Raw genomic sequence first — 133,854 nt, 5'->3', positions numbered from 1 at the left:
TTCTTAGTGAGGATGGCAAACATTATAATTCGATCGTCCAAAATAATTTGATGAACTTCAGATTATCAAACTTCGGATAATTTGAACTTTTCACAATCGAACTTTTAATTATCGAAACTTCTGATAATGGAGTTATGACCACATAAGTTTTTTTTATGTACTTTTTAGTAGACGGAACTCATTTATTAAAAATGTATGTCCGAATCTGAACCTTCCCATCTGGTCTGGTCTAAAAGTAGGATGATCTGGTCAACCCTGCCTAAAGTTATGATCTCTTAAGTAACATGTAGTTATCTGCGACATTAGTTTCCAAAGAATTAATATTCAAAATAAAATGTTTATTCGCCTTAAACTTTGTAGATACCTTCCTTATGACCATTTTGCGTCATTCGTTCGTTACTACATGTTTCTATACAAATTTGACAGCTGAACATACAAAAATGGTACCGTAATCTGGGCGAATCGGGACTACAGTCTGAATAGGGACAGCAGTTTTTAAAGCACTTAAAGCTTTTAAATGTGGAAATAGATGTACACATTTCGTTGGTCTGAGTCTGTTCTAATCGAAACCAACCAGAAAAATCAAAATATTGTGCTCCAACATGGTTAAAACTGCTGTCCCAATTCGCCCCATGTGTCCCGATTGACCCCAGTTTACGGTATCTAAATACCATTTGACAATTTTTCAAATCATAATATTTGGAAATCTTTGCATCATTTTGCATCAGATGCAAAATTGGATTTGAAATCAAAAAGTACTTAACAGAAATTTGCACTTTATCCAAGGGTTTCCAGAAGCGTTTATTACTTGCCAGTCTGCCAATTAATTACTCAAATTACTGGTCCAAAATGATTAATTACATAAATTACTTAATTACTTTTCACTACGATAAAAAAATTAATTTAAATTTAAGTATTCATTTCTACGGTTCTAAACTAAATTATTTATAAATAGCACATTCGATAGCTTTTTCAAAAATTATACTATTTTTTTACCAATCTGGATATTGGAATTTCACGTATAATTTTTATTGAAATTAGCTACAGGCGATCAAACGTCAAAAGCTCCCAACGAATACAACCAAATCTCGGAGCGTATGGTGGTGTGTCCCCACGCTTCTTCCTCCCTTGTCGATTCAAAATTGTGTTGTTGTTTGAAGACTCTGTGCTAAAACTCAACCCAATTACGAGTCATCTCTGCGATACGGCTTTACGCAGTAGGCCTGGCCGCTTTAACGCTTGTGATGTTTCAATGCATTCTAATGCAATGGCGCACTACAAATGTTAATAAATGACAAGAAGAGTGCTAGGCGTCATCTAACCTAAGGCACTCTCCAGGATCCCTTCGGAAGATTGGCTGCGCTAGGGTCTGATTAGATTAGATTAGATTGAAATTTGGAATTGTTTTATTTTATTATAAAATTGACATTAGTATTGACCTACAATTTTCAGGGAAAAAAATAAGAAACTTAATTGATATGAACAATAATATTTGTTTTATGGCCAATTTAACCTGTTCATTATCTGATTCGAAATTCCATTATGTTTCACGTTTCAATCAACCGAAGATTTATCAATCAATAGCAAAAGAAGATTGTCTAAGTTGACTTAGGTTTTTGAGGTCGTGTTTGTCATAAAAGCAAAAAAAAAAAAAAAAATATTGTTTTACTTCAATAAAAAATAATTTTAATATAATTAATTATTAATTTGAAATTGTTTTCAGTTTATTGCAAGTCAAATGCCATTAAAACATAGAAGTTGTTTGAAAAAACGATCCCTGATTTTTCGAGCCAAACGTAAACTTTGACAAATATTTGCAGCGGCTCTTCATGAAAATTGTGAAATTCATCAAAACAACGTTTAGTTTTAAAATATTTTTCAAGCATTGGTTTGACATTACTCTGCATGTTTTTTTTTCTCAAGCAAATTAAAAAAATCCGTTACTGAAAATACGAATCATGTGAAACGTGACATTTACATTGGATTTAATTTCTGTACCTGAATATTAGTCGATTTTAATTTCATTGAGTTTGATTTTTAACATTGAAACAATTTCTGCAGATCATGAAAAAATGTAAAAAAATATATTTTTATTTTTATTGATTATTAAATGGCTATCACTTGAAAATTCTGTTTTTGTCAATGATAATTAAGTACATTTTGGTTTTTAATATTTCATCCACATAAACTTCAAACAATGTTGACTGCCTATTAGAAGGAAATGCATAAAAAAATAATCAATTCTAATGTAGTTCTTGCCAAAAGAAAAACATATTTATATAATAAAATTATAAAAATGAATAGATTTCGGATTCACAAAACATTTTTCACTGGGTAATATACCATGGCATTGCCTTTTGTTGTTAATCAGCTTCGATAAACAACATGATAAAAATAAATTTTAGGAGAGAACTTTGGTGAATCAGGCTTTCTTCATACAGAACCAGCCTTTTTAATCTTTATGTTTCACTCTTATTTGAAATTAATTAAATACTGTTATAAAAGATTATATATAAAAAGTAAATAGTTTCGTTGATGAAGTACAATTTAAAAAAAATCAATTTCTTTAATTACTCAAAACTTACTTTAATTACCAATTAATTACTTTAAATTACTCTAACTACCATAAGTTACTAAGTAATTAAAGAATTACCTAATTACCAGCTGAAAATCAAAGTAATTATTAATTACTTGCCAGTCTAAGGCCTTGCTAGAAACCCTTGACTTTATCACCGTTTTCATCTAAATCTCGCAAGAGAACGCCAAGTTAATGCTGTAGAGCGAATATTTGATTTATTTTATTAAATGTTTTAAAAAATCCAAAAATTCCACAAGTTATTTTTGTGCAGTGAGTAAAAAATAGATATTTTAAGAGTTCATAAAGTGGCACACGGAGCACGTTTTGAAATTTCTTCACCTACTGCGTTTCGTGATAAAAGAACGCTCTCTAACCTGAAGCACCAACATTTCTAAAAATACTCCAAAAGGGCACATTTTTATACAAGCTCATCGCACGGGTTGTAAACCATTCATAAGCTTATTTTAGGTTCTACGGAAACATAGATTCTGATATTCTAATCTATCATTCTAGGGGACACCTTTTTTGGGACGGCGGAATGGAGAGATGTCAACTTTGTGTTGAAACTTGCTTCTTTGGCCGTAGGGAAGGCCTTACAATGTTAAGGGCAAATAAAAAAATACAGATAAAAAGGATGTCGAAATTTTTAAGGATTGCTCAGAAATTATAAAAAATCAGCAAAGAACCATAAACAAAGTATTTTTCAAAAAAAAATCTTTACTCTCGCTCACCGCGCTTATTTTCTCCTCTGTTTTCCGCTTTGTTTTGTTTGCATTACAAACACAGTTTTCGGCGGAGGGAAAAACGAATCTCACGAAGTGCCAAGCTCAAACGAACGTGGAAACCCAGTGTGAAGCGGGACAAACAACACTCCCGAGCGTGTGTGCGAGTGTGTTTTTGATGGAAGCTTTTGGCCTCGCTCTTCTCGATCACCTTTACCACCTTGTTTCGTGGATGCGGCGGGCGCAGCAAACGGCAATGATCTTGAACTTGATCGTCGTTTTCTTTGTCTTTGCTGGTAGAGAGAGCACACGGACGGAAGAGATTCGAAGAGAGCGAAACGAAGAATCACGGAGAGAAAGAAAGGGGAGAAAGAGAGTGACTTAGCGGAACAATTTTCGCAAGCTGAAAGAGAGTGCGAGAAGAAATGGCAAAAAACGACGAACGGGAGGAAAAATCGCGAAACAGAAGCAAAGGGGGGAAAATGAGAAAACAAGGAAAAAGAGCGAAATGTGGCCGGAAGGCATGAATTTGAGCTTTTTTTGGCAGCGGAACGAACCTCGAGAGGCGTTCAACTTGGTTGAATTTGTTTAATTAATTAGATTTACAGTTTGTGTTTTAATTTCGAGCCTGGCGATGCGAGCGATACGAGCGGCTGGCCAAATCGTAGATTAGAAGAGTGGCTAATTTTCGTGAAAAGAGCGGCTGCTCGTGCTGAGACACGCTGATTGAGATTCTGCACGAAAACAGGGAAAAGCTTTTTGTCGTTTTGCGGTGATTTAAAATCAGTGGGTATCCGCAGGGTTCGTTACTTTATGGACGACGAACTTTAAGTTTTGTGAAATTTTCAACTAAAATGATAAAAAAATTTGGTGATAATATTATGGCGAAACTTTAACAAAAATAGGTAAGAATTAAGAAGTAAGAAGTAAGAAGTAAGAAGTAAGAAGTAAGAAGTAAGAAGTAAGAAGTAAGAAGTAAGAAGTAAGAAGTAAGAAGTAAGAAGTAAGAAGTAAGAAGTAAGAAGTAAGAAGTAAGAAGTAAGAAGTAAGAAGTAAGAAGTAAGAAGTAAGAAGTAAGAAGTAAGTAAGAAGTAAGTAAGTAAGTAAGAAGTAAGAAGTAAGAAGTAAGAAGTAAGAAGTAAGAAGTAAGAAGTAAAAGAAGTAAGAAGTAAGAAGTAAGTAAGTAAGAAGTAAGAAGTAAGAAGTAAGAAGTAAGAAGTAAGAAGTAAGAAGTAAGAAGTAAGAAGTAAGAAGTAAGAAGTAAGAAGTAAGAAGTAAGAAGTAAGAAGTAAGAAGTAAGAAGTAAGAAGTAAGAAGTAAGAAGTAGGAGCTAAAAAGTCATATGGATGATAAATTATTGCAAAGCCTAACCTGATAATACATTCAACTTTCCCCTCTAACTCACTTCAGTGCATAACGGTACATGATAATGAATCAAAAGGAGTACAAATAAAAAGCTCTAAAGACCATGTTTTATTAATTGGATCACACGTATACTGCCTCCACGCTGCGCCTCAAGGCACTCAACCGCGGAAAGCGAAACGTTCCCTACGCACCCACAGTTTTATAATTTAAATTCTTGCCCAGAATCGCAAACATTGAGCAGTTTAGCAAGCCAAAGAAAGGCAAAAATTAGTACCGCCCAATGTCAACAAGATTAAAGGTTGTTCTCGCCACCGCCTGGTTATAATCTTCCGAATTTGAGTTTCATTACCGAGGACGATAATTTATTTTTTGGCCAAACCTTTGCTTCTGGAATGTAATTCAAGAATCAGAACGAAAGAAGTTCGCACGCCATCATGGCGTTGATTCACCCCTCTACCAGTGATGAGGTGATCAACCTAGACTCGTGATGGAAAAGAAGCAACAAAGTTTATTTAGCTCTGTGAATTAATGCTAATTGATACGAAAAAGGTTGCCAACCTCGGGGTTTCGGACATTTGGAACCTCGTGATGACCAGACATGATGTTCGTTTAACGATGAAAAAGGTAAAGAATGCCTGTCTAGGCTAGAAGATTTGATTTTGCCAGTAAGTTTCACGTTTTGAAAATTGTAATGTCGAGTTTGTTAACTTTGCTAGTACATTTCGAAGTGATTGTACTATCTTGTCGCGAGTCGCTTCTGACGTTAAGAAAATAACGCGATTTGATATCTTTTTTTACACTTCCACGTTCAAAGGAATCATCGACCGAAATTCTAAAATCGTCCAAAATCGATTCCTAATGTGCTCACTACGTTGTATCAATATTTTCCATGGCCTCCAAGGCACTCAACAAGTAATTTCACCCACTTTGGAATGCCAAACAGGGCCTCTGCCTTTTCAAATTCATCTCTGCCCCCCACCCCATCTTTTCCACCAAAATTTATGGTAATCGATTCTAAAAGACTCAAATGGCACCACCCCAAAACCCTTCCAGTGAAAATCGGGTCATCCGTTTCGGGTTTTTTGTGGAACAATCCGTAAATATCCGTTCAATCCCCTTCGCTCCGAAGGATGCTGCTCGAAGCATCGTAATGCAATTAGGTTGTCCATCCACAAAAATTTAGACCCTGAAAAGGCCGGGCGCTGGAATGTTTGGTAGATGCAAGAAAATCTTTTTCGGGTAATTCCATGAAAACTTACAAAGCAGTTATTGCAGTTTTCCTTGAATTTTATGTTAGTCAGTTTGTTTTATTTTAATAATATTACAATTTCAAGCGAATTTTTCATGAAATCTTCCGAGTTCACATTGGACTAACCAAGGCCAGCGAGTTGAGCTGGATCGTAAAAGAAAAACCTTTCCAAGCGATTGAGGTGTGCTGGAACAGCGTTCCGGGATGCTGCACAGAATTTTTATGACGAGTCATTCGCTTGGCGTTGCTCCCACCAGAGTACACTCGGGACACACGGGAACAGCCACGTGCAAAAAAAAAGAAAGAAACAAGTACCCAGAACCAGAGCACGGGAGGACCTGAAGAACTTGAATAATGTTGCAGTTTACTCTCAATAACAACCGGCCACTAATGGTTGTTTCGCTCTCTTCTCGAAAGAGCAATAAAAAAAGGCACAACGTTTGGACGAACAAGCCATCATCATAAATTGCGTCGTGTTGCACACAGCGCATAGGAAGGGTTCGGGACCTGGCCGCGACCACGAGCCACATAACGACACCAAACGACGGCACGGCGATGGCTCTGGCGGAGGTCCTTCTACGGAGCCACGATCACACGGTCATCGGCGAGGGAATTTTGGAGCTAGGGTGGGGTGGGCATTTGTTGGCTGAGGAGAGAGCTTTAGAGCAATTCCAGCTCAAATCAGGATTTTTTCTGGTACTTTTGTACCCGACCCTCTTCGATTTCAATGAAACTTTGTAGACATGTTATCCTAGGCCTATATAAGCCATTTTTGTGTATATGGAGCCAACAGTACTCGAAAATAACATTTGAGAAGGGCGTAAGTGTTTTAAATATTTTTGTATTTTGTAATTTAAAAATTACTGTATCTCGAAGCCGTTGCGTCGTATCAAAAAGTGGTCAAAGACAAACTTGTAGGAAATTGGACGGGCTTTCTAAAAAAATACACTGAAAACAAAAAACACGCCGCATCTATGAGATTTTTTGATTTTTAAGTATAAAACTTAAATTAAAAGGTTATGTCACGATTTTTTTTCGTTCAAATTTTTTGTGAAAATAGCCTAAAATGTTACCAAAAGACTCACGAAAAATGTAGGATGGTATGTCTCCTCTAAAAAAGTACAAAAATCATTTACTAAAACTTTTTTTTTGAAAAGTGGTCTAAACGTCAAAATTTTTGAAAACCGGTGGTGGAAATCGATTCTCCAGACAATTTTACATAAAAGTCTCCATATTGACCATTGTCCTATGTCCAATCCTTGGGAAGATACAGCGGTTTTAAAAATAAAAATGTTGAAAAAACGAGTTTTTTGTGGTTTTTGGCAATTTCTATATGACAGACTTGGTTTTTCAGTCTCGTAAATATTTTCACCGGAAAACTCGTCCAATTTCCCATAAGTTTGCCTTTGACAGCATTTCAATTGGATGTAAGGACTAACAGATGTAAGCTTAATTACATTGCTTATAACTGAAAATAGAATATTTTTTTCAGTGTGGTAGAAACCTGGATAGTAAATAAGTTTAAGTAAATATTTAAACGAGTCAAATTAAAAAGCTGTCAAAGACAAACTTATGGGAAATTGGACGAGCTTTCCGGTAAAAATATTTACGAGACTGAAAAACCAAGTCTGGCATATAGAAATTGCCAAAAACCACAAAAAATCCCGTTTTTTCAACATTTTTATTTTTAAAACCGCTGTATCTTCCCAAGGATTGGACATAGGACAATGGTCAATGTGGAGACTTTTTTGTAAAATTGTCTGGAAAATCGATTCCCACTACCGGTTTTCAAAAATTTTGACGTTTAGACCACTTTTCAAAAGAACAGTTTTAGTAAATGATTTTTGTATTTTTTGAGGGGAGACATACCATCCTGCATTTTTCGTAAGTCTTTTGGTAACATTTTAGGCTATTTTCACAAAAATTTTGAACGAAAAAAAATCGTGACATCACCTTTAAATTTAAGTTTTAGACATAAAAATCATAAAATCTCATAGATGTGGCGTGTATTTTTGTTTCAGTGCACGTCCAATTTCCTACAAGTTTGTCTTTGACCACTTTTTGATACGACGCAATGGCTTCGAGATACAGTAATTTTTAAATTACAAAATACAAAAATATTTAAAACACTTACGCCCTTCTCAAATGTTATTTTCGAGTAAAGTTGGCTCCATATACACAAAAATGGCTTATATAGGCCTAGGATAACATGTCTACAAAGTTTCATTGAAATCGGAGAGGGTCGGGTACAAAAGTACCAGAAAAAAATCATGATTTGAACTGGAATTGCTCTTTAGAGAAATATTTTGTTTAGAAACATAAACTTTTTTAAGAATTAAGAGCTCTATGAATCCTTTACAACAGTCACTAATAAGTTTAAACTAATACAAAGCACTATGCAAATACTCAATCGATAATACTAGAAAATGATTTCAAATCAGTTTATTGTTTAAGTTTGATGGCTAACAATTGTTTCAAAAGAACAAAACAGAGCTTCCCCGCCCCTGTTCGATTTGTGTGAATCTTTGTCCTATGGGGTAATTTTTGTCTGTGATCAATTTTTCTTTATCTCGTTACGGTGAGGCGGTACGACCCCTTCCATTTTTGAACATTTGGATAATGAGTAATGATTTGGAAATTTTGGGTCAAAGGGGCTTTAATGTAAAATTGGACGCCTGATTTGATGACGTACTAAGAATTCAGAAAAAAACGAATTCTTAATCGAAAAACCTTGAATGGCCAAGTTCAATGACGACAAATTTTATTTAAAAAAAACTTAATCCACCTATGTGGTTGGTGCCTTCCTCACTCTTTTTCAACAATAGGTGATATGTGATATGATGGCAGGGGTTTGGACACAAATTTGGTCCAAAAAAACACACACATATCACTCAAGGGCTCGTAAGTGGCATCATAAGTGGTCAGAACTCGAAACAGGGTTGCCAGATCTTCAATGTTGTAGACTCGTTGGAAAGGTCTTTCAATGACCTTACCAACGATGGGTCGGATGCTGGATCCGGACATTGTTTACATATATTTAAGTGAGATCCGGCTACAAAAAAAGTACATAAATATCACTTAAGTGGTCAGAACTCGAGACAGGGTTGCCAGATCTTCAATGTTTTAGACTCGTTGGAAAGGTCTTTTGATTACCTAACCAACGATGGGTCGGATGATGGATCCGGACACTGTTTACATACATTTAAGTGAGATCCGGGTACAAAAAAGTACATAAATATCACTTAAGTGGTCGTAACTCGAGACAGGGTTGCCAGATCTTCAATGTTGTGGACTCGTTGGAAAGGTCTCTCAATTACCTAATCAACGATGGGTCGGATGATGGATCCGGACATTGTTTACATACATTTAAATGAGATCCGGCTACAAAAAGGTACATAAATATCACTTAAATGGTCGTAACTCGAGACAGGGTTGCCAGATCTTCAATGTTTTGGACTCGTTGGAAAGGTCTTTCGATTACCTTACCAACGATGTGTCGGATGTTAGATCCGGACATCGTTTACATACATTTAAGTGAGATCCGGCTACAAAAAAAGTACATAAATATCACTTAAGTGGTCAGAACTCGAGACAGGGTTGCCATATCTTCAATGTTTTGGACTCGTTGGAAAGGTCTTTTGATTACCTAACCAACGATGGGTCGGATGATGGATCCGGACACTGTTTACATACATTTAAATGAGATCCGGGTACAAAAAAGTACATAAATATCACTTAAGTGGTCGTAACTCGAGACAGGGTTGCCAGATCTTCAATGTTTTAGACTCGTTGGAAAGGTCTTTTGATTACCTAACCAACGATGGGTCGGATGATGGATCCGGACACTGTTTACATACATTTAAGTGAGATCCTGGTACAAAAAAGTACATAAATATCACTTAAGTGGTCAGAACTCGAGACAGGGTTGCCATATCTTCAATGTTTTGGACTCGTTGGAAAGGTCTTTTGATTACCTAACCAACGATGGGTCGGATGATGGATCCGGACAATGTTTACATACATTTAAGTGAGATCCGGGTACAAAAAAGTACATAAATATCACTTAAGTGGTCAGAACTCGAGACAGGGTTGCCAGATCTTCAATGTTTTAGACTCGTTGGAAAGGTTTTTTGATTACCTAACCAACGATGGGTCGGATGATGGATCCGGACACTGTTTACATACATTTAAGTGAGATCCGGGTACAAAAAAGTACATAAATATCACTTAAGTGGTCGTAACTCGAGACAGGGTTGCCAGATCTTCAAAGTTGTGGACTCGTTGGAAAGGTCTCTCAATTACCTAATCAACGATGGGTCGGATGATGGATCCGGACATTGTTTACATACATTTGAGTGAGATCCGACTACAAAAAAAAGTACATAAATATCACTTAAGTGGTCAGAACTCGAGACAGGGTTGCCAGATCTTCAATGTTGTGGACTCGTTGGAAAGGTCTTTTGATTACCTAACCAACGATGGGTCGGATGATGGATCCGGACACTGTTTACATACATTTAAGTGAGAACCGGGTACAAAAAAGTACATAAATATCACTTAAGTGGTCAGAACTCGAGACAGGGTTGCCATATCTTCAATGTTTTGGACTCGTTGGAAAGGTCTTTTGATTACCTAACCAACGATGGGTCGGATGATGGTTCCGGACAATGTTTACATACATTTAAGTGAGATCCGGGTACAAAAAAGTACATAAATATCACTTAAGTGGTCAGAACTCGAGACAGGGTTGCCAGATCTTCAATGTTTTGGACTCGTTGGAAAGGTTTTTTGATAACCTAACCAACGATGGGTTGGATGATGGATCCGGACACTGTTTACATACATTTAAGTGAGATCCGGGTACAAAAAAGTACATAAATATCACTTAAGTGGTCGTAACTCGAGACAGGGTTGCCAGATCTTCAAAGTTGTGGACTCGTTGGAAAGGTCTCTCAATTACCTAATCAACGATGGGTCGGATGATGGATCCGGACATTGTTTACATACATTTAAATGAGATCCGGCTACAAAAAAGTACATAAATATCACTTAAGTGGTCAGAACTCGAGACAGGAATGCCAGATCTTCAATGTTGTGGACTCGTTGGAAAGGTCTTTCGATTACCTTACCAACGATGGGTCGGACATCGTTTACATACATTTAAGTGAGATCCGGCTTCAAAAAAGTACATAAATATCACTTAAGTGGTCAGAACTCGAGACAGGGTTGCCAGATCTTCAATGTTTTAGACTCGTTGGAAAGGTCTCTCAATTACCTAATCAACGATGGGTCGGATGATGGATCCGGACATTGTTTACATACATTTAAATGAGATCCGGCTACAAAAAAGTACATAAATATCACTTAAGTGGTTATAACTCGAGACAGGGTTGCCAGATCTTCAATGTTGTGGACTCGTTGGAAAGGTCTTTCGATTACCTAACTAACGATGTATAACATGATGATGTTTGGTTCAGGTTACTGCCATTTATTCATCTTCCGAAAATATGCGAAAACACATTTTTATACATAACTTTTGAACTACTTATCGAAACTTCAAACAATTCAATAGCACCGTATGGGACCCTAAACCAAGTCGAATGCGACTGGTTTGGTCAAAATCGGTTCAGCCAGTGCTGAGAAAACTGAGTGACATTATTGGTCACATACACACACACATACCCACACACATACCCACACACATACCCACACACATACACACAGACATTTGTTCAGTTTTCGATTCTGAGTCGATATGTATACATCAAGATGGGTTTTCGAGCTTTAAATAAAAAGTTTAATTTTAGAGCAGGATTATAGCCTTACCTCAGTGAGGAAGGCAAAAAGCCTGAAATCCCGATAACTTGTGATGGTTACAAACACACATGTATTTGCATCATTTTTTGTAATTTTCTTCTCTACAACTTTGTAGAATATTACATCACTCTAAAAAATAACTCTGCAATCTTACAAAATACACAAAATTTCAAATAAAAAAAAATAGTTGTAAATAAAAAAAAATCCTTCAGAGTGTAAGCAGATTCGAAAAGTACGTTAAATTTCCCATAATATCACATAATAAAAAAAAACAGTTGGGTAACGGAAACTGACAGAATTTTTTAAACTTTTTTTGTATTTTGTTAGTTGAATTTTTTTTTTGAATTCTAAATACGCTACCAAATCGGGCGTCCAATTTCACAAAAATGGAAGGGGTCGTACTGCCCCTCCATCACGATATATCAAAAAGTGCAGCTCGGATCCGTGATCAAGGACAAAAATTACCCTGGGAAACTTTTTCCGATTACAAGAAAACAACCTATTTTTTATTGCTGAGAATAATTTCTTTAAAAATATTTGTCTAACTTCTAATAATAATTTGTAGCAACGCAATTTTTATTGAAGTATTCATTTCAAAACTAAACACAATGTTTTGTTCATACATTTGTGTATCACATGAAATAACAAGCTATGCATTAGTTTTTAAAAAATGCTAAGTTTTGAAGAATTTTTATTTAGCTGGAAAAAACGTTTTCACAAAAACTTTTAATATTTTTGAACTATCTCAAACATGCTAAAAATGATTATAAATGCAGGGGAATACAAAAAGCAAAGCAATCCACTTTAACGACCCCCGGGTCTTTTGTGGGCTCTGTTGCAAGTTTCTGCTCATTTCTAGGCGTCCGAAGGTTATGTGTGGTGAGTCACTCAAAACCTCTTTTACGCTAATGGACCGACGTTTTACTTCCCCATCCGATAGAAGGCGTGGTCAGGCAAATCTCGTCTCGAAAAATGCCACCGGGTCCGTCTGGGATTGAACCCAGGCCATACTGGGGTTAGGAGGCTACCACGCTAACCACTAAACCACCGGACCCGGGCAGGGGAATACACAAACTGATATTTTGAAAGAAATCAGAATGCCAGGTCACATTTTTTTCAGAATATCGTTTTTCTATTTATTTTCAGAGTCAAAATAGTAGTAGAAAAAAAAGTTTATAATAATATGTCAATTTTTTACCTCATTAATTGACATAGAGCAATTCCAGCCCAAAACAGGAATTTTTTGGGTTCCTTTTTCTCGACCCTCTACGATTTCAATGAAACTTTGTAAACATGTTATCAAACGCTTATATAAGTTATTTTTGTGTATATGGAGCCAGTTTCACTCGATAATGACATTGGAGAAGAGCGTAAGTGTTTTAAATATTTTTGTATTTCGTAATTTAAATATTGCTGTATCTCGAAGCCGTTGCATCGTCCAATTTCCCAGGAATCATATTGGTGTTGCCAGATAAATTTAAAATAAAAAAGTTCGCTAAAAAATCGCCAAAAATCAATTTTTAATTTTTAACAATTCTGTAATATATTGGAATGAAAAACTCTTAAAACTAAACACTGAAATAAAAAAAAGTACCGACTTCCTAAATTCTAGGAATTTTGCCTCCTTTTCCTATTAGGTAATCTAAAAAACCCAATTACTAAATATGGAAAGGAGCCAAAATTCCTAGAATTTAGGAAGTCGGTACTTTTTATTTATTTCAGTGAAGAAAATTCTATGGTTGGAAGTGTGGCTTGTTTTATGTGACTTTACCAATGTTTTAAAAAATCTATTTTTTTCTGAGGTCAACTTTGGCTGAGTTTCTTACTAACATTCCCTCTATATTATGTGAAAATAAGTTTGCGGTAATTTTTGTAGTGTACCAGACTATGCCTCTAAACATTTTTTCATATTAAATGATAATGATATCGTTCTACAGTAGAAATTGGGAAAATCAAGCAAAAAAAATAAAAAGTGACTGTAAAAACATGAAAATACTTGATAGGGGACCATCCATAAACCACGTGGACACTTTTTTGGAAATCTCGAACCCCCCCCCCCCTCGAAGACAATTGTCCATACAAAAAAAACTTTTTTGTATGGAGCGTGGACAATCGCCATAACCCCCCCCTCCCCCCTAAAGTGTCCACGTGTTTTATGGATGGTCCCTAGGCAAAAGGTAACTATAGGCGATGGTAGAGTAAGCCAAATATTATCAGAAACAAACATAAACTAAACAAGATGTAATGTAATTTAAAATACTAAAAATGAAACAAGAAAATAAAAAAAACAGAAGAAATTTTTCTTGGAACAAAAATTGTAAAAATTGTCCTCCTGAAAACGTGGAAAATAAAACATCAACTGGGGCGAATCGGGACTACAGTGTGTGTGTGCTTCTGTATCTGTTCTATCCAAAACCAGTCAAAAATATCCATATATTGTGCACTAACAAGGCTAAAACAGCTGTCTGAATTCGCTCCAGATTACAGTAAATATTTTCCATGATATTAAATACCTTTTTAGGGAACTCAAAACTGATGAACTGATTTGATGAAATGGCTACAAAATACATCTTAATTTCGATGAGATATTTGAAGCCTTTTGCGAGATTTCAAAATGAGATCCGATAAAAAATTTAGAAAAAGAGTTTCCCTGAGTCCCCCCAAAAAGCTCCAAGGCGATTCAGCAAGGTTCATAATTGTGAGTATTATGTTTAATTCTATGTTTTTTAGTGTTTTGCTTTTAATTTATAATTTCAATTCCTGCCAAAGTTCACAATACCTTAGCCCACCCTACTACATTGCAGTGCAGCATTCGCGTGCTTCTCCCTCACCAGCATCCCAGAGTGACGTCGTCGTTGTCTGTACCTTGTGCAAGCAGCTTCCACCAACAACGTCAACATCATTATCAACCACGGTCATCAGGAAAGAAACAACACACCAAACAGCGTGGCCGGCAGTGGCATATCGAGTTCAGCTGACCAAACCATCATTAGGTCAGCTCTACTAGACCTGCAGAAAAAAAAGAGAATCTAAAAATTGACCCTTTGGCAGCTGCTACCACCAGCGTGATCCAATCAACCGTACTTAATGAGAATAGCTCAATGAGAGCAGAAACAGGGCGAAGGACTTGATTAATTCCGGAGGAACAACTTCCGAACACTCAAATCAAAGTTCTGATGTGCTACCACTTGTTCGGCAGCTCTTCACGGATTTCCAGCGAGTTCCGACACGTTACCAAACACGGTGGCGGCCAATTGTTTACCAAACCAAACTATTTCTCTCGGATCTGATGCAGCGGAGGGTGGGAGTGGGTGGATTCTACCTCAACTAGGGAACCTGTATCAAGGAGGTGATATTATTGCATTTTCTTTTAATATTAATGAATTGGTAATGAAATTTCTTTATCAGTTTGCTTTCATTTCCATCATGCTAGATCCTTAAAATCAAACAGATCCCGATCAAAGTGCTTCGCCAGCAGTTTCCCGGCACTTCATCTGCAGGCACCACATAACTGAACTGCAGCACAGTGATCAGACCACACACCGGCCATGGACCATCATGATGAGGGTGATGATGCTGGATGAGCAAACATGAACAGCGCTCTCACACAAACTACTGAGCTGTCCCATGTCGGTGGTTTTTGAGTGAGAGTGCGGGAGCTTTTGTGAGTGGTTTTGGATGCAACGGATGAGTAATTTTTTCTCCAGAATAATTTTGGAACTGTCATCAATCAGTCGGAAACAGAACGTCCAGAAACGAATCGACGGATTTATAAAGATTTTTTTAGTATTTCTAGCATTTTTATTTATTTTCCAAATATTTTTATTTTTTTTCAATTCGGTTTTATTAGTGAATAATCATGTTACAATCAGTTCATTCGCAGTACATTACAGAGTTTTGGAGTTCCTTTCAGCTGTGTGTTAAATCTCAATCCATTTTGGAACGATTATTGCTTATGACTAAGAGATTACCAAAAGTAAGAAAAAATTTAGAAAAAACTTACTGAAATTGCAAAGGAAAGGGGATAGAAATAGAAAAAGCTTAAACTAGATCACAGTTTTTTTTTATCTATTGTAGATGTGCTTAATCATTAGCTCCCCGAGGGCCAGAAATTGCTCCGCCTTGTTACGGCAGGTCCGGAACCGCGTCATCATCTCACCCGCTAGAGCAAAAAACTCCGGCAAGGTGAAAAGATCTTCTCCGGTTACTTCTTGCTGGGCCGCATTGCCGCTACCGGCAGCGACCACGCTGGCGAACGATCGCCCCCATCCAGGAGGGAACGCTGAGTTGTCCGCTGGAACCGTACGCTGTCCAGCTGCAGGAACGGTTGCGCTCGTATTCCGCTGAGAAGGGTGGGATGCTGCTGCTTTCTTCTTCCTCTTTTCCTGCTCCTCGAGGTACGCCTTGCGCGCGACGCATCCGCGGTAATTACCGGTATGGTTGCCGTCACAGTTGGCGCACTTAATGCGCGCCTTGGTTTGCTCTGCCTTGTCCCCCAAGTCCGCCTTGCACGGCAGTGCACACTTCTCCGAGAGGTGTGTTTCACCGCACTTCACGCAGCGGGGCGGGAGATTGCAGTTCCGCGAGCCGTGGCCGAACTTCTGGCAACGGTGGCATTGCGCTACGTCCATTGGGTTTTTGGAGTAAAACCGCCAGTTTACCCAAAAACCGTCCAACGCCTTAGTCCGTCGCAGGTCTTGGATTTTGACGGTGCCGCGGTCGAAGTACAACAGGTACAGAGTGTGCGTACCTGTGACTGTTGTCTTGCGCGAGAGCACTTTTATCTCCCGTGGCGTTATTCCGGCACCCGAGAGGTGTTCCTTCAGGTCGGCGATTGGGCGGTCTTGGTAGCCCTGCAGGACTACCTTAACCGCGGTCTTCTCAACTGGATCGAATGTGTAGAACTTGAAGTTGCTACACTTCAGTTCTTTCACCACCAGGTCGAAATTCTTTTTATTGAAAGTAATCACTTGTACTTTCGATTTTCCAATTTTCAGACTATATTGGAGGCCTTCCAGCAACTCGTCAACATCGTCCGCCAACGTATCCAAAACAAAAATTGGAGGTGGTCGCCGTTCCTTCGGAGAATTATCTTTTTTTGTCGTACTACCTTTTTTGCGTGTTGGTTTCCTCGTCACTCAGTCTCGCGAACTTGTTACTGGTGGGAATGTTGGCGGATGTTGATGCGCCACCGGTCGACAGATTGCCGGAAGTACCTGAGCGGAGTCTGCTTCTTATAGGGCTGCGATCCTGGACACGGTAATTAGCGTGCAATAACTCCGGATTGAAACCTTCAGCGCACACGCTCCCCTGCGCGATGGCGGACGACGCGGCGGCGTTGTTTTGTTTACCTTTTTGCACTCGGCCGGTAGACGAACTTCGCGGGGTTTTCGAGGCCGCACTCGAACTGCCACGGCCACGGCCGGCCTTCGGCATGCTGGTGGAGCAAACTCGCGGGTAATCACGGTCGATTGCGGCGGAAATTTCGAAAAAACTTCTAGAGCTCTGAGCACTAAACTGCTGCTTGCTCTGGCGGATACACGCAGAATCCGTTTTTTTTTCCAAATATTTTTCATCGAAGTTTATTGGAATTGAAAAGAGAAACCCCAGCTCCTGTTACGTCCGATCAAGCTCATATTTAAGACATGGGCTAAGTTTACCTACAAGAAGCCCCTTATTTCATTCCAATTTGCTCTCAATCCAATCGACAAACTTTGCCACATTAGTGAACACATCCGGAGTACCATTGGTTCCACATCTATCCGGTCCAAAGCTGCTGATTCCGTACAGGAAATGAGTTCTACCACCAACTGCCTGCATCAGAGGACTGCCCTCAATCGCATGACAATCACTATCATCATACTCCCTGCTAGCACACAGCTGGGAATCGCTCAATGTGACCCCCCTTGTCTTGTAACCTTCATTACAACTTTGATGATCTTGGATTCTGAAGAATGACTTCTTTCTTATATTACTACCGCTGTCTGTAATGTATGAAGATGATTATCAATTATCCCCGTCGGTTTACCTAAAACACCTACATGCATTAGTTTCCGACCATCCAACTTCCACAGCTCTTTGACTGGTGATGTTCCGTTGGCGATCCTCGTCCTCGACAGGCAAACAAATTGGGTTGATGTACTCTGAAAATATCACATCTCGCTCCAATCGAATTAATGCAATATCATTCAAATAGTTCTTCTTAGTTCTGTTGTAATCTTCATGTACGATGATCTTCTCAATTGGCAAGTCTTGATGACCATCATCACAATACCTATCCGGTCCATCTTGTTCGCAATCCTGATCAGTACTTAGATCGTGTTCTCCAAGTCGAACTCCAACGCTGAAACAAACATAAACGTTTAGTAGAAAAATCCCATAATCTAATCAGCATTCACCAACATCGTCCAAGCGCGAGGAATTCCCCGGACGCAATGGGCCGCGGTCAGTACGTAACGCTCGTTAATCAGCGACCCCGCACAGTCGAACGACTGGTCTCCGTTGGGTTTGCGATACTGGATCAGCGCGGTCCACGACATTTCCCCTATGCTAACCCCCGGGCCAAGAAGAATCTTGGGACTGTTTGCGTGCCCACATTGGTACCGGCTTGGAAGGGTGGACTTGGTTGGTTGACCGTTGCAAAGCTGGGCAAATCAAAATTAAGAAATAGTAGATAAAAACTCGATGTCAATATCAATATAACCATTTAAAACTTCTTACCAAAGCCATTAATACAAGAAGCTCAAAAAATAATAGAATTTTAGTGGTTTGAATCATCCTGAGGAGTTGTACCAATTCAATCCTATAATTAAAACTTTACTTAAATCAAAGCGAAGCAGGAATGAACTTATTCCTAACTCGTGCAAACAGTTCTGAACGAAACATTCGACTGTTTTGCCACTTTTATATTCCACATTCATCTCTCTTGCTTGTTTTTTTCCCAGGCATGCAATCAAGTACCTAGGTAGCTATCTGTTTGTTGACAAAAACAACGCAAGCTAGGAAATCCCAAGTAAATTAGATGTTAGAGGATTAACTTCTCTGATTCAACAACGGTATGTTTTTTAAATAAATGTCTAAAAGATTATATGAACTGAACAGGGCCGTGTACAAGGGGGGGGGTTTTAGGGGTTTAACCCCCCCCCTGGCAAATTAAGTTGGTTACACCCCATGCGCCCCTCGGCCGATTTTTTTTCAGCTATGTTGCCAAAATGCCAAAGAGATTTTTTTTTTTCAAATCTATATGAAAAATTTGACTGGAGGCGCCCTAATGACTAAAACATTTTTATGAAAATTATGAAAATTTAACTGGACGCGCCCCTAAGACTTATTTTTTTTCAATACGAATATGCAATATAAAAATTTGACTGGAGGCGCCCCTACGACTTAAAAAATTTATTCAAATTCTCGATATGAAAAATTGAATGGAGGCGCCCCTACGACTTTTAAAAAATCATACAAATTTTGTTATGAAAATTTGACTGGAAGCGTTCTTATGCTTAAAAAAATCATGCAAATTCTCGATATGAAAAATTTGACTGGAGGCGCCCTAATGACAAAAACATTTCTATCAAAATTCTGAAAATTTAACTGGACGCTCCCCTAAAACTATTTTTTTTTTTCAATACGAATATGCAATACAAAAATTTGACTGGAGGCGCCCCTACGACTCAAAAAAATGATGCAAATTCTCGATATGAAAAATTGAATGGAGGCGCCCCTACGACTTTTAAAAAATCATACAAATTTTGTTACGAAAATTTCATTGGAGGCGCTCTTATGCTTAAAAAAAATCATGCAAATTCTCGATATGAAAAATTTTACTGGAGGCGCCCTAATGACTGAAACAATTTTATGAAAATTAAAATTAAAAATTTAACTGGAGGCGCCCCTAAGACCTAATTTTTTTTTCAATACAAATATGCAATATAAAAATTTGACTGGAGGCGCCCCTACGACTTAAAAAAATTATGCAAATTCTCGATATGGAAAATTGAATGGAGGCGCCCCTACGACTTTTAAAAAATCATACAAATTTTGTTATGAAAATTTGACTGGAGGCGCCCTTATGACTTTAAAAATCTTGCAAAATCTCGATATGAAACATTTGACTGGAGGCGCCCTAATGACTAAAACATTTTTATGAAATATATGAAAATTTAACTGGAGGCGCCTTTAAGACTTAATTTTTTTTCAATACGAATATGCGATATAAAAATTTGACTGGAGGCGCTCCTACGACTTAAAAAAATCATGCAAATTTTCGATATCAAAAATTGAATGGAGGCGCCCCTACGACTTTAAAAAAATCATAAAAATTTTGTTATGAAAATTTGACTGGAGGCGCCCTTATGACTTAAAAAATTATGCAAATTCTCGATATGAAAAATTTGACTGGAGGCGCCCTAATGACTAAAACATTTTTATGAAAATTATGAAAATTTAACTGGAGGCGTCCCTAAGACTTAATTTTTTTTTTCAATACGAATATGCAATATAAAAATTTGACTGGAGGCGCCCCTACGACTAAAAAAAAATCATGCAAATTCTCGATATCATAAATTGAATGAAGGCGCCCCTACGACTTTAGAAAAATCATACAAATTTGGTTATGAAGATTTGACTGGAGGCGCCCTTATGACTTAAAAAAATCATGCAAATTCTCGATATACAAATTTGACTTGAGACGCCCCTACGACTTAAAAAAAACACACAAATTTTATAATGAAAATTTGACTGGAGGCGCTCTTATGATCTAAAAAAAATCATACAAATTCTTATTATGAAAATTTGACCTATGACTACGAATGAACAATTTTTATGAAAATTCTCAATATGAAAATTTAACTGGAGGCACCCCTTCGACCTAATTTTTTTTTAAACATATTCTCAACATTAATAATTTGACTGGAGGCGCCCCTACGAATTACAAAAATCATGCAAATTCTCGATATGAAAAATTTACTGGAAGCGCCCCTATAAATTATTTTTTTTAAATACAAATTCCCAATGTAAAAATATGAATGAAGACGCCCCTACGACTGTGAAGGCATATGCTCGATATGGCATTTTGGATTGAAGCGCCCTTTTGACTTAAAAAAATCATACAAATTTTTATTATGAAAATTTAACTGGTGCCGCCCCTACGACTTAATTTTTTAAAATAAATTCTCAATATTAAAAATTTGACAGGAGGCGCCCCTACGACTTAAAAAATCATGAAAATTTTCGCTATGAAGAATTTAATGGATGCGTCCCTACGACTTTAAAAAAATCATACAATTTATTATTATGAAAATTGACTGGAGGCGCCCCTACGACTTAAAAAAATCATGCAAATTATCGATATGAAAAACTGATTGGAGGCAGCACTACGACTTTAAAAAGAATCATACAAATTCTTATTATGAAAATTTGACCTATGACTATGAATGACACATTTTTATGAAAATTCTCAATATGAAAATTTAACTGGAGGCGCCCCTACGACCTAATTTTTTTTAAACATATCCTCAACATTAAAAATTTGACTGGAGGCGCCCCTACGACTTAAAAAAATCATGCAAATTCTGGATATGAAAAATTGACTGGAAGCGCTCCTATGAATTATTTTTTTAAATACACTTTAAAGGCATATGCTCGATATAGCAACTTGGATTGAGGCGCTCTTATGACTTAAAAAAGCCATACAAATTCTTATTATGAAAATTTAACCAGTGGCGCCCCTACGACCTAATTTTTTTTAAACAAATTCAAAATTTGACAGGAGGCGCCCCTACGACTTAGAAAATCATGAAAATTTTCGCTGTGAAAAATTTAATGGATGCGTCCTTACGACTTTAAAAAAATCATACAATATCTTATTACGAAAATTGACTGGAGGCGCCCCTATGACTTAAACATTTTTATGAAAATTCTGAATATGAAAATTTAATTGGAGGCGCCACTACGACTTTAAAAAAATCATACAAATTTTGTTATGAAAATTTGACTGGAGGCGCCCTTATGACTAAAAAAAATCATGCAAATTCTCGATATGAAAAAAAAAATCACTTGAAAAAATCATGCAAATTCTCGATATGGAAAATGGAATGGGGGCACCCCTATGACGTAAACATTTTTATGTAAATTCTCAATATGTAAGTTTTACTGGAAGCGCCCTTATGAGTGGGGAAAAAAATTGGTAAAATTATTGAAAAAAAAGTTGAATAATCGGTGCCCAAAGCAGCTTAAAAATGATAAAAATATTTTAAAAATAAGATTTCACTGGAAACGCTTTTATGACAAAATTAAAACATTCAACAAAAAAAGGTTTGACTATCGACGCCCCTCTAGCAACATAAAGACTGTTTAATTAGAGCCAAACAAAGTTTGGCGTACGGTAACATAAAAAAATAAAAATTCTGTTTAGCGTTCTAGCTACAATTTTTTGCGCCGGTTGGCAAACTTTGTTTGACTTATTTTGAACAGTCTTTATAGGTTGAGGAGCGCCGATAGTCAAATAATTTTATTCTGTTTTTGTTAAATATTTTCTCATTTTTGAAAATTTTGTTTATGAGAGAGGTGCTTCGGAACATTTTCTGGGGTAAATCGAAATATATCTTTGTTTCCTGTAGCAACTTTGTTTCTTTTTGGTGCACATTGGTGCATGGCAAAGTTTCGTCCAAATAAAAAAAATGAAAAGTTAAAAATCGTGAAAAAAAATGTGAAATCGTAGAGAACTACTCTTAATATTAAAAAAAGAAAACTTATGAAAACTTGTTTTGAGCAATTACTGCTGCACTTCTTCACTAAAACCCCGTTTTACGCTCCACAAGTGAACGGCCCATCCCTCTTCCGATTTACGCCAAAACTCTCATTTGCGCAAAAATCTCAAATTTGCTCAAACTCTGAATTAACGCCCCCCTCCATGGCGCTATTCAACACGATTTGTCGCGCCAATTCAAAAAGTGTAGTCTCTTGTTGCACCAATGTAAAATATAAAAAAAAACGAAGTTGACTTTATATCTGTCGGCCGGTACTAGACCAACCACTGTCTTCCTTTTAACTACAAGGACTTCGCCGCCCTGTTTGAGTAAGGCACAGAGCGACGGCGCCGGATACCCATATTTACACTTAGAATTTTAGAGCGTCCGCCGCGGGATTCGAACCAGCAAAATATATGTAAAACAGGGGTGCTCAAAGTTTTTGGAGGCCGGGCCAAATTTGAAGCTCAAATGAGCTTACGGGCCAAATTTACAAAAAGGTTGTTAAATAAATAAATAACGTTTTTTTAATGTAAAAGATTACATTTCTGTTAGTTAAAAAAATGTCTATTCAAAATAATAGAAACCACAAAATAACGGGTTTCTATCGGTATTGTTGATTTTGTTGTTTCTGGTATTTGAAAAAAAAAAGTTTTTATCTGAATGTACTTGTGTTTTCAAGAAAAAATTAAAGTTTTGTTTTTATATTTCGAAAATGGTGGTGACATTACATGTTGAACAATTCATCCATAAGTTGCGGCTAATGAAAAATCGTTGAGAGCCAGAATTTCAACATTTCAATGAAAAAAAAAACTTTTAGAAAATGTTTTAAGCTTCCGTATAGTTTACCTGCAATCGGTTGGTGAGTTTGTCGGGTGAGTGCGCGCGTGTGTGTGTGAAGGTGCGGCTGGCTCTGGTTGAAAAAATAACAGTTGAGCCAGTCCGTTTTGCGATGCCTGTCCGTCGGGTCGCATGTTTTTTCGCGTCGTTCGTCGTCAGTGAGTTTGTCGGGTGAGTGCGTGCGTGTGTGTGTGTGTGAATGTGCGGCTTGCTCTGGTTGTCACGATGACAGTTGAGGCAGTCCTTTTTGTGGTTACCTGTATGTTTGTCTATTCCTTTCTATTGACGTGGCTTTTTTTCTTCTTAGTTAGATTGTAAAGTTCAAATATCGCGATCGTCTTTTTCGTTAGTCAGTCGGGTTTCTTTGTTCTATGATTCGCGATTGTTCCATGGGAAGATTCGTTCTTAATTGCGTTAGCATAATATAAATTATATTTGACCTTTCGTTTCCCGCGAAATCACCTTTTAGCATTATAGCTCGTAAAGCACGGTGACAAATATTGTTTCAACGCGATTGTTCAAGTCCTTCAGATAACTCATAACTCATCAGTAATTAATTGGTCGCTCATCTTATAAAAACTTAAAAGTATAAATAGTCTCAGGTCAACTCTACGTAAATGTGTTACGCTGAGTATAATATTTCACCTTTTAATTACACACAATTATGATTCTATCTTTCCACAGCCGGCTGTCTAAGATTAAATCATTTGTGCTAAACTCAACACCAAATAACCGGGAATGGTCTCATCCGCATCATCCGATTGTTTGCCTTGAGAATACATAATACATCACCCTATCACTCAACGAAATTCATTGATTATTGGGCCACATCACCATCCTCTATGATGAATCCTGGCCATTACCCTTTCCCACTAACAAAATCCCAAGTAGAAGTAGTTTTCCGGCACACGCGGGGGTGTGGATATCGTATAGAACCCACCCTTGGTAGCAGCCTGTGCTAACTAACATTCCCGTCCCGTTCCCTCGAGATCTACAAACTGACATGGCGGGCGCCGTTGGTGGCCAATGACTGTTTCCTATTAGCGGCTCTAGTTTTGATGATCGTGATGTTTTATCTTTTCAGCGCATTCATGCATGCTGTTGATAAGAGAAACATTATTTGATCGTTGAAGCGTATGACCGGTTGTGTTGATAGGATATTACGGTTCTGTTCAGCAACGGAGAAGGACAACCATGGGTGGTCTCTCATGCTCATGCTCATGCTCATGCTCGTATAGTTTACCTGCAATCATTATTTTCAAAAAAAAAAAGCGAAAAAACATTTATTTATTTCATCGAAATTCACTAAAATTCAAATTATTTTTAATAAATCCAAATAATTTCAGCTGAATGCATCTAAATTTAATTTTTTTAAGTTTTTTCCTGGTTATTCGAGCCAATTTTTTTATAATGGTGGAGGGGTGAGTTGATCGACGAAAGCTTTGTAAAATATTTGCTGCAAACTTGATCCTCCGATTTCCACATTTTGTCTGCCTGAATCAGTTGATAGTCAATCAGATTCGTTATCTAACTGTAATGAGTTCGAATCCCTAAGCAAGTGCAAAGTAAGTTTGAGGGTCAGTTCATAAAAGGGTCAATATGACTTGCAAATTAATAAAGAAAACTTTTATTTTTGCAACTATTAAAGAATTCTACCTAAGTCAAACTTGAACTTTTGTTTTATATTTCTAAAAATGTTTGATAAAAGTTTTGACGATATTTACTAGTTTCACTCACATTGGAACGTGTAAAATTGTTTTAATTATAAAATATTTTGAACAAATTGTTTGTATCCTAAAGTGGGGATCAAAATATTGACAAATCATAAGTTTCAAAGTTAACAAAAAAATAAAAAAAGATTAGCATATAAAACTTAAAATAAACCATAGTTTTTAAAAAGTATAAAATCACTTTACAAGTGGTCAACGGGCCATTTTACATGATCATTCAAAATGGGTCCGCGGGCCACAAAATATCATCTCGCGGGCCACGTTTGGCCCGCGTCCCATACTTTGGGCACCCCTGATGTAAAATATACAAAAGTATTATTTATTGAGTTTAAAGATTGACTGTTAGCGCCCTTTCGCAATCTAAACAAGCACCCCATGCGCCCCTTTCGAGAAAACCCTCCCCTTTCGAAAATCCTGTGCACGGCCCTGGAACTGAATGCTTCACAGTAGAAAGCCGAGAGAATAGCTCTACCAAAATTAAATGGAAGAATAAACCTCTCGTGGGTGAACTACCACAAAATTGTGTACATTTGTTCATTGAAACAGTTCATCCCATTGAGTGGCTTATATTGCCAATAACCACCTCATAGTTATCGAACTTTGGTGGCCGATGTCAAAGGTCTTGGGTTCGAGTCTCGATATCGGCACTTTTTTTTTGTTGATGAACTGTTTTGAAAATGAACCCATGAGAATAACGCTCTCTTCAATCTCGGGATTTATCCTCTGTGTCCGATCACAGTACCTACCTTTATACTACCAGATTGTGTTCTTTATTCTCTCGGATGGTGCTGCCCAACTGTGGGTGTATTTATAAAAAATGTCGACGGTTTTGTTTGAACGCGAATCAGTTCAATGAAAGTTTGAATTTTTAGCATGAATAAGCCTTTTTTTACTGTGGCAAAAAGTATCTATTAAGGCTAAATACATTTTAACAGCTACAAACAGTTACAAAATATCAATAAAAGCTGCAAACAAAAATCCGGAGTGCTACCGGTATTTCCAATCTGTGGTTCCAAAACAAATTCCAAAACTCAAAATTTGGAAAAAGTTCAAAAGCACCAAATTTTGTTTAAAACGCTAAAATACACAAAATACAATGTTTAAAATCGATTGTACAAATTTGTTCAATACAAGTTCAAATTTAAAGCATAAATATTTAATTTATTTATTTGATTTTTGATTATTCTGTTCAACAATATAAATTTATTTATCTTGACACACCCTGAAAATTGTTGTAAGTGCAGTGTGTGGATTCAATTCCCATTCAAACGATGAACGCTGCCTACTATGATATTTTTAAGGATGAAAATATTTTGCTGAAACATAAAAATTATATATAATTCTGCTAAAATTTATCAAAATTATTTTATTAGAATCATAAAAAACTCAGTAAATTTAGGTTGGAAACTTTTGGTTTGAGGTCAAATATGTAATTTAGAGTCGCTTGAGGCACATTCATAAGAAATTTGATGGATATGAACATGGACCCATCGATTTCCATCGACCTTTCTGAAGAAAAATCCTATAAATCTTCCTATAAAGTCTAGACCCCACGACGAAATATTTCGCCGGACCCGCAAAATGTCGAAAGAGCCCTTTTTTCATGGTGCCAAATATCAGACTTGCCGATTTTTTTTATCTTAATGTTCTCGGAAAAATACACCTCTTTTTCAGGGGGTTTCCACTTTTTCAATCTAAATTACACCTTCAAAATTAAAAAAAAAAATACTGTGTGTTTACTACACACTGAGATGCAGAAACAAACCCAGACGTTTATCGACGTTGTCGCGGTTGCGGGAGTTGTTTGCCCGTGGTTAGCTGATTGAGAGCGAAAAACCAACGACAACAGCAAACATCCATCTGAAGACACACTGCAGCAGCAGACCAACAACCATCATCGGAAGCATCAGCCGACAGTTGACAGTCAGTCAGAAGAACCAGCCAGAAAGCGAAAATAAATAACAAAAGCAAAGCGCGACTTCGCGCGAGGCAAAGAAATTATGAGGTCCCGTTGGATGCACGGCGGTTTACGGCGCGGTATTGGTGAGGTATGTGTGTGGACGTGAGTGCATGCAACAATAGGGTCATTCAGTGGAGATTTTTTCAAGATCTTATCTTTTAAGAATTTAGGGGATCAATTTAACCATTTTTATTAAATGTAGCAAGAAATCTATATTTTGTACGAATTCGCAAAAATGAAGAGAGTATTATTTCTCCTTTTTAAAATACATAGCAATCTTTAATATAATGTCAGAATAACTTATTATTATAAACCTTTTATGATTTGATTATCTTTATTTTTTTTATTTTTAACGTCTTAAAAAAAGCCACTAAAAAAATCATAACAATTGTAGCATCCAACTCTATTAAAGCCACCGATCCGCAAAAGCTCGCGCATTACGAAGCTTGCCAAAAGCTGTTCACGCTTCGTAAACTTGCACGATCCGCGGCTCCGTCGTCGGGAAAAAAAACCTCTGCTGACGGTCACCGCGAGCAAAAGGAATATTTTATAGTGCACACACACCGAGAAATTTAACACCGAGTTCTTCGACCACGACGGAAAAAAACCGTCATCACCACCGTCAGATTTTGTCGCGGAGAAGTGACCAATGTTCGTAACATCACACCCGGCTGAGTTATGCACGAGTTATATGGTCAGGTACTGGGTGACCACTTTTCAGGTTCAGGTGACGGCATCAAAAAACGGTGGACAGCAGCCGGCAGCGCAATGAAAAAGTGGTTTCGCGGTAATGAACTTTTAGTTCGCTGTGACACAATTTGCAGCCGGCGATTAAGGTAGCTTGAAGTTCAGAGTCATTCATCCAAAAACTGACGGACATTCGGAGATTTTACATTGTCACCCTTATTAGTGCTTGAATACTGGGTTTCAGCAATCATTTGATATAAATGTAGGAAAATCTTTTAGCACTTATAAAAAGGAGTTTACTTCTATTTTATGTGGAATTATAAATTAACCTTTGGGTAATTCTGTATCAACTCACATGAAATCGATAAAAATTGGCCCATCCCCTCTTCGATTTGCCTGAAACCCCGGTTGTCCTAAGGGGTAACTTTTGTCCCTAATCACGAACCCAAGGTCCGTTTTTCGATATCTCGAGACGGAGGGGCGGTACGATCCTTTCCATTTTGGAGCAGACACACATCATATTTATTATTTAGCAGCTTATTTCATCTTCTCCTTGTGGAAAATTGCCCAAAGAAACAAAAAATGCCTTCCGTTTTCCGATTCAAAATCATGTTCATTGAGAAAATCTTGCCACTTAGGGGATATTAAAATAATCCTAGTTTTAATTGTTTTTTTTTTTTTATTATAGTAAACTAACTTTCAAAACTTTACGAAAACTTCTTCAAGAAGTAGAGCAATTCTCTCAGATTTCGGTCATTCGATTTTTTTGTATTTTTAATCTGGCCGAAACTTTTTTGGTGCCTTTGGTATGCCCAAAGAAACCATTTTGCATCATTAGTTCGAAACAAATTCGAAATATGAGTCGCAAAAATTTTTCACATTCATTTTTCGATGTAAAATCAAATTTGCCTTCAAAAAGTACTCTAGTGAAATTTGGATAAAGTGCACCGTTTTCAAGTTAAATCCATTTTTTGGTGACTTTTTGAAAATAGTCGCAGTTTTTCATTTTTTTAAAATAGTGCACATGTTTGCCTACTTATGAAAAAAATATTTTTGAAAAGCTTAGAAAATTCTCTATAATTTTCTTCTTAAACTTTGTTGATACGACCCTTAGTTGCTGAGATATTGCCATGCAAAGGTTTAAAAACAAGAAAATTGATGTTTTCTAAGTCTCACCCAAACAACCCACCATTTTCTAATGTCGATATCTCAGCAACTAATGGTCCGATATACAATGTTAAAATATGAAACATTTGTGAAATTTTCCGATCTTTTGGAAAACATTATTTAAAAAAAATGAATGAAGACTAACATTTCAAAAGGTTTAATATTTAATATTTCGTTAAGGGTTTAACATTGAACAAGTGCACTAATTTAAAAAAAATGAAAAACTGCTACTATTTTCAAAAAAGTTACTTCAAAATGGCTTTAACTTGAAAACGGTGCATGGCGTGTTTTCTAGAACAAACTTTTCAGGAAAAAATAGTCATCGCTACTTTTAAATGTGTCTTATAGGAAATTTTCTTAGCTTTCCAATGCTTCTAAGAGCGAAATGTTTCATCGGGAAATTTCTGAGATATCTATATTTAAGTTTTTGTTTTAAATTCCTTTATTATTTATTGAAAACTTTATACTAACAGTTCAGAAAACTTATCAAATTATGTGTTTCTTCTACAAAGTTGTTTTTGGTCGAATTTTGCCCATTTTGATGAGTAAATGACACGTGAAACAAATCATTTGACAAGTTTCCTGGACTTTTCTTTAAAAGTTTCCAAGAAATGATTACGGATTTAAAACCAAAAAGCTTAAAATAGAGATATCTCAGAAATTTCCCGATGAAACATTTCGCTCTTAGAAGCATTGGAAAGCTGAAAAAATTTCCTATAAGATACATTTGAGAGTAGCGACAACTATTTTTTTTCCTTAAGGTTGCCCAGAAAACACGCCGTTAATTAAAATTTCACTATAGTACTTTTTGATAGCAAATTTGATTTTACGTCGAAAATTGAAGTTGAAAATTCTATGCGACCTATATTTCGATTTTTTTTTTTAAATCAGTATTGATTCAAAAACTCACTACCCGGTCAAAGATTTTTTGGATAACCTGGAAATTTCTGAAAATTTTGCATTTTATGTCTCCTAAAACATATCAAAAAAAAAAAATAAACGCAGTTTTTTTTTTGCAAATCAAGTTTTAGTGACAAAAAGTTAAATTAAAAACCACCAATTTTTTTTAACGTGTATAATTTTTTTCAGTGTAGTTCTTATTAACTTTGCTGAAGACACCAAATCGAGACACCAAAAATTCATTCAAAAGTTACAGATTTTTAAATTTTCATACATCATTTTTGTATGGACAGCTGCCAAATTTGTATGGAAAATTATATGGACAAATTAATGATGCAAAATGGCTTCTTTGGGCATACCAAAGGGACCAAAAAAGTTTCAGCCGGATAAAAAAAATACAAAAATTAAAATTGAGAAAAGACCGATTTCGTAGAGAATTGCTCAAAAGTTTGAACACTTCTCTACCACGGTCAGTATGATTCCATACCATTCCGTACGTATTTAATTTTTACTCTTCAATTTGCGGAAAAATCTCATTCCTATCAAAGTCACCCCGTTTTACAGTACATTTTTATTTGTTCGACTTTGCTGATTGAGCTGCGGGTTGATGAGATACAGTTAAGAGGCTTAACTTAAAGTTTATATTTTGTGAAAAAATATTTTTTAATTCGTGATATCTCAAAAAAAAATTTCTTCACCTTAAATTTTATAGGATCAAATATACGACTGATTCTAACATTTTCAAGTCCTGGACTAGATTTTTTGAATTTATTATTAATAAAAAAAAATTAATTCAAGAGTTTAAATATTCAATATTGGAAATCGAAACAATAATTTCTAACCGATTTAGCTCAAAATTTGTCCTGATGCTCTATATAACAAAAAAACAGTTTTTCGCTTGTTGAACATAAGGCAATTATTCTAGGCACCCTAATGACTACTTCCGTCAAAATCTTGGTGCTTCAGAAGGCACATCATTAAAAGCAAACACAATCGTGAGCCCTAAATCTAGATCGGCAGCTCGCCCGTTAGAAAGACCCAGTGGAGTTCGATCACCATGGGCAGAGTTTTTCAACCTCGAATGCCCTTCTCGTGCCCAAGTCTTCTCAACAATGGAATGTTGGAAGATTTATGCGGAAAAATTACTCCCTAGCAAAACGATTGTCGGAGCGCGACCCATTGGGGACTCACAATTTGGTGCCGACTTGTGACAGAAGGGAAAAACTGGAGCAAAGTGGACTTTTACGAGACTTTGATGCTCTCCGGACGCTGATTAGCATCTTCGCGTCATCCGGCCTGGCCTGGCGACCCATTCATCAGCGAGTTGCCCTCGAAGAAAGTTGACCGTTTTTCTTCTCGCAAACGTTGCCGTTGTGATTCCTTGTCACATGTGGCATTTCAACATCTTGTTGAAAACGTTATTTTGTTGAATCAATAACTTGCAATTATTTGAGACTTAATTAAAACCTAAAATTCCAATAAATTAACTGAACAAAACAAGTGACAAGCTACCACACTGGCAAACAATTGTCGGTCACGCCGGATTCGGAACAACCCCGGTGACATGCGTCTCCCAGAGGGGAATTGGCCCCCTTTTCTTGATAGGGGCAATTATGTCAGACAACTCGGTTCGGTGGAGAGTTGGGACCGTTGGATGTTGTTGTTGTGTTATGAAACCGATTCGAATTAACATATTACAACGCAGATTGGGGACTCTGGAGCTCGCCCGCGGGAATGTCATTATTATGCAAGAGAGTGTGGAAAAAGAATTACTCCCCCGGAGGCATTAAATGCAAAACATTTGTGGATTTAATGAGACGCATTCTTCTGGCACATTCTACAGGTTGCGAGAAGGGTTGTGTCAATTGGACCGAGGGCACGGGGTGTGAAGCGTTTAATTGAAAGATCTTGTTGGTTTTGCTGGGAGAGACAATTGTACAGATATGAACTAGATTCTAACTGATCTGCATAGATGGTAAAGCTTATAAGGAAGATAGATTGCCATGAAGCGTGTAGTTATTTATTGCGCTTATATTATTCAAGCTTTATGAATTTAGTTCAAAGTAACGGTTATATTAAGTTTTCTATAGGCGATAGTAATATATCATTCTTTTAATAAACCCATTAGTGGAATATTCTTCCAAGAATGAGCTTATTTTCAAATTTAATGTTTGTATTGTTTCTTTCGACGAAACTTTGTGTGTACCATTTCTATGACCATTAAAGACATTTTGCATCATTAGTTCATCCACACAAGTCTCCATACAAAACAGAACGGATTTTCTAATCGATGTGGTGTCTTCGGCGAGGTCATAGATATTGCTTAGGACTTCTCAGAAAAAAATAGTTACCCTTCAAGAAAAATACCAGTTTTTTAATCGTTTTTGCAACTAAAAGATACATAATATGGATAATTCTCTACCAACTCACACGAAACCGGGAAAAGATGCCCCGACCCCCCTTCGATTTGCGTGAAACTCTGTCCTAATGGGTAACTTTTTTTTTTGATATCTCGTAACGGAGGGGTGGTACGACCCCTTCAATATTTGAACATGTGAAAAAAGAGGTGTTTTTCAATAATCTGCAGCATGAAACGGTGATTAGATAGAAATTTGGTCTCAAAGGGACGTTTATGATTTTTTTTTTTCAGAATTCCGAAAAAACGTAATTTTCATCGAAAAAAGCACTAAAAATGTTTAACTCTGCCATTTTCCATTACTCGACTGTAAAAAAAATGAAACATGTCATTTTAAGGAAAATTTAATGAACTTTTCAAATCTACATTGACAAAGGTCATTTTGTTTCAATTAGAACAAAAATTTTCATTATAAAATTTCGTGTTTTTTTCTAACTTTGCAGCGTTATTTTTTAGAGTGTAACAATGTTCTACAAAGTTGTAGAGCAGACAATTACAAAAAAAAAATATACAAACATAAGGGGTTTGCTCATAAATATACAAAAAAAAAGTAAATTTTTCATAACTTTTTTTTCGCAAAATCGCGATAACTCGTGATGTTTACAAGCAAACCCCTTATGTTTCTATATCATTTTTTTGTAATTGTCTCCTCTACAACTTTTTAGAACATTGTTACACTCTAAACCCTGCAAAGTTAGAAAAAACACGAAATTCTAAAATGAAAATTTTTCTTCTTAATGAAAAAAATATCCTTCTGGGTTAATGTAGGTTCGGAAAAGTACATTGAATTGCAAAAAGAGGATTTTTTCAGCACGTGTCGTACATTTATCCAACGAGGTTCACCGAGTTGGATAAATACGAAGAGTGCTGAAAAAATCAAGTTTTGCAACGAGTTCCATACAACATTTTTTGCAATTCCGAAAAACACCCATTGAGTGAAATTTTAAGTCAAATTTTCATGTATTTTGTCAATAAATCGTTTAAATCAAAAATTTTTTGAAAAGTGTTACTTTTCGAAACAAGTGCTGAAAAGTTCAACTTTTCAGCACCCATTTCAGTGCTGAAACTTTTCAGCATTTATTTTGAAAAGTGTTGCTATTCGATTCTGTTATTTTTGGTACAGAAAAGTAGGCTATTTCGTCGCTCAAGAATGACAGGAAAAGTAAGTAGTTTCACGACGGAATTGCAAAAATATGTTTTCGAAAAGATCAGAGAATCTTAGTTTCATAGATTTATCTGGCAACCTGGTAACCCTGCACTCAAATGCCTGTTCTGCCCACCATTGAAAAAACGGCTAATATCCACTTTTGACAAAAATGTGATATTAGCACCAGGTGGTAGAGGATGTTCCAACGCATCTTCATGAACATGAATTTTACTGAAATTGTGTTTAGACTTGGCTGCCGATGCGAAAAACCAAACGGCTAATATGCCACTCTTACGGGAAATTGCCTTGACGGAGATTTTGTGACAAACACTAAAACGCGTTTTTCTCGGAATACTTGATTTGGCATAATAGCCGAATTTTCAATTATGGGCAGTGTTGAAAAGAAAAGGCTTTTTCTTCATACGATAATTAAAGAATTTATTTTCTTTTTCTTGCAGATTGAACTTCTCAAAGTGTCATAATGCAATAGTCATCTTGTGGCAATGCCATCCCGCGGTGCTCGCAACCGTTACTCCCCGTCTAACGACTGCGTCTATGACATGCAGACTTGAAAACACACGGGCGGAAGCGTGTCTCCCCAAAGCGATGTACAGCCACGAGACCCAGGGGAGCTTGCTCCATAACAATAACAATCTAATGCCCATATCTTTTTCGACCGTAGTGGGTCTCGAGCCGGCGCTTTTATGCTTTGGTGCCTTTTTTGTCACTTCTTTGGTGGGGTTCTCTTTTTACTGCGATTTTTTCTGGAGCAACTGGACAAGCACTTTTTAAAGCTTGAAAGATGTAAAAGTGTAAATCATGCCACTTACTTCGCAGGGAATTTAAACCAATCGGACTGGAGAATTTATCACTTTTAAATATAATTCGAAATTAGAAGTGCAAAATGTTTTCAAGTTGTTTAAATCATAAAAAATGTTTATGTTATCACCTAAACTCCAAAGCTCGAGAAAAAGGCGGAATTTGTATGGAAACTCCTCTTTTTTCTCAAGCTTGGTAGTTTAGGTGTTAATGGTGTCTCATGTTTAAGTTGAAAACTGATTTTAAAAAGTTTAAGCTTCTGTGTCAAAGATTAATGAACTTAGTAAAGATTAACCACCTACTGGCGATTTTTTCTGTTATTCGTAAATATATGTAATTTAATTTTTTTTTTTTGATTTCCCCCCACCAGTTTCTCTGTTGAGTTTTTAATGGGTTAAAGTTGACCGATAAAAAAACAATTTTTCGTTTTGAAAGCAAGGCTTTGAAACATTTATTTTATATTCTGATCACCCTAATGAGGATATTATTTCTGTCATAAGTTGAAAGATCCGGCTACAAAAAATAACATACACTTATGAGTTGATAGTAAAAGATACTATAAGATAGTACTGTATTAGATAAATTATTGATGTTCAAAGTGTAACACTTGCGCCTAAAATGGGATTTCAGTGAAATAGTAACATTGAATCTTGAATCATCCTTTAAAGCACTCATAACTGATTCAAACTTTCAACGGTAAACCAATTACCGCTCCTGCTTGACCTGACCTGGAGTCAACCGTTGCAAAATTGCAACTATAAAAAAACACTATGACCTGACCACAGCCAAAGCACTTGACAGCAGAAACACTTGGCCAAAGCACCCACACTAACGGCAATACTCCCCCGCCTTCAACATCGTCGCACGCAAGCACGCACAATATCTGGGTTAGTGTGGTCAGTTTTTATTGTTCAACGGGTCATTTTTTTTTTCTTCTTGTTTGTACTTTTGTTTTCTTCTCTCAAGTACCTCTGACCCTTTTTTAACCGAAGTGACCAAGCAACAGATGGCGATCTTGTGAGTGGGCGGAAAGTGATTAAAAGTTTTTGCAATTTGATTCAATAAAAAACATAATTCAGAATATTTTTTTGTCATGTTTTTTCAAAAATATTATTACAAATTGGAAAATGATTTATCGGATCCTTTGAACAATTTTACACTAAGAACAGTTAAATTGATTTCTATATTTCAAATGGTATAAATTATTGAAACAGAATTCAAAAATATCTTTAAATATAAAGACATTTTAAGTACGGTAAATTTTTTAGGTAATTAACAATGCAAAATGTTTTTTTGATTCTTTTAAAGATTCAATCTCATATTCATTGAAGCAACATTTATCAGAGTTGCAAAAAAGTTCTAGCTCAAATCATAGAACCGAACCAATTTTGATGCGAACTAGATTTCGATCCGTCCATGAATGAAATTAATTTGATTTTTAATTGGGTTTCACTATCGAGTGCACTCGTATGAGCTTGAACAAACCGCAGCCAGCATCGTCTGCGTTCATATATTTTTTATCGTGAAAGTCATGTTTTTTTTTTCGCGGAAAAAAGTTATTTAAAAACACGTGGCCTAGGCTAGGTTTTGGGGGCCTGATGCGTACACCGATAAACGGCGATGACGATGCGTTGTAATAAACAAAGGCTGCTCAAACGCTTTGTGGAGAATTTTTAATTACTGGTATGGCGATGCTCCAGGGTTAACCGAGATTGAACGGTTTTCCATTCTGTGGACATCCTAAGGGGTTTGGTTCGGAGTTTATCGAACATGCCAATAATGTAGAGGTGAGGAACACACCAATAAAAACCCTTTTCAATGATATTGACTTATCAGTTATCATGCCATCATAAATTTAAAATAAAAAATGGAACATAAACACGTAAATGGATTCTACGTCCAATTTCCTTCAAAATTGAGTCAAAGACCGAACTTCTAAGATTTGTGGTTCCTGAGTAATCGTCGTTTGAAGATAGGGGTTTCGCTCAAAAATCGCCTAAAAGTCAATTTATCGGGCGGGTACAAAATGGAGGGTGTGGTCCGATTTGGATGAAATTCTGGATTTTTGTATGTTTTGATAGTCTCAACAGCTCTGCCAAATTTGAGCAGAATCGGAGATGGTAATTTTCAAATGCTGTTCCGTTTCAGATGGAATATTGAGAAATATTGTTAACTTAACAACAACTTTTAATGTAAAAGTATTTTTAATAAAAACAAACAATTTCCGCCCACAATCAACGCAAATAAACTTATTTATTCAAATGGTTCACATCGAGAGCGTTTCCTCCCAAGCTCAAATCGATTGTTTCCTATCAACTGGTGCAAACCCAAAAACCATCCTGAAATTACTTTAGGGTTCGACTCTAAATTAAAATTGCGGTAACCTCCTGTTCGAACACGTGTTTCTGCCTTGATGAACGAAATCGGGCCCGAAGTTTGGCGCCCAAAATTCATCGAAATTGCGAGAGTGTGGAACCGGCAGAATCGCTTAACCTATTTTGTTGCGGTAACGTGCACTTGACTGTGGCTCAAAACAGGCCTACACTTACTCACCTACTGGGGAAAGGGGTGGAGGATTCCACCCCAGTAAGGGTACGGGGGGACTGTGGGATTCAGTATGAAATTTGCACGTGCTACACATGATCAGGGGTTCTAATCGGAGCGATCACAAAGTTATGTTAAATAAAAAAAATCATTTGAACTCAGATTATCTGAAAGTCAACCCTTTTTACACTGACTTTACTGTAATACATGAGCAGTTCTCTCAGATTTCGGTCATTCGATTTTTCTTGTATTTTTTAATCCGACTGAAACTTTTTTGGTGCCTCCGGTATGCCCAAAGAAACCGTTTTGCATCATTAGTTTGCCCATATAATTTTTCATACAAGTTTGGCAGCTGTCCATACAAAAATGATGTATGAAAATTCAAAAATCGTATCTTTTGAAGGATTTTTTTTATCGATTTGGTGTCTTTGGCAAAGTTGTAGGTATGGATATGGACTACACCGAAAAAAAATGATACACGGTAAAAAAAATTGGTGATTTTTTATTTAACTTTTCGTCACTAAAACTTGATTTGCAAAAAAACAGTATTTTTGGTTTTTTTTTATTTTTTGATATGTTTTAGAGGACATCAAATGCCAACTTTTCAGAAATTTCCAGGTTGTGCAAAAAATCTTTGACTGAGTTATGAATTTTTTAATCAATACTAATTTTTTAAGCCGGGTCCGGTGGCGCAGTGGTTAGCGTGGTAGCCTCTCACCCCAGTATGGCCTGGGTTCAATCCCAGACGGACCCGGTGGCATTTTTCGAGACGAGATTTGCCTGATCACGCCTTCTATCGGATGGGGAAGTAAAACGTCGGTCCATTAGCGTAAAAGAGGTTTTGAGTGACTCACCACACATAACCTTCGGACGCCTAGAAATGAGCAGAAACTTGCAACAGAGCCCACAAAAGACCCGGGGGTCGTTAAAGTAGATTGCTTTGATTTTTTATTTTTTTCAAAAAATCGAAATTTTGGTCGCAAAAATTTTTCAACTTCATTTTTCGATGTAAATAGAATTTGCAATCAAAAAGTATTTTAGTAAAATTTTGATAAAGTGCACCGTTTTCAAGTTAAATCCATTTTTAGGTGACTTTTTTGAAAATAGTCGCAGTTTTTCATTTTTTTAAATTAGTGCACATGTTTGCCCAATTTTGAAAAAAATATTTTTGAGAAGCTGAGAAATTTTTCTATATTTTGCTTTTTAGAACTTTGTTGATACGACCCATAGTTGCTGAGATATTGCCATGCAAGTAATTAAAAACAGGAAAATTGATGTTTTCTAAGTCTCACCCAAACAACCCACCATTTTCTAATGTCGATATCTCAACTACTAATCGTCCGATTTACAATAATAAAATAGGAAACATTCGTGAAATTTTCCGATCTTTTCGAAAAAAATATTTTCAAATTTTTTAATCCAAGACTAACATTTCAAAAGGGCCAAACATTCAATATTACGCCCTTTTAAAATGATTGTTGATATGGCCGTTCATGGTCACCCGCGACAGACACAGACGACGAAACAAAGACAAACGCAAAAAACGCACATACATTTGCACAGAATTTGATTCTGAGTCGATATGTATACGTGATGGTGGGTCTACAAGATCAAATAACGAAGTTCATTTTTCGAGTGGTTTTATAGCCTTTCCTCATTGAGGTGAGGAAGGCAAAAACAAAAATAAAAAAATACGGATTTTGGAAAATTTCATTTTTGTGAAAAAATTATAAATAAAATATCAATTTAGTTTTCCAAGTACCTAAAAAAAAGCAGCAAAGTAATCCACTTTAACGACCCCCGGGTCTTTTGTGGTCTCTGTTGCAAGTTTCTGCTCATTTCTTGGCGTCCGAAGGTTATGTGTGGTGAGTCACCCAAAACCTCTTTTACGCAAATGGACCGACGTTTTACTTCCTCATCCGATAGAAGGCCAGGAGGATAAGCCGGGAATCGAACCCGTTCCCCATAGCAACTTAGGGATCGGCAGCCGAAGCCGCTAACCACCGCGCCACGAGGCCCTCCAAGTACCTATTTTTTCTGAATAGTTCTCATCAATACCTACAACTTTGCCGAAGACACCAAATCAATCAAAAAACTCTTTGAAAAGTTACAGATTTTCGAATATTTACGTACCATTTTTGTATTAACAGCTGCCAAAATTGTATGGAGATTTGTATGGATGAACCAATGACACAATATGGCTTCCTTGGTGATAGGGAAGGCCCCCACAAAGTTTGAGCCAAATCAAAAATATAATTAAAATTTATTTCCGGGTTTGGTGGAGAATTGCTCAAATGATATTTTTCGTACGATGGTTGTGGATTTGTACCACCAAACCTAAATTTGCTAATTTGAAGGACTCGGGACAAAAGAGTTCATATCTGAAAATATTTTTCGATGATTCCTTGTAATATTTTACTTATCATATCCAAAAATTGTGGAACATAAAAACTCGGCTTTTTTGGGAAAATTACGAAAACGGGTGAAAATCAACTTTTTCACTATAACTGCGATAATTTAAAAATTTAATGATGTCAAGATCGTCAGTCACAGTTTTGGCTGTGGTTGTCATGTTGTATGTACTTTTTAGACTTTCTGCATTTATCTTCAGAACCCCTGCTTCCCTAAAGCCTACAATAATCAAGTGACGTTACCATTAATCACAATCTTATTACTCTAAAGTCTTCCCCTCCAACCGAACCCCCCTTTCCTCATCTATCAGCTTGGCCGCACTCCAGCTCGAGTTCTACCATGCGAGTAATGAATGAAAATGAATTGAATTTTCACCTTTCCCGTCGACTTGCGCCTCAATCATGCCGCGATGGGCGAGAGGTAGAGCGGGCGCAAATCTTCCCGTTTTTCACGTCTGGAACCAGCCGGCTGAAGCAGACCGGTTTCCATCGAGATCCCTCGATAAGAGCTCATGCCGTGGAAAACAGATTCCGGAAAAGGTAACCACGCGCGCGGCGCTCCCGCCCGGAGAAATGTCAGAAAACTGTTTGCCGATTTTTCCAATTATGGTTAAATTGTAATTAAAATTGTTCAACTTCGACAGTTTTCGGGGTCGGAGTTCCAGATGGGGGAGAGAGGTGAGGACTGAAAATTGCTTCAGTTACCATGTTAATTTCGTGCTTGGTTTCGTGATTGAATCAATTTGGCAGGTTGCGGGAAATCTTGTGCAGCGTGTGGCCTGTTGATTTGGCACAGTGGTTTCAGTGCCGAGTTCGCAGGTGCAACTGGACGCAAATTGAATTCTGGTCGAGCACTGGGTGGGGCAATTAAATTTCCATATTGAATTTTTAAATTGAACAAGGTGTGAACGAGGTTGTACCGTGAAGATTTTGTATTTTTATTCCAGCCAAAGGAATCATTCGTTTTTTTTACGAGGAATTCATTTTTAAGAAAAAAGTTAAATAAAATAAACTTTTCAATTTAATTTGAAAAATAAATCTAGATTTGTGATGTCCATTTTCGATATCTCGTAACGGTTGGGCGAAACGACCTTCCAATACAAAATTTAACCTTTCTTCACATTTATTCAAAAAATCCCACACAAACTTCAATCATAACCGTTTTGGCTCAAAATTGAGACAGATCCTTAATCGAGCAAGGGAGTAGTTTCACAATTTCGATGATTTCACAAAAAAGTTGTCATGCATTTCATAGTTGCATTCAAAAGCATGAGTTTGAAATCATTATTTTGTAAATTTGTACTCCTGGAGAGTACCAAAGTTTGTTTAAATCTGTAAGAAAAATGTGTTTCAGATTTGTGGAATTCATGGGTCAATGATTAAATAAAAATATGGTATAAAACTTAAAAATTAATTTTAGCTTCTCGTGGTTAAAGCAAACACAACAACTTCTTAAATTTTGTGTTACAAACGCGGAACACCAACGAGTTAGGGGAAAGTGGGGCAAGTGTAACAAGCTAAGGAAATGCTCGTTATAATCCATGAAAAACGTTAAAAAATCTGTCGGATTTTTTTCATAATTATTTTATTCCAGGTCTTAACTAAGACTTTGATTGAACAAGTTTTTAAAAAATCCTGTTTTTTAATGTAAAAAACCGATTTTATTTTTTTTGCTTTTCCGTACGTTCTACTCAACTAGTGGGGCAAGACGAACAACCCGTTGGGGCAAGAGGAACAATGCATGAAACAACATGTTAATTTGCTAACAATTGTACTGTTATCACTTAGATACATCAGATTAGAATGTATTTGAAACGTTTCTTTAATTTTTAGATTAAATAATAATATTTTACTAAATATTTGATCGTTTTTACGAAAAAAATTATTACTTATATGATAAAAAATATTTTTTTAAAATATAGCTATATTTTGTATGGACACTTTTTAACAATTGTTTGTCAGTTTTTAAGTACTTTTATGTATTTATTTCCCAATAAAATATGTTTTTGCAGCAATTCCAATTTTTTCCATACTAAAAATCCATATGGTACACTTGCCCCACCTGAACAAGATTTTTGAAAAGCTCTCAACAAAAATAACGAAAAGTTAAATCATACTTTATAATAGGTGCAAGTCATTGGTAGGGACACTACTAATCTAGGAAAAATAGCATTTTGATAAAATGAGCCTTAAAACGAACCCTAAGCCTTATTTTGTACTTTCCAAATATTATAAGAAAACAAAGGTTTTGAAAAAACTTCATTCAATCTTATGCCCCGTGGCGTTTACGTCGTTTTGGCGGTTATGTGTTAGTAGAATCAGCTAATTGCATTGCTAGCAACAATTCCTCATACTGGAAATAATCATAATTGTAATAATTACGGCCGTACGAGCGATTGTTCCTCTTGCCCCATATGGTCGTCTTGCCCCACCTTCCCCTACTCACCGAAACTTTTTCACGAAATCACTTAACTCACACAAAAACCAGCCCGATTCGACCTGTCTAGCCTAAGTGGTTTTGCACGGAAAGACAACTCGGATGAACGAACATGAATTGGAATTGTGACCATAAAGAATCATCAAAATGAATGATTTTTTTGGAAAACAATAACCTGTTTTGTCAGGGTAGGATTGTGCAAAACTAATTTGCAGTTAGCACCGCCAACACCTCACTATAGCTGGTGCTGACCTGCAAGATCCTCTTCGCTTAAAAATACACAAAAATACACTGTACCTCCATCATCATAATTGAGCAATTCTCTACGAAATTGGTCTTATTTAATTTGAATTTTTGTATTTTCTAATCTGGCTGAAACTTTTTTGATGCCTTCGGTATGCCCAAAGAAGCCATTTTGCATCATTAGTTTGTCCATATAAATTTACATACAAATTTGGCAGCTGACCATAAAAAAATATATGAAAATTAAAAAATCTGTATCTTTTGAAGCAATTTTTGATCGATTTGGTGTCTTTGGCAAAGTTGTAGGTATGGATAAGGACTACACTTAATAAAAAAAATACACGGTAAAAAAAAAATTGGTGATTTTTAATTTCACTTTTTGTCACTAAAACTTGATTAGCAAAAAACCACTATTGTTTTATTAATTTTTTTCATTTTCTGATATGTTTTAGGGGACATCAAATGCCAACTTTTCATAAATTTCCAGAGCTGGCAAAAAATCTTCAACCGAGTTATGAATGTTTGAATCAATACTGATTTTTTCAAAAATCGAAACATTGGTCGCACAAATTGTGCAACTTCATTTTTCGATGTAAAATCAAATTTGCAATCAAAAAGTACACTAGTAAAATTTTGATAAAGTGCACCGTTTTCAAGTAATAGCCATTTTAAGGTAACTTTTTTGAACATAGTCGCAGTTTTTCAAATTAGTGTGCATGTTTGCCACTTTTGAAAAAAATATTTTTGAAAGGCAGAGAAAATTCTCTATATTTTGCTTTTTTGAACTTTGTTGATACGACCCTAAGTTGCTGTGATATTGCCATGCAAATGTTTAAAAACAGGAAATTTGATGTTTTCTGGCCTAAAAATGGCTTTAAATTGAAAATGGTGCAATTTTTGCGACCCATATTTTGATTTTTGGAAAAAAAAATCAGTGTTGATTCAAAAGCTCAAACTCGGTCGAAGATTTTTTGCCCGTTCTGGAAATTTATTAAAAGTTGGCATTTAATGTCCCCTAAAACATATCAAAAATTTAAAAAAATAGTGTTTTTTGCAAATCAAGTTTTAATGCCAAAAAATGAAAATAAAAATCACAAAAAAAAATTTACTTTGTTTCATTTTTTTCAGTGTAGTCTTTATCCATACCTACAACTTTGCCGAAGACACCAAAGCGATAAAAAAATTCATTCAAAAGATACAGATTTTTGAATTTTCATGTATCATTTTTGTATGGGCAGCTGCCAAATTTGTATGGAAAATTATATGGACAAACTAATGATGAAAAATGGCTTCTTTGGGCATACCGAAGGCATCAAAAAACTTTCAACCGGATTAAAAAATGCAAAACAAATCGAATGCCCGAAATCTCAGAGAATTGCTCTCATTCAAGTGTTTGGGCACTTGAACAAAAAGTGTGGCGTATTCTCAGTGTATTTTGGACTTTTTTCTTTCAATTAAATAAGACACACCATTCCAATAGTTTCTTGATACTTATTGTCTTAAGCTTACAAATTTACGTTCTTTTGAGAACTAAATTATTTTAATATACGGCAACCAGCAACACGTGGTGCTTCTTCCTCTTCGACAGAACACATTTTAAACTGGTCCAAATGTAATATGCAGATATAACTTCCTAAATTTCTAATAAGTCGTCCTCCATATGCCGACTCTGGCCATTCCAACGAAACATTCAAAACCCGCCTGGCCTCACACAAAACTCCCGTCCCCGTTTTGCCGCCAGCAGTGTCGAATGTTTCCTAAGAATCCGGCCAATATTGGTCCCATCGCCGCAATCCGTACTCTACTTGGGTGCCCTCTCGATGGCTTCCATCACGAACGCAAAGGACTGGGCCGCCATGTTGAACCACGGTTTGTCCAGCATTCGGTCCTGCCAGGACAGGCTGCCGTGGTCACCGCGGGCAGATGCCGCTGGAGCTGGTCCCACCATCGTAGATCTTCCACCGGCAAAGGACCGGCCACCGTTCAGGTAGTCGATGTAGTCGTAGTCCGACGTCAGCGGGCTCACCTTCGAGTAATAGATGGCGGCGAAGGTGGAATAGATGATGAGCACAGCTGTCGCCACCTGGCGGAGGGGAGAGAGGAAACGGAAATGAAACACAAGTTGATTAAAAGGTTAGGCTGTGTTAGATTTAGATGCTGCGTTGCGCTTAGGAGGAAGTCGTAGAAATGTGAACCTTTCTTGCAAAATTTTGCAATAAAATTGAAGATTCTTCCGTGAAAAAATCTACAAGATGTTAGTTCAAAATTATCGACTTCCTCCTGTGCGCAAGTTAAAAGAGACCTCTCTCCATCCCAGATTGGACGGAGCGCTGCGTAAATTACCTGGAAAGCGGCCCAAAATTTGTACGATCCCTCGGAGATTACAAAGTCGTAGTATCCGTTCAGCGGGTCACCCTTGATGTAACGGCCCTCCTCCTTGGCGGCAGCTGGCACCAGCAACGCGGTCGAATTGGCTGGCGAAATAAAAAGATTAACGACTTTGATTAGAAAATGAATCTTTCTTCGTCCGTTTTTTTTCTGCGTGGGTGGGAGTGGGAGCGGGTGAGTTGTGGAAAAAGAAATCCCTTCAAAACCCAAAGCGTTGGAAAACACGTGTCTAAGCCGTCTCTGGTGGCTTTGACTTATCTGGATCAGAATCTGGAGAGTAGCAGTTGAAGTGGGAGGGCACGAAAAAAACACGCTAGCAAATCGCATCGCCCTGGAACGGGGAAAACTTTTCCATTTTCCACAATGCTAGTGTGCGAGGAAAACTTTTTTTTTCTCTGCTCCACCGCAGGTCGGCTTATTATAACAATCGTCAGACAAAGTTGGAGAGAGAGGAAATTACGAAAACGAAATGCAAATTCCATTTTCTGCAAAGCTTTTCCCGCGGAGCTTTTCTCGGGAGTTTTTGCAGGTTCCCCCAAGGGCAATAACGAAATTGTGGAATGACTGTCTGGATGGGGTTGGTCATGTTGAAGAGAGAGAGAGTGAATTCGCTTCCAAATTATGGTTATTATCATTATGTGCAACATAACTATTGTGCGGCGGTAGTAGTCGAAAGGTGGCAACGTGGCTCCGAAATAGATAATGCAGGACTCGTGGTTCCAAATAAAACAAATATTTTGACGATTGTTATCCAAATGGTAATACTGACAAAATGTGATGATTAAACCGTTAGTCAATTATAAATGATAAAAATGCGTATCATTTTAAAATGGATTAACACCTAAACTCCCAAGCTCAAGAAAAAGGGGGAATTCGTATGGAGATTCTCCCTTTTTTTCGAACTTGGGAGTTTAGGTGTTAAAGAAAATTGAATACTTCATTCTTTATACAATCAAGTAACAATAAGACTGATTGCATCGGTTTAAGCAACGCTGGAAACAGATTAGCTTTGCAATAATTCATTAGCTACAAGTCACGTGAAAATTCAAAACATCAACTGGAATAAATCAATTGAAGCAATTGAAAAAAAAGCAAAAATGGCCAATAAGCTCAAAGTGAATTTTATAAAAATTACTTCTTACGAGTTGAATCCTGTTAAAAATTCATAGAAAACCCCCAAACACAAAAATTAAGATTTATTTTCATTATTTTCAATATTTTCGCTGGAGTGAACTAAATTATAATAGAATTGCTGGAATATTTGCTGGATTTTTTTATTTTAAGATTGCTTTCTAAAACAAAATGGATGTCATAAAAAGGTTTCAGAGCTGATTTCTATTGCATTAATTGTCGATTTTCTCTTAAAACTTTTTTTTGTAAATTGTTTTAAAAATAAAAAAAAATAATTTCTAAGAATGCACGTTATAACTAAATGGAAAAATTTCCTTTTTTTTTTTTTGGTTTTTTGTTCATATGAAAAAAAAATAACAATCTCCATGAAAAAAAAAAATGGTAATTTGACAATTGCAAAAACAGATATTACTTTTAAAAAAGTGCTTTTTGGACCACGTAATAATAACTAACTGTGGCACCATTATATTGAAAATGTATTGAAAACTGTTATGAAACAAAAGAAGCTATGTGGATTCAATCACTTTAAGTTTACTGATTTTCTAAGTTCTTCTGAAACATTTATCGCAAGGTTTATTTGAGATATTTTCAATAACTTAAGCATTCAAAATAGGGAACAGCTCTTGCTTATTGGTTGGAAACAGAAACTACTATGATATGGACTGTTATGAATTATTACATTTCTGTGAGCTTTTTGATGAAAAATGTATCAAATTTTGTATCAAATTTTGTAGTGATCAGTAGTGCGGTGCCTGTGTGGACGCGCAGTCCTGTTTTTTCGTGTTATTTTCCGTCTCTTTTGTGTCGCTGTTCGAGTGCATGGGGTGATTGGCCATTATAATTAAATAAGGGCATCAGTAGTGCGGTGCCTGTGTGGACGCGCAGTCCTCTATTTTCGTGTTATTTTCCGTCTCTTTTGTGTCGCTGTTCGAGTGCATGGGGTGATTGGCCATTATAATTAAATAATGGCATCAGTAGTGCGGTGCCTGTGTGGACGCGCAGTCCTGTTTTTTCGTGTTATTTTCCGTCTCTTTTGTGTCGCTGTTCGAGTGCATGGGGTGATTGGCCATTATAATTAAATAATGGCATCATTAGTGCAGTGCCTATCAGGACGCGCAGTCCTCTTTTTTTTTTCGTGTTATTTTCCGTCTCTTTTGTGTCGCTGTTCGAGTGCATGGGGTGATTGGCCATTATAATTAAATAATGGCATTAGTAGTGCGGTGCCTGTGTGGACGCGCAGTCCTGTTTTTTCGTGTTATTTTCCGTCTCTTTTGTGTCGCTGTTCGAGTGCATGGGGTGATTGGCCATTATAATTAAATAAGGGCATCAGTAGTGCGGTGCCTGTGTGGACGCGCAGTCCTCTATTTTCGTGTTATTTTCCGTCTCTTTTGTGTCGCTGTTCGAGTGCATGGGGTGATTGGCCATTATAATTAAATAATGGCATCATTAGTGCAGTGCCTATCAGGACGCGCAGTCCTCTTTTTTTTTTCGTGTTATTTTCCGTCTCTTTTGTGTCGCTGTTCGAGTGCATGGGGTGATTGGCCATTATAATTAAATAATGGCATTAGTAGTGCGGTGCCTGTGTGGACGCGCAGTCCTGTTTTTTCGTGTTATTTTCCGTCTCTTTTGTGTCGCTGTTCGAGTGCATGGGGTGATTGGCCATTATAATTAAATAATGGCATCATTAGTGCAGTGCCTATCAGGACGCGCAGTCCTCTTTTTTTTTTCGTGTTATTTTCCGTCTCTTTTGTGTCGCTGTTCGAGTGCATGGGGTGATTGGCCATTATAATTAAATAATGGCATTAGTAGTGCGGTGCCTGTGTGGACGCGCAGTCCTGTTTTTTCTTTTTTTTTTTGTCCGTCTCTTTTGTGTCGCTGTTCGAGTGCATGGGGTGATTGGCCATTATAATTAAATAAGGGCATCAGTAGTGCGGTGCCTGTGTGGACGCGCAGTCCTCTATTTTCGTGTTATTTTCCGTCTCTTTTGTGTCGCTGTTCGAGTGCATGGGGTGATTGGCCATTATAATTAAATAATGGCATCAGTAGTGCGGTGCCTGTGTGGACGCGCAGTCCTGTTTTTTCGTGTTATTTTCCGTCTCTTTTGTGTCGCTGTTCGAGTGCATGGGGTGATTGGCCATTATAATTAAATAATGGCATCATTAGTGCAGTGCCTATCAGGACGCGCAGTCCTCTTTTTTTTTTTCGTGTTATTTTCCGTCTCTTTTGTGTCGCTGTTCGAGTGCATGGGGTGATTGGCCATTATAATTAAATAATGGCATCAGTAGTGCGGTGCCTGTGTGGACGCGCAGTCCTCTATTTTCGTGTTATTTTCCGTCTCTTTTGTGTCGCTGTTCGAGTGCATGGGGTGATTGGCCATTATAATTAAATAATGGCATCAGTAGTGCGGTGCCTGTGTGGACGCGCAGTCCTGTTTTTTCGTGTTATTTTCCGTCTCTTTTGTGTCGCTGTTCGAGTGCATGGGGTGATTGGCCATTATAATTAAATAATGGCATCATTAGTGCAGTGCCTATCAGGACGCGCAGTCCTCTTTTTTTTTTCGTGTTATTTTCCGTCTCTTTTGTGTCGCTGTTCGAGTGCATGGGGTGATTGGCCATTATAATTAAATAATGGCATTAGTAGTGCGGTGCCTGTGTGGACGCGCAGTCCTGTTTTTTCGTGTTATTTTCCGTCTCTTTTGTGTCGCTGTTCGAGTGCATGGGGTGATTGGCCATTATAATTAAATAAGGGCATCAGTAGTGCGGTGCCTGTGTGGACGCGCAGTCCTCTATTTTCGTGTTATTTTCCGTCTCTTTTGTGTGGCTGTTCGAGTGCATGGGGTGATTGGCCATTATAATTAAATAATGGCATCATTAGTGCAGTGCCTATCAGGACGCGCAGTCCTCTTTTTTTTTTTCGTGTTATTTTCCGTCTCTTTTGTGTCGCTGTTCGAGTGCATGGGGTGATTGGCCATTATAATTAAATAATGGCATTAGTAGTGCGGTGCCTGTGTGGACGCGCAGTCCTGTTTTTTCGTGTTATTTTCCGACTCTTTTGTGTCGCTGTTCGAGTGCATGGGGTGATTGGCCATTATAATTAAATAATGGCATCAGTAGTGCGGTGCCTGTGTGGACGCGCAGTCCTCTATTTTCGTGTTATTTTCCGTCTCTTTTGTGTCGCTGTTCGAGTGCATGGGGTGATTGGCCATTATAATTAAATAATGGCATCAGTAGTGCGGTGCCTGTGTGGACGCGCAGTCCTGTTTTTTCGTGTTATTTTCCGTCTCTTTTGTGTCGCTGTTCGAGTGCATGGGGTGATTGGCCATTATAATTAAATAATGGCATCATTAGTGCAGTGCCTATCAGGACGCGCAGTCCTCTTTTTTTTTTCGTGTTATTTTCCGTCTCTTTTGTGTCGCTGTTCGAGTGCATGGGGTGATTGGCCATTATAATTAAATAATGGCATTAGTAGTGCGGTGCCTGTGTGGACGCGCAGTCCTGTTTTTTCGTGTTATTTTCCGTCTCTTTTGTGTCGCTGTTCGAGTGCATGGGGTGATTGGCCATTATAATTAAATAAGGGCATCAGTAGTGCGGTGCCTGTGTGGACGCGCAGTCCTCTATTTTCGTGTTATTTTCCGTCTCTTTTGTGTCGCTGTTCGAGTGCATGGGGTGATTGGCCATTATAATTAAATAATGGCATCAGTAGTGCGGTGCCTGTGTGGACGCGCAGTCCTGTTTTTTCGTGTTATTTTCCGTCTCTTTTGTGTCGCTGTTCGAGTGCATGGGGTGATTGGCCATTATAATTAAATAATGGCATCATTAGTGCAGTGCCTATCAGGACGCGCAGTCCTCTTTTTTTTTTCGTGTTATTTTCCGTCTCTTTTGTGTCGCTGTTCGAGTGCATGGGGTGATTGGCCATTATAATTAAATAATGGCATTAGTAGTGCGGTGCCTGTGTGGACGCGCAGTCCTGTTTTTTCGTGTTATTTTCCGTCTCTTTTGTGTGGCTGTTCGAGTGCATGGGGTGATTGGCCATTATAATTAAATAATGGCATCATTAGTGCAGTGCCTATCAGGACGCGCAGTCCTCTTTTTTTTTTCGTGTTATTTTCCGTCTCTTTTGTGTCGCTGTTCGAGTGCATGGGGTGATTGGCCATTATAATTAAATAATGGCATTAGTAGTGCGGTGCCTGTGTGGACGCGCAGTCCTGTTTTTTCGTGTTATTTTCCGTCTCTTTTGTGTGGCTGTTCGAGTGCATGGGGTGATTGGCCATTATAATTAAATAATGGCATCATTAGTGCAGTGCCTATCAGGACGCGCAGTCCTCTTTTTTTTTTCGTGTTATTTTCCGTCTCTTTTGTGTCGCTGTTCGAGTGCATGGGGTGATTGGCCATTATAATTAAATAATGGCATTAGTAGTGCGGTGCCTGTGTGGACGCGCAGTCCTGTTTTTTCGTGTTATTTTCCGACTCTTTTGTGTCGCTGTTCGAGTGCATGGGGTGATTGGCTATTATAATTAAATAATGGCATCAGTAGTGCGGTGCTTGTGTGGACGCGCAGTCCTGTTTTTTCGTGTTATTTTCCGTCTCTTTTATGTCGCTGTTCGAGTGCATGGGGTGATTGGCTATTATAATTAAATAATGGCATCAGTAGTGTGGTGCTTTTCGGGACGCGCAGTTCTGTTTTTTTTACCTTCTTTTTTTTCATTGTTTTTTTTTCACTCGCGTTCGTTGGCCGATGAGTTTTTTTTGTGTTGTTCTCTATTTATAGTTTACTATAAAAACGTACCTATTTTTTTTTTAGACTAGCAAGTCGTATTGCTGGATTAAGCCCTTTCAATAATCATTTCAATAAATGAAGCCCTTCCTACATCACCGTTGATCGGAAGGCACGCCGACGGAGAATTTCTGGAGAATCGCGGTCGAATTAATACTATATTTAAATCCCTAGATAGCTATCTTTCCGCAGCCGGCTGCCTAAGATTTTTTAAAAATTTCAACCGATAAACAAATTGCTTATGGTCGCATCACCTACCACAGTGAATCCTGACCTCATACCTATCTTACTAACCCCTCAAAACTCATGTGATACTTTGTCGGAGACGCAGTCGATTTGGCGGTCCCATCACTCAAGTATCGGACTAACATTCCCATCCACTTCCCCGTGTCTTACCACTGGTCGTGGCCGGCGTCGGTATTGATCAGCATGATAGGGATCTTTGAAAATTGCGAAGGGGTGATGATTGGTTCCTACTTTTCATCTGTGGTCCACGGAGCAATTTTTGGGGGTCCTGGTCAATAACGAAGTAGCAGCTACGGGTAGACACCAATGCTATGCTATGCTATGCTAAAAATGTATCAAATTTTGTAGTATCATTTGGTGGATTTTTTTCGGTGCCGAAAATTTGACGTTTTTCTGCGGTTTGATGCTTTTTGTTGAAGATTTCCTGGTTTTGATAAGATTGAAGTGTCCGATACGACTAATTAAACACAAGTTTAGTTTAAGGTTAAAACTTTATAAATTCTAAGTAGAAGTTCACAAAGGACGTCTTGACTTGACGACGGACGACGAGAGAAGAGAGCTACTCTTCTTTCGAGGTATACAACTGAGCTCGTTGCTATAATCTTGCACTAGATTGACAGAGATCATTCCATTTTTATGCCAGATAATTTTTCTTCCAAATATAATATTCTATTGATTATATGAAACATCCTTCCAACCTTCAATTTTCCCAACCCTTATTTCTTCATTTCCACGAGCCCCCCAAAAATATAATGATTTGCCAAACTACACTTACACATCCAACCATAACGGATTCGGAGCGTTTGGTACGGTATGTCCACGCATCCTTCCTTCCTGTAGGTTCTGTGAAATGTGATCCGTTCTCAGAATTCTCTCTGCAGTAAACACATCTCAGGACGGCTGGCCGCTTTAATTTTTGTAATACATTTTTGGGTGTTCTCGGATATTCTGCATTTATTAATGGGTAATTCTCAGCCAACTCACACAGCAGTTGCCCCGACCCCTCTTCGATTTGCGTGAAACTTTGTCCTAAGGGGTAACTTTTGTCCCTGATCACGAATCCGAGGTCCGTTTTTAGATATCTCGTGACGGAGGGGCGGTACGACCCCTTCCATTTTTGAACATGCGAAAAAATAGGTGTTTTTTCAATAATTTGCAGCCTGAAACGGTGATGAGATAGAAGTTTGGTGTCAAAGGGACTTTTATTTAAAATTAGACGCCCGATTTGATGGCGTACTCAAATTCGAAAAACGTATTTTTCATCGAAAAAAACACTAAAAAAGTTTTAAAAATTCTCCCATTTTCCGTTACTCGACTGTAAAAATTTTTGGAACATGTCATTTTATGGGAAATTTAATGTACTTTTCGAATCTACATTGACCAAGAAGGGTCATTTTTTCATTTAGAACAAAGTTTTTCATTTTAAAATTTCGTGTTTTTTCTAACTTTGCAGGGTTATTTTTTAGAGAGTAACAATGTTCTACAAAGTTGTAGAGCAGACAATTACAAAAAATTTGATATATAGACATAAGGGGTTTGCTTATAAACATCACGAGTTATCGTGATTTTACGAAAAAAAGTTTGGAAAAAGTTGTTCGTCATCGATCATGGCCGTTCATGGTCACCCGCGACAGACACGGACGACGAAACAAAGAGAAACGCAAAAAGTAACTTTTTCAAAACTTTTTTTTCGTAAAATCGCGATAACTCGTGATGTTTATAAGCAAACCCCTTATGTCTATGTATCAAAAATTTTGTAATTGTCTGCTCTACAACTTTGTAGAACATTGTTACACTCTAAAAAATAACCCTGCAAAGTTAGAAAAAACACGAAATTTCAAAATGAAAAACTTTGTTCTAAATGAAAAAATGACCCTTCTGGGTCAATGTAGATTCGAAAAGTACATTAAATTTCCCATAAAAAGACATGTTCTAAAAATTTTTACAGTCGAGTAACGGAAAATGCGAGAATTTTTAAAACGTTTTTAATGTTTTTTTCGATGAAAAATACGTTTTTTCGGAATTCTGAGTACGCCATCAAATCGGGCGTCTAATTTTAAATAAAAGTCCCTTTGACACCAAACTTCTATCTCATCACCGTTTCAGGCTGCAAATTATTGAAAAAACACCTATTTTTTCGCATGTTCAAAAATGGAAGGGGTCGTACCGCCCCTCCGTCACGAGATATCAAAAAACGGACCTCGGATTCGTGATCAGGGACAAAAGTTACCCCTTAGGACAAAGTTTCACGCAAATCGAAGAGGGGTCGGGGCAACTTTTCCCGATTTCGTGTGAGTTGGTAGAGAATTACCCTAATAATAACGAACCCAGCTCTCCTAGATCAAAATTGAGATTTTTACATTACGTTAATATGTATCCTAATCAGCATACTGAAAAAATAATTATGAATTCGTGGGATGAGATATGGCCATGGGGAACTTTTTAAGATTTGATTCATCCAAAGTGAGTAAAAGAGTTCGTTTAATTCGTCCAAAAGTTTTCGGTAAAATTTAATTTGAATTAGACATATTTGAAAAACTAGATCCAGTTTTTCAAAAACACTGGAAGTAAAATTTATACGACAAATTCAACGCTTGTTCAAGAGCTGAAATTAGTAAGACTTGCAACAAGTTGAAACAGAAGACTTTTTTCAGCACGAGACGTACTTTTTTTCCAATGAGGTTCACAAAAACCTGGTTTGGTTTTTATTATTTTTCTATTTATGTTTTTTTTTTTTCATTTCATCCTAATGTGTCAATGTAAAACATAATCGTATTCCCTTAAACTGGTTACAGAGCCTTGTTAAATAGTTACTGTCCTATACTTATGACACAAAAACAGTTTTTCTCAAAAAAAAAAAAAATACCTAAGATCATCTTCTGAACTAGGACTACTTGACTCGAAGCACTGCACATAAAATTAAGAAAACAAGTTTCTTCAAGATGTGAGTTTTTTTTACAAGCATCAAGTTATTAATTGATCCTCATACTTGTTTAGATCATTTAAATTGATGTCCTATACAATTTTCTAGGAATAAAAAATCAAAAAAATAATCAAAACTAGGACCAAAACAATTTCCAATAAATTTCCCGGGAATCTGATGTAAATTTTACAATTCTCGGGATTATTGTAACCCCGGGATATTGCACGCTCTAGGTTTTCCCCTGGGTACAGAATAGTTGTCCGCAAAGCGGCCTCAATTTAGAACTGTCAAAGCGGAACCAATTTACTGTTCGCATAATTATACCAAGAAGGGGCAAGTATTGTGATCGATCTAAAATTTATTTAGTCAGAAATAAAAAAAAAATCGATGACCATTGAGGTATTCGAAGTCAAAACATCTTAATAAGAGATTTGAAATCGAGTTTGGCATAATTCGTCGCTAAAATTTTATAATCGCTATGTCTACAAAATCTATGTTTATGACGCTTTTTTAAATGTTAGCTACGAATTATCAATAACTATCAATAGTACTTTCCAAATAATATTGGATACTCCGATATTATTACTACACATCAAAGGTACATAATCTCGGAACTTCCTTTCGGTTGCTCTTCTGATTCACGAAATTCCACCCACTTTTGACACAATTTTTCATCACGTGGAAAACAAAAAAGGCTTCTTTTGGCCGCCCATCGTTTAGTCTACGAAGAAAAAAGTGCGAAGCACTTAATTTTTCATCTAAAACATAAACATCAACAGATCCAAAATGTTTCATAATAATTCACTTCAGCAGCAAAAAATATGTCACGCTTGAGCTTGAACATAGCCTTCTACTTTGTTTATGTTTACAGCTGTAGTGCAGTTGTATTAGTGGGGAGCAGTGGGGAGCTTTCGAAAATCACGTTACGCATTCTGTCTTTTCAGCACCCAGGTTTTCCCTTATTCCATCATTTGAACTATGGAACAAGATGGTCAAAATTCATTCGGCAGTGCTGCGGATATAAAAAAGCCATTTTTAAGTGATGCTTTGTAATTATTAAAAAATGCTGTTTTACTGTGTTTTTGTACTGTTGGTTTTGCTTGAATAGTTTTACATGTAAGATCAAAAAAAATATTATGTAACTTGCTTTTTTGCTCTACAACTTCAGAAAATCTTGATACACTGTAAAAATCCTGCAAAGTTACAAATAACAGAAAATGTTAAAATGAAATGTTTAATTTTGATTGAGAAATGACCCTTCTGGGTTATTGCAGATTCGAAAAGAACATTTAATTTCCCTTAAAATGAATCGTCCCATTTTTTTACATTTTAGTAACGAAAAATTGTGATGGTTTTAAAACAATTTTTGTAATTCAGATTTTTTCTGAATTCTGAGTACGCCATCAAATCGATCGTCCAATTTTACATAAAAGTCCCTTTGACACCAAATTTCTGAATCGTCACCATTTCAGGCTGCAAATTATTGAAAAACACCTTTTTTAATGTTCAAAATAGGAATTCTCCTACCTTTTGCAGAACTCACTGTTCCGGAGACTCCTCGTCATATTTGGTCACTATTTCCTGCAGCTTGCAGCAAATTATTCCTGCTAACGAGCCAACAATGTTCTTCCCACCCTGGGCGAAACTACTAGTCAGCGTAGCACCTTCCCATAGTCTAGTTTCCTGCAGAACCTCTCCGACAAGAGACTGTGCGCTGCTCTTCCTGGGAGGAAATTGTACACTATACAGTGCTGAAACACGGGTACACGGGAGCTAGATCCTGACGTGCTTGTCATACCACATTAGGATGTAACAAAATTGACTTTTTGGCGGGCATTCAGGGGTTTGTTCCGGTGGGCATACTGAGCCCAAATCCCAAATATGAGCTTGATTGGACGTAACAGGAGCTGGTGCTCCGACCTTCAATTTTAAATGGGATTTAACCCGTTAAAAAAGATTTTTTCATAAATGTCACTTTTTGAGGCATTTTGGCGAGGCACCAATGCGTTTATCAAAAACATCACTGGCGTGTAGGCCAGATCCTTGCGCATCTTTTAGTATATATAACATTGAAGTTTGGAGCACCCTGGAGCTCGGTACAGACCTTCAAAGTTTGGCATTTTTTTCGAAAAATCGGCCCCAGCAAAATCAAATGGCGTCTAGGGCGTCGCGAGGTGCGACGCATATCTTTTTTACCGGGGACGATTTTTCGAAAAAATGCTAAACTTTGAAGGTCTGTACCGAGCTCCAGGGTGCTCCAAACTTCAATGTTATATATACCAAAAGATGCGCAAGGATCTGGCCTACACGCCAGTGATGTTTTTGGTAAACGCTTCAGTGGCCAAAATGCCTCAAAAATAGACATTTTGAAAAAAATCTTTTTTTACGGGTTAAATCCCATTTAAAATTGAAGGGCGGAGCGCCAGCTCCTGTTGCGTCCAATCAAGCTCATATTTGGGATTTGGGCTCAGTATGCCCACCGGAACAAACCCCTGAATGCCCGCCAAAAAGTCAATTTTGTTACACTCTAATACCACATACTATTGCGCTGTGTTGCCTGCGCTCTCGTTGCGGGGATGCGTTTAAAATTTTATGCAAATCTCGTAAAAACAATTTAATGAATATACCGCCGACCGTGCCATCCATCTATCCGCGCGAGGTACAGGTGTACTATGTGTACTGTGGAGTCAGTTGCATAAATATTGCAAAACAAATAAATTCAAGATGTGCAATTTGTGAACTCTTTCATTTGATTAAGTTTAATTTTATTTAAGTCGCACAAAACGAAGTTCTATTTTGTTTAAACTATCAATAAAAAGCAATAAAGAAAAATGCATTAAAAAGCCATTTCAATGAAACTGAGTTTACTCTAGACTAGAGAAGGAGATATGCCAAACGAGGAAATCTGTTTCCTGCACGGAAAAATCCCGTTCTATCTATATAATTTCCCCTAATTCCACACGCGCGCGTACTCCTCCCCAACAGTTGAACATTCCACCCGGGAGTTCGTCCTAGAAATAGCGAACTTCTCCACTGAGAGCTCGAGAAGGACCAGTACCGACGGGTTGGCGGATTGGCGCTTCCCCCCTAATGTATGCATACTTTAGTATTCATTTTCTAAATGCATAATTGAATTCGGTAGAGAGAAGTAAATCCAATTTGAATTTGTATGATGATACATTTACCTTTTCTCCTCTAATATGAATAAACATTCTTTTCCGAAAAGGAAAAGTGCGCTCTAACGCAGTCGGGTAAAAGTCGATCCGTCTCGAAGAAGTGAATGCCGGGTTTGATTTAGACGGTGGACGATGTTCTGCAAGCTTTCAGCCAATAAACAGTCCGAGGATTCATCAAAGAGCTGAGACTAGCTGGACTATGTGGCAAAAAGTTTTCTTTGGATATTGATGGTGGACTTCCTGCTTTTTATTATCAAGGATTTTGTAAAATTGAATCTGAACATTTTATTTAATTTTCTTTTATTTGATAAGGGAGAAATATTCACAAATTTCGACAAAACATACTTTAACAGCAAAAAAAAATAACAACAGCATTTTATCCAAAAAATTTAAAAAAATTGTATAGTTTATTATTTGTCTTAAGAGCGAGTCCACGAGCAAAGCATACCCATCTCGCATCGACCTCACCAATCTGCCTGAAATTTTCAGGGGTTGTTTGTAAATATAAAACTAGCATCTGGCCAAAATATGAGCACCCTAGGTCAACGGGAAGTGGGGCAAATCGGGACACAAAGTTTGAAGGTTCAAAGACGTCAAAAATCTTAAAAAGGCTATAACTTAGGCAAAATTCAATTTAATTTCAAAATTCAAAATGCATCTGAAAGTGCTTGAAAAATGCAACAAAATGCAGGGTAGAACATCCCAATTGGTTAAATCTAAAGGGAGTTATTGGCATTTTAGTGAAAAAATAGCATAATTTTCAAACTCAAATAAAAAAGTGTTCCATCCAGATATCAACTCGGTTCGACCTGCAGCTTGTATTGGACATCTGGGACTACCATCTGAGACTGAGAACGCTTTGGGTAAGGCAGTTTTTCACCTAAAATAGACACTTTTACTTTTAGTGAATTTTTTGGTTGTAATTTTTTGCTCGGGGGACCCATTAGATCCCATTTTCTGGTGATAATTTTATCATATTCGTGTTCCTGAGACGATTTCACAATAGAAACATGCATTAAAATGTTTATTTTCATCCATTGTAACCCTTTAAAAAATGAAAGTTAAAAAAAATTAAAAAGCTGTTTTTTTCTGATGTAATCTAGTATTTATGGAAACGAACTTGATTTTCAATAAATGTGAATCTCTCTCTCTCTCTCTACTGTTATGCTCGATTTAAACTTCTAAAAAGAGTTTTCAGCTAAAATTATGAAATGAATAGCTTATCAGGAACAAAGCAAAGGTGATTTAACATCTGAAAATGGTGACAAATTGAATGTCAACAAAAAATCGAATACACCATTTGAGCAATTCTCTACGAAATCGGTCTTTTTTCATAAATTTTAATTTTTGTATTTTTTAATCCGGCTGAAACTTTTTTGGTGCCTTCGGTATGCCCAAAGAAGCCATTTTGCATCATTAGTTTGTCCATATAATTTTCCATACAAATTTGGCAGCTGTCCATACAAAAATGATGCATGATAATTCAAATCTGTATCTTTCGAAGAAATTTTTTGATCGATTTGGTGTCTTCGGCAAAGTTGTAGGCATGGATATGGACTACACTGGAAAAAAATGATGCACGGTAAAAATTTTTTTTTGGTGATTTTTAATTTAACTTTATGTTACTAAAACTTGATTTGCAAAAAAATACTATTTTTATTTTTTTTTCGTTTTTTAATATGTTTCAGAAGACATCAAATGCCAATTTTGCAGAAATTTCCAGGCTGTGCAAAAAATTTTTGACCGAATTATGAATTTTTTAATCAATACTGATTTAATAAAAATCGAGATAAAGGTCGCAAAAATTTTTGAACTTCACTTTTTGATGTAAAATCAAATCTGCAATCAAAAAGTACATAAGTGAATTTTTGATAAAGTGCACCGTTTTCAAGTTAAATCCATTTTAAGGTGAGTTTTTTGAAAACAGTCGCAGTTTTTATTTTTTTTAATTAATGCACATTTTTGTCCACTTTTGAAAAAAATATTTTTTAAAAGAGGAGAAAATTCTCTATATTTTGCTTTTTAGAACTTTGTTGATAGGACCCTTAGTTCCTGAGATATTACCATGTAAAGGTTTAAAAACAGAAAAAAATATGTTTTCTAAGTCTCTCCCAAACAACCCACCATTTTCTAATGTCGATGTTTCAGCAACTAATGGTCCGATTTACAATGTTAAAATATGAAACATTTGTGAAATTTTCCGATCATTTCGAATACATTTTTTTTAATTTTAAATCAATATTAATATTTCAAAATGGCCGAAATTCAATATTACGCCCTTTAAAAATGTTAGTCTTGGTTTGAAAAATTTTAAAATATTTTTTTCGGACTTCAACTCTAAAACATGTCACAAAATGAAAAAAAAATAAAAATAGTGTTTTTTTGCAAATCAAGTTTTAGTGACAAAAAGTTCAATTAAAAATCACCAATTTTTTTTACCGTGCATCATTTTTTCCAGTGTCGTCCGTATCCATGCCTACAACTTTGCCGAAGACACCAAATCGATCAAAAAATTCCATCATAAGATACAGATTTTTGAATTATCATACATCATTTGTTAGGAAAATTATATGGAAAAACTAATGATGCAAAATGGCTTCTTTGGGCATACCGAAGGCACCAAAAAAGTTTCAGTCTGATTAAAAAATACAAAAAAGAAATCGAATGACCGAAATCTGAGAGAACTGCTCATTTACATAACAAAATGGGGGTGTTTCAATCGAGTATCGTTAAAAAAAAGAATATCCATGACTTAAATTCAGAATAGGACTAAAATTAAGAATCTTTGGCATTTCATAATTTGTCGGGGAATATTCAAAATGTATCAATTGTATTTTGTTTAGTTATGTTATTAAAACATTTTATCATAGTTTTGAAACATCTGGGCTGTTCTAATCCATCCGAAACTTCCTGAAATTTTGTGCAGAAGGCTAAGCAAAGAAACACGTCGAAATTTCAAAAATTTATGAAATCAAAGAGATTCTCAATTTTAGTCATGATCATTCTCATTTTAAGTCATGATGCGTAAATCGAGGATCGTTTAAAAAATGTGACTTAAAAAAAGAATATGGTGTATCACATCAAGAACTGATGTAATAAAAAAGCGAAAGAAGTCAAAATCAGCATCCAATAATGTATGAAAACTTGTCTAAACATTCAATCAATTATAAATATTATCAAATCTGATTGATTAAATTTTTAAGAAAAACTATAAAATTGCTCAGTCTTTAAATTATTGTTTTTTTTATTTTTGTTTAAAAAAATAATAATTTTGTAACTAAAATTTGCACAGAAGTTATGCAAATAAATCTAAAAAAAGGAAGAAAATAAATATACAACTTAAAGATTAATTGTAGTAAAATCGAGATCACTTTACTCCCAATTGAACAATAATGAATGAAAACAGTCTTGTCTAGTTGAATCTCAAGCAATAAAATAAGATTGAGATATGTACATTTAACACATTCATCTAAAAAAAAAGAAGCTTGATTTGAAAAAAGGCCAAGCATAACAAAACTTTTACATACAGGTGTAACAAGTTGTTCCCCTCTAGTTATCCATGCAGAAGTTTTAAAAGTATTTGATTTTCGGTCCAGTCCAGTACCTGCACACTACTTCCAGCAGCTAAAGTTCCTCGTCCGAGCAATTTCTCCGAAACCTAACTTGCAAAATGGAATTTTCCCTGCACTCTCTGCACCAACTTTGCTGCAGGTTCAATTCCAATCCATATGCTCGTCCACTGCAGCATGCTTGGCCCCCAAAAGTTCGAAAGGTTGTGCTCATCCCGAGCAGGGGATGTTTATTCAACGTAAATAATCAAACTAATGAATCCTGAGTGGATTAGGGGGCACACGCTGATTGCAGATTTACGGCGAAATCTTAATGCGGATTACACAATCCATCGCGGCGCAATGATCTACGGTTCGTTTGCGGTGAAATTTTCACGAGCGGAAAATTGTGTCCGAATTAACGAACTGCCGCAGATTAATTGAAAAATTGTTGCAACTGTTGCAAACGAAAATATTGTCCAACCGTGGAAAATCCTTCGCTGATGCTCGCAGTAATTACCCCAGTTTAAGTTGAGTTGAGTTTTTTTTTTCAGGAGAGATTGCAAAAAAAAGCTCGTTACGTAAAATCTGAAAGGTTGGTGGAGGAAGAAGCAGTGGGCACGCCGGACATTTATAAACTTCAGCATAATTCAATTAATTATCCCAACAGGCGACCTCATTGCAGCAAAGGGGGGGGACTGTTGTTCCATAGGCGTTGCAAAACATATTTTTTCGAGAAATTCTAGTGCTGTGTTCTGTGCTGCAAATTTATGTAAGAGCTCATAAAAAAAATCAATGTTTACAACTTTCGAATTAATAGGTAAAACGTAACCCAACATTTAGCAAATTTGAACATTCGTTTCCCAGAAACGCCCATGGAGTTTTCCGTTGTCAACTGGAAGATAACTTCCCAACTTCCTTCCCCCTGTGCAGCACCAACAGCTTCCTCCAGAAACAGATTCCACCGAAACGCGTACAACTTCTCTGACGACAGCGCGCGGCCCTCCCAAAGTGTACGCCAAAACAAAAGCCAGCAATTTTTTCCTACAAATATTCACGTTTCCAGATAAAAGAGTTAATTTTGCTCCGTTCATTTTCCCATTTTCCTCGCCACCAAAATCTCACCATTTTGTTTTCGCTGCACACACACACACACACACACACACACACACACACACACACACACACACACACACACACACACACACACACACACACACCCATATAGAGTTATAATAGTTGTGCAGCAGCAAAAATGCCCCAAAGCTTGAACATTGCAAACAACTTTTGCCGAACAGATGCTCCATTATGGCACACGGGGTGTACGGATAATCAACATGGCCAGATGCTACATCCAATTAAGGACACACACTAGCACACACACACACTCACCCACACTTACACGCGTTCAACAGAAAGGGGCAAGATAATAAACTTGCTCCATGCAGGATTTTGGGGCGGAAAAGCTCTCAGCACGCTGCTCGGATATTAAAACATCCTGCATGCATGGGCAGATCTCTGGAAAGGTCAATCGGTAACAAAAAAAAACACTTATTTTATAGTTTTCTGATCTGTTTTGTGACACAAAATTGAATGTTTTCTCGTTTTGGTATATTTTATTGTTCATCACTTTCTTATTCAAATACTTTTTATAAATATCAAATTTTGAGCTCATTTCGAGGAATTTTAGGTGCTTATTTCGTAAAAGATAGATTATGATGTCATTAGCTATATTTTCTTGGACAAAAAAAAATATAAAAATACCTCCCTCTTCAATTTTTTGAAAAAAAACATGTTTTTAAACAAATTTTCTTAAATCATTCGTAATCGTTACACACACTGATTCAAATTGGTTTATATTGTTATCATGGTTGTTAATTGATAAAATTATGGTCGATAATATGTATTAGCATTTAACGATAACGAAAATGGCTATCGTTAACATTGGGACCAAAGATGGAATAATCGAGAAAAAAAAATTCGCTTGCAAACATTCTTCACCCGCGAAAGAGATAGTAGGCGAATCACGCAAAAGGATTTCGCTCCCGAACTTCTCAAGAAAATCAATCTGTTGACATTTTTTGAGAATTTGCTTGTCAGCACCACTTAAAATGATATAATTCGCTTCATTTACACACATTGCCCATCTACAAAGAGTGACAGGTAATTTTGCGTTGTGTGACGTTACACTTGCAAGTGTAGTAGTGAGAAAGATGTTCCGCCGAATAATCAAGATGATAATTTTTAAGAATCTTTAGTGCAAGAGAGAGGAGAGCCATACTATCTTCGAATTTTGTCTCTTGATGAACGTTATCGTTATTTCGATAATTCTATTTGCTTTAATCTTATCGCCGAAAACGGACGATAATTCATTTTTGAAATCTTTCTGAAATCGATTAATTCAACCTAATCCTGTAAAATTTTGCAATGCTTTCACTGAGAGTTAGATTCAAAGTTTACTCAAAATTATTCACAAAATTTACAATATAGTTATCAAACGAAGCGAAATTGTATATGCTTTTACACTTTATCAGAAGTTTTATTTTAAAGACTTAAATTTTCATAAAATACTGTATTTTTTCGAAAATACCCAAATTTTAAAAATCTGCAATATCTGTATCAAACGAGGTGAAATTTTATATAATTTTCATTTTATTTGAGTCTTTTTTTTTTGGAAAATGCTACAATTTTCACAAAATACCGTATATTTTTTAAAACACGACAGTTTTCAAAATTTCAGATGTCAAACTCAAACGAAGCGGATTTGTGTATGCTTTTTCACTTTTATCAAAGTATTCTCTGTGAATTATTATTTTTTTCACAAAGTACCGTTTTTATGAAAGTACTCAAATTTTAAAAATATACAATATGGTTAATAATTATAACAAAATTTTTGTGTACAAATCCCAAGTAACAAGCAAAATGCCTTTACTTCTTAACAGGTTTTATAAAAGGTTTGAAATTTGCTTTTCTGTTTTATGAAAACATTGATCAAAACTTGCTGGGTTTATGATACGAAAGTTTTAAAAATATCTTTAAGAATACTTTAAGAGCATGGAACATAGTTTTATATCACACTTCATTGTTTCTCTTAAAGCTATCCCAGAGAGGTTATTTATAAGACTTTTAAGCATTGTCAAAACTGCTTTGAAACTAAATTAAAACTACTCTGTTCTATGAAAGCATATTTCCAGATTATTTGAACTTGATCTGTCACATCACATTTTTTGTACAGTCCCGCGGTCGGTTTAGTGTCAAAGAAACTTTTACCAAAATTTGTGATCCCGGTAAACAAGTGATACTTTTCGCCCGTTTCCGGCTCCAGCGCGGATGTAACGGAGTACACCTATCCGAGGGTGATCGAGTACATGCCGATTTGGTCCATTGACATGCATGGGCAGTAGATGTTTTTTTCCGGCACGTGTTGATCGAGTAACACGAGAATCATCATGGGCGCCGATTCCGTAGCTACCGTGAAGCCGACGCGCAGAATCGACAAGCTACAAATCATCAGTTAGGCCATCCGTTTGTCCGTCAGAGCCTTTCGAGGATAAGCTGGATAAGGCGTTCCGAGAAGCGGATAAATTCGTCGCGGAGTGCTAGTGTTTTAACGTTGGTCTAGTGTTGTTTATTAAAATCAGTATTGTTGTGTCGACGGTAAATTCCTTTATGCGAGGAAAACTTATGATGAAAAAATTTTGATGGCAAGAATTTTTCAGTTAGAACGGCTGCGTAAAGTCACAGTAATTTATTATTTTGATATTATTTTATAGTTATCAATATAATTTAATCTTTTTTCATTGGCCATTTGTGATTTATTTCATAAAGAATTATTGAATTTAACGAGATTATAATTAGAACTGATTTTCCTTCGACAAATCAATTTTATCTTCAACGAGAGAAAACATCTTTAATGAAAGTTTATTTCAGTCTTGAAAACCTCTTCCGTGCGGTTATAAATTTAAGAAGCTTGAGCATAAGTTTTATTTAAGCAATTAAATACACCTGCAGAGTGTTTTAAAAATCAATGTCTATGCTGATGAGTTTTAGATGACTCCTAATAAATGGTCATGATAACCTCCTAAAATAGTCCACTTTGCTCTTAGCTCAGGTTTAATGCTGATTTATTGTTGTCCTGGAGATAAAATGGCTTTATGGTCATTTTTAGCTAAGATAACTTCAATCTCTCCTCAAGATAGGTACAAAACTGAAAATGTTACTTGGGAAATATCAGTTGTCTGCTCTTATTTAGCTTGAATTTAGCTGATATAATCGAAATTTTTGCAGGTTTGAGATTATTAAGGGTAATTAGATTTTTATGAATAAATATCATATTTCCTTATCCAAACATTAACCAGTTGCATGGATACCAAAACATGTTATTTACATGAAATTGAACTACAAATTACGGTGTAGAGTTGATTCATGAGTATGAAAGGTTTTTTTTAGTTTTTTTTTTGTATGAAATGAACAAGTAATCAGCAATGTTATAGAAGTCTTATCTGTTTAAAAAACGTTCTACAAGTATCTTGAGTTTTGTTCAAATAGCTTGTAATGGAGGCTTCTGTTATATTTTTTTAAAATTAATATTTTATTTTTGTTTCAACTAAAAAAATGTTTATTAAGGTGTTTTCAACATTCTCAGTTGAAACACAAAATTTTAATGATACTTTCAACAGTAAAAAAAATTAAAAAACTTATATTTATTTACTTTATACCTATGGAGCCAGTTGCACTCGAAAATGACATTTGAGAAGGGAGTAAGAAACTTAAATATTTTTGTAATTCGTAATTAAGTAATTACTGCAAATTTTTGAGGAAATAGCCTAAAATGTTGCGAAAACGAAACTATTGGCACTACGCCCCCCGGGGCATGGCCTTCCTCTAACGTGGGATTTCTGCTCCAGCGCCTCTGACGAGACAGGAGAAACCGGGACCGACGTTTTACTTCTCCATCCGATAGAAGCTCAGTGGATAAGGCGGGAATCGAACCCGCGTCTCATAGCATCATCGGGATCGGCAGCCGAAGCCGCTACCCCTGCGCCACGAGACCCACCCAGTTGTAGTGATATAACATAAATAAAAAAAGATTTTTTTGTGTAACTATTTAATTCTAAAAATTCAAATTATAGCCTACAACTTTTCCGAAGTCACCAAGTCGATCAGAAAATTCCATCTCAATGTAAAAAAATGAATATGCTATTATCAATTCTGTATGAAATGCCCGCGAAACTATATGGAGCCCTGTATGAAAAAAAAAAACAAACAAAGAGAATTACTGATTTGTAAACTGTCTTTTCTTTAACAAAAAAAAAAAAAACAGAAAATGATTAAATTTGCATTTTCCAGAGAATTGCTCTTATGCACACGTGGATATCTGCTGGCCCTGGAGGTGCCTGGACCTACGCCATCGTGGCCTCATATCGGCCACCGAAAATCGGCCAGCAAATGGTCGTTTGGCCGTGTTTTTCCCTTCCACCTCTCTTCTTCTTCTAGGTGAGTTCCCCGGAACCCCCTGCGCAATGCGTCCCACCTTACGCCAAAATGGTAGAACAAATTAAACAAGTATAAAATCAAATTAACCTTTATGAAATAAGTGACCGAGAGTACGGTCCAGGTCAGCCGCGGTTTATAAAACGACAAACTCGAGGAGGAGAACAATAACGTAAAAAAACGACTAACAGTAACAGCACTTTGAGCAATCGCGATGACTGTTGACAGCAAGAGGACGCAGATATGGGAAGATGTGGGAAAGTTTGTTAGTGCTACTAATTTTGTTTGCTTGGAGCAAGGATAATTTGAGAGTTTGGAGCAAAATGAAGAAAGTTTGAAGTAATCATTTGCTTCTTTTTAATTGTTGTTTGGGACTGGCTTTTAGTTTGTCAATTGAAAGAAAAAAATAATTATTATCTTGTGTCAGAGTTAAAAAAAATGAAATTAAAACAAAAGCATTATCTGATCAATATGAGGCTCATGGATTAAACAGATATCAGCCTACACAATTCAAAAACTGATGGAATAAAAGCTCAAACATGTTCCATTGCGGTTGTAAACTTTTCTAATCAAGCTATGATTTCCAAGATTAAGATGAGCACTCTATTCACAGCCCAACCCAGGTTGAGCTCAACAAACACAGCCATCAAAGAAGAAGGTAAGACATTCCCACAAGTCACAGGGAAATCTTTCGCAACAACTTTGCAAATCATTTTCCAATTTTGCTGAAAGCCCTGCTGTCGTCCCAAAGTTCACCGGAGGGGGTGACAATTCAGCACCAGAAGTAATGTTCCTTCCACACAAATCTCCGCCCTTACAATGTTCCTGACAGCGGTCCAAAGGGGAGCTACTGCCCTTGCGGTGTCAAAGTTTTTATGTGGATTGTTTCCATAAAAACCGCTCCATTTACCGCAGGCGAAAAGTTTTTCCCGGTGCCAACCCATCATGCATCAAACAGGTCATAACCGTAAAACGAAAGTATATCCACTGTTCCTGAGCACCAGCGAGCGAGCGATGACGACCTTCAAAGTTAAGTTTTCCTGAAAATTGATTTTCAGCAAACGGTTTTCCAGGACAAAAGCGATCGGAAACAGTGGGATGGTGGTCAGAATTTAATATTCGATTGGTGTCTTCGGCAAAGTTGAAATTGTATTCTTTTGTTGAATGTATTTTTTTATTTGAATTATAATCACTAAAATCGAAATTCACAAAAAAAAACGTGTTTTGTGCCTTCATTTGTTTTATATTTTACGGGACTTAAAAAGCACATTTGTACAAGAATTTAGAATTGTGCAAAATATTGTACAGAAGTTACAAATATTCCGAAAAAAAATTATTTTCAGAAAAATCTTGTCTTGATTATTGTCAAACAATAATTAAAAAATCATTTTCAGATACAATATCAAAAACAATTTGCAATCGTAAATGGCCTTCCAGCGATGGAATAATCATCATTAAAAGAAAATCTTTGGATGTTCATCAAGACAAAAAATCCGAAAGGAGCATTGCTCTCCTTTCTCGCGCAAGAAAGATCGGTAGAAAGAATCTAAAAAAAATCATCATCTTGATTATTCGGCGGAACATCTTTTTCACTACTATTATTCGGCGGAACATCTTTTTCACTACTACACTTGCAAGTGTAACGTCACACGTCGAAAATTGACCTGTCACGTTTTGTAGATGGACAATGTGTGTAAACAAAGTGAAATAAATGATTTTAAGTGGTGCTGACAAGGAAATTCACGAAAAATCATCAACAGATTGATTTTCTTGGGAATTTCGGGATCGATTTTCCTTTGCGTGATTTGCTTCCTCTCTGTTTCGCGGATGAAGAAAGTTTGCAAGAGAAATTGATTTTTTTGCGATTATTCCATCCAAGGGCCTTATACACTGTTTATACAGCGAACCTATTTCGAGATAAAGGCATTTTTTGCAATTTAAAAATAGTAAAAGCTCTCATAAAATGAATATTTTTGATAAGCTGAGAAATTTTCCTCCAATGTTATGTTTTATTTCTATTGATCAGATCGTGTTGCTGAAAAACGGATTCTTCAAATTATTTTTTCTTGAATAATGAGTTTTCCTTTATTGTTATCTAGTCAGCCTAAATTTTAGAACTCGTGACATCTCGAAACTATTGGTGCGATTTTAAATGTTAGATATATATTTATTTAAATGTTGAAAAAATTTCTCATCCTTAAACAAAAAAAAATTCGAAATTTAAAAGAATCTAGAGTGATCTTATTAAACGTCTGAGCAATTTGCAATTCCGTAGTGAAATTATTTATTTTTCCTGTCTTCTGTCCTGTTTCCTCAAGCGACGAAACAACCTACTTTTCTCAAACAAAAATAACAGAAAGGAAAATATATACCTATCAATACCAGTGCTAAAAATGTACTACTTTTCAGCACTGAAATTGGTGCAGATCAAGAAGTTACAAGCGTTTTTCAGAAATACGAAAAATGTTCCATAAACTACTATTAACATTGAATACCGATCCAATACTCTCCGATCCATCGTAAGTTGAAAAGTGAGGACTTATTAGATGACATTATCAAAAACATTATTTTCACAAAATTCCAACCTTAATAGTCCGATCAATAAAATTAAATATAACAAAAATGTTGGAAATTTTCTGAGCTTTTTGAAATTATGTGAGTGGGGGTGCTATTTTTTATTTATTATTATTTAAACTGCAAATACCCGACAATTTTTTGAAAAACAATCCCCTTAGAATGCCTATAACATGAAAACGGTGCCGTTAATTGAAAAGTGTATGAAGGGACCATCCATAAACCACGTGGACACTTTAGGGGGGGGGGGGGTATGGCGATTGTCCACGCTCCATACAAAAAAGATTTTTTTGTATGGACAATTGTCCACGAGGGGGGGGTTGAGATTACCAAAAAAAGTGTCCACGTGGTTTGTGGATGGTCCCGAAATCATTTTCGAAATTAAATATTTTTGACGTTTTGTTTACCAAAATTTTATATTTTTTTCCAAAAACCAAATTAAAAAAAATGTCTCCTGTAAACTTTAGCGCAAAAGATGATTTTTTTAATTTAAAACATGGGATTTTTTCCGTGTCATAACCTACAACTTTGTCGAACACATCAAATTGACTAGATACAGATTTTTCAATACAGTCCAGACTCGATAATCCGAAGGCTTCGGAAAAATTTCACATCGGATAATCGAATTACGATTTTTATTTTCTTTTGTCTTATTTTTGATGGTCGACCCATAAACTACTATAAAATGATTTATATTTTTTAAATCCAAGATGGCGGCCATAAAGGCGAAGATAACGTGTTAAATAATGCATTTTTCAATTTAAAAGGCTAAAATTCAAATTTAACTAAATTAGGGTCGCAGAACTCGAATTTGACGTTCAAAGTAAGAAAATAAAAAAAAATATAATTTTTTGGGTCATGATTCGGTTATCCGAAGTCCCATACAAACCTTCGGATAATTGAACTTCTTCGGATAATCGAGGCTTAGGCAATGATTTTTCGTTCAAAGATAGACTTTTTGCGTCGCTATCAATATTTTGACAAAATTCCTTCTACAAGTTGTTTAGAATAGTGCCCTACACATGCTGATTCTTTTTGGTAACGATTATTCCATTTCTTGCGATGTTATGGAAATCATCATTAATCAATGATTGCCAAGTAGGACGTCAACGATTGTACCACAAAATTATATAACACATTTAATTTAGACCAAAAATTATTTCAGTGGCTTCAAGAAGGCAACAACCGGCACATGCTGATTCATTTTGGTGCAGAAATTCGTTAAATTGAATTCAATACAGAGAATTTTAGAGTGATGATCAATTTTCTTCAGAAATGATCAACGGCTTCATCTTAAATTTGTTTGACATTTGCTTGAAAATGATATAGAATGTTGATACAACCATTTTTGTGGAACCTTCTGTTACCTCTTGAATTAAGTCAATAATAAAATAACCACATGTTTGGAACATAATTCAGTCATTTTTCATCCAAAACATTATAAAATGTTTGAAATATACTTTCATGCATATTTCATTATTTTTTCGTAAGAACTGGTTCAAAATTTGTTTTTCCATGAAAGACTATTTAATTAAGTCTAGATCCAATAAGTGAGTGAAAACTTTCTGCCCTACATGTAATGACCTTACAAATACACTTTTATATTGATTTTTCCAATGATTTGGGTTTTTTTTAGGTAATCTGAAAAAAAATCATAACATTTTGAAATCAATACATGCAGGATTTCAAAATTTGTATGTATTACATACATGAGGAAGGCAAAAAAAACATTCTGTGCCTTTCATGGCCACCAAACATCCCACCGTGACAAAGTTTGCTTGCTCGATCACACGGATGATAAAGTGTTATGCGAAAATAAAGACTGCCGCTCTGCTCGAGGTAAAAACAACCGACCGAGTCGTTGCAACATCTGGTGCGTACAAGCATCAAGCAGAAGAAGGACGACACTTGCTCAAATTTCCATTTCATCAACTCTCGACCTAACCTCCCACCAACTCACCCACCATCAGCACCGTCTTCATGGCCAAAATATGCAAAATAGAAACTCTGCCATCACCGAAAATATTCATTACCATTTTGATTATCTGCAGCGTCGTCGTCTGAGCTTGTTGATTTTCCAACCTGGCCGTCGTCGCCCTTCCTGCCGGCGCCGCCGAGGATGCCACGGAAAAGCCACGACGGATCCGGACCGGTGGCCACTTGCATCGATCTTCCGGACGATAGCGCATTGCCGAGCACGCTGAACAGCGTCATGAACGGTCGGGCCAGACCGCTGAGTTGCTGCTGGCGCGAGACCTTCTGCTCCTGGAGTTGCTCCTGTTCGACTCGCTGGGCGGCTTCCTCGTAGTCTTCGAGACCTTGCTCGTATCTAGACGGGGGGAAATCGGGAGGGTGGGAGAACCAGAACAGAACGCATGAATGTGATGAAATGGGAAAAGTTGTGGAAATGTGCGGTAGATGTGGCACGGAAATAACAGATATTTGGAAATCTTTCACGCGTAACGATCATAAATCTGGCGAGGTTTAAATAATAATAAACTAGAACGAAATGATTAAATTTTGTGAGATGATTTTATAAACCCTCAAACTTTTTCAGAAGGGTTAAATCACTCCAAACTCATAAAAAATGTATTCAAATAGAAACAATATTTTATCTAGGGTTTACACGCATCCCGCGGCGGGCGCTCTAAAATTCTTTGTGTAAATATGGGTATTCGGCGCCGTCGCTCCGTGCCATACTTTCATACACTTAGGAGCCCAGGGCGGCGAAGTCCTTGTAGATAAAAAGGAAGACACTAGTGGTTGGTACTAGCAATGGTGGCCGACAGCTATAACGTCAACTTCGTTTTTTACACGCATATAAAATTAACTAATAATTCAATTTTATTAAATCATCTCAGTTGAATGTTAATAAATCTGTCTATCACTTCCGTAATATAAATAAAGTTATTTCAAGGAAACAATTTTAATGGGCTAAAGCTGAAGTGTAAACAAACAGTCTATCCTATCAATCTATAAATGCAAAGTAGTGTGTCCCAAAAACACGCGATGTTGTGGAAACCTTCAGGCTCACCCTAGTTTCGATAGTTGTTTGCCTCAGGAACACAAAACATTGTTTAAAACTCGTGATTGCTGTGATTTCTGCAAAATTAAAAATTGATGTACTAAATACGGTTATTTTTTTTTCATAAGCCATTGGCGCTTACGTCACAAAGTCAAGTCAATAAAAATTATTGATTTTGCATGTCAATTTCTGATATAAAAACCGCGTAATAAAGAGCCGCGGTTCTTTTTAAACTCCGATCTTCTGAAAGAAAGAACCGTTCCAAGACGAAATGATTTTTGAACTTGTGTCTATTTATGTTTATAAATATAATTCATTGAATTTGAACAAATTGTAGAGTTCAATTTGTTTTTGAGAGTTGAAAATGTAATTTCAAATATTTCAATGCTTATATTCATATACCAAATTTGTGAAAATTGTCCCACGTTGTACTTTTCCGAGTACTGTAAAATAAAAAAGGCATGTTAGAGCGAGACTATTTCCTAACATATTAAGAACTGAATCGACATATGGGTCATTCCAGGTCAACTGAGCAGTTCTCTAGGATTTCGGTCATTCGATTTTTTTTGTATTTTTTAATCCGACTGAAACTTTTTCGGTATGCCCAAAGAAGCCATTTTGCATCATTAGTTTGTCCATATAATTTTCCATACAAATTTGGCAGCTGTCCATACAAAAATGATGTATGAAAATTCAAAAATCTGTATCTTTTGAAGGAATTTATTGATTGATTTGGTGTCTTGGGCAAAGTTGTAGGTATGGATACGGACTACACTGGAAAAAAATAATACACGGTAAAAAAAATTTGGTGATTTTTTTATTTAACTTTTTAACACTAAAACTTGATTTGCAAAAAACACTATTTTTAATTTTTTTTTTTTTTGATAGAGGACATAAAATGCCAACTTTTCAGAAATTTCCAGGTTGTGCAAAATCATTGACCGAGTTATGAATTTTTAATCAATACTGATTTTTCAAAAATCGAAATTTTGGTCGCAAAAATTTTCAATTTCATTTTCGATGTGAAATTAAATTTGCAATCAAAAGTACTTCAGTGAAATTTGATAAAGTGCACCGTTTTCATAGTTTTTATGTAACTTTTTCAAAATAGTCGCAGTTTTCATTTTTTTAAATTAGTGCACATGTTTGTCCACTTTTGAAAAAAATATTTTTGAAAAGCTGAGAAAATTCTCTATATTTTGCTTCATCGGACTTTGTTGATACGACCTTAAGTTGCTGTGATATTGCCATGCAAAGGTTTAAAAACAGGAAAATTGATGTTTTCTAAGTCTCACCCAAACAGCCCACCATTTTTCAATGTCGATATCTCAGCAACTAATGGTCCGATTTTCAATGTTAAAATATGAAACATTTGTGAAATTTTCCGATCTTTTCGAAAACAATATTTTCAAAATTTTCAAATCAAGACTAACATTTCAAAAAGGCCAAACATTGAATATTACGCCCTTTTAAAATGTTAGTCTTGATTTGAAAATTTCGAAAATATTTTTTTTGAAAAGATCGGAAAATTTCACAAATGTTTCATATATTAACATTGAAAATCGGACCATTATTTGCTTAGATATCGACATTAAAAAATGGTGGGCTGTTTGGGTGAGACTTAGAAAACATCAATTTTCCTGTTTTTAAACCTTTGCATTGCAATATCTCAGCAACTAAAGGTCGTATCAACAAAGTCCGAAGAAGCAAAATATAGAGAATTTTCTCAGCTTTTCAAAAATATTTTTTTCAAAAGTGGACAAACATGTGCACTAATTTAAAAAAATTAAAAACTGCGACTATTTTGAAAAAAGTTACATAAAAATGGCTATAACTTGAAAACGGTGCACTTTATCAAAATTTCACTGAAGTACTTTTTGATTGCAAATTCAATTTTACATCGAAAAATGAAGTTGAAAAATTTTTGCGACCAAAATTTCGATTTTTTGAAAAAATCAGTATTGATTAAAAAATTCATAACTCGGTCAATGAGTTTTTGCACAACCTGGAAATTTCTGAAAAGTTGGCATTTTATGTCCTCTAAAACATATCAAAAAATAAAAAAAATCAAAATAGTGTTTTTTTGCAAATCAAGTTTTAGTGTTAAAAAGTTAAATAAAAAAATCACCAAAAAATTTTTACCGTGTATTATTTTTTTCCAGTGTAGTCCGTATCCATACCTACAACATTGCCGAAGACACCAAATCGATCAAAAAATTCCTTCAAAAGATACAGATTTTTGAATTTTCATACATCATTTTTGTATGGACAGCTGCCAAATTTGTATGGAAAATTATATGGACAAACTAATGATGCAAAATGGCTTCTTTGGGCATACCGAAGGCACCAAAAAAGTTTCAGTCGGATTAAAAAATACAAATATTAAAATTGAAGAAAAAAGATCGATTTCGTAGAGAATTGCTCAACTAAGTACACTTTTGGACTCGACCTTCACCGATTTGAACCAAACTTGGAGGGAACGTTCATCTATCGATAGTTAGCAGTTAAGTTTGGTGCTGATTGGACCATCCCTCTATTTTTGGCACCGCCCTCTTTTTTGACGATTTTCTAAAAAACTTTTTTTTTCTTTTAATCATAACTTTGCAACTATTTGAGCAAAAGACTTTCTACAGGTTGCATTTTATAGAAAATTGTCCAAGGAATTCGATAAAAATAAAATTTTAACCCTTAAATGCCCACTAATATTATATTTCAACGTTTTAAGTAATAAAATTCAGTTTTGACCAATTCCTTATATTTTTATTTGTTTTATTTTATCACCATCGTGTTCCCCGGACAATAACATTCAAAGGAGTCCTCAAACTTTTTTTGGTTTGAGGTCTAGATTGATTATTATGTAAAATTGTCCGGGGAACACGATGGTGATAAAATAAAACAAATAAAAATATAAGGAATTGGTCAAAACTGAATTTTAATATTTAAAACGTTTAAATATAATACTAGTGGGCATTCAAAGCTTGAAATTTTATTTTTAACGAATTTCTTGGACAATTTCCTATAAAATGCAACCTGTAGAAAGACGTTTGCTCATATAGTTGCAAAGTTATGATTAAAAGAAAAAAAAGTTTTTTAGAAAATCGTCAAAAATAGAGGGATGGTTCAATCAGCACCAAACTTGGGATTTCTGTTAACCTGGGTGCTGAATAGTGGTTCGCAAAACGGCCTCAATTTTGAACTGTCAAAGTGGGTTCCACTTCCAATTTACTATTCACCAAAAGTAGAGAGTTTTGTAATCGATCATTAAAAATTGTTTCGTTTTTTTTTTTTTGCAAGAATGAAAAGATTGTGGCTTTTAAATACCTGGAGTTGAAGTCAAGAAATCTTAAGAAAGTTGAAAGTAAGATCGTCATTTTTTATAATTATGGAGTCGATGCGGTTGTATCCATCCAGAAGTTGTCTTAATTATTTGATTCCGTTTGAAAACCTACTGGTTTAGTGAAAATCTACTCTGTTTGTTGGATCAGCTTCGCTATAATTAGCGATGTTTTTTCGATGGACCAGAAAGAGCTGCAGGATTCCAAAATCAGACATTTGCAACATCGCAGAATGACACTCTAGCCGCAGTTCTTCGTAACCCGTAAAAAAGTAAAACCTCTTCTAACCGATCAAAACTTGAAAACACACACAATTTACAAGCAAAAAATGTCAAAACAAGACAAAATAAAACACATACCACTGATTATAAAAAAGCCCATTTACCAGTAAGAAAAAAGTCATGCTTGTGCTCGAACAGCCTCCTATTTTGTAGATGTAAACAAAATGGGATCATTCAAAAATCACGCTACGCATTCTCTCTATTCATCACCCAGCTGTTAACTATCGATAGATGAACGTTCCCTCTAAGTTTGGTCCAAATCGGTGAAGGTCGAGTCCAAAAGTGTACTCAGTTGACCTGGAATGACCCATATTTTGTTGGAGTTCTGTTGCAACTTCCTCATCAATATTCTTTGAAATAATTTTAAGAACATTTATGCCAATTTTTGAACACCGCTTCAAATTTTTCAAACCTATGTTTCCTAGTTTTCATTGAAATTATTCCAAAAGTGAAGCAAAAAACTAACTAGAAAAAATAAAAATAAAACTTTTTATTGCACAACTGAGCGTAAAGAAGGTATTAGACTAAGGTAGACAACAGTTTGCCAAACTCGCAAATAAAGCTAAACAAATGCAAAAAACAAACAAACAAAGCAGGCAATCTACCAAACAGTCAAAAGGTTTGTTTGTTTGCCAGTTTATTTGTTTATTTGTTTGTTTGTTTGTCATAGTCTAATACTTGCTTGAAGATACATTGAACTTTTAACCGCTTACAATTTCAAGCAAATGCTTGACTTGAGAAAAATTAACAAAAAAAAACTATTAAATGAGATGATGAGATTTTGGAAAAAAAAATCCAGACACCGATGCTCAAAAAATTCAGAGTTTTTTAATCAAACTTCCACTTTAGCAATTCTCTACAATTTCGGCCGATTTTGTGGATTGGCTCAAACTTTTTAGGGACCTTCCCTATGACCAACAAAGCCATTTTGTGTCATTGGTTCTCCATTCAAGTCTCCATACAATGTTGGCACCATACCAAAATAGTATGTAAATATTCAAAAATCTGTAACTTTTGATAGAATTTTCAGATCGGTTTGATGTCTTCAGCAAAGTTGTAGGTACTAATGAGGATTATTCAGAAAAAATGATACACAGAGAAGCCAATTTTTAAATTACCATTTTATACAAAAAAAATCAGTTTCCCAAAATCCATAATTTTTAACTCTTGTTTTTTTTATATGTTTTTGTGGCGTAATATTGAATTATTGACCTTTTTAAAAATTAGTCTTGATTCCAACATTTTTAAATTTTTTTTTTCGAAAAGATCAGAACATTTTACAAATGTTTAATTTTTTTACATTGAATAAAGTATCATTAGTTTCTAAGATATTAATACTAGGAAATAAAAGGCTGTTTGAACAACTTTATTGAACAAACAATATTTTCAGGAATAAAAAAATTAAAAACTGGAATTATTCAGATAAAAATCCAGAGTTTCAGAGCAAACAAATAAAACACAATAGCTTATAGGAGCAACTCTCTACGAAATCGGCCGATTTCGACCATTTTTATTTTTTGTATTTTTTGATTTGACTCAAACTTTGTGGGGGCCTTCCCTATGACCAAATAAGCTATTTTGCGTCATTGGTTCACCCATACAAGTCTCCATACAATTTTGGCTGCTGTCCATACAAAATTGTATGTAAATATTCAAACAGCTGTAACTTTTGAGTGAATTTTCTGATCAATTTGGTGTCTTGGGCAAAGTTGTAGGTATTGTTGAGGACTTTTGAGAAAAAAATAGGTACAAAGAAAAAAAAATTTGCAGATTTTTTTATCAACATTTTTTTTCACTAAAACTCAATTTCCCAAAATACGTATTTTTTTTATTTTCGAGATTTTTTGATATGTTTTAGGGGACAAAAATCCGCAACTTTTGAGCCATAGAGAAACATGGTCAAAAAATCTGCCGCCGAGTTATGAATTTTTGAAAAAATTGTGATTTTTGGAAAAAATCGAAGTTTCATGCAAAAACAAGTTTGACATTACTTTTTAATGCAAAATTGAATTTGCAATCGAAAAGTACTTTACAGATTTTTTGATAAAGGGCTCCGTTTTCAGGATATAGCCACCGAAAGTTTGATTTTAGCGAAATATTTGCAGTTTTTCAATTTTTAAAAATAGTGACCATGAGTGACTATTTCTAAAAAAAAAATTTTAAAAGTTCAGAAAATTTGCTATAAAATTGTCTAAGAGACATTGAAGATTGGACCTCTGGTTGCTGAGATACAGCGGCTTAAAGAAAAAGAAACACGAAGATTGAAGTTTTCTAAGTCTCACCCAATCAGCCCACCATTTTCTAATGACGATATCTCAGCAATTAATGGTCCGATTTTCAATGTTAATACATGAAACATTTGTAAAATTTTCCGATCTTTTCCAAAAAAATATTTTGAAATTTTTTAAATCAAGACTAGCATTTTAAATGGGCGTAATATTCAATATTTGGCCCTTTTAAAATGTTAGTCTTGATTTAAAAACATTCAAAATATTTTTTTCGAAAAGATCGGAAAATTTCACGAATGTTTCATGTATTAACATTGAAAATCGGACCATTAATTGCTGAGATATCGTCATTAGAAAATGGTGGGCTGATTGGGTGAGACTTAGAAAACTTCAATCTTCGTGTTTCTTTTTCTTTAAGCCGCTGTATCTCAGCAACCAGAGGTCCAATCTTCAATGTCTCTTAGACAATTTTATAGCAAATTTTCTGAACTTTTAAAAAAAAATTTTTTAGAAATGGTCACTATTTTTAAAAACTGAAAAACTGCAAATATTTCGCTAAAATCAAACTTTCGGTGGCTATATCTAGAAAACGGAGCCCTTTATCAAAAAATCTGTAAAGTACTTTTCGATTGCAAATTCAATTTTGCATTAAAAAGTAATGTCAAACTTGTTTTTGCATGAAACTTAATTTTTTTCTAAAAATCACTATTTTTTCAAAAAATCATGACTCGGTGGCAGATTTTTTGACCATGTTTCTCTATGGCTCAAAAGTTGCGGATTTTTGTCCCCTAAAACATATCAAAAAATCTTGAAAATCAAAAATACGTTTTTTGGGAAATTGAGTTTTAGTGAAAAAAAAGTTGTTAAAAAAATCTGCAAAAAATTTTTTCCGTGTACCAATTTTTTTCTCAAAAGTCCTCAACAATACCTACAACTTTGCCGAAGACATCAAATTGATCAGAAAATTCACTCAAAAGTTACAGCTGTTTGAATATTTACATACCATTTTTGTATGGACAGCTGCCAAAATTGTATGGAGACTTGTATGGGTGAACCAATGACACAAAATAGCATATTTGGTCATAGGGAAGGCCCCCACAAAGTTTGAGCTAAATCAAAAAATACAAATAAAATCTATTTCCGGTTTTGGTAGAGAATTGCTCATAGGACCTTTTTAAAAAAAATAGAATTGAACTTTAGGTGGCTATATCATGAAAACAGTGTACCTAATCAAAAAATCAATAAAAAACTATACGGTTGCAAATTTGATTGGACACTAAAAACTGAAGTAAAAAAAATCGAGTAAAATTTGTATAATTCCAAAAAAATCAATTTTGTTTTCAACAAATAATGGAATTTTTTTTTTGTTCCTGCTCTATTATTTTGGAATAGTCATTTACATCAAAAGATACAGATTTTCGATAACCGTCATCAGGGGTGACATTTGGTCTAGCGGTTGAGATTGAGTCAAACAAGTTTCTGCATTTTTGTATAACCCAATCTCACCCCCCAGACCAATTGTTACCCCGGATGACGGTATTAACGCACCATTTTTGTATGGAAAGCAGCCAAAATTATATGGAGCCCTGTATGTGTGAAAAAAATGACACAAAATGGCTTATTTGGTCATAGGGAAGACCCCCAAACAGTTTGAGCCTATTTGAAAAAAATATAAATAAAATCCATGTCTGGTTTTGATGGAAAATTGCTCACTTAATTTTGCGATCTGGATCAAATTACCTCTTTTAACCAGATTCAAGCTAATTGGTTGAAAATATTTTCCAATCCCATCATTTGACCCAATTTGGGTAGTATTAGGTATTGAAAAGACCATTACAATCAAACATAAACATTGAAGTCTCCGTGTTTGGAAACCATCTAACAATGTTTCATGCTTGGTTTCAAACCAGTTGAGACTCGAAACGAACGAAAAACTGTTGATGTTTTGATACCAACGGCACTGGCATGTGCGGTCTCCCAAGTAGAACCCCGAATAAACACTGGGAAACTCAGCAGAACGCAGCTAGAAATGCTTTTCGTACATATTGCTGTCTCGAAAGCCTTCTCCTGGTACTCTTCGTAGCTTGCTAAAACTGTTGGCACATTTTGCTTAGGGAGACAACACTTCTGTTTTTCCGAAAGAGCAAGTGACGAAAAGATAAAAGACAAAATCAAATTATCAGGTTTATGAGACGGTTTGAATTCCAACAGAAGGGATGCTTGATTATGTTTAATAGTTAGTTTTCAAATGGACCATATGAGCAATAAAATGCCAGATTATTCAAATTTTACCAATCAAATTCCCTTGAAAACATTTAAAAATATATTTGCAAAATATTTCAACCAACATAAACCACCCAAATAGCTCACATTGATCACCACTAATGCGCTAGTGCAATTCAAAAATTCCTCCAAAACAACACAAATGACATTCCTTTGGCCACTTGCTACAGCTCCGGTGGCAAATGAATCCGTTGGCATGCCACAGAGTTTGCCACGAGGTGACCATAAAACAGCATCAGCCAGCTCGGCGCCCGGCCCCAACGAGTCTGGCAACAAAATTAAGCGATAATAACAATAAATAAAATTAAATTCAGTGGCACCAATTGTTTTATTAGAAATAATGAATGTGATACCTGCGGCTTCCAGAATCCCCATCCTGCCTCCCTCCAGGATAATCCCCCTCGACTCGGAGGAGGCAAGCCTTAAGTGAGAGCACACATTTTCCCGGAACGATATGGCCACGTGGTGGAATTTGGGTTATTATTTTCGGGCAAGATAAACCTTAATACGTATAGTACACAGAGCAAACAATGCGGAAAATGAACCGCATAATGGCAGAGCTGTTTAGCCTGTAATTAAATGAATTAGCTTCAGAGATTTCGGGAATGGTTGGCCGAAACGGTTGGATGACTAGCATTCGGATTGTGCTACTCTGTTGATTGGTGGATTTAGGAGATTTAGGGACTTGCTCGTGGCTTTTGTTTACTAGCAAGACCTGTTTTGTTGAGCTTATTATTGTTATTCATTTGATTGAATTCTCTGAATCATGCATTTTTTAATAATCTCATGATAATAATTAAACATACTGGAATTGATGAGATTTTACAACAAACGATGACCAAATTTAAATATTTGTTGCTTAAGCAAGTCAATCCAACAATGCAAACGAAAACATCATTAATTACAGTTATAATTCTCCGAATTGCAAACGCTCATTCATTCCAACCAGTAACGAAACTGAAACCAAAATGTGGATACAAAATTGTCAACTCCATCGGTGTCCGCAAATTTTCCACCACCGGAATGAGTCGCAAATCCTCACTCGCGAAAGTTATGTTAATTTAAACTTGTTTCAATCTGTTTGTGCGAAATTTTCCAAATGAAACACGTGATGAGCTCTCGTCACCGGGTGATGGTATTTTATCATTTTCACTTGAAAGTTGAGTGAAAAGTGTGAACGTTACGATTGATGGTACTCGTTTGCTCAGCTTTTTTCACAATCTCAACTCGCTGCAAGTGAAATAAATTCCACCTTTTTTCACACCGGGAAAGTGCAGAAAAATGAATCCCACCCAGTAAGAAAGGAGGGAAATAAATCAAAAGTCTGATCCGTTTGCTGAATGGCGCCAGCATTATTGGTTTCTTTCAATAGCAAAAATACATCCGGACTTGGAAGAATCTCTTCCAAGACAGCAGCAGCAGCAGCAATATCCGAGAGCTTCCCTCCAATAAGTCGTCCTTTTTATCCTTCCTCAGCTATTGCACTTTGCACAAAAGCTAATACGCCAACGGCAGCTCCAGTAACTGACACGAGTGCACTACTGGCGGATGAAAGAGATAATTGGACATGGACAAATTTCAAAATGAAATTATTTCTCAAAATCTAAAAAAAAAAAACAAATGTCTTTCTTCTAAAGATTTAAAATTTTACTTCATAGTAATCTCGGAGAAAACTTAAATTAAAAGTTAGAAGATCAATCACAAATGCAAGGATATTCATCAAAAAAGATTCGCTGAGCATTCACTGAAGGAATAAATCAAATTAGAACGATTCTCTCACCTCCCTTGCTTGAGATATTGATAAAACAATTTGGTAATCAATGATTGAAGTAAAATAAAAAAAATTAGGTTCGGAAGATAAGTAAAATCAGTTGGTCAATAACTGAAAGCAACAAGAAAACAAACAAGAAATGTTGACGTATTTTGGTCCCCCTGAAATATCTTTTAATGCGTATTAAAATTTTGATCTAAATCATCTTTTCTAGGCTATAGAATTTAAAAAAATGAATATTTCATAAAAAAGTGTTTTTTTCCTAAAACTGCGAAAAATTTAAATTAAAGGCGATTACATTTTTTTTCACCCATCAAAATTCGCGTTTTTTCACGAGTAAATTTTGTTAAACCTTTAGAACTTTTAAGATCAAAACCAGGGGGATGCTAACGGCAGCCATCTTGAGGGTTGAGATTAATATCACGCGCAAACTGCGCACAGTAAAAACAAGAATATATTTTTTTTTAATTTTTTTCATAGCATAAATTCTGATTTACTGTAGAGGAAGTCAAAATACATAGTACTTCAGTTAAATGTTTCATGTGATAAAAGTACAACTTTAAATGAAGTTATCGGCCAGATGTGTTCTTAAGGGTCTCAACTTTAGCAGTTTATTTTGCACATAAATTGAGAAAAATCACCTCGAAAACATACACTACCTTTTAAATTTCAATTGCGGTATAATCTTACATGAAAAAATAATCAGTTTCTTTCCATTTTATGCCAGAAGTTTTTTTACTTTTTTACAGTGCACAGTTGATTTGTTTTGGTTCCGTAATGAACAGCTGTTCTTTTGTTCTGGCTTTGTTTTGGTGCCGTAAATGACAGTTCCCTTTTATTCTGGTGCCGTAAATGACAGCTGGTGAAGGCTGCGGTCGAGCTGCCTGTAGTGAGATATAGATGTCGCCCCCCTGGTCAAAACTGCACTTTTTTACCTCCCTCATGAGGAAAGGTAATAAAATCACTCGAAATATCATCTTCCTAGATAAAAACCTTCTAGATGTACCTTCACGTATACCCATCGACTCATAATCAATATACTGCAAACTTTTTTTTAAAAAAGTTACCTTAAAATTGACTGTAACTTGAAAACGCAGCCATGTTAAGATTACTTTCAAAATATTCAAAATTATTTTAAAAATGCCAATGTGCGGTACCTACAGAAAAACGTTTTTTTCCGAAAGCACTTTTCTCATTTAAATGGGTTGTGATTTAAATTTTTATATTTTATACTTTATAAAATTTGATATCTTGCACCGTTTTCAAATTATAGCCACCTATAATTCATTTTTTTTATTATTATAAAGCGTTTTGTCATAACCAAGAGCACCGTTTTAATGTGTTGCAAATTATTACTTTTCAAAACAAGTGCTAAAAAGTTCAACTTTCAGCATCCATTTTGAGTGCTGAAAAGTAAAACTTTTCAATATGTTTTTCCCAGAGATTAGAAAATAGTAGTTTTGCAACAAGTTGCAAAAAGAGGATTTTTTCAGCACGAGTTCACCGAGTTGGATAAATACGAAAAGTGCTGAAAAAATCAAGTTTTGCAACGAGTTCCATACAACATTTTTTGCAATTCCGAAAAACACCCATTGAGTGAAATTTTAAGTAAAATTTTCATGTATTTTGTCAATAAATCGTTTAAATAAAAAAAATTAAAAAATTTACTTTTCAAAACAAGTGCTGAAAAGTTCAACTTTTCAGCACCCATTTCACCCATTTTTTCAGCATTTATTTTGAAAAGTCGTTCAAGAATGACAGGAAAAGTAAGTAGTTTCACGACGGAATTGCAAAACGAATCTTACAAATTCAATTGAAGAAATTGAAGATTGGAACAATGGTTGCTATGATGCAACCTTTGAAAGAAAATTAAACAGGAATAAATAAGTATTTTATGCATACGATTTCCAATATAAAAAAACCATTGAGCAATTCCAGCCCAAGAATTTTTTTAGGTACTTTTTTTTCGACCCTCTCCGATTTTAATGAAACTTTTTAGACATGTTATCCTTCGCTTCTATAAGCCATTTTTGTGTATATGGAGCCAGCTCCACTCGATAATGACATTTGAGAAGGGCGTAAGTGTTTTAAATATTTTTGTAATTCGGAATTTAAATATTTCTGTATCTCGAAGCCGTTTCATCGTATCAAAAAGTGGTCAAAGACAAACTTGTAGGAAATTTGACGGACATTTTGATAAAAATACACTGAAAGAAAAAAACAATCAACTTTTATGAGATTTTTTGATTTTTAAGTTTAAAAGTCAAATTTGAGGGGGAGCCCACGATTTTTTTTCGTTCAAAATTTTTGTGAAGATAGTCTAAGATGTTTCAAAAAGAATCACGAAAAATGCGGGATGGAGCAACTCACCTATAAAAATACAAAAATCATTTACAGAAACTGTTCTTTTCAAAAGTGCTCTAAACATCAAAATTTTCCAAAAACCGGACACGAGAGTCGATTCTCCAGACAATTTTACATAAAAGTCTCCATATTGACCATTGTCCTTAGTCCAATCCTTGTGAAGTTACAGCGGTTTTAAAAATAAAAATGATGAATAAAATAGGTTTTTTTGATGGTTTTTGGCAATTTCTATGTAACAGACTTAATTTTTCACTCTCTAAAATATTTTTTTCGGAAAGCTCGTCCAATTTCCCATAAGTTTGTCTTTGACCACATTTCAACTGGATGTATGGGCTTACAGATATAATCTAATTTACTATCCAGGTTACTATACTACACTGAAAAAATATAATGTTTTCAGTTATGAGCAATGTAATTAGCTTATATCTGTAATCCCATACATCCAAAGTTTCATTGAAATCGGAGAGGGTCGGGTACAACCGATTCCCTATTTGACATGAAATTGCTCCATTGTTATCAATTTTTCTAAACCAACAAACATTTGATATGATCAAAAATATGTGTTTAGGTTAAGATTTCACAAACTTAGTATTGCAAACCGAGTTGAAAATAAATCAGAAACCAAAAAAATGTACAAGTTCTTTTCTAATATGTAATTCACTATTTATAAATTCCTACATCACTGTGTTATTGTAACTCAGGTTTGGATAGGCATTTTATAGGCATTTCAAAGAATGAAGATGACCTCATCCAGCTGTAGGTTAATTGAGTTATTTATATTTTAAATTCAAAGTAATAAATCATTAAATGGAAATATTTTCTTTTTTCAAGTATACTTGCATGAATGTCCAGACTGAACACAATAATATTGAACACAATAATATTAAAATATTAAATATTCCCAAATAAAAATGGTCCAACATTTAACAACAAGTAGCAAATCACAATGTTTTAAACAAACATTTTCGTCTAATTGTCTTTGTCCGATGGCTTACAGAGGTGATTAAAAGCCAGGAGCACAGAGTGCAGAGGCTTAAATATGAGTGAAAAATATCACACCCCTCGTGCCACGTGCAACAGATAGATCTGGAAGCTCGCAAAGGGGGAACCTATGCCTTTCTTGAGCAACCATCAGCAACCAGTTCCGTCCGATGTTTCTTCAGATGAATGGGGATTCCAGGATGGATGGACGGACAGTGCAGTATTGGGCAGCTTCCAGGAGATAACGGATTTGAGCAGTGCAAGACAGACAGTCGGACAAACAGAGTGGCATCAGTCAGTCTTGGCTTACAGTATGAATGGTTTATTGAAAGGAAGGATTTGTACCTCGATTTGCTAGCTGAGGCAGCCCTTTTTTGGAGATTATATATTTTTATTTTGAAGGACTGCATTGAAATAAAATATTTAAAATATGTACTTTCTCCCCCAAAAATCGTGGAATTATTGCTCGGCACTCAAAAACTAAAACAAAATCCCCACTCGTTGCTCCTGAGCAATGTTTTCATTCGGTGGAAAACTCAAATGTGAAAAGTGCGGATACAAAAGTTGAAGTGGCTAATTGTTTTTGCTCGTAATACTCGGAATGTGCTGCTGCTGTCTGCAGTTCGTGGTGCAGTTCACCAGGCCATGGCGAAAACCAACAACTCTCCCCGCCAGGATATGTAATCTGTTCGGTGTTGGCAACAGCAAAATGCAAAAGTTTGAGCCTGATGAAATTCGGAGCACGTCCGAGCTTTTTCAGAATTGCACCTCCACTCTAGGACGGGTCAAAGGGCGGCACAGTGGGAAAAAAATGATATATGCTTTATTTGTTTATGTTTAAGTAAACAACGGTTGGCTTTTCAACAAAACCGACGTATTGAAAAAGTGCGCTCATTGGCGCTACTCGCTAACCTGTTTTATATTTTATTGTTTTAAACTATTCTGTAGAATTCTAAGAGGAAGGTTGCTGGTCGGTCCCTAGTACCTGGCATATTTTAATTCGCTGCACCTTGTCGAACGCTTTTCATCATGAGCAATTCTCTGAGATTTCGGTCATTCGATTTTTTTTTGTATTTTTTAATCCGGCTGAAACTTTTTTGGTGCCTTCGGTATGCCCAAAGAAGCCATTTTGCATCTTTAGTTTGTCCATACAATTTTCCATACAAATTTGGCAGCTGTCCATACAAAAATGATATGTAAAAATTGAAAAATCTGTATCTTTTGAAGGAATTTTTTGATCGATTTGGTGTCTTCGGCAAAGTTGTAGGTATGGATATGGACTACACTGAAAAAAAATGATACACGGTAAAAAAAAATTTGGTGATTTTTTATTTAACTTATTGTCACTAAAACTTGATTTGCAAAAAAACACTATTTTTAATTTTTTTCATTTTTTGATATGTTTTAGAGGACATAAAATGCCAACTTTTTAGAAATTTTCAGAATGGGCAAAAAATCTTTGAGCGAGTTATGATTTTTTGAATCAATACAGATTTTTTCAAAAAATCGAAATATTGGTTGCAAAAATTTTTCAACTTCATTTTTCGATGTAAAATCGAATTTGCAATCAAAAAGTACTTTAGTGAATTTTTGATAAAGTGCACCGTTTTCAAGTTACAACCATTTTTAGGTAACTTTTTTGAAAATAGTCGCAGTTTTTCATTTTTTTAAAATAGTGCCAATGTTTGCCCACTATTGAAAAAAATATTTTTGGAAAGCTGAGAAAATTCTCTAAATTTTTCTTTTTCGGACTTTGTTGATACGACCCTTAGTTGCTGAGATATTGCCATGCAAAGGTTAAAAAACAGGAAAATTGATGTTTTCTAAGTCTCACCCAAGCAACCCACCATTTTCTAATGTCGATATCTCAGCTACTATAGGTCCGATTAACAATGTTAAAACATAAAACATTCGTGAAATTTTCCGATATTTTCGAAAAAAATATTTTCAAAAATTGAAAATCAAGACGAACATTTCAAACGGGCCAAACATTCAATATTACGCCCATTTGAAATGTTAGTCTTGATTTAAAATTTTTGAAAATATTTTTTTCGAAAAGATCGGAAAATTTCACGAATGTTTCATGTTTTAACATTGTAAATCGGACCTATAGTAGCTGAGATATCGACATTAGAAAATGGTGGGTTGTTTGGGTGAGACTTAGAAAACATCAATTTTCCTGTTTTTTAACCTTTGCATGGCAATATCTCAGCAACTAAGGGTCGTATCAACAAAGTCCGAAAAAGCAAAATTTAGAGAATTTTCTCAGCTTTCCAAAAATATTTTTTTCAATAGTGGGCAAACATGGGCACTATTTTAAAAAAATTAAAAACTGCGACTATTTTCAAAAAAATTACCTAAAAATGGTTATAACTTGAAAACGGTGCACTTTATCAAAAATTCACTAAAGTACTTTTTGATTGCAAATTCGATTTTACATCGAAAAATGAAGTTGAAAAATTTTTGCGACCAATATTTCGATTTTTGAAAAATCTGTATTGATTCAAAATCATAACTCGGTCAAAGATTTTTGCCCATTCTGGAAATTTCTGAAAAGTTGGCATTTTATGTCCTCTAAAACATATCAAAAAATGAAAAAAATTAAAAATAGTGTTTTTTTGCAAATCAAGTTTTAGTGACAAAAAGTTAAATTAAAAATCACCAAATTTTTTTTTACCGTGTATCATTTTTTTTCAGTGTAGTCCATATCCATACCCACAACTTTGCCGAAGACACCAAATCGATCAAAAAATTCCTTCAAAAGATACAGATTTTTCAATTTTCACATATCGTTTTTGTATGGACAGCTGCCAAATTTGTATGGAAAATTATATGGACAAACTAATGATGCAAAATGGCTTCTTTGGGCATACCGAAGGCACCAAAAAAGTTTCAGCCGAATTAAAAAATACAAAAATTAAAATTAAAGAAAAAAGACCGATTCCGTAGAGAACTGCTCTCATGCAGAAAATTTCGCGTAGAAAAGGCCTTCCCTGGGGGCTACAGTGTTAGTCGTATGTTGAGTACTATGTTTGATCAAACTTTAAATATTGTGATATTTTTGTTCATTGATATATGAAACAAAAGTTGCTTTAAATTATCCCCTGATCAATGTCAAAATGAGATTTTTTACATTTTTTCAAATGAAAAAAAATTAAATAAATAAATAAATAAAAATGATTTGAAATAAATCAAAGCTATAAAAAAAAAGATCAAAGTCAATCAAAGGATCAGCGCGTATATAATGGAAATAGTTGTCCCTGCACTTCCGTCATTCGTCTATCTGGTGATGATGTCTTCGATACAGGTTTGCAGCAGAAATCCCGGTTCCTTTTCGAAGCAATCCCATAACTGCTCTTCACATCGTGTCCTTAAATTTAATCGAGTTGGCCTCAAAATTTACACAAATATTTTATGTTATTTTACCTGAGAAATAAGAAAAAATCTTATTTTTTCTGAAAGTTAATTTTTTATATCATTATTATGTGAATTTCGATGAAAAGAAACACAAACAAATTGCAAAGGTATTCTTTTACATGTTAAATAAGCCAATATTATTATTAACGCAATTAAAGCATTTATAAAACTGATGCTACACATTTATGCATCGAAATTTCACTCAATACTGCAAACTACAGACTACCACCATTTTTCAAGGCAAAAAATACACTATTTCCAGCAAATTTCCTCGCCGTGCTAGTATCTACTGGTGAAAAGAGAGTGCTTGACATCGTTGTAGAACATTTTTGAAACTTTTTCCCACCCCAGAGGAGCTGAGAGTGCACCACCTCGTGGAGCATGAAATGTAAAGTGATGGTTGTTTCTCCGACGACACCAACCGCGAACCCATCGTAGCCAAGGCTTATGCAAATTCACTAACACTCTAAACTTTTTATTAAATGAGCAGATAGAGTGAATTTCCTTGAACTTTTTAAATAAGAGAAAAGTGAATTAAATTCTTGAAACAAAAAAAAAGCATGAAAATTCCACCAAACAATGTATTGTTAGATGCACTTTACCAAACGGTACCAATTAATTAAGGCAACGAGGCAACTATTTTACGACCGAATCGTGCCAAAGAACGAATAATAATTTTCCAGTAAATTAATGGTGACCTAGGACCGGAACTGGGTCCAGCTGCCAGCCAGCCCGCCCCGGGAACATTGTTGGCCAACAGTTTACAAAAGCAGCAGCAGTAGTAGCAGTTTCTTCCCTTATCGAGTTGCATGTTTTGATTCAAACACCACCCGTCGTAAGGACTCGAGCGGCTTCGCTCTGACTGCCATTGGCACCGTTTGGTAATTGATGTTATGGCCAAATTATGCAGAGTGAAGTAATTTAATAATAATTTGGCTGTTTGTGCATTGCGAAGGGGAAAATAGTATTAAATCACACGATGAGCGATGAGAAGATGGAATTAATTATAGCATTGAATGTTCAAAACCAAAATATAAAAAAGGATAATATTTTGTTTTAGTGCCGTTTAGAAATTCTCTAATTTTAACACCAAAAAGGCCAACATATCGTGTTGTTTTCAATTAGGTAAAATTCAAAACTGTTCGCGACTACTGTTGTTTTCAACTAATCTCTATAAAAATGTCAGGACAGGTTTTGATTTTGTTCTAGATGTGAGTGGTCAGTAGGTTAGGGCCAATTTCCGGATTGTTTCAGATTTACATCAGGTTCCTTTGCGTAGTTTGTGTGTTCGTCGTAATATCCCAAAAGAATCTGCTTAAAGTTCAGAGTTTCTTTTTTTTGCGTATTTATATAAATTTTGCACACACGATTGATATTTTAAAGGAAGCCATTTTCATCATCACTTTGGGGACTTTAAAAATGTTAGTACAATTTTGGTATATGTCCATATGAAAATGAATATCAAAATATTCACAAATTGGTATCTCGATCCCACGGTGTATTTTTTTCTAATTTGGGGGGGGAGGTCCAGTGCAACTTTTTTTAAAGTTTTTTATCAATTTTAGCCGGGAACCGTGGTGTACGGGTAAGCGTGGTTGCCTCTCACCCAGTCGGCCTGGGTTTGATCCCAGAAGGTCTCGGTGGAATTTTTCGAGACGCGATTTGTCTGATCACGCCTTCCTTCGGACAGGGAAGTAAATGTTGGCCCCGGTTTAACCTAGAGGTTAGGTCGTTAGCTCAATCCAGGTGTAGAAGTCGTCTCCCTGGGTCCTGCCTCGGTGGAGTCGCTGGTAGGCAGTTGGACTAACAATCCAAAGGTCGTCAGTTCAAATCCCGAGATGGATGGAAGCTTAGGTGTAAAAAGAGGTTTGCAATTGCCTCAACAATCAAGCCTTCGGACACCTAGTTTCGAACGCCAAGGCAATGGTGTAGAGCGAATAATTTAGATTTTTTAAATTAATTTCATAGCATACACCCAAACGGCGGTCGCATGATTGAGATGCATGGCGGCATGAAAGTATATCAGAATCTGCATGAAAACTGTCCTCATGCATTTTTTGCGATATAGAGGTATGGTATGACATTTTTGCCCGTTACCGACAATTATCGACATTACCGACGGCTTTTTGGTTGTATTGCACAAAAAAAACCTAATAAGAACGAGGATTGAACCACCAACTTCTTGGTTGTTGATCCGACACGCTACCACCGCGCCATGGACACTTGATAAATTGTGAGAGAAAGAGCACCAACATATTCGATAATTGTCGGTAACGGGCAAATATGACATACCCCTTTATCGCAAAAAAATGCATAAAGACAGATTTCATGCAGATTCTGATATACTTTCATGCCGCCATGTATCACAATCATGCGACCGCCGGTTGGATGTAGAACGAATAGCCAGTCTAATGTACATATTTGTCAACTAACTTATCAATATGCTTTAAAAACTCTTATGGACTATCCATAAACCACGTGGACAGCTTAGGAGGGTAGGGTTCAGCGATTGTCCATGCTTTATACAAAAAAGATTTGTTTTGTATGGAAAGTGTCCACAAGGGGGGTCTGAGATTTTAAAAATAATATAAACGTGGTTTATGGATGGTCCCATCTAGTTAATATTTGAACCACCAAAAAAAGTTTACATACCCTTATTTCCGAGTTTTCTTCTTCAAAAAACCCAAAAATAGGAGCCCCTTTGCATAGTGCCAAATATCAGACCTGAGAATTTTTTTATGTTATGTTTGTTTTACGAAACACACCGTGCTCATATTAATCTTCTGTTTTATTTGACTTGATGACAAAAAAAACGTCATCTATTGTGCTTTTGCACGATATGGTTTAAAATTGTTTGCCCAAGTTGATATCATACACTTACAAAAATCGTTGAGAAAAACTTTAAAAAGCGTTTAGAAACATACTTATTTCACGAGAAAGCAAAAAAAAATAAATTTATTTTTTTCAAAGAAATAAAGAGGGTGGATTGATTGATTATTTATCCAAATTTTAGTTAAATAAATTTCAACATGAAATTTAATGTTAAACATAGCTTAAATTTTTATTAAAACTCTGTGGGCAATTTCAGCCCAAAACAGGAATTGTTCTTGAAAACAATTATAAAAATCATTCGTTCGGACTGTTTTTTATGTGATCTAACTTCAAAAGTTCAGTCAGTTTTTCAGTATAATTAGTTGAATGATAGCAACCTTAATATTAAATTAACCTACATAAAAAATAACACGAGTTAATCTAAAATTTAGTGCATCTATCCCGGGAATTCCCGGGACAAAATTCCCGGGATTTTTCCAAAACCGGAAGTTCCAGAAACCCGGGAATTTTTATATTTTGTTCCGGGAATTCCAGGAATTGAAAAAAACAATATCCGGTCTGAAAATTCTAATAAAAATACCTATACCCTGAAAATACCTATAAATTTTATTTCAAAAACACATAAATATTTATTATTTACAAACTTATTTTACCATCTCCTAGTGGAAAATTGTCCAAAGATTCCGAAAATGCATACCGTTTTCCGATTTGAAATCATGTTCAATGAGAAAATTATGCAACTTTGAGAATATTAAAATAATGCTATTCATCAACATTTTCTTAATTATAGTTAACTAACTATTGAAACTTTTTAAAATATTATGAAAACTTCTTCTTGAAGTACTTTGAACACTTCTCTACCATGGTCAGTATGATTACATATCATCCCGAACGTATTTAATTTGGACTCTTCATTTTGTGGAAATTTTTAAAACCTTACCCTGTCTATCACCCCGTTTAACGGTACGACGATTACCAAATTTATTGCTCTAAAATCTCCTGTACCTATTCAGACTGTAATTCTAATTTTCCCTAGTTGGCGGTAGCGACTTAACCCTCTACTGCCCAAATTTCTTTTTTGAAATTTTTTATTTTTCCCGTGTTCAGGAGGTCATTTTGAGCAGCTTTTGTTCTACGCAAAACTTTACTTCTCTTGTTTTATGTTTTTGTTGTTTCATTTTTAGTATTTTAATCTGCATTTATCTTGCTTAGTTTATGTTTGGTTTTGGTAGTATTTGGCCTCTCTACCACCTCTTATCATTACATTTTGCATATCTAATTTTTTCATGTTTTTACAGTAACTTTTTCAATTTTTGCATGTTTTTCACATTTTCTGCTATAGAATGGCACCATTATCATTTAAATTGTAAATAAATGCGTAGAGGCAAAGTCTGGGACACAAAAAAAATTACTTCTTTTTACTTAAATTTAAGAAATGTTAGTAAAAAACACTGCTAAAGTTGACCTCTAAAAAAATGAAGTTTTTAAAAACATTGGCAAAGTCACATAAAACAAGTAAAACTTCCAACCAATAAATTTTCTGAAATTTTAAGAGTTCTTCTTTCCAACGCTTTTTGAAGATCAAAAATTGGTTGAAAAATGGATTTTCGGCGATTTTTTAAATCGAAGCCCGTCTAAAGGCGGGGTTGGGTTGTAGAGGGTCAAAGATAATTTTTAATATATTTATTAAATAAAACATGAAAGTCTGAACTTATATAACAATTAACATTGACTGGTATCATTATATTTGCTGTCGTTTTTTTATTTTTGAGACATTTTAAAAGATTTTTTTAAACTTTTGTAGTCATTTTATATAAAAAAATTAAAAAAATATAAATATCTATAAGAGACTTACCGTCATCAGGGGTGACATTGGGTGTGGGGGTGCGATTGGGTCACACAAAAATGTTGAAATTTGTATGACCCAATCTCACCCTCCAGACCCAATGTCACCCCTGATAACGGTATTTAATTTGAATCAAACTGGATAATAAATTGCGGTCCATTTAAAATCCAAAGCATAATAAAGAACCAAAAAAAATCTTTTTAGCTATCTGAAAAATGCTATCCGTGTTGAGATTGATGTGTAGATTATCAGCAATTAATATTATTGAGCTAAATCTATGATTTTAACATGAAAAAATAACAAATATGACGACCAGTAATCATATTTTTTGAACTGAAAAATCATGTTTATTCTATAAAAAAATACCAAAAACCGTTGTGTGGGAAATCGATTCCCACGATTGGCTTTTAAATTTTAGACGTTTAGACGAACACTTTTTGAAAAAAAAGTTTTAATAAATGGTTTTTGTATTATTATTTCTTGAACCGCACTCATTGTGTAATACTAACATTGGAAAAAAAATATTAGAAAAAAATCAAATTGTACATGATGCTGTAGACCTTATAGTGCATTGATTCTCAACCTTCCTCTAGGCTGATACCACCTGCAATATTTGAGCAACGCTGATCTGGTGCATCCTTCAAATGAATTTTCTACCACTTGAATCCGTACTCCATTGAGAATGTGCAGAAAAATAATTCATTGGTGTAACATGTAAAATGGCAAATTTCCCACTTATGTTAACAATTGATGTCAGAAATTCAACTTTGCTTGCCCAAGTAAAGGAGTGCCTGTTCCATTTATTCCACAGAAACCCCTAATGAATGCTATTACCATTCAAATTAAATTTGAAAGTACCAACCACTTTTGAGAAAGTCCCAATTTCAAACCCAACCAAAATCCCAACTAATTGGAGCACCAATCATCAAATTCCATTCATTACTATTCATTATACACTGTTCCTTCCGAAAAAAAAATATAATTTCCACCAAAAGTCGCCGCTGATTAATTGCGTCCAAACAAAATTAACACTACTGAAACAGAAAACAAAAATCCTGCCAATAAAAAAAATCTCACCGCCAAGTGCAGCTGAAATAATAATAAATGAACTCCCTTCGACAGCCAACTCACCTGCTCAATACCTTCGTTGATTTCACAATTTTCGGCGTAGTCGCGACATAATTACCGGTGGCCGGTGTTGTCGGACCAGCTGTGCTATCAGCCTCTTCCTCCTCACCATCATCATCGCCATCGTTCTCATCATAATGATCCTGCTCCTGGTCGTCCTCATCGACAACCTGGTCCTCATTAGCGGCGGTGGTAGTGGCCTCACTCTGCTGGAAGGAGGTTTTCGTCCTGTCGAAGGCCCTCATGGCTTTGTGGGTTCTCGTTTGGCTTTCTTCTGAGGTGGCCAGGGCAAGGGCTACCAGTAGGACCAGCAGCATGGCCAGTTCTCTTTTGTGAAACAACATTTTTTCAAGGGGAGGAAAAAAGTATCCTTTCTATTCAATTTGGTGCTTTTCGACGTGCCTGAATGGTTCCTTTCACGGAAAATTCGCGATGTTTTCCCTTCTCGACTACAGTTTTCCACCTAGTTTTTCACCAAACAGAAAAAGGGGAAAATTCTGGAAAAACCACCCGAGCAACGATGGTCCTATTTCACTAGCAAATATTTTATCATAATTTCATTTTTCCACGCCGACGATTTTTTCCACGACGATCACAACGAACTTGGGGAAAGGCACGCCCGCGTCCCGGTGCTCAAAAGGCGAAAAATGGTACGATTTTCTTCTGTTTTCCCACCGAAGAAGAATTTTCCTCTGGTCACGTCGTTCGATCCACACACACACACTCGAGTTCACTTTTTATTTGCTCTGGATCGCGACCGCGCGTCTTCAAAGATCAGCCAAAGTAACGTGATTTTCCGACGAAAAAGAATTTTCCTCCACGAACCAGAGAAAACGAAGAAAAAAATCAGCAAACAATGGTGAATCGAAAAAAATATAATTTTCCTCTCGTCCACACACTCAGCCTCACCCACTGGAAGCTTTTCCAAGTTTTTCGGATCCTCACCAGGAATAATCTGATAAATGTCTATCTTTTATCACGGTCCACAAATGATTGAAATAGATTAGATTACTGACGGTCGGAAAAAAGCGCGATGGCTTTCTCCTGCCAGCGTCGATTTGGAACGGAGAGAGAGGGGGGGTGGTAATGCACTGACTCAGGCCGTCCGTTTCTGTTATTGGTCGAAAAGGCCAAGAAGCTGACCGCGTGCTCCAGAGGTTTTGGCTGAGAAAGTAGCAGCAAGTAGAGTACGAAGCGCTCGAGATCTTTTGAACCAATTGACACCTTGACTGGTGGGTTCTAGAGGGGTTGCTGGAGGAGGGAGAAACGGTGAACCAAAAGCAAGTTTTATGTTTGGTATACATATTAAATATTTTTTAAATTCGAATCGATAAAACCCTTGAAAATTGCATTGAAATCCTATCTGATAACTCCGACTCAAGACGAGCTTCAATCTAAAAATTATCATTTTTTTCTAATTTCAACCATTTTTTTTGAGTTACAACAATAGATGGATGAGTCATTCTCCGCCAACTCACCCCAACCCCCCTTCAATTTTCGTGAAATTTCGTAGTCCGTGATCACGAATCCGAGGACCATTTTTCGATATCTCGTAACGGTGCGGCGGTATTACCTTCCATTTTGCTGGATTTTTACTAAGACAACGTTTTTCAGTAATTTGTAGCTCGAAACCGTGAAAAGATAGACATTTTGTGTCAAAGGGACTTTTGTATCAAATTGGACACCCGATTTGATGGCAACTCGGTGTGTTCCGAAGAACAAACTAAAGACCGGGGTAAACCGAAATATTCCGTCGAGAGGTCTGAAGCAACTTTTTGTTGTTTTTTTTTATTTTAATGGATATTTCTTCAGAAAATCGCTTAAAATAAATGGATTTGACCAATATTTGATCTCCAACCAAAATTTTCTGAACTAAATTTACCAGAATTCTAGTTTTATTTGAAATCTAAAAAAATACACCAACATATTGCCTGGATACAAATTTGAGACAATGCTAAACTTAGATTGAGAGACATGTACCTAGTTTTATGGGAAATTTAATGTACTTTCTGAACCTACGAGGTTAATTTTTCATTCAGAACAAAAAAAATTTTTTAATTTATTTTGAAAAAAAAGCTAAAACGAAAAGATTTGCTTGAGAACCATATGTCTAAACGTTCAAATAATTGGAAAAGGAAAAAACCCAAACAAAAAATTTAGAACTTTGATGAAAATTGCTATTAATTTTACAGAATTGCGTTTATAAATTGCGCTGATAAATTAAATAAATTCCGATATTTTATTTTGAGAAAATATTCTGCAAACTCTTTTCTAGGTACTCAATGATTTGTTAAAAAAAAACTCTATAAATGCCAAAGTTTAATTGGGCAAGAGGAGTAAGGATATGGCATTCACTTTTAAAGTAATTTAGGTACAGACAAATGTACACAATTCTGACAAAGTTGACATTAATTTCTGAAAATGAGCAAATTTTATATTACTTTTTCAATTCTCAAACACAAATTTCATGCTACAATTTGTTGGAATTTCAATAAATTATGTTTATAAACTTAAAAGTAGTCAATTGTTTGAAAATCATTGCATCTTAGAACGGTTATTTCAAAAGACCGGTGTTTCAAAAAGAAATGCGGCTTTTTTTTGGGTCGTTCGCTCTTTTAAGTGAACCGGCTCTTTGAGCGGCTCGCTCTTTTTTTTGCCCACCTCTTATTCGCTGTATTTCAGCAATCAGAGGTCCAATCTTCAACACTTTTGTTTATATTTCCTCTTGCTCATAAGTTGCGGTTATTTGTCACCTAAAACATTAAAAAATCCAAAATTAAAAGATATAGATTTTGGGAAATTGATTTTTTGTGAAAAAAAATGTTTTACCTACAACTTTGCCGAAGACACCAAACCGATCAAAACATTCCATAAAAAGATTTTAGAATATTTACGTACCATTTATGTATGACCAGCACATTTTGTAGTGCTTCAAAAAACCTTTAAATTCTAGAAAGTTAATCAAATTGCATCAAATTTTCGAAAATTTATTACTTCCAGATAGAGGGTGACGATTCTTGCGATTTTCAATTTCCCGGGAATCGAGAGTTGAATTTGATTTTTTCCCGGGAGTTCCCGGGACCCGAGAATTTTTTTTAACTATGCCAATAGTGCCAATAGTTTTAATAGAAAAGTAATAAATTTGTTTCTTTTCAATCAATTCAATTACAATTCACATTTATTCAAACGTTAATTGAGACAGTCTCAATATTTTGAGAAACTATTTATTTTCATTTAACATTTGTCCCTGATCACGAATCCGAGGTCCGTTTTTCGATATCTCGTGACGGAGGGGCGGTACGACCCCTTCCATTTTTGTACATGCGAAAAAAGAGGTGTTTTTCAATAATTTGCAGCCTAAAACGGTGATGAGATAGAAATTTGGTGTCAAAGGGACTTATATGTAAAATTAGACGCCCAATTTGATGGCGTACTCAGAATTCCGAAAAAACGTATTTTTCATCGAGAAAAACACTAAAAAAGTTTTAAAAACTCTGCCATTTTCCGTTACTCAACCGTAATTTTTTTTGGAATATGTCATTTTAAGGGAAATTTAATGAACTTTTCGAATCTACATTGACCCAGAAGGGTTATTTTTTCATTTAGAACAAAATTTTTCATTTTAAAATTTCGTGTTTTTTCTAACTTTGCAGGGTTATTTTTTAAAGTATAAAAATGTTCTACAAAGTTGTAGAGCAGACAATTACAACAAATTTGATATATATACATAAGGGGTTTTCTTATAAACATCACGAGTTATCGCGATTTTACGAAAAAAAGTTTTGAAAAAGTTGGTCGCCGTTGATCATGCCCGTTCATGTTCACCCGCGACAGACACGGACGACGAAACAAAGAGAAACGCAAAAAGAACTTTTTTTCGTAAAATCGCGATAACTCGTGATGTTTATAAGAAAACCCCTTATGTATATACATATCAAAAATTTTGTAATTGTCTGCTCTACAACTTTGTAGAACATTGTTACACTCTGAAAAATAACCCTGCAAAGTTAGAAAAAACATGAAATTTTAAAATGAAAAATTTTGTTCTAAATGAAAAAATGACCCTTCTGGGTCGATGTAGATTCGAAAAGTACATTAAATTTCCCATAAAATGACATGTTCCAATTTTTTTACAGTTGAGTAACGGAAAATGGCAGAGAATTTAAAACTTTTTTAGTGTTTTTTTCGATGAATAATACGTTTTTTCGGAATTCTGAGTATGCCATCAAATCGGGCGTCTAATTTTACATAAAAGTCCCTTTGAAACAAAATTTCTATCTCATCACCATTTTAGGCTGTAAATTATTGAAAAACACCTCTTTTTTCGCATGTTCAAAAATTGAAGGGGTCGCACCGCCCCTCCGTCACGAGATATCAAAAAACGGACCTCAGATTCGTGATTAGGGACAAAAGTTACCCCTTAGGACAAAGTTTCACGCAAATCAAAGAGGGGTCGGGGCAACTTTTCCCGATTTCGTGTGAGTTGATAGAGCATTACCCATATAGCGGAATTAAAAGGAACAACTCGTCTCTTTGTATTCATAGTAATGCATTCTGATAAAACGCTCAACCAAACCACAAGAACTATTTCTACCTTTAGTTTTTATTTTCAGAATCTGAAAATACAAGATCGTTTGTTGAGCTTATTAGGACTCAACATTTTTTTAATGTTTACAAATCTTCATAACCCGCTAAGTGATTTTTCAAAAGGTGCACAAACTTGTTGCATGAACTGGTTATAAGATTTCTGTGAAATAAAAAAAATAGCTGATTACTATATAATTTCCCAGTATCGGGATTTTTGCAATATGATGAATAACAACTCAAAACAACAATTTAAAGTTGTATTTTGTTCCTTCTTAAGGTCAACTTATTGAAAAAATATCAGCTAACGCGTATACCCGAATATTCACAATTGGCGGACCTTAACTTTACAAAGATTGCAAGAGTTTTTATCCAAAACGTAATTTAATATTGAGGTTGATGCGAAACACAAACTAACTTATTGACATCAAAAAATGAAATCACCTTGATACAGCGAAATCAACTAACATAGAACTTTAAAAAAACCCAAGATAATGAGGATTGCTATGCTCGAGAGGGTATGGAAATTGAACATATTTTTAAAAGTCTTTTCCATCAAAACTTCAGTTTTATTTCTGGGTTGTAACTGCTAAGTATGCTTTAAGGTAAATTTTTGGGTCCACATAATTTTTTTTTTTTTGGTTTCTCTCAATTATAACTATTGGAATTTTTGATAAGTTAAAATTTAAACTTTCAGAATAAGAAGATTAGAGAAGCATTAGTTTGTTCGAACTTATACATACAATATTCTAAACAATTCCTTATTTTTCAAAAAAAAATCTGATTAGTTTATATAATTTTTCTTCGATATTTATAAGCATAAAATTTCCCGGGAGTCTCGACCAAATTTCCCGGGAATCGAGAGGTCTAAAAATTGACGATTTCCCGAGATTTTTTTCCCGGGAATTCCCGCTCGTCACCCTCTACTTCTAGAACATGATTGCATGATGCAAGGTTTCCAAAATAAAAAAAAAAACAGATTCCCAGCAAAAAAAATGTGAGCCGTACTTTTTATCTTCAAGGGATTAAACAGAGCCTCAGAAAGCTCAATCTTCAATGTTATATAGTGAGCAAGCAAGTAAACAGGTGAGGAGGCAATTTTCTATATAAGTTGTATAAATAGTGAAAATAATCATCAAATTGGATGGAATTAAGACCGAATCCTCTTAGTCTGTTGACATGGATGGCTGAAATGGCTAACATGCTCAAAAATGCCATAACTGAAAAAAGTGACTTTCATCGGCGAAAAGTCAAATTTGAACCACTCTAAGCAGCATAGAATATAAAAAAAAATCCCTAAATAAAAGAAGATAGAGGAGACTTTAATGTATTAACTAATGATGCATAATTGTTATATAAGTGGCATCACAAAAAAATAATCGAAATCCACCAATTCTCTCTACTTTTTGCTCGAACATCATCAAATCGGTATACCGCGACTCCCACCGACAAGCACTCCCCACCCTTAGAAGCCACGTACGTACGTACTGCGGTGCCAACTCGCACACACAGCACCATTCTGCAGAACCAGGCCACCACCGGATTCCACCGAAAAGCGAACCAATCGAGTTACTGTGCCCTGCCCATGTGTCATGTGTACGTCCGTCCGCCCAGCTCGATGTGCCCGAACAAGTGCGAATGAGTTTTGTCAATTATCGTGTTTGGAAGAAATTGTTTGTTCTTTCCAATGCCCCACTATCAGCTCCACCGAGGCCAATAGGTTTCCACGATTCTGCTCTGCCAATAGGTTTCCACGATTCTGCTCTGCTCTGATGAATCTGGAGCAGCTCCGTCGAGGATGATGCCCCTGATTTGGTCGTGATGTCAGTGGGATGGGACACGATTTCTCCTCCTTGGACCAGCGTTGATTGGCCACAGATTGATTGGCTTTCCTGGAGTGCCAGCGCAAAGATCACAAATAACACCGGAACCTCTTCCCATTAGGAACCGTATTTGGCTGATGCGCTAACCAATCTTGTCAGATGATGGAATTCTGGGATTCTGCTGTTGCTATATCATTGCTCGTGTTTTTTGGCACACACTGTCGGAAAAGGCGTTATTGGAGCGGAACCATTTGTTTAAAGCACGTTTGAGTTTCCGGAGAAAAAATTACGGATGATTCCGAATCGGAGCACTAATATGCGAAGGGTGTTGACGAGTTAGTTGTTAGGAACAATTGAAGCAAGGGTAAAGCTTGGATCAATCTGGGTTTTTTTATCGATTTATGTTGTAATTCTGATCGTCCATCAGTATCCTATTAAAATATAGGATTTTGCGAACAATGATTATGAATTGTGAATGGCTATTAAAAACCCGATTTAGTATCACCAAGAGGTCTTTCTTACCTTTTTGAAGCTGTGTCTCAATTATCGGTACGAAAACTATGTCCAGATCCATTATCCGACCTATCGTTGGTTAGGCAATCGAATGTCCTTCAAGACAATTTTTTCTAATACTAATGGTTATGAAGGATTACATATCTCTGCGTATAATATTTAATAAAATTAAGTAGAAATTTACTGTAGTGTTACACTTAAAAAAATTACAAATTACAATGTTACCCAAAAGTTTATTCTTTTTAATTTTTTTGATTCTACTTTTTTCTCAAACTGGTCATAAATGCCTTAAATTACCGTTCATTCGATTTTTAAGTGGGATTATGATATAGTCTGCAAAATAGCAAAATTTTTCAACCACATTTTGGTATTATTTTGGTATTACAGTATTTTATCAAATTAATAAATGATGAAATGATGTATCAAAGCTAATGCTTTCATTGAAAACGGGAAATTTCAAACTTAATTTTAAACATTTTTGATATACCCCCTAAAGAAATGACTTGAAATTGTGTAAAATTTTCTAAGTCAGGATACCACATTTTGGTATTAAAGTGTTTTTTTTTTTAATTCCTCTGAAACAATGGGAAACTTTTTACCAATTTTGACAAGATAATTAATTTTGCGCTAAAATGACTTGAAACCCAACAATGTAAAAGCTGATTTTAATTTTTTTTATATACTCACTAAGATTTTTTTTAAATCGTTGAAATTTCGCTAAGTTGGGATAACCAATTACTTTGAAAAACAAGTCAATCGAATTTTGGTGAATCTAAATCCAGTTTCATTTTTCAATCTCGTTATTTTTCAGAAGCTTCAAGAACTTCAAGTACAAGCCTTTTATCAATGGCAAATGTATTCGATGTGGCGAAGAATATCACTAAAAACAACATGGAATCATCAGGTGAGTAGATTTGGTTATTGCATATGGATCATTTCCGTTTTTTCACTAACTGCAACTGCTGCACTAAAAAATGGCATGAAATACCAAATTTTGGTATTACTTGTGCAAATACCAGCGACCAAAAAGTGCCCTTGGTTGCTCAGTAATAGATGGTAAAATTCCATAAAATCATACCAAAGTTTTGTACGTGGAAGACCACAGGAATACCAAAATCTGATTATCCAAGGCCGCGGGAATATCTAAAAACAAAACCATGGCAATACCAAGTTTTGGTATTCAAGTAATGATCAAAAATCCAGAAGACCTCAACTTGGTATTGAAATGGTTTTATTTTGTGATATTATTTTACCCTTGGAACAAGGTTTGGTATTCCTGTGGTCTTCCACGTACAAAACTTTGGTATGATTTCTTGGTATTTTACCATCTATTACTGGGCAACCAGGGGCACATTTTGGTCCCTGTTATGTGCCCAAGTAATACCGAAATTTGATATTCCCGTGTTATTTACCCCTGCTCGGGATATTACTGCATTTATGAAACAAAACATTGCAACTCAGCTTCACGGTTAATGGTGAACAGAAGCTTTACGAACCAGAAGCCGATTGCAAAACTAAAATATCAACAATTTCTAATGATAAGGATCGCTACAGACAGCTTGTCTACAAAAGTCGTCATAATCTCAGCTTAAGTATTTGGAATACTCTTAGGGACTTCCGTAATGCAGATAGTTGTTTTGCTATGACCTCTACTTATCACCGTGTGTTTATAGCAACACTACTTACAAGTGAGTTGTATAAATCAGCTTGTCCAACATTCGGTTGCGTTCAGTTCTGTCCATACTTCGTCGAGTTAAGTTACTTAACCGTAGTGTTCTCTGTGCAAAATGACTCAACTAATTAGACTGCTAATACCCATTGCATTCCTGGCATCAATTGGTCTGGTGAGTAAAGTGACACCAGTCAACTGCAATTAACCTGCTCAAAATGCATCAATCGCTAATAAATTCAAGGTTTGTTACGCTCAACCGGCGCCCAAGGCAACCCTCCCCAGACCTAACGAGTGTGGAAATGGTCAGTCTGACCGACTGATTAATACAGCGCTTCCTTTCCTGGGAGAGTACCCCTGGACTGCGCTGATCCAGTACCGCAAGCCCGATGGAAAGCTGGAGTTCAGCTGTGGCGGTTCGTTAATCAACGCTCGTTACATTCTGACTGCCGCTCACTGCATCAGTGGAATCCCGAAGAACTGGAAGATGTGAGTTTTAAGAACGACTAGATGGGGTTGAATTTAATCTGAGGGGTTTTGTTGTAGAGTTGGAGTCCGTCTTGGGGAGCATGACCTGAGCAACGCTGGTCCGGACTGCGAAGACGACCTGTGCGCCGATCTCCACATTGACATGACGATTGACAAGCTGATTGTTCATGAAGATCACAACAACCTGCCACGCAGTCAATGGGATGATATTGCACTGATTCGGTTCGATCGGGATGTGACCTTCTCGGACTATATCAGACCGATTTGTCTGCCGCTTGATGATGAAGTACGTACTGGTAACACCACTGGACTAAGAGTTACCGAAGTTGGATGGTCCAGAACAGTTGGCAGTAAGTAATTTATTTTGAAATTATTGGACAGAAAATTTCTATAAGGTAAATCTCTTTTCAGGCAGAATTAGTGACACGAAGATGCGAACCGAGCTGGAGATTCTGAACCGTACCGAATGTGATACGGCGTATCAACAGCAGGAGATTACCCTGCGGGATACTCAGCTGTGCGTGAGCAGACCGAAGCTTGCAGACGTATGTCACGGCATTGCCGGAAGTTCACTGATGCAGCGAGTTGGTGACAGCTTTTATCTGATTGGGATCACTAGCTTTGGACCAACGGGGTGTGGCAAGAAGAACATTCCGGATGTGTACACTAAGGTGGCGAGTTATGTTGATTGGATTGAGAGCAAGATGGAGTAGAACACTACTAAACAGGTTTCAAAAAGTTTTTTAAAACAACTGTTCAAAAAATAACTCACAGCAAAAATTTTTGCTTTTAAAATCAAATGTACACAAAAAATGCGAATAAATTCATAATAATACCAAATACTTTTAACTGGAACTGGGTTTTACTTAAAATTAAATATAAGCTAAAGCCAAATGCGTGCGGGGTTCACGGTTTAGCTGGTTACAGCGGCCTTGGTTGTTGTTAGGCCGTTAAGTCATTCTAAGTGTAGGAGTCGTCTCCACGCTATAAGTAGGGTAGGGTAGTCATCAATGAGACACTTTTGGTTTTTAACTTTCATCGATTTTTGTATTTTTTTCATAAGCATGTTTTAATGAGCTTTATGTTTCATTTTCTTTTTTTTTATGTATTCTAACATTGACCAAAATATGAGAGCGATCTGACGTCTACAGCCAGAGTTATTCAACTGTCTCATTGTAGAGGCACTTGGCAGGAACAATGAGACAGCTGGGGAACAATGAGACACTCTATGAAAATCAATACTTTTCTAGTAAAACATCATGTTTTTATACTGTTCCATTGCAGGTGACTTGCCTTTAACATATTAAAGCAATTTTGCCAACATGAAACTTTAGTTAACAAAAGTTATACTAAAAAGTATTTAAATTTTGTAAAATCCATATATTTTACAAAATAACTTTATATTTTTGGTTAAATGAAGTTCAAACTCAATAAATATGCCAAAAATCACTTCCAATTCATTTTTTGAAAGATTTCCATAGATTTTGAAAAGTTTAATGAAGAAAAATCAAAGTGTCTCATTGTTACTCATGGGCCGAAAAGAGTGGGGAACAATGAGACAGCCCTGGATTCTGGGTATATTCTAAATTTTGGCCAAACCTAATAATAGGACATTGTAGCCCAACTCATGCCCTGTGAAATGACGAAAGAAATTTGGATAAATATTAGTTTTTGTGTTAATGGCAGCCTATGAGCCAAAATGTAATTTTTAATCATAATTTACTTTTACACCCCAGAATCAAACTTGTATGAATAACTTTGCAAGGGAGCGTCCATAACCAGAGCCATTATTATGACAGACGTGTATGTAGTAGATACACCTTTCTCCCAAATATGAGCCTGATCGGTTGAAATTACGACTTGTGAGAGCCATTTTATCATTGATCACCGTGTCTCATTGATGACTACTCTACCCTACAAACAACACGCCAAACCAAGCCTGCTCCGGTGGAATCGCTGGCGGCGGTTGGACTCGCAATCCAAAAGTCGTCAGTTCGAACCCTGGAGTGGAAGGTTCCTAGGAGTAAAAATAGGTTTGGGTGCTCTCCCCATTCAAGCCTTTGGGCTCCTAGGTTCGAGCAAAAACTTGCAATAGAGACCACCTGGACCTGGGGGTAGTTAAAGTGGATGGTTTGATTTGACTGGAAAATTCATTGAATATTGGAGCTGTTTGTTGAAGATGCATTGTTTTTGGTGAGCGCTTTCCATAATTATTTGCTACATATTATTTTATTTTTCTCTCCTATATGGATACCGAGCTCGATTTGCTCTCTATCCGCATTCACAATTTCTTATTCCTGATTTTCTGTTCTTCTTTTGCTTCTTCCTACTATTTGTCTCTTTTATGTCGACCAATCCGCATTGACATACTATCTTTTCGTTTTTTTTTTTTTCTTGTCTTTCTTCACATTATTTATCTTTTTTCACACTTACTACCAGTCACTGTGAGGCTCAATTTTCTCTCCATCCGCATTGACCTTTTCTCATCTATGATTTTCCTTTTTATTAGTAGTTAGAATCAACACCGGGGATTGGCGAGGGAGCATCAGGGCAGTGGACAGTATGCTGTAATGGTGGAGACTGAATGTGGATAGTGGAAGAACAGAACTACATCACAAGGAGAAAAAAGTGTATTGATTGCACAATTCTCCAGAATTGTCTAATTACTAAATATATTGACTTCTGTCAGTTTCCAGCTGTCTGCTGCGCCCTTTTAGGCCCCCAACAGGGTGCGAGCCCTGTTTTTCAGATTTGTCGGAGTTATTGGAGGTTATTGTCAGAAGGAGATTCTCTTCTCCTGATCATTTTATTAAAATTTGGTTAACGTATAATGCCAAAAAAAGAAGGCGATGCATCTAAAAAAAACAAAATTTTATAAAACAAAATTAATGAAAAGATGCCATCTATGCCATATACATTTTTGGCATCTGTTCAATGAAACTTTCCTTAAATTTTTCATATCGGAGTACAAAGATAGGGGGAGAGGGGGTAATATGCACCCCCGGGGCAAAAGGCACCCCCTGCTTTTCTCGGTATTTTGAAGAATTTTCCGCGGAAAAATCATAGAAATTGGAAACTTAACATTGCTAAACCATGCTGGAAAAATTTGAGCTTCGCAGTATAAAAACAGCTCAAGTTATTTGCAAAACTTTAAAATTTTGTGTTTTCATCTAATTTTCTTTACCAACGGGGGTCAAACCAACGGGGTACAAAGTACAAACTAAAAAATAAGACAAAGTAACCAACCACCGGTGGTTGAGCGTATACAAGAAGGTGGGTTTACGAATAAATGTCATGAATGATTTTGAGAACCTTCCTAAAAAGCTGACTTGATAAAAGGTTTAATATTGTTGGGAATACTTCAATCTCATTATAAAGGTGCAAAGATGCAGGTTCATTCTATGTTTAAGGTAAAATTACGATAATTTGCTTGTGTTGAGTTGTTGTATTCAATTGATTATTTACTAAATGAATTAAAGCATTGTTTAACTCAGCTTTACGTTTAATGGTAAACAGAAGCTTTTCGAACCAGAAGCCGATAGTAAAACTAAAATAAGGATCGGTACAGACAGCTTGTCTACGAAAGTCGTCATAATCTCAGCATGGGTATTGGAAATACACGGAGGAATTTCCGTAATACAGTTTGTTGTTTTGCTATGACCTCTACTTATCGCCGTGTGTTTATAACAACACTACACCCACAGTAAAAAGCCAAGAGGATAACTCTACCAAAATTTAATGGAAGAATAAACCTCTCGCGGGTGAACCACCACGAAATTGTGTTCATTTGTTCATTGAAACAGTTCATCCCATTGAGTGGCTTATATTGCCAAATGACCATCTCATAGTCATCGAACTTTGGTGACCGATACGGCAAAGTCTAGATATCGGCACTTTTTTTTGGTTGATGAACTGCTTTGAAAATGAACCCATTAGAATAACGCTCTGGCCAATCTCGGGATTTATCCTCTGTGTCCGCTCGCAGTACCTTTATACTACCAGATCGTGTTCTTTATTCTCTCGGATGGCGCTGCCCAACTGTGGGTGTACTTCCAAGTGAGTTGTATAAATCACCTTGTCCAACACTCAGTTGTGTACAGTTCTGTTCATACTTCGTCGAGTTAAGGTACCTAACCGTAGTGTTCTCTGTACAAAATGACTCAACTTATTAGACTGCTAATACCCATTGCATTCCTGGCATCAATTGGTCTGGTGAGTAAAGTGACACCAGTCAACTGCAATTAACCTGCTCAAAATGCATCAATCGCTAATAAATTCCAGGTTTGTTACGCTCAACCGGCGCCCAAGGCAACCCTCCCCAGACCTAACGAGTGTGGAAATGGTCAGTCTGACCGGTTGATTAATACAGCGCGTCCTTTCCTGGGAGAGTACCCCTGGACTGCGCTAATCCAGTACCGCAAGCCCGATGGAAAGCTGGAGTTCAGATGTGGCGGTTCGTTGATCAACGCGCGTTACATTCTGACGGCCGCTCACTGCATCAGTGGAATCCCGAAGAACTGGAAGATGTGAGTTTGGAGAAAGACTAGATGGGGTTGAATTTAATCTGAGGGGTTTTGTTTGTAGAGTCGGAGTCCGTCTTGGGGAGCATGACCTGAGCAACGCTGGTTCGGACTGTGTTGGCGAGCTGTGCGCTGATCCCCATGTTGACATGTCGATTGACAAGCTGATTGTTCATGAAGACCACAACAACCTGCCACACAGTCAATGGGACGATATTGCACTGATTCGGTTCGATCGGGATGTGACCTTCTCGGACTATATCAGACCGATTTGTCTGCCGCTTAGTGATGAATTACGCACTAGTAACACCACTGGATTATGGGTTAAAGAAGTTGGATGGTCCAGAACAGTTGTCAGTTTAGGTAGAATAAGTGACACGAAGTTGAGATCCGAGCTGGAGATTCTGAACCGTTCCGAGTGTGATACGGCTTATCAGCAGGAGGAAATTATCCTGCGGGATACTCAGCTGTGCGTGAGCAGACCGAAACGTGGAGAAGTATGCCACGCGATTGCCGGAAGTTCGCTGATGCAGCAAGTTGGTGACAGCCTCTATCTGATTGGGATCACTAGCTATGGACCAAAGGGATGTGGAAATAAGAACATTCCGGATGTGTACACCAATGTGGCGAGTTATGTTGATTGGATTGAGAGCAAGATGGAGTAAAGTGCAGATCTATTTTATGAAACAATTTCAAACTAAACAATAAAAAAGCTCAAAAAATAAACTCTAACAATCTGGAACAAATGAGAATAGCCCTGATTTTTTAATCTAATATATATGATAAATAATAGAAGGTTAGTCACGAAGAAGGACAAGTTTGGATTGTTGAGAATGGCAATTCTACAGCAAATTAACATTTATTTCAACCGAAAATTCCACCTGACACATGTCACCAGGACCAAACCAGATTTACGACATTACAGTCCAGTCCACAGAGTGACATAACCCAATAAAAAACTGTTTGAAATTGCAATTTCGTCAAACGACGACAAGGGTCACTTTGGGCTATCCGAACAGAACAACTTCATTGGCAACCATCGTGAAAATCGCCCCCGGTGCCGAGGGGGTTAACTTGTTTTCAATCTGCCGTCCGGAAATCGACGGAGACACGTCGTTTTGGGCAGGCCCGTGCGTCATTCGTCCACAATCAAATTAAATGCCAATATACATATGGGTGACGTTCGGCGTGGAAATTGTCGTTCTTTGAACGATGTTTTGCAACTCCGAGCACCGGATATTGCTGTCTAGACGCACGTCCAGCACTGTCACCGTCATTAGAATTTTCTGCGTGACACGTGAGAAGGGATCAAATTAGACTTACTGTGCATTGATGTAAATTCAAGCTCCAGTTCAATCACTTCCACTTTCGAAAGAGGCATTTGTCACGTAGGTTTGGGTGCTGACGGGAGTCCTCTAACCAGCAAGCCAAACATACTTTCTAGACAAATAATCGCACCGATATTTTCCACGACAGTCACGCAGAACTTCGCTTTCCGGTCCGTTTGTGATCTGTTCTGCGGCGTGAAATCCACGACTACACCATTTCGCCGGTAATTAGCACCCCAGGAAGCATGTGGGCAGTTCTCTTGAAACTATAGCAAATCGAATTTTTGTTGCACAAAATTAAAAGATTAAAAGTGAAACAAATATTTATGTTAAACTAGAGTTTTGATCCTCTAAATTGTATGACAATGTTTTTGTGTCAAAACTGCTCGACGGCGGGTGCTTCATTGAATTAAATTCAGTGGATAAAATTTATGATATGCACACAATAAGTTAATCCATTTACAATTCTAAAGCTGCTACTGCCCATTTTTGTTCGATTTTTTATATTTTTCCCGTGTTCAAGAGGTCATTTTGAGCAACATTTGTTCTACGAAAAACTTTAATTCTCTTGTTTAATGTTTTTCTTGTTTCATTCTTAGTATTTTAATTTGCATTTATCTTGTTTAGTTCATGTTTGTTTTCGGTAGTAATTGGCCTATTCTACCACCTCCTATCATAACATTTTGCCTATCTAATTTTTACATGTTTTACATGTCGCTTAGAGGCGTGTTTTTTGTTTGTCTTTTGTCTTTTGTCTTTTGTCTTTTGTCTTTTGTCTTTTGTCTTTTGTCTTTTGTCTTTTGTCTTTTGTCTTTTGTCTTTTGTCTTTTGTCTTTTGTCTTTTGTCTTTTGTCTTTTGTCTTTTGTCTTTTGTCTTTTGTCTTTTGTCTTTTGTCTTTTGTCTTTTGTCTTTTGTCTTTTGTCTTTTGTCTTTTGTCTTTTGTCTTTTGTCTTTTGTCTTTTGTCTTTTGTCTTTTGTCTTTTGTCTTTTGTCTTTTGTCTTTTGTCTTTTGTCTTTTGTCTTTTGTCTTTTGTCTTTTGTCTTTTGTCTTTTGTCTTTTGTCTTTTGTCTTTTGTCTTTTGTCTTTTGTCTTTTGTCTTTTGTCTTTTGTCTTTTGTCTTTTGTCTTTTGTCTTTTGTCTTTTGTCTTTTGTCTTTTGTCTTTTGTCTTTTGTCTTTTGTCTTTTGTCTTTTGTCTTTTGTCTTTTGTCTTTTGTCTTTTGTCTTTTGTCTTTTGTCTTTTGTCTTTTGTCTTTTGTCTTTTGTCTTTTGTCTTTTGTCTTTTGTCTTTTGTCTTTTGTCTTTTGTCTTTTGTCTTTTGTCTTTTGTCTTTTGTCTTTTGTCTTTTGTCTTTTGTCTTTTGTCTTTTGTCTTTTGTCTTTTGTCTTTTGTCTTTTGTCTTTTGTCTTTTGTCTTTTGTCTTTTGTCTTTTGTCTTTTGTCTTTTGTCTTTTGTCTTTTGTCTTTTGTCTTTTGTCTTTTGTCTTTTGTCTTTTGTCTTTTGTCTTTTGTCTTTTGTCTTTTGTCTTTTGTCTTTTGTCTTTTGTCTTTTGTCTTTTGTCTTTTGTCTTTTGTCTTTTGTCTTTTGTCTTTTGTCTTTTGTCTTTTGTCTTTTGTCTTTTGTCTTTTGTCTTTTGTCTTTTGTCTTTTGTCTTTTGTCTTTTGTCTTTTGTCTTTTGTCTTTTGTCTTTTGTCTTTTGTCTTTTGTCTTTTGTCTTTTGTCTTTTGTCTTTTGTCTTTTGTCTTTTGTCTTTTGTCTTTTGTCTTTTGTCTTTTGTCTTTTGTCTTTTGTCTTTTGTCTTTTGTCTTTTGTCTTTTGTCTTTTGTCTTTTGTCTTTTGTCTTTTGTCTTTTGTCTTTTGTCTTTTGTCTTTTGTCTTTTGTCTTTTGTCTTTTGTCTTTTGTCTTTTGTCTTTTGTCTTTTGTCTTTTGTCTTTTGTCTTTTGTCTTTTGTCTTTTGTCTTTTGTCTTTTGTCTTTTGTCTTTTGTCTTTTGTCTTTTGTCTTTTGTCTTTTGTCTTTTGTCTTTTGTCTTTTGTCTTTTGTCTTTTGTCTTTTGTCTTTTGTCTTTTGTCTTTTGTCTTTTGTCTTTTGTCTTTTGTCTTTTGTCTTTTGTCTTTTGTCTTTTGTCTTTTGTCTTTTGTCTTTTGTCTTTTGTCTTTTGTCTTTTGTCTTTTGTCTTTTGTCTTTTGTCTTTTGTCTTTTGTCTTTTGTCTTTTGTCTTTTGTCTTTTGTTTTTTGTTTTTTGTTTTTTGTTTTTTGTTTTTTGTTTTTTGTTTTTTGTTTTTTGTTTTTTGTTTTTTGTTTTTTGTTTTTTTAAGCATAGATCGATGTTTTGCCCTTTATCACAAATTTATTTGATTATAGCAATTCAATGTTTTATTAAAAAAAAATGTTTGCCAGAGAATTTCTCCGAAACAAGTTCATGCCTCCGTAGAACCGTTGGAATCAACACCTTCAGGATCGCCACCAGTCGTGGGGAGCAAAAAGAAGACGAGCTAAATTTCCAATCATACTTGTTGACGCCACCTAGTCAACCAAAACTAGGTCGGTCTCCGCCAGGTGAAAATGAAATTTCTCCCCCGGATCTAGATCACCCAGATATCTTCCTGGACCAACGCTGCTCCACTACCGGTCATTAAATTTGAAGGTGACGAGCCGAGCGGACGTTCGCAGCGGTCTTTTGTTGCCGGAAATAGGACTACGATGGTGTACAGGCCGTTTAGTTTTTAAAAAGTGAAAACAATACCACTTGTTGATTCTGGGTAGAATTTCGAACAGTTTTCACAAATCAAAAATGCAAACAAAATTCAGACTTTGCCATCTTTGGCTGACGGTGATTCTGCTGGTGAGGTTTAGCAGAGCCGGTACGATCGAAATAAGTGCATACTCTAAGAATGGAAATACAAACAGCAGGTAAAATAAAAAATAAATAAAAATATCTTATAACCCAATAATCATCACCCGTCCCTCTCTTAGTCTTTCCAGTGACCAGGGAACGGGACGAGCCGGCACCGGAACCGGCGGAAGTTATTCGTATCCGTTCCAGAATATGCTCTCGAAGCCGGTCGCGTACAGGACCAGTAGCTATCAGGACTATAGCTACAAGTCGCCCAAGTACATTGTGTATCCCAGCAATAGCCAGTCAGTGGACGCAAACGGGCAAGGGTCGACAAAGAATGGTGAGTTCATTATGTTATTTTGAATATGAAAAGATAATTTCTGGTTTCCAATTAACCCAACATTAAGTTAAGCTGAAAAGTTCCCGACAAACTTTAATTTCGGAACACAGTTTCACGTATCACAAATGAACTGCAAAACCCTGTATAAAATCTACGATACGCTGCAAATCATGTCTGGACACGTTTTCGGGCCATTTTTGTGACGGAATATAGTCAAATAACTTTTGAAAAAAAAACTACCGAGAATTTGTACATGTTGATCTATGTTGATAATCAAATTTGCACTGCTTTTCAAATGAATAATTCCTGATTATTTATTTTATATATTTTCTATTTGAAAACGTTGATCTATGCTGGGGTTTGAATAAAATATGATTAATATTTATTTTTCCTAAAAGAACTCAGAAAAAAAAACACTTCTAAGATAACGCCTTAAAAAGGTAAGATAAATATAAGATTTGATAAATGTATTATTATTATTATTATTATTATTATTATTTATCATTATTTATGAGCCAACAGCTGGTGGGCGATTCAACTTTCAATTAACGTTTTCAAAAATAATGCTATATTATACTAACTGATATTTATGCACAAATGTTATAATTTTGAAGTTTAAACACTTATATTTTTAATCGAATTCACAATGACCAAATTTTTCCGAATTTCGGTTGTACGATGAACAATAATAAACTTCATTACCGAATTTCGGTATGTTTTCACCGAAGCAGTTGAAAATACGGAAAACTTTACCGAATTCTGTTTAAAAATCTTAGTGTGTATGTTAATAAAAAAGTTATATTATTATTTTACTGAGTTTGGAAAAGAAAAAAACTGTTGAGTTATGTAATACAACACTTTTTTCCAAACTCGCTTAAATTTACAAACACCATAATCAGTAGTGACATTTGGTCTGGAAGGAGAAAATTTCTGCATTTTTGAATGACCCAATCTTACTTCCTGGACCCAATGTCACCCCTGATGATGGTACTTGTATTTTTAACGGTTTTAATTACCTGTAACGCAAAACTTGCAAAAAATCAAAAAAAAAACAATCTTATTCTGACTGACGATTTTCTCTACAGCAAAAATAGATCAATTGACTTTTTGTTGTTTGGAAAAGAGCAAGAATTTACAAATAAAAAAATGGTTGACCGAAATGTATAGCTCATATATTCTTCACCGGTATGATGGCCGAGCGGGCTAAGGCGCCAGTCCTTACTGTTGGTGCTGGGTTTGTATCCCCAACGCGTTGGTTTGACCTAGTCACATTTAAGGAACTCGATATTATTAGAACAATATGAATGATAAATACATGAATGATAAAAAAGAAAGTGAAATGTTCGGACACGAACGATAGAAGCAAGCGTTGACTATTGAACCAATACTTTATTAACCACCACGAGATGTAAGAATGTAGATCGACAGATATTAGAAAAACACTAGATGTTTAACATTCTTTCAATGTGATGCTATGTAAGAATTTTCCCTTCTTTTGTTAATCAGTTGACTATTGTGACTAAATTCTACCAAATTTTACTATAAAGCAGAATGATTATTTTCAAAGAAGGGAAAACCTCAAGAAAATAAAAAGCTTTCCAGAAAATCAAGGTATAATGTGTACTTTCTTATGGTTTTCCCTACTTTAAAAATAAACATTCTGCTTTGTAATAAAATTTGGTAAATTTAGTCACAAAAGTCAACTGATTAACACAAGAAGGGAAATCTCTTACACGAAATCCCATCGCATTGATGAAAGAGTGTTCATTTTCAAAGAAGGGAAAACCTCATAAAAATACACATTATACTTTGATCTTCTGAAAGCTTTTTATTTTCTAGAGGTTTTCCCTTCTTTGAAAATAAACATTCTTCTGTATATTTCAGAGTTCTTTAACGAAAAACTAGGTTTTAGTAGAATCAACAAAAGAAGGGAAAATTCTTATATAAAATCCCATTACTTTGATGAAAAATCGTGTATTTTTAAAGAAGGGATAATCTCATTTTCTGATTTTCTGAAAAGCTTTTTATTTTCTTGAGGTTTTCCTTCTTTGAAAATAAACATTCTGCCTTATAATAAAATTTGGTAGAATTTAGTCACAAAAGTCACCTGATTAACAAAAGGAGGGAAAATTCTTACATAACATCACATGGAAGGAATGTTAAAAACATCTAGTGTTTGTCTAATATCTATCGATCTACATTGTTACATCTCGTGGTGGTTAATAAAGTATTGGTTCAATAGTCAACGCTTGTTTCCATTGTTGGTGTCCGAACATTTCACTTTCTTTTTTATCATTCATGTATTTATCATTCATATTGTTGTCAAAATACCGAGTTCCTTAAATGTGACTAGGTCAAACCAACGGGGTACAAACTTAATAATTCTTAACCACAAGTAAGCGAGTAGGCAAGATTCCATTCATTGTCAAATCAGGTAATTTAAAAAAAACTCATTTTTCCGGGAAATGTCCATTCCGGGAAATGTCCATTCCGGGAAATTTCATTCCGGATAACGTCCATTCCGGATAATGTCCATTCCGGATAACGTCCATTCCGGAAAACGTCCATTCCGGAAAACGTCCATTCCGGGAAATGTCCATTCCGGATAACGTCCATTCCGGGAAATGGAATTCTGGAAATTGTCATAGAATCAGTATTTTGCTGTGTGTGCATAATGTTTTATGTCTCAAACAATAATATTTGGACGCAGTTTACTTCAGAATAAAAAAGAATAATAAACAATAAACATATTCAAAAATCTTTAATCTATTCGTTAATTTTGCATTTAGTTTGTATTACACTCAAACCCCGTTGGTTTGACACCAACTGTTGTCAAACGAACGGGGTCACTTTTTAGTTTGACACCCCTTTTACACGGAGTTCACACACACTACCAAACGTTTGTTTTGATAGTGTGCGTGAGCGCCGTGTAAAAAGTGACAGTTCGTCACTTTTTAGTTTGACTTTGACCAACCAACGGGGTACAAACTAAAAAAGTGTCAAACGAAAAAGTGACCAACCACCGGGGGTTGAGTGTATTCGCTTTTATAACTTTCTGATATTCACTCAATGTAAATAAACAAGCAGATTTTCAACAACATTCAAAATTGGAAAGAGGAGAACATAAAACACGAGAAGTTTTTCGTATTACAAAAGTTTCTTTAAACAAAACTTCTTAAGTATGGAAAATAAAAAAAATCAAGGAAAAAACCAGTCAACCTTAAGAAAAATTTGAAAAATTAACTTATGTTGTCATAATTACAGTTTACGTACTATCTTGGTGCTCATTTGTACAAATTTTTATTGACAATTAAAGCTCAACAGTGAAGATATCTCAACAAGAATGTGTATTCTTTCAGATGTCGCCATGGACCGGTTTGCCCCTGGAGAAGCATACGGAGGAACCATCTACAAAATAATGAAAGCAAAACAAAAGGGATACCAATATCTGAAGCCGAAAGGTATAACATTTCTAAAAGTCTGTGAAGATATTATGATTTTCCTCTGCAACTTTTTTTGGCAGACTCGGCCTTGGATGATTCCAGTACCGCAAGCCCACCATCTGGACCGGCAGCCCCACCAGCCACCACCGTCCAAGCTCTTCCTCCACCAATCACACCACCACCACTTCCTCCGGTTATCGTTGCTCCAACCCCAGTTCCTGCCACAAACGCACCCAGCTACATTCCACCTGCCCCGTCCGATCTGAACAAATTCCCACCGAACAGTGACTCCAACTGGCCCACCTCGATGGACAGCCCGAGCTACAACAGCCCAATAACCAGCTATCTTGGTCCGGATCCTTCAAAGCCACCGAAAGCTTCCTACTTTGCCCCACCAAACTACCTGCCACCTCCATCAGACGGTCAGTTCCGGTTCAGTGGCGATTCTAGCTATCTACCACCACCAGCCGGTCCCGCCGATTCCCCCGACTCTGGCCCACCATCGGATTCCGACGACATGGTCGGTACGATCTCCGTCGGTCCCAATCATCCCCAGTATCTGCCTCCTCAAGCGCCTCCCCAGCAGCAGTACCTGCCACCGGATAACCCTCCTCCGATGATGATGCCACAGCCGATGCCTCCAATGGGGATGCCAATGATGGACATGCCCAAGGAGATGGGCGGATGGATGGGAGGCCCTCCGGAGCACTCCTTCCCCGACTTTAGCCAGTTCGAGCATGACCATGACCATTACTACCCTCACGATCACTACCCGGAGTACGTGTTCGATCCGCACCACGATGAAACGACCACGACGACCGCGGCTCCGCCACCACCCCCAGAGCCGGGAACCGCCCGTGTCAAGAACTACAGCTACTACTACATCAGTCGAACGCTGTGGTACGTGCCACTGTACTTCACGCTGTACTTCTGCTTCTACGTGCTGGTTCTGATCCTGCGATCGATTGCGCGACACAAGGTAAGAACTATCCAACCCTTTAAAACCCTAATCGTTTGACGCTTTCCCCCCCTTCCCAGGTCAACATCCCCAACCAATGGGTTGGCAGGAGCTCACTGGAGGCGATGCCGACGCTCACGAACGCCCAGATCGCCGAGAAGACGGACATGTTGACCCACTTTGTGCTCAAGCAGATCGATGACTTCAAGGGGAAATACATCGGATAGGTTAGGTTGTAGGATTGTTGGGGCGACTTCGATTGGTCACTAGACATTGCCTCGCACTGCGCACGACGCGTTGCGTGTGTTTCAACTGTCGACAGCAGGATCTTTAGTAGAGTCTGCTCAATTAGCGCGAGGAATGTTTACTGAACAATGCACTGTAGTTGTCCAGATATATGTTAATTGGAAATAAACCTTAATCTTACTAAGCTTGTTTGAAAATTTTAATTCTTCAACTGTCATCTCAAGTACAGACTTCAAAATGTGGGTGAGGTTCCACCAGAACGGATTCGTACGGTGTTCTACTCCCTTATAAACTCTTAGTTGAATGGCTTTGAAACCACCTAAATCTTGTTTCAAATTATCTGGAAAGGGTTGTCATGTTATCACTGTTTTCAGAGTTCATTAGTTCGTTGTTCCTTCTATAACCAATTCCAAAAAGTATTGTCCGTTGGAATTTATTTTTAGGCAAAAACTACTATAGTTAAAATTAAAACTATCGTTGTTTCTGCCACTAATCACTTGAAAATGGCGCAATCTCAATCGTCATCGCTTTCGGACGGAGTCCAAGAAGATACTCTGTAGTTTTGTCTGTTTTTTTTTGGTTTTTTGAGGGACAATGGCATAACTTCCCGAGGACTCAAGTTCTTCAATTCCTCTGCCATTAACACTTGTTCCCGCTATGTGTCCGCCATCTCAAACCGGCGTCATACGATACGATTTGATTTACTTGCTCCAGCAGAGCGGCGAAGAGCTTTTTGTTTGATCGAATTTTGGTCCCTTGATCAGAACGTCACGTGTAAGCAGTTCCTCTTTCAGAGTCCGCACCATCTACGAAGGGGCTACTGATGGAATGTTGGAGGAGGGAAACGTTTGATCGACGGACATCGACTTCCGGGAAATGTCCAAGACCTCCTTCTTATCTTGGTAGTTTTCCTAGACGATTCTGGAACAACACTGCAGTGTCTTGCTGTCCAGCTTTTCAACCTTGACGCGTCGTTTATGAGAACAGTCTTGCAGAGCTTGCCGTTGTCTTCAAAGCTGGGCTCGTTTTCTGCCCAAGGTGCTCTATGGACACCATCGTTCTCTATAATTATCACTTCTCGGTGAGCGAATGGTTGTGCCACGTCCCACATCTTGAGAAACCTGGAGCTTCAGGTGAAAAATTTAGACAATTTAAGGTACGTTCTCTATAAATATCTTTAAGACAATAAAATTACCGGGGACTCGTTCCTTGAATCGGTTTGACCGCGGGGAGGCTTTGATTCTACACCTTCTCTTGAAGTCCTGCAGCTGTAACGGGGAACCCTTTCCGCTGCATCTCGAACAGCCATGTGACGAGTGTCTGTTCTTCTTCAGCGGTAAGCGTCGTTGGTGGGCCAGGCCCCTCCTGATGTTTACACTTATCCCCCACTGAATTGTTCCACGTGGGATGCCATACTTCTTACTCGCCATGTACGTGGTCAACACACCACTTTTGACCTTTTCGAGGACAAGCTCAAGAGTCTCCTTAAAATAATTAGCGCCTTTGTTTTGAACTGTTTAATATTGATCTTGCACTGTAACTTGGATTTAGCCCACACCTTTTTCTCGCACTTTTGACAACAAAATTTCCAAAAACTAGGCAACCAGCAGTTGTTTATTTACATTTCCAGTAGCAGTTTCAACCAAACTGGATTTAAAATTGCGATTGACAGGTGAGCAACATCGGCTCGCTTCGATCATTTTTTGATAAAATTGAAATTTCCCAAGCCAGTTTGACAAGTCACAAAAGTGCGATCGATTGCAATAATTTAGTGCGAAGTCCAAGCACAGAGAACAGATGTATATCATTGAACAAACAGCATTGAAAAACGTGTGTAAAAATTCAAACCAAAATACGTTGAAAAGAGCTAGGGTGTGCACCATCCGTCTAGATAGCGCCACTTCCAAAATCATGATGGCCTACAGTAGCAGAACGTTGGACCATGTAACCACTGCAAAAAACATTCCGTACGAACGACATCAGACCAATGTCTGACTGCCCTTCATCAGAGGGTTGCAATTTTACGCGCCAAAGAAGGTAAACAAAACGAAATCGGACATAACATGTGTAAAGGGACTATTTTAAGTTGTCGCTTGAAAAATAATTTTAGAATGAATTTTCTGTTATGTTTTCGTTAATGTTAATGCATTTTTGCATTATTTTTAGTCAACTGGAATTATAAAGAAGTGAATTTTATATTTAAACGAGGTTAACATTTATTTTCATTCGAAATTATTGAGCCTTTTTCATTGTTAAGTCAAGTATTCTCAACCGCGACGGTGGCGCCGCCAAGCGTATCCTGCACACTCTAATTTCTTTGATGCAAGATTGTATGCAACGCATTTTTTTAGTTTACACGGTTTACACACAAGTTAGAACCAAGATGTACATCTGTTCTCTGTGGTCCAAGTTAGTGAGAATTGTGCAATAGTTTTTTTTTATTTTTGAATGCGAGAAAGACTTGACTTTATTGAATCCCAAATACAGGCAGATCAGTCCTTCTTATCAAAGAAGGCGAATTTCTACAATCTGTCGAGAATCCAAACTTCGTTTTTCACGTCGCGTTCTCCATTGACAGTTCCGGGTGTGATACAAAATGGCTCTACAGCTGCTCAAAGATTACGGAAGCGGGTCCAGCTCAGAAAAGGAGTTCGAAGGATTTCCGGCGGAAGCACAAGTTGAGTCCTCAGCCACATCGACGGATTGGAACGATTGCGATGGAAGTTTCACGAACGGGCCGGTTTTGAAGAAGCCCCAAGCTGACCAAGAAGGAAAGATTGAAGCGATCTGTGGCCAAGGGTCGGCGCAACACTCACCGTGCTAAATTGACCATGTGCCGATGCCACCGGAACTGCAATGATCATGTTTCCCACGACGAAGTCACAGCTGTCAACCACGCGTTCTGGATCTTTGATTTGGAAGGACAAAAGAACTGGATTCGGCAGCAGGTGACGCGTCGCGAAATCTCACGTCGTTCCACGAATCGGTTTGAGAATGATCTGCGTAAGAACACTTCGTTCTTGTTCCACCTTCCAACATCTAACGGAACACAAGTTGAAGTTTGCCGCAATAAGTTCCTGAAATCGATCGTTTATGGCGAAGATTGCGGATAAAGGTTTTCGATCAGCTGGACATCCTTAGTTATAACTATAGTATAGGCTATAGCCTTATTTTTGTAGCAACATGGTTTATCGGTGCTTCACGGAAGGAGAAGATGGGTTGCCGGTGCCATCACGACGTGGTAAACACAAATGGACTACGCCACGTCCGGGCACACATTTTAAGCTACAACCCGATCATCTCCCACTACCGTCGCAAACATACACCAAAGCGATTGTATCTTCCGTCGGATTTAACCGGGAAGGCGATGTACAACGACTTTGTGGCCAGTAGCGATGCCGTAAGCTACGCTCTGTACTGCAGCGTGTTCAAAGACTTGAACATTTCGCTGGTCAAACTTGGACACGAGCAGTGTGAGGCCTGCGTTGGATTCGAACAACATGATCGCTCCAAGCGGAACGTGGAGGTATTGTCGATGGGGGTCGAGGACTTTATCGAAGTTGATTTCAACATCTCACAATACACCCTAAACCAACTGAAGCCTCGGCCCTACATCGACAACATCCGGCTGGTTCAGTTAAAGAAAGGGAGCCTGAGCTTCAGTTACAGCGACCACGTGGACGCAAGCGGGGAAGATCTAATCAGCTGTGAGCTGTTTAAAAAAAAACAGCGCAAGACGAACACTGCACCAGCCTACACGTTGGAGAAAGCATTCCGGCGACAGCAAAACCCGGTCGGAATCAGTTCCGAAAGGAAAGATGCGCTGATCAACACAATCTCTCCGTTGATCGAAGAGAGCAAATTGATTTACTGGACGAGCTTGGCGATCAAACAAACTTATTTTTTGTTTTAACTGCAATATTCTGTACTATCCCATCATATCATCATTTCCGTTAAAAATAAACGAACGATTTGTAAAAACTAATAAAATGATTGAGTTCATTCATAAGTGACGGAAATAATTAGCATTAGGTGTCCAAACTCAATAAATATATTAATGTATCTGAGGAAAACTCGTTTTTTTTTTGCATTTTAACAAGATTTTACTTAAAAAGTGAAATAAAACTATTGCCTCAATGCGTGGTATGTTTATATTACTAGAAAATTGTCTTATTTTCTAAAAATCACGTTTCAAAAACGTGATATGCCAACATTAGGTGCACAATGGAAATACATGGCGTCCCCTATTCAATGAAGTTTGTATGGAAAAAATCTAAAATTTCAAAATTCCACCAACAGGTGGCGTTAAATGTGTCGGATCATTGCCAAGTGTAAAATTCTAATGTAGATTGTCATGACAAACAACTTTGTAGAAGATTGCAAAACGATCAGAGTTCACCCTGACGAGTCAATACTGATTCAAAGAAGTCGTTTTTGTATGAAAGTTCCCCAGTTACTTATTTTTGCCTAAGAAATCGAGTCAAAAGGAGGAGGAAAATATAATATAATATTATTATGTCATCTTTTCACGCCCCAATAAAAACTCCACGGATTTTTTCGTTAGTTTGTTACAGTGTTAATATATTACCAGAAAATTAATACATTGAAACACAAATATAAAACTTAAAAATACTTTCCGACCACGACGTGGCCAATTCCAGAAATAAAATTTTCAAATCAAATGCCCATTTACAAAACACGTCGCTAGCCGAACCTCCCTACCACGCCAAAAAAAAAACAAGATTCCATACACAACCTAAAACAGCTATTCTACAATTACATGCATTCCGTCGTCGCCGCCACCACTTCACAAATTGCCACTCGAGATGAGCTGCAGCGGCGGCAGCCCGACCAGCTCCTGCATCGATTCCCCGACCTGGGCGATCACCGCTCCCGCTTCGCCGCCCTCCGCACCCGACAGACACTCCGCCTCGGACTTGATTCCGGTGGTTGACGTCGTCTGCGCCACCGTTGACAGGATGTTCAGCGGAGGAGGTTCGCTGGGCGTGGAGTGGAAGTAAGCGGTGACCAGGCGGACGCCACGCGTTAGGACCAGCTGCTCTTCGGGGGTCAGTGGGATGGCGGAGGGTTCTTCTGGGTCTGCGGGTTGGTCGGCGGTGGAGGTTGCGCTCTTCGGCTGCAGCTGGTTCAGCTTGGGGATGTTTGTGGCGCGGGATTGTCCGCCGGATGCTTCGAGGGCGGCCAGTTCCTTGGGGTGGGCCTTCTTCTTGTGACTTCGACAGTTGGACCCGTTTGCGAAGGTTTTCTCGCAGAATGGACACTGGTAGGGCCGGAGACCGGTGTGCAGAATCAGGTGGTTCTTGAGCGCCTTGGAGCGTTTGTACTCGTTGCCACAGTACTGGCACTTGAACTTCTTCTGGTCCGAGTGCACGACCATGTGCATCTTGAGCGTTCGCTTGGTGTTGAGCTGGAGGCCGCAGTGGGGGCACACGTACAGCGTGTCGGTGTGGATGTCCTCGTGGGTTTTGAGGCGCGGCAGATTCTTGAACTTTTTCGGACAGTGCGAGCACTGGAACGGCTTCTCGTCGCTGTGCGTGACTTGGTGCTCCTTGAGGGCGCCCTTGGTTCCGAACGCCTTGCCGCACTCTTCGCAAACGTACGGCCGCTCGCCGATGTGGACCGCCTTGATGTGGGCCTGCACGTTGACCAGCTTGCTGAACCTGAGGAGGAAAGTGGAGACTTTCAGCAAAGGCATTCAATATTCAGGGTTGTTACAACAACAAAAATCGGAAAAAAAATCCTCGCCAAATCCGCGCCGACTCAAAACCCCATCAGAGCAATTCTTTACGGAATCGGCCTTTTTTAATTTAAATTTTTATATTTTTTAATCCGGCTGAAACTTTTTTGGTGCCTTCGGTATGCCCAAAGAAGCCATTTTGCATCATTAGTTTGTCCATATAATTTTCCATACAAATTTGGCAGCTGTCCATACAAAAATGATATATGAAAATTCAAAAATCTGTATCTTTTGAAGGATTTTTTTTTTGGTCGATTTGGTGTCTTCGGCAAAGTTGTAGGTATGGACAAGGACTACGGTGAAAAAAATGACACAGGGTAAAAAATATTTTGGTGATTTTTAATTTCACTTGTTGTCACTAACTGTTCACAAACTCCGGACTACTTTTAAGAACTTAAAAAAAATTAAGAATTTCAAGAAATTCGGAAATTTTTATAATTAGATTTTTTAAAGAATTTTAAAAGTTATAACTGTTTTGCCTTCCTCACCTCAATGAGGAAAGGCTATAAAATCACTCGAAAAATGAACTTCTTTATTCGACCTCCTAGACCCACCTTCACGTATATCTGTCGACTCAGAATCAAATTCTGAACAAATGTCTGTGCGTGTGTCTGGATGTGAGTATACTATAAAGTTTATAAAAGTACTTCAAAAGTTATGCTAAAAAAACGGTTTTAGCTAAACTTCGGAAGATTGTAAAAAGGGCGGTTTTTGTAAGAAAACCCGTCATGCTATATATTGTTAGAAAGGCATTTGAAAGACCTTTCCAAAGATTGAAAATCTGACAACCCTATCAAAAGTTATAAGTACTTTAGTGTTTTTAATACACTTTTTTCGAGGCTTGATCTCAGATATTTTGATAAAAATAAGTGTTATTTATACGCTGTGTAGTATATTCACTTTATGAATGTAAGGAAGGCACCAATCACCTAAAGGTGGATTAAGTAACGTTTTTTTTATATTTTAGGTATTTTAAAAACTTTAAAAATTAAAAAAAATTTAAAAATTTCTGGAATTTCAAAATTTTCAAAAAAATTGTTATTTTAAGAATTTATATAATTTAAAAAAACTCTTAAGACTCTTACAATTCTTATTTCTTTCGAAATTTTAGATATTCTTAATACTTGAATAAGTCAAAAAAAAAACAAAAAAATTAAAGTTTTTTTTTGAATTTTAGGAATTTAAAATATTTAAGGAATTTCAATATTTTTTTTTAATTTCAAGAATTTCAATGATTTTAAGAATTTCAAAAAATTAAGTATTTGAGATTTTCAAGAGTTTTAAACAATTAAAAACAAATAATTTAAAGAATTTCAAAAACTTAAAAAATCATAAAATTAAAGAATTTTAAAAGACGGCCTTGAGAATTTTAAAAGTATCAATAATTTTAACTGTTATAAGCATTTTAAAGAGAATTTCAAAAAATTAAAGATTTCAAAAATTTCTGGAATTTTAAGAATTAGAAAAGAAATGAGTATTTTAAGAATTTATATAATTTTCAAAATACCAAGAATAAAATAAAAAAATTAAGAATCTTAAAGTTTTAAACAATTAAAAAAAACTATTCGCAATTCGCAATTTCGCAATTCGCAATTCGCAATTTTCAGTGTAAGAACGGGCCTTGACCGATCTTATGCACCAGGTTCCCGACGAACACGCACTGCCCTTACACCTACATCTCACCCTTGCTCTGAGTCAGTACGAGCAACACGCTAGATGCAGGCATGCACACCTTCTTTTCCGGTTACGCATTTTAACTCGGCCGGGGGTGGTACATTACGTAGGGTTTGATGTAAGTATAAGCGCCTAACCATTTATAGTGTGCCTATCAATTTTCATTAAAGCAGTTTAGTTTGAATTCAAAAACTAGTAGTTATTTTACTGTGTATTGTTTTCTCCTGAAACCTTTCCTAGTGTTGAGTCGTGTTTATCTGTTGCTTTTTCTTCTGTCGCGGTATTTTGTTACAATATTTTGGTCCTAAGCATTTTAGAAAAGTTTTTCAAAAATACAATAGTAATATTTGTGTTAATCCTTTAATCATTCCATAAATTGAGTAAGGGCTCGAACCTCACTTGCTTAAGAAAAAGGTGAAGTTTCAAAACAATGGACAGTGAAGGAAATATACTATGTAAAGAATCAATAGTAAAAGAAAGATAGTAGAAATTAGAAATTATTCAAATAGATAAATAAAGAAAAGGCACATGATAAACAAAATTGACATCGATGCCAAATTAAGGGAAAGCAGACAGTTTGTTACAGCAGAATCAATTGGTAAAATAGAGTGGAAAAGCGTCGAGAAACAAGAGAATCATATAAGTAAAATCGAAATCAAATGGAGGATAGTAATCAGAAGCCGTTTTAGAAAATCAGTGAAACAAAATAAACAGAAGATAGCTGTTCGTTGAAATGGAAAGAAGAGAAACCCCGTTCTGCGATGCTCAGGTACATCCACAGCAGTTGACTCAACATACTGCGAATCAAAACAATACCGTCTACAATCACAAATTACTTCCCTTTCCCACATTGTCGCGCCCCTTTCTTTTAGCCGTCTCTACTCTGACCCGCGGTGATCAAAGGTTTACGATCCGTTTCCACAGGCCACCAGCTAGGTCATCATGAAAACCAAGCCAACGTGGAGGTAAGAAAATAGGACACTCGCAAGGAACCAGAGCTATACTGTTCTGATCAAGATAATTCGGATGATCTAACAGAACTACGGATGTAGTTAGTTACGCTCCTTCCAGGATGTTCCTTACGTGGACGTCAACCGAAGAGCACGCAACAAGGTCAGTGCCATTGCATGCTCTTAGGTATCAATCCTTGGCCTGCAATTAAAAAAAAAAAAAAAAAACTATGATTTCAAATTTTTTTTTTGAATTTAGGGTTTTGAGAATTTTAAGAATTTTAAAATTTCAAAAATGTTAGCTATTTCAAGTATTGAGAATATGAAGAATTTCAAATTTTTTTAGAATTTCAATAGTTTTAAACAGTTTAAGAAAACAATAATTAAAAAAATAATTTTGAATAATTTCAAGGATTCGAGATTTTCAAGAACTTCAAAAATTTCAAAAATTTGAACTAGTTCAAGTATTTTTACATGTTTTTAGAACTTCAAGAATTTCAAAAAAAAATTAGAGATTTCTAGATTAAATTTTCAAAACAACCTATCCCTCATGGGTTTCCTATGCAGATAGGACCTTTTGAAAATTTAATCTAGATTTGTTTTTTTTCAATACTAGGAATTCAAGAATTTAAAAAATTCAAGGAATTTCAATATTTTCTTTATAATTTCAAGAATGTTAAGAACTTATAGAATTTAAAAAATTTTAAGAATTAAAAAAGAATAGAACTTAAGAATTTCAAGGGTTTTAAACAATTAAAAACACAATAATTGAAAGAATTTCAAAAACTTAAAAAATATCAAAAAATCAATGAATTTCAAGATAATTTAATTTTTTTAAAGAATTTCAATAAATTTTAGGATTTTAAATTTTGTTAAGAATTTAAGAATTTTAAAATTTTTAAGTATCTAGAATTTTATGAATTTTAAGACTTTAGTGAATTTGAAGATTTTTAAGAATTTATAAAATTTCATGAATTTGAATATTTAGTTCTTTAAAAAATTTAAAAAAATAAGAATTCATAAAAGTTAAAAAATAAAGAATTTCAGATTTGACAATTAGTTTCGAACAAATATTTTAAAAAAGTTTAAGAAAAAACAAGCTCACATTTTCGAAAGTAAATTAAGTGTAGTTTCTGTTAGGGGAAGAGCATTTAACTCCATCGTGCCTCTAATGTGGTCATATCAGCACATTGACGTTCAATTACAGCTCATAAAAGGCGTTTTCAACTGAAATCGAGTGATAAATAGCTCAATAGGAAGTGAGCAAGCCAGTTTCTGCCAACAGTTTTACAAAATTAGTTGTTCAAACAGTGAAAATCAGCAAATTGGATGAATATAGGAACAAGTGCTTAACCTGCTAAACATACGAAAATTTCCTCTAATCCCTAATATTAATTTTCTTCATAACTTGAAAGTAATTCAATCCCTCACAATTACCATCCGCGCGAAATCCACACCAAAACAAAATTAGCCGGCAAATCCGCGTTAAAAACGCGCGATTCGCGCCGTGCTGAATATTTCGGTTTCAACTCACTTTTTATCACAATAGTTGCACGGATGCACCATCTTCTGGTCGCTCGGCAGATGCACCGCCTCGTGCTGTTTGGTCTTCTTCTCGGAGGAGAACCGCTTCGGACAAATCCCGCACTGGAACCGCAACTCGGGCGAGTCCGGATGCTTGGACTGCAGGTGCAGCACGTACATCTGCCTGCTAGCATACGACTTGTCGCACTCTTCGCAGCGAACTCGTTGCTGCTGGTCCGGTTTGGAACGCGCCTTCGAACGAGGCTTTGACACGGCCGGTTTCGGTTCTTCCTGTTCCTGTTCCTCGTCCTCTTCTTCCTCCTCCTCATCCTCCTCCTCCTCGTCCAACTCTTCCTCGTCGGGATCGCTTCCCAGCTCTGGCTTTTCTTCGGCCAAGTAATCGTTGTCGTACGCGTCAAACCCTTCCGGCTCGTTGGACATCAACGTATCGTCCACCTTGAACTCGCCAAACTCGTCCACCGTCAACCTCGTCAGGACGCTGTCACTCTCCTTGACCGATTCGTCCAGATTTGAAACGAGCCGATCCGAAGATTTCCCTGAAAGTAAAACTCTAATTAAAGAAAAAGCCAACCTCCACCCACGCTAAACCTACGTTTCTTCCTGTTGGCCACCTTCTCGATCTTCAGCTGGACTAGCTCCGGCTCGGTAAGTTCCCCGGCGTCCACACCCCCCTCCTGATCGGAAGCCAGACTACTCGCCAGCACCCCATCCACCGGCCCTCCCCCCTCCACCACGCTGCTCACCGTGAAGCCCTTCACTTCCTGCGAGTCCGCCTCCTCGACGGCCGCCAAGATGGAATCGCTCAAAAAGCGAAACCGCAAGTCCTGGATGTCACTGTCCAGCAGCTCGGCGTCATCGCTGGCGGAGGAGGCGCAAAATTCCAGCAGCATCTTGCTCGTTTGCAGGCAGCGCTCCTTGAACCGCTCCAGCTTGTTGACAAAGTTGTAGCACTCCTCGCAGATGCAGTTGCACACGTCCGCCAGCTCCTGCAGCTGAATCAGACAAAAAACCGAAAATAAAAACGCTTCCCGGAATGATTCCTCAAACTACTCACCGAGAAGTGGAAATGCCTCATCGTGATTTCGTTCAGCTCGTCCAGCGATTCCAGCTTGTAGACGGCGCACTCGTTGGCGCACAGCCGGCACCAGCTGCGCCAGTTGCTGAGCATTGCGGCAAAGAAAGCACTAAATTTTCGAGCAAAAATTGGTCCACTTTTTACGAAAACATTGCAAAAACACAGTAAATTGTTTACGAAAAATGCACAAACGTAAACATTGACTTTACTTTTGCGCGAGTTTGACAGCTTGGTGAGGGGGGCTAACATGGCGCACAAATTCAATTTGACACGAGGGGTGAGTCGATCGGCATTCTTGTTCGAGCTGCACGCTTACCAAATAAAACCAAAAAAATGGTAATTATCATGATATTTGGAGTTCAACTCGGATAACACTTTTTTTGGTAAAGTGGGTCGAACTGGCAAAATCATGATTTTCATGATTTGCCGAGTTCGAGCATGCGGAAATATTTCACAGGTTTAGAGGTTGCCTATCTTTGGGCGCTTTTTGGTTTCTCTTTCGAGATTGAAATAATAACAATTAATGTTTAAAAGAAATGAACAACGCAGTGCTTTTTTTATTGATAAAATATACTCAAAACTCGGAAATTTATTACAAAAGGTATCGATTGTGGAGTTAATGTTAGTCGCCTACTTTGAATACTGCTCCGGACAGGATTGCTTGTCCCCGCTGAGAATTTTGGGTTCGGTGACAAAGGCCGGAAGCACGATGACGACAACAGGCGAGTTCCGGTCTAATGGTCATCGCTTTACCAAATCCGCCACGGTCAGCACCGCATCCACGGCAATCTCAGCCATCGTCCTGTGGCACTTGATTCACGATCGAGCCGTCATCGCCAAATGGATCAGCGGTTCTTTGTTGTCTAGCGAAATCGGAAACGGACTTGCCATCGAGTCCATATGTTTAATCGCGCACTGCGCCGCCAGCTCGACATCGACATCGCCGTCCCCGGACATCATCTTGTCCGACTGCGCACGAGATCTAACGCAAATTGAGATGTAATTTGACTAGCGTACCGGGTCAGGGTTGATCGCGCAAAAGGTCTATCACAGGATGTTGGTGGAATCTATCGCAGATCGTGGATCGCCTAGAAGAACTACAAAACAAGTTCTAGATTAGTTCATACAGAACAGAATAGGTCGTACCGGGTTGAAGGCGACCAAGTCCGAGTTCGCAGATGGTAAATGATTTCAACGAGCGTACCGGGTTAAGGCCGTCAGGTCGTGGATCGCCTAAAAGAAGAATAAAGCAAGTTAAAGATCAGTTAATACAGCCTAGAACAGGTCGTACCGGATTGAGAGCGACCAAGTTCGTGTTCGACGAGGGTATAGGCTCAAGACCAACCAAAACTGTTCTCAACTTTGGCCAGATTCCACCTCCAAACATGTTGGCATGAGAAACTGATCCTCCGGAGGGCGGATTTCTTTGGCGTTTCTCCGCCTTCCCGGGGATGCCGGAACCGTGTTCTCAATTGAATGTGCCTTCGGCCGGTGTCGCTGACAACGACCGAACCCGCCGTTTCGGCTACATACGTCTGTAGCACGTTACAAGTTGCCAAGCTGAGTTATCTGAAAAAAGGTTGAGTTAGATGAAGTTTGATGCATAGCCGAACCTTTGGGACATACCTTTGACACCTTCGATTCGAACTACCGGAAGAACGACTGGCGACGAATCAGCGACGAGCGCTTCAGTTGGTGGTCCGTGTCCATCACGTTCAAAGTTGAAATGGTCTCGTCCTGATCTTCTCATCCGTTCCCTCGTCATCGTGTGGTCAACATCGCAAAAGTTGCTGGAGATCAACTTGTTGTCCGCAGGATCTTATCTCGCAGCATCGGAAATTCCTCGAACCGGTCCGCCACGCCAGTGTCCCGGATAAAGTTCCGCAAACTCCTCGTGTTTCGCGCCCTGCTGGTCGTACTTGACTGGCGGGGTTTCCGTCGAAGAAAGCGCGAATCTCTGAAAGGCCCTTCTCAGATATTCCGGACGCACCACCAGGAATTATCGCCGCGGCGAGGCGGACATTTTTGCAACGGATCGAAGGGCGTCGGTTGACGGCGCAGCGGCGTTGGGGTCAGCTGCAGGGACGCTGGCCGCAGTGGGTCGACTGTTTGGCGATGTAGTCGGTTAGCGAGTAGTTTTGCACCGGCGGACTCTGCGATACCAGCATCTCGGCGTAGGCTGGCATTCACCGAGTAATTACAGGCCGGAAACCTGACGGCGGCGCGGTGTCCATTTTGGTGTAGGTTCCATCTGCAAAAATTACGAAAAAAAATTATCCGTCAGAATAAAATTTCCTCTTGCAAACATAACCAAGATTACTCTTGCAAAACATTGTTGTGCTCCAGCGGACGGATTCCTCTTGCAAACCTTGTCCAGTAATCCGTCCACCGGTGGTCCGAACCTTTTCGCCAACATTGGCAGGCAATCCGTCCACTGGTGGACGGATTCCTCTTGCAAAACCTTGTCCAGTAATCCGTCCACCGGAGGACAGAACCTTTTCGCCAAAAATTGACAGGCAATCCGTCCTCCGGTGGACGGATTCCTCTTGCAAAACATTGTCCAGTGTTCCGTCTACCTTCTCGCAACCATTGGCAGGCAATCCGTCCACCGGTGGACTCTTGCAAAACCTTGTCCAGTAATCCGTCCACCGGTGGACCGAACTTTCCAGTCAACATTGGCAGGCAATCCGTCCACCGGTGGACAGATTCCTCTTGCAAAACTTCGTCCAGTATTCCGTCCACCTTCTCGCCAACCATTGGCAGGCAATCCGTCCACCGGCGGACGGATTCCTCTTGCAAATCACTTTCCAGTATTCCGTCCACCGGTGGACCGAATCTTCTCGTCAACTTTGGCAGGCAATCCTTGCCCGGCGGACGGATTCCTCTTGCATTTTTTTCCCAGTAATCCGTCCACCGGAGGACAGAACCTTTTCGCCAAAAAATGGCAGGCAATCCGTCCTCCGGTGGACGGATTCCTCTTGCAGAACTTTGTCCAGTGTTCCGTCCACCTTCTCGCCAAACATTGGCAGGCAATTCGTCCACCGGCGGACGGATTCCTCTTGCAAAACACTTTCCAGTATTCCGTCCACCGGTGGACCGAATCTTCTCGTCAACTTTGGCAGGCAATCCTTGCCCGGCGGACGGATTCCTCTTGCATTTTTTTTCCCAGTAATCCGTCCACCGGAGGACAGAACCTTTTCGCCAAAAAATGGCAGGCAATCCGTCCTCCGGTGGACGGATTCTCTTGCAGAACTTTGTCCAGTGTTCCGTCCACCTTCTCGCCAAACATTGGCAGGCAATTCGTCCACCGGCGGACGGATTCCTCTTGCAAAACCTTGTGCCGTAATCCATCCACCGGCGGACGGATTCCTCTTGCATTCTTGTCCATTAATTCGTCCTTTTCGCCATGAAAATCCGTCCGTTTTACTTACCCGAAAATCATCCCGAAGCTCCGGAGCGCAAAAACAAACTAACAATAAATATTTAAGACGAAACGTTTCAACGAATTTCAAAAAATTCGCTAAGTCCAAAATCGCACTTTTGGGAATTCGCTTAACTGAACTCGTTTTTTGGCGATTTTTACCATTTTTCGAGTTCGCGAAATCACACTTTTTTCAGTTCGTTTAAGCGAACTGTAAAAAGTGCGCAAAATCCAGATAACACAGATCTGTGTAAAATTTGACACAGATTGTCCAAAACCTGGAATACACAGAATCTGTGTAAAAGCCTTGTACACAGAACTGTGTACAGCCGTTGTCTGTCAAATCTGTGTAATTTTGAAACAGCAATCTGTTTAAAATTTTACACAGAATCTGGGTAAAAAATTACACAGAATCTGGGTAAAATGATTACATTTAATTATTGTTTTGAAATGGGAATTTATTTAAAAAATATTTTTTACGACGCAAAGGAAAAAGAAACATCATGAATGATTTATTAGTGTAAGTTTGAAACTTACTACATTTAATTAACAATAATTATACACATTGGGCCAAAGAAGATGTCCTCTTGTGAGACCAGATGGAAGGTCGTAGAGCAGCTTCCGCGGCAGATAATTCCGCTGCACTTGAAGCACCAGTTCATTCATTCGGTGGAAGTTCCGAGGAATCCAAGTGGCGCAATCAAGTGGGATTGACGTAGGAAGGTGTATCTTTCCGAGCAAACCTGAAGTAATGAAAACAAAGTTAGGTTAGAATTGATGACCACATCACCAATTAGACAAAACTTACATTTCTATGCACAGGGACCGATTCCATTTGATTTGCGATGCATCTGTGTTGCCTGTTTGTCTTAAATATCTGGAATAGGAAATCATTTTAAAAAAAATTACAATTTCAATAACCAGCAGAAAAAATCTTACCAAGTTCCGTCAATGTTGCAGGGAGACGCCATCTTAACTTTTTTACCCAGATTTGAAAGAAAGGTTGACCGGAAATCTGTGTAACTTTTTACACAGATCTGCGTTATAAAACTACACAGTTTTGACAGCTAGAACATGTTCAACAATCTGTGTAAATTTTTTACACAGATCTGTGTTATCTGGATTTTGCGTGAAGGCTTCAACACAGATTCTGTGTATTCCAGGTTTTGGGCGATCTGTGTCAAATTTTACACAGATCTGTGTTATTTGGATTTTGCGTGCAAACCAAAAATTTTCAAAAAATATTATCCATTGTTTATATTGCGATTTGCATGTCTCAACAAACATTTAAATCAGATTAGACCGTTGCAAATATTTTTGTAACAAGTTCATATTCGGATTGGACAAAGTCGAGAGGTGGTTGAACATTTTTTGGATAAAGACAATCGTGATTTCACAAATATAATGAAATTAATAGGATATTCAATTTAATTCACTTGTATTTTCAATAAAATTCTAATTATTATTTGCAAAACATATTTCAAAAGGTGTGACACAAACTTTGAAAAATTGTGTAAAAGGATTTTTCAACAGTCATTCATACAATTTCAATAGAAATTTATTACATTTTGGGCTGCCTAAATCAGATGTTTGTCAATTAGATGTCATGAGTTTGAATCTCGATGGGGAAGGTTTCTAAGTGCAACAAAAGTTTGAGGTTCAGCCTGTAAGAAAATAGTGAATCTTTTAAATAAGTATGGGATACTCGATGGGATACCTATATTATCGCCATTTTTACAATTTTATACTTTAGTCAAATTTGTACGACCAAAGAGAAGGGAAACAAACAACAATCAAACTTTGGAGAAAAACCATTCGTCCAGTCTAAATATTGTTGAAAAATTCAAAGAACACGCATTTCTAGGGACCCCAAACCTCATGCTACTTCTCAAGTTGAGCCTACGTAGTCATTTTTGTCATTTTTTGTAGGTCAGTGTTATCAATCAAATTCAAAAAAATAAATTATCAAAATTAAAAAAAAATCTGCAAATATTCAAAAAATGAAAAAAATAATTTAGAAACAAAAAATTTTAAAAATGAGATAAATCTTGATTCAAAAAAAATTTAAATTCATAAAATTTTATCAAAAATCAAATTATTCGCTCTACAGCATTGCCTTGGCGTTCTCGATTGCGAGATTCCTACTCGAAACTAGGTGTCCGAAGGCTTGATTGTTGAGGCAATTGCAAACCTCTTTTTACACCTAAGCTTCCATCCACCCCGGGATTCGAACTGACGACCTTTGGATTGAGAGTCCAACTGCCTACCAGCGACTCCACCGAGGCAGGACCCAGGGGAGACGACTCCTACACCTGGACTGAGCTAACGACCTAACCTCTAGGTTAGACCGGGGCCAACATTTACTTCCCTGTCCGACGGAAGGCGTGATCAGACAAATCTCGTCTCAAAATTTGCCACCGGGACCTTCTGGGATCAAACCCAGGCCGACTGGGTGAGAGGCAACCACGCTTACCCCTACACCACGGTCCCGGCTCATTTAATTTTAATGTGAATAAAATTTGAGCCTTTGAATTTAAAAATTACTTAAATTCAAGATTTCGAAAAAAAATAATTCGAATAAAGTTTTTTGGTTTTCACGCCGACTTGATTTGATTTTTGATTTAGACAGTCTACGCGCACTGTATCTAGCACTGTATACATTTTAATCATTTGTTTGTCTGTTAATGTGTGGGTGCGTGCGAGTTTTGGTGCAAGTTACGGCGTAAAACCTAATATCAAGAAACAAAAAAAATATTTGCAAACATTCAAAAATTCTAAAATAAAAAAAAAACAGAAATTCAGAAAACATGAATATAAAAATCTAAAATTCTAAAATTGTAGGATGAAAAAATGTCAATAATAATTAAAAATAGATTCATATATTTTAAAATCCAAAAAACCTAAGGCCTTTGCAAATATTTTTCAAAGTTTATGTCGCCCCCAAGGTCGCCACCCATCCTTAAAAATTGGTCCGAAAAATCAGTTTATGTCGCCCCCAAGGTCGACCCCTTTAAAATTGGTCCGAAAAATTCATTCGAATGTTAAAACCTGTTAAAACCGTGGGTTGTAAATTCAATTTTTAAACTTTTTTATTTGTTTGATTACAAAAAATGAAAAAAAAAATTTAAAAATTCAAGCGTAAAAAATATTTAAAAAAAA

General features: G+C 36.7%; 5 protein-coding genes and 1 long non-coding RNA gene across 6 annotated transcripts; 2 read left to right on the top strand and 4 right to left on the bottom strand.

Annotated features, from left to right (window-relative positions):
* Window positions 1-17,230: 17,230 nt before the first annotated feature.
* Window positions 17,231-18,589, bottom strand: LOC6052641 (CLIP domain-containing serine protease 14D). Its single transcript, XM_001868841.2, has 4 exons — window positions 18,452-18,589; window positions 18,134-18,375; window positions 17,773-18,074; window positions 17,231-17,715 (listed from the first exon to the last, which is right to left on the bottom strand). The coding sequence occupies exons 1-4, from the start codon at window positions 18,506-18,508 to the stop codon at window positions 17,411-17,413; spliced, it is 906 nt and encodes a 301-aa protein (XP_001868876.2). The 5' UTR covers window positions 18,509-18,589; the 3' UTR covers window positions 17,231-17,410.
* A 24,744-nt stretch (window positions 18,590-43,333) lies between these two features.
* Window positions 43,334-94,238, bottom strand: LOC119768039. Its single transcript, XM_038258342.1, has 4 exons — window positions 93,524-94,238; window positions 70,063-70,358; window positions 44,121-44,251; window positions 43,334-43,860 (listed from the first exon to the last, which is right to left on the bottom strand). Exons 1-4 carry the CDS (start codon window positions 93,862-93,864, stop codon window positions 43,579-43,581), a joined length of 1,050 nt encoding a protein of 349 aa, XP_038114270.1. The 5' UTR covers window positions 93,865-94,238; the 3' UTR covers window positions 43,334-43,578.
* Window positions 94,239-102,146: 7,908 nt separating this feature from the next.
* LOC6042978 (CLIP domain-containing serine protease 14D) lies at window positions 102,147-103,447 on the top strand. Its single transcript, XM_001854283.2, has 4 exons — window positions 102,147-102,284; window positions 102,354-102,598; window positions 102,656-102,948; window positions 103,010-103,447. The coding sequence occupies exons 1-4, from the start codon at window positions 102,228-102,230 to the stop codon at window positions 103,309-103,311; spliced, it is 897 nt and encodes a 298-aa protein (XP_001854329.2). The 5' UTR covers window positions 102,147-102,227; the 3' UTR covers window positions 103,312-103,447.
* A 3,231-nt stretch (window positions 103,448-106,678) lies between these two features.
* LOC119766329 lies at window positions 106,679-116,370 on the top strand. Its single transcript, XM_038250809.1, has 7 exons — window positions 106,679-106,810; window positions 106,880-107,124; window positions 107,183-107,782; window positions 111,432-111,625; window positions 114,985-115,086; window positions 115,149-116,047; window positions 116,107-116,370. Exons 1-7 carry the CDS (start codon window positions 106,754-106,756, stop codon window positions 116,251-116,253), a joined length of 2,244 nt encoding a protein of 747 aa, XP_038106737.1. The 5' UTR covers window positions 106,679-106,753; the 3' UTR covers window positions 116,254-116,370.
* A 4,454-nt stretch (window positions 116,371-120,824) lies between these two features.
* Window positions 120,825-127,504, bottom strand: LOC6042980 (zinc finger protein weckle). The gene is made up of 4 exons (XM_038254299.1): window positions 127,254-127,504; window positions 126,792-127,191; window positions 126,189-126,735; window positions 120,825-121,953 (listed from the first exon to the last, which is right to left on the bottom strand). Exons 1-4 carry the CDS (start codon window positions 127,365-127,367, stop codon window positions 121,080-121,082), a joined length of 1,935 nt encoding a protein of 644 aa, XP_038110227.1. The 5' UTR covers window positions 127,368-127,504; the 3' UTR covers window positions 120,825-121,079.
* Window positions 127,505-131,246: 3,742 nt separating this feature from the next.
* LOC119767041 lies at window positions 131,247-131,655 on the bottom strand. Its single transcript, XR_005277285.1, has 3 exons — window positions 131,635-131,655; window positions 131,504-131,572; window positions 131,247-131,438 (listed from the first exon to the last, which is right to left on the bottom strand). It is a non-coding gene; the product is annotated as an uncharacterized LOC119767041 (long non-coding RNA).
* Between the last annotated feature and the right edge of the window lie 2,199 nt (window positions 131,656-133,854).

This window comes from Culex quinquefasciatus, chromosome 2, assembly GCF_015732765.1.
Source record: "Culex quinquefasciatus strain JHB chromosome 2, VPISU_Cqui_1.0_pri_paternal, whole genome shotgun sequence".
In the NCBI taxonomy this organism is placed as follows: Eukaryota; Metazoa; Arthropoda; class Insecta; order Diptera; family Culicidae; genus Culex; species Culex quinquefasciatus.
This window is presented reverse-complemented; position numbering and strand designations above follow the sequence as displayed.

Coding starts and splice junctions, on each gene's coding strand:
- LOC6042980 (XM_038254299.1), bottom strand. CDS start 127,367: ATGCTCAGCAACTGGCGCAGCTGGTGCCGGCTGTGCGCCAACGAGTGC. Junction 127,192..127,253: donor TGAGGCATTTCCACTTCTCG/GTGAGTAGTTTG, acceptor TGTCTGATTCAG/CTGCAGGAGCTGGCGGACGT. Junction 121,954..126,188: donor TGCAACTATTGTGATAAAAA/GTGAGTTGAAAC, acceptor TTTCCTCCTCAG/GTTCAGCAAGCTGGTCAACG.
- LOC6042978 (XM_001854283.2), top strand. CDS start 102,228: ATGACTCAACTAATTAGACTGCTAATACCCATTGCATTCCTGGCATCA. Junction 102,285..102,353: donor TCCTGGCATCAATTGGTCTG/GTGAGTAAAGTG, acceptor AATAAATTCAAG/GTTTGTTACGCTCAACCGGC. Junction 102,599..102,655: donor ATCCCGAAGAACTGGAAGAT/GTGAGTTTTAAG, acceptor GTTTTGTTGTAG/AGTTGGAGTCCGTCTTGGGG.
- LOC119768039 (XM_038258342.1), bottom strand. CDS start 93,864: ATGTTGTTTCACAAAAGAGAACTGGCCATGCTGCTGGTCCTACTGGTA. Junction 44,252..70,062: donor CGCTGCAGATAATCAAAATG/GTAATGAATATT, acceptor TTATTTCGCCAG/CCAATTCGACCGCGTTGCTG. Junction 43,861..44,120: donor AATTTTGGGCCGCTTTCCAG/GTAATTTACGCA, acceptor CCCCTCCGCCAG/GTGGCGACAGCTGTGCTCAT.
- LOC6052641 (XM_001868841.2), bottom strand. CDS start 18,508: ATGATTCAAACCACTAAAATTCTATTATTTTTTGAGCTTCTTGTATTA. Junction 18,376..18,451: donor TTCTTGTATTAATGGCTTTG/GTAAGAAGTTTT, acceptor TGATTTGCCCAG/CTTTGCAACGGTCAACCAAC. Junction 18,075..18,133: donor ATTCCTCGCGCTTGGACGAT/GTTGGTGAATGC, acceptor TGTTTGTTTCAG/CGTTGGAGTTCGACTTGGAG.
- LOC119766329 (XM_038250809.1), top strand. CDS start 106,754: ATGACTCAACTTATTAGACTGCTAATACCCATTGCATTCCTGGCATCA. Junction 106,811..106,879: donor TCCTGGCATCAATTGGTCTG/GTGAGTAAAGTG, acceptor AATAAATTCCAG/GTTTGTTACGCTCAACCGGC. Junction 107,125..107,182: donor ATCCCGAAGAACTGGAAGAT/GTGAGTTTGGAG, acceptor TTTTGTTTGTAG/AGTCGGAGTCCGTCTTGGGG.